The following is a 138,007-nucleotide window of genomic DNA, read 5'->3' as shown; positions in this document are numbered from 1 at the left end:
TATATATATATATATATATATATATAAAATGTCTTCCTGGGAAGGAACCCAAACCTTCCGTTTGTTTCCCGTCATTCCTGGCCACCAGAATACATCCCTTCCTCGCTATGACAGCTCTTCAAAGTCAACTTGCTTCCCCACCCCAACCCTCTAAGCCAAATATTACAGGTGTTGAGTACTCCTCAGGTTGATGGAGCTCCCTTATAGATCACACACACACACACACACACACACACACACACACACACAGCCCTAGCTATTCAGCTTCTGTGCATGGGATCAGACTTCCAGATGCCCTCCCCTTTCTCTTCATTCCCACCGCCTGCCACAGTGTATTATTTTCCATGGGATGTGAGTGTGTGGCTGGGAGAGGTGAGAATAAGAATCATTTGGGAGGTTTATCCAAATATAGATATCCTTCGATACCCAAACTCTTACTCTCTCAAACCAGGATTGTACCCATTCGGAGAGTGAAGGACACTTTCACACATATCTGGGTCCCAACTGCCCCAAATATCCCATCCATGATCTTCTATCAAATTAGAATCTCCTCAGGGGTGCAGGTGGGGGCTGCTGTGTGTGAATGCAGCCTATGATAACCGTTGTGTCTTTGGCAGCCCTATTGTCTACCCTCTGAGGCTTCAGACGGATCTCACTTATCTGTGGCACCTCGCACCCCAAAACACACAATAGCAATATTGCTGCTAAATCAAAGCTTTGCCATCCCACATTTATACTGGACACATCTTCGCGATAATAATCCCAATTTAAACTGCTTACCTAAGGGGGTTGTGTTGGGATTAATGTAGTGCTTGGCAAAGAACAATGCTGGGCAAATGTAAGCTTGCCTCCCTGCCCAGACAGAAGCTCCCAGGTGCAAGGGACTTGGACAACTATTTATTTTGCATCTCTTCATAGTGCTTAGCACAAGGCTCTGCCCAGAGCTACTCTTAGGTCCTGTCTACCAGCCCATTATCGAGTTTGAGGTGGCCTTGTTCACTGCACTACTGATCTGGATCACCTCTTTAGCTGAGGGCTCTGTGTACCTGGGAAGTGACCTATAAAATGTTGACGTGTGGTCCGGAAGGGAAACCTGTTTAAAAGGTGTTTAGGGCCCATTAACCAGCTGGAGCCTGACCTCAAGGGACTCGGGCCAGGGCAATGTGCTGGGAGGGAAAAGTTGGGGGAAGGCGAGTCCAAATGGGGGAGCCCTGGACCCCCAGAGCGGGGGTGGGGAGGAGGCACATCTGAAGAGGAGACAGAGGGCAGCGCTGAACACACTCGCTCCCTTCTGTCCTGGCGGGGTTGGGGACCTCTCTGTACTTTACTAGAGGCTCCTCTCCAGCCCTGCCGCCTTTTCCCAGGCCCAGGCGAGGTGGCCGCCCAGCACCCTGGTTAGCTGGCTGCCTTTGAAGGCTCTGCGGTTAGTGTGTGAGCTGAGCTCGCGGCCGGGGCTGAGCAAACAGGAAGCGCGGCACATCCTGCACGCCTGTCCGCCGACGCGCAGTCGCGGCGCAGGCCCAGAAAGTTCTGCTGGGGGCTCCGGCTCCGACTGCTCCCGTTGCCCGAGCCCTGAGTGCCCAGAGCCCCTGCAGCCCTGTGCCCGCCCCTCGCCTCCCGCGGGGTCACCCTCCCGCCCCTCCTCCCTCCGCCGCATCCCCAACCTGGGCAGGCTCCTTCCCAGGCCTCCAAGGCCCGGCAGTGGGAGCCCTGGCGCCCCCCCCCCGCCCTCCCCCCGCTGCCAACGAGGGGAGCGTGGCCCGTGGGGGAGCGAACTGGGGTGCTGGCGCCCCCGGCCTGGCCGGCTGAGGAGGACAGAGCCAAAGAAGTATGGCTTCAGCTTGGGGGAGAAGGACCTTGTCTTCCCTGAGCTCAGCCCGACGGATGGATGGTCAAAGGGCGTGGGGCAGGCTGGGGGACAGCGGGGAGGAAGTCACAAGAACATCTTGGGAACAGGGGAGGGCCAGCCCAGGATTTCACAAGTGCCACAGAAAGGAAAGCCTTAAAAAGATGCACACCTTTTACCCCAGGATTCCCCTTCTGGAAATCTATCCAAAGGAAAAAATTGTGGATGTGAATATTTGCCTTAAGGATGTACCACGAAGGGGCACCTGGGTGGCTCAGTTGTTAAACGTCTGCCTTCGGCTCAGGTCGTGATCCCGGGGTCCTGGGATCGAGCCCCGCATCAGGCTCCCTGCTCAGTGGGAAGCCTGCTTCTCCCTCTCCCACTCCCCCTGCCCGTATTCCCTCTCTCACTGTGTCTCTCTCTGTCAAATAAGTAAATAAAATCTTAAAAAAAAAAAAAAAAGGATGTACCACGAAGACTAAAAAAAAAAAAAAAAGTGAAGCCAACCTAAGTTCATTGGTGGGGGCCTGTTGAAATCATCATGGTACCCGCGGGCCGTGGGCTGCTCGGCAGCCATTAGGAATGGCGTTAGTTGACAAATATCTCACAGTGTGAGAAAATCTCAATGATACTGTATTCAGTTTGACCAGCGGATATCAACACAGTTTGTGAAGTATGACTTTTTTTAACTTTAAAAATTTAAAAATGGTTCTGTTTAGGTGTAATTGGTTTAAAAGAAACTGCACATTTTTAAAATGTATGATTTGTTTTAACATACGTATACACCCATGAAACCATCAGGGCAACCAAGATGGTGAACATATCTATCACCCCGGAAAGGGTCCTTGTGCCCTTTCTGACCTCTCCCTCCCCTCCTTATCCTCTCAAACCACAGTTCTGCTTTCTGCACAATATGATTTTTGTAAAATAGAGAGGGGGGTAGTTAAATCCTCAAAAATAGAAAAAGATATTTATCCAAACAGTATAATTATGGAAAATTTTTTAATTTTCTTCTTTTTGTGTATTTGTGTTTGCTAAATTATGTTATGAATATGAATTGCTTCTGTAATAAGATCATTGAAGTTATTAAAATATCTGCTACAGATAACCTACAAAGCGAACATTCTAAACCACACACGCATTTAAGAAATGCCTCTTGCCTGGGACATTTGCTGATGGTATGAAGTTGCTTGCGAGAACATGCCTTTTTCATGATGATGGCTGTTGTGATGATAAATATACGGGGGTGGGCGGGGGAGCCAAGGTGTTTTGACTGCAGGCATGACTGCTCTGGAGAGAATGGCTATAGGCATGCTGGTGGCAGTGGGGATGACTGCCCCAGTGACTCCTGCAAGGATGTCGTGATGGCTATAAGTGTGATGACTGTAGGGCTGATGGTTGTAGGGGTCAGATCACTGTTGGTGACTAGCTGGAATGTCCATAAGGGTGACAGCCATGAGGCTGCTGATTGTGAGGGTGCTAGCAGCAATGATGATGACTATGGGGGTGACATCTGAGGGTGTTGCCTGTAGGGTGCTTGCTGTTGTGACAATAGGCTGTAAGGGATGACTGTAGGGTCATGGTTGTACGGGTGGTAGTGGTGGTAGTGATGACCTTGGTGATGCAAGATGACCAGGAGCATTGGCCTAACGGGCAGAGATGGCTCAGCTTCTGGCTTCTGGCTTCTGGTTGGCAGGAGAAAAGGCTTCAGTAGGCCATATCATGTCAAGTCGATGGGCCACCTCCAAGGAGATGGAGCAGGACAGGTAATGATTGACACGAGACAGCAGGGTAGGGACTTTTCTCTGCTTGTTCAACCTAAGAGCCGTCTATATCAGAATCTCTGGAGACTGAAGTTGGGACTTCCTTCCTCCCTCGGGGCCGGCAGGGGCTGCGATTGCTGTAAGAGCAGGTCACGTGGCCGGGCTTCCTGTATGCTGCTGCCGCTGGGTGTCCATGGCCCGCGCCCCCAAGCTGCCACTCCAGCACACAGAGTGGCAGCCAGAGGCTCGGTCCATGCCGTGCCCCCTGGACGGTGCTCGCGAGGCTGAGCAAGAGGTCTCGGCATCTCGACACCTAAGATTGCAGGGACGGAGTGTCACCAGGGCAGAGGACCATGTTGCGCCGCAAACCCTCCAACGCCAGCGATAAGGAGCCCACTCAGAAGAGAAAGGTGAGGAACATCTCTGGGAACTCACGTCTTCCTTCCCTCTGCTCTCTCAACCCACCCTCTCCAGGACTCTTAGGAGTGGGAAGAGCCAAAGGCCGGACGTTGTGTCTGTAGGCAAGGGCCATTCTCCCAAGGGCATTGGGACGGGGGCCCAAAGGTTACTGGAGTAACAAAAGTACAGAAGAGACTTTCAAAATCTAGAGAGTCAGGGTTCCAGACCCTTAGAAGTCTAGAGTTACAGAATTCAACCCTACAATGATGGGATAGAGATCTAAAATCAGGGGCTAGAATCCTAGACTAGAATTCAAGAATCACAAAATATACTTCTCAAGGTGCATCCCAAGACTGTACTCAATTTTCTCTCCCCTACGCTGGTCCTGCCACTGCTTCTGCCCAAGCACGGCCTCTCAGGAGCCATCTCACTCAAAGGGCCCCGCTGGGCCACCCAGATGGGCGCCATGATGCTCCTGGGGCCCCTGCCCTCTGGCCATAGCCAGACTCTGCCCACTTGGCTCAGCTCTGTTGCAGCTCCCCAGGCCCTCAGGAGAGGCGGCCAACATGCAGAGGGGGCCCAGGGGATTCCTAGACTCAGGAAAAGCCTCTCCAAACCTTCAGTGGGATGCAGGGGACATGCAGGTTCTTCCCAGGCGGGAAGAAATTATTTGTGAAGAATGAGAAATGAAGCTGGTGAGATGGGAAATAGGGGCTGAGGAAGAAAAATTCAGTAGAGGGACTGACTCTAAAGGCCAAGAGGAAAAGCAGCTGTCGTGGACAGCTGAAATATTCCTCTTCCTGGAGCAGAGACCAGACCAGAAGATTCCTTGAAGACCGCCAGATCTGGGTTTCTCTAGTTGGATTTGAGAATTTCTAGACTTACTCTTTGAATTGATTATAGTACTCTCCCAGGACACCAGCCAAGTACATTCCACACATCCAGCGGGATCCTAGGACCATCCCCAAGCAGGCCTGAACCGGGTCCAAGAGACCTAGGCCTAGCCCCAGGCCACACTCGGGGGACCTCCAGGCCCTCAATGTGTCCTGTTGTTTTCCCAGGAGCTCAGCCCAGGTGCCCTGTGGGGGACCCCCCCTTGTCAGGGGAGCAGCTCCCAAGTGGAGGCCAAGCCAGCTGAAAGACTGAGCCCCTGGGCACTGGGGTGTGCATCCTGCCCCATCTCAGGTCCTGGGGTGGCTGCCACTTCCGGCTGTACTCTCCCCACCCCAGATGCTTCTCTAAGTTGCAGTGGAGGTGGGCAGAGGGGGGTAGAGATTCACGAGTCTTCACATAGGCTTCGTCACCCCCATCTAAGCCCTGCTTGGCGCTAGGCCCAGCAGACTTACCATTGGCTGCCACTCCGGGGTGAGCAGGTCCCACTTCCCCTTGCTCTCTGGCTGATGGCGGTGGGAAGCCGAGACTGCTGTAGACATTGCTGGGCCCCAAACCACAGGGGAGCGAGCTGGGGGAAAGAGCCTGAGAAAGAGCTGACACTTTGACACTGGGACCCTGTGCCATCTCAAGTGGAGGTGCCCAGTGGCACACAGAAGCCGGAAGTCCCTGTCTTCTTCCCTGACTTCCATTATCCGGATTCTGTATTTGGTGGCTAGGCCTCTGGGATTGTCCCCCCAGGCTTCTCCCAGGAAAAGCAAGGCCCATGTGGCACTCTGAGGTCCATGTCCCTCCCTCCAGGGAGGATCATCCAGGCAAACCCCGCCCCACCCCTGCCTGAGCCTGGGCCATCCTCAAGAGCCACTCTCCAAGCCCCAATACTGTGGAAATGGCCTTGGAGAAGCCAAGTTTCCAGAAGGTAGAGATAGCATCTTCCTCACGCCCAGAGACAGCAGCCCAGCTCCAGCACCGTGACCTTGGGCAAGTCCCTTCTTCTCAGTGGCTGAGGTGACACGGTGGGGGGAAAGCACAAAGGCAAGTGAGGCCTCTCTCACCTGCCCCTGCTCCTCCTCCCAGGGCTGCCAGAATGAGTGTGCTGAGTGGGAGGCAAGACAGGGGAGTTGAAATCCTACGGGTTCTAGCAGTAGGACCTTGGACAGTTCATTGACCTTCTTTGGGCCTCAGTTCCTTCACCTTGGAAAAGGAGGCCAGCTCTTGATCTGCCCATCTCAGGAGGTTGTGCAGATGGCCTGGGACAATAAACATGAGAGTGCTCCCTCACGGGCAAGCATGTGCACACGAGTAGGGTGCACGCTGTAGGTGTGGGCGGGCGCGGGGTGTGCACTGCAGAGAAGACCAAGCCTGGGTCCCAGCCCTGAGGTGGAGGAAACGAGACTTAAGAGCACTAAGAGCCTGCACTAAGGGAGGACTCGTCAGGCGCCAGGTGCCGCGCACTCTACCCCTATTGGAGCTTGTTGGCTCCTCATGAGAACCTTGTGAAGCAGGGGCAGATATTGCCTCTATCTCTATTTTATGCCCAAGTCTCAGAGAGGTGAAGTGACTCACCCAAAGTCACACAGCTAGTAAGCTGCAGAGCAGGGATCCAAGCCAAGACTTATCAGTCTCCAGAGTCTTAACCCCTTCTTCCTCTACTCTCTTGTCCCCCTACTGATCCCAGAAGCACTAGAAGAATCTGATGAACATGAGAGACTCAACCCATGAGTAGAAAAGCACACCTCTACGCGACACCCCCACCAGCATACACTTTGCATTTCCAGTGGCTCCTCGTTGCCCGCAGGCTAATGCCCAAGTTCCTCGGCATGGCTGGCCAGGGCCTTCCGTGGCCTTTTCTGCTTCACCTCGCACCACACTGACTATGCTCAGAATGTTTCTAACTCTCATTCTTGTTTAAACCCTTCCCAGCTTCTCCCAGAGAAATCCTTGCTCCCTTGCATAGCTCAGCTTAAATGTGTCTCCTCCTCCTCGAAGCCCTCCTGAGCCCTTCCTCCTCCATGCTCCCGCTCACTCTCCAGGAAGCTCCCTCCAAACACCACCCACAGTTTCCATTATACTCAAATGCATTTCTATACTGGGAGACAACTTAGTGAGCTCTGAGCACAGCAACACGCACAGGCTTCCAGAGTCACAGAACGGGGTTCAAACCCCTGCTCTTGCTGCTGCCTGCTGTGTAACTCTGCCTCGGACACTTCATTTCTGAGTCTCAGGCTCCTCAGCTGGGCAGGAAGGGTGTTAAGATGGGGCTGTGGTGAGGCTGGAGTGAGCCGGCACCCACAAAGGGGTGGACAGGGTGCAGGGCACATGGGAGGTATTTAACCCCTTTCTTCCCAGATTCCCACACACGCACAAGCCAGTGCCTGGAGCCCAGAGGGTGCTGGGTATGTGACTGGTCCACTGAAGGAGCTGAGGGGCTAGTTGCAGAGACACCCGGTGAAAGCCAAGCTTGCTTAGGAAGGAGGGGAAGAAGATGCCAATGGGGGGCAGTGTGAGGCTCTGAGGGGGTGATCAGGGGAGGCTTCCTACAGGAGGCAGCACCTTTGAAACTGGATTTGGAAAGCCTTTCTATGGATGTATAATATCTGTCCAAAGAAGTGGATAAATTACAAGTGTTCCACTCAATGAATTTCCACAAGGTGAACATTCCCTCATAGGCAACACCCAGATCAAGAAACAAAGCACTTTGGAGGACCTGGCTGCTTCAGTCGGTATAGCACACAACTCTTGATCTCGGGGTCATGAGTTCAAGCCCCATGTTGGGCATAGCGCTTACTTAAAAAAAAAAAAAAAGCACTTCCAACACTCCAGAAGCTTCTCTCATGCCCCTGCTGGTCACTACATGCTCCCTTTCCCTAAGGGTAACCACTATCCTGACTTCCAACAGCATAACTTAGTTTTGCCGGGTTTTGAACTTTCTATACAAGGAACCATATCATGTACTCTGGTGGTTGGCCCCTTCTGCTCAACAGTGTATCTGCAAGATTCATCCATATTGTTAGGGAAAGCTGTACCAAGCTCATCGCTATGTACTATTCCCTTCAATGACTGCTACAATTCCTATATCCATTCTACAGTTGGTGGGCACGTGGACTGTTTCCAGTTCCATTGGATTTTGAAGGAAGGGAGAAACTATGGTTGACAGAGAAGGGTGGAGTGTTCCAGGTGGGGCACGCCCTGGGTAAGAGTCTGGGGGGGGTCAGAGGAAAGGCTAAGCACACATGGACATTCGTTGAGGGGTTGCTGTGTTAGCAGTCAGGACTTCTATCCTCACAGCAACCAACCAGGTAGGTGCCTTTGTCTTCATTTTACCCATGAGGAAATGGAAGCCCAGAGAAGTTGTGGAACTCTCCCCACTTTACACAGCTGGTCAATGGCAGAACCAAGATGTGACCACCTGTCAGCTCACAGACACTGAAGGTTGGGAGGTTAAATAACTCCCCGAAGGTCACACATCCCAAAGTTGAACTCACCAATGTCTGATGCCAGAAAAGTAGCTCTTTCCAAGAGACCCACATACTCCCCTTGGACATGGAAAAGGGGCCAACAGTGTAGGGTACTACCTCCTGCCTTGTGCAGGACCCCCAGGAAGGCCTCGCTCCAAAGGAAAACCAGGTGGAAAATCCAAGGGGACTCAAGGATTTTTTTTTAAGATTTTATTTATTTATTTGAGAGAGAGAGAATGAGAGATAGAGAGCACGAGAGGGGAGAGGGTCAGAGGGAGAAGCAGACTCCCCGCCGAGCAGGGAGCCCGATGCGGGACTCGATCCCGGGACTCCAGGATCACGACCTGAGCCGAAGGCAGTCGCCTAACCAACTGAGCCACCCAGGCGCCCGGGGACTCAAGGATTTTAACTCATACCTGGGAGGGGGATCATTTCAGGGTCACCCAAGACTTTCAGGATATTTGGGGTTGGCCCCGAGGTTGGAGGTAGGCCGGGCAAAAGGCCACCCTGGCTGGCCCTGACCCTTGTCACCCGAAGCACATGTCTAGTCCTTTCCATATCCCTGGGCCGAGGAGTGGCCAGCAGGGCCCAAGTCCCAGCGCCACCCCACGGCACTTTTGGATTGTTTCCTCCAGCTTTGAGCTAAAGCTGGGACAGAGGGGCCCTGACATAAGGTCCCCGGGGGCCAAAGGCCCCCCTCCCAGCCCCCAGCCTGCAGATTAATGACAGGAAAGGAAAGAACTGGGGCCTGGTGGTGAGTTTACTCTCCCCAACAAAGCCTACTTCCAGCGCCGGGCCTGCCCTCTTGCATGCTTTCCAGGTTCACAGTCCCTGGGACTTCTGGGGCTACTCACAGCCTCCCGGTCTGCAGACCAAGCTGAGGGGCGGTGAAGGGAAGGCCGTCATAGGTCCCATCGGTCTATAAATAGCAGCCCAGCCTGCGCTCCTTGGGCCCAGGCCAGCCTGGTGCCCACCCTCTCTCTTTTCCAGGCAGTAAGAGGAGGAAGTTACCCAGGCAGCTGCATCCTAGCCATTCAAGAGGAGGAAATAAACAAAAGGTGGAGGAGAGAAGGGGAGAGTAAGGGGGAAAAAGAGGAAAGAATAGTGGGTGGGGAAACCAAGGAAGGAGGATGGAGGAGACGCATGGGAATCCGAGCGGTCACCCCACGGTCATGCTCTCCCCTGCCTATGCCCACTCATGGCCTCCCCTTCTCCAACTCCCCAGTGTAGCACAGAAGAGTCTTCCTGATGGAGGCCGTAAGTGCCCCATCCGGGAGGCCCCCGTGGAGGCAGCATCTGATGGCCTGACCGCTGACCTAGTTTTGGGTCCACTAGCTTGCTGAAACCTCTAGGAAAGTGTAGCGCCTGACTCTGAGTGCTGACTTGCCTTGGTCAAGACCCACCAGGAGAACCAAAGTCCCCAGGAGTCCCCACTGTAGTCCCCAGGAGTCCCCACGAGTTGGGGCCAATTGTGTGTGTGTTGGGGGCAGGTGATATTGCCCCGGCCCTGGGGTGTTGTCACTGGACCCCCCTTTCATAGGAAAGAGGATGTGAAACTTTCAGCTTTGTGTGGCTTTGGGGCTTCGGTTCCTCAAGCCCTTATCTCTGGTGTCTGCAGTCTATCCCGCTCTATCTGTCTGGCCATCTGTGAACCCTGGTTCCTGTGTGTATCTCTCTCTGGTCTTGACTCCTGATCTTGATGCAGGCTCAGCCTTACCTCTTATGTGTAAAGCCTGACTCCTAACCTGCTGGGCCCTGGCTTCTGGCTGCTATCTTGCCATGCGCATGCATATGCAATTAAGAAAGCTCATTTCCTGAAAACAGTCTCATCAGCGCAAACAATCAGCCGGGTTTAAAAGTCCAAGCTCTGGCACATGTCGTCAGCAGTAGCCAGCTCATCACGTTAGCGGCTAAGGTTAAAAGCCGAGATGGAGGAATTTAAAACAGCAACTTTCTTTTACTAAATGAGCCCCAGTCATTCGTGTCCCAAATCTGTTGGCACCTTCTCTTAATAAGCCTCTCCCGAGGGTTTCCAGAAAGCGGAATGCCAGGTCTTACTGACTCCTGGGGGGATTGCCTTGCTCTTCTGGGGACACAGATTCATCAGGCTGGCGACCTCAGTGTGTTCAGCTCTATCACCGTGACAGGGACACCATGCTTGCCTCAGGTCCAGAGCAAAGAGGCGGTGGCAGGGCTGGGGAAGGTTTGCTCTATTAGGTAAAGGTGATGCTATCGTCCTGCTGAGGTACGTCTCTAGTAGGAGATATGCTTTTGCTCAGACTCGTTTAGTCTTTGCCTCCAAAATTCTGGGGACCAAACTGCAGGTGCTGGTGGTCATGTGGGCTTTGTGTGAGGCTTGGCTGAGGTTGGAGGCTCCTGAGGTCCGGAGCCTGCTCTGGGGCCCGCATTAGGGGCTACCCTCGGCTGAAGGGTAGCAGGAAGCCAGGTGGCTCCAAGTACACCTTGACACTTCCGCTCGGTAGCCCTGGCTCCTCAGGGCACCTGCGCGCTGCCTAGCCCTGGGGGGTGTGCGCGTGCCCAGAGCCGGGGACAGCTCCTGGCTCCTCACTCTGCCAGCCTTTTTCCAGCCACTGAGGGCCACACCTCTGCTTCTTCCAGCTCTCACTTCAGCGCTCCAGCAGCTTCAAGGATTTTGCCAAATCCAAACCCAGCTCCCCCGTGGTGAGCGAGAAGGAATTTAATCTGGATGATAATGTGAGTTGCAGAGCCTCCCAGGGGGATCTGGCTGCAGGCCCTGGGTGGGGGGAAGAGGAGATCTGGGGATTGTTGAGGAAAGCCTGCTTACACACAGAAGGCCAACCCTCCCACCCGTCAAAATTCTGGGCCCCCAGAAATCACCCACATTGTTTTCAACTACAAACTACAGTTGACCCTTGAACAACACGGGTTTGAACAGCATGGGTCCGCTTACACGCAGATTTTTTTTCAATAAACACAGTACAGGACTGTAAATGTATTTTCTCCTCATAATTTTCTTAGTAATGTTTTCTTTTCTCTAGCTTACTTTGTAGTAAGAATATAGTACATATACACACAAAATATGCATTAACCCCCTGTTATCAGTAAGCCTTCTGGTCAACAGTTGGCTATGAATAGTTAAGTTTGGGGGGAGTCAAATGCTATACGTGGATTTTCATCTGCGCGGGGCGGGGGTAGTTGGCGGCCCTAACCCGCACGTTGTTCAAGGGTCAACTGTAATTGTCAAATTAATTACAAATTAATAGGGCCGAGTACGAGGCTGGGGCTAGGAGGGAAGGGGATGCGAGCCTCTCATTCCCACCTCCATCCTCTGCCAGGACCTGAAGGCCTCCTTCTGCCCCTAAATCCCGGACTTCCTCCTTTGTTGTCACAGATTCCAGAAGATGAGTCAGGTGTCCCTACCGCAGAAGATGCTGGGAAGAGTGGCAAAAAGCTGGGGAAAAAGTGGAGGGCCGTGATTTCCCGAACCATGAACAGGAAGATGGGCAAGATGATGGTGAAGGCGTTGTCAGAAGAGATGGTGAGGCCTGCTGTCTAGGGGAGGGGTGGGGGGGGGCAGGGAGGGCAGGCAGTGCTCTGGCCGCGTGTGAGCATGGCCACCTTGACGGCCATAGCCCGGGTACTGGGCCTGAGGGCCTGATTCAATATGAGAAGGAAGGTCATCTGGGAGGAGAGCTCACTCAGCCATGAGCCTGGCAGCAAGGCATGGTCCTGAGGGAGCAGGAGTGGGGTCTGAGGAGGGAGGAAAGTCTGGGTAACAGAAGCTTCCGAGGAAGGCTGGCCTGAGGAGGAGGGTGGCGCTTGAAAGGGAGATGCAATTGCCTGAAGCAGATTCATCCACCTCAAAGTTTTGCTTGGAACTAGCCTCTGGGATTGGGAAGACAGGATTGGAAAAGGGGCCCCTAGGAGAGAAAACAGAGAAGGCTGGCTTGGGCCCAGGGAGAGAGGGTGGGACAGACAGCTGTGGGGCAGGCACGTGCAAGTAGCTGACGTCACACAGTGAGTTGGCTGTGGCCATGACTCTGACCGAAGGTTCGCGGGCAGGGGTCGGGGGTGGGGGAGTGCCCAAGTCAGCTCTCAGACTGGCTCCTACCAGCTCAGGACAGCAATTGATCAAATTTTGAGGAATTTGGTGAGCCAGGGGTGAAACCCAACCATTACCGAAAATTACATTCTATAAACTTAGAATTAAATAAGTTCTATTGAAAATAAAGAGACTATGGGCAACCTTCAAAACTCGTAATTTCCTGAATCTTATACTACCTTTCACTGTTCTCTGGGCTCTTGAGGTCATTTGCCTCTGTAGTCTCTGTGTGCCGGAATTAGCCCCCACGGTGTGCTGCTCGGTGAGCGACTCCACGGAGGGGAGTCTTTACAACGCAGGAATCGGGCCTTTGATTCCTAGAGAGCCGGTTGTGAAAGGGGTTGCCACCGCCCTGAGGTGTGTGGTGAGGCGGAGGAGCTCTGGAGTCAGGCCAGCTCAGCTCGGTTGTGGGTTCCTATGCGGCCTTGGGGACGTTCCTCCGTGACTTCTCCTCTGTGAACTGGGGACAATGAGAGCGCTTACCTTGAAGTGTCACTGTGAGGGTGCAAGGACCTGACAGGCCCGCCTGGCGCGCAGGAGCACAGCGGCAGGTAGCTCCGCGCCGGCGCCCCTGCGGGCGGGTCTCCGCCCTGGCGGCAGCTCTGAGCCCCAGCTCGGGCGCCGCAGCCCTCTCCGCGCGGGCCCCGCACATTCCTGCTGCAGGAGGTCGCCGCCTGAGGACGGCCATTCCCACATCAGCGAAGCGGGAGCTTGTGCTCAGAGAGCGCGGCGCAGTCTGGGAGCCCCCCCACCCACCCACCCCCCGGAGAGCCCAGGCCCATTTCCTCTGCACCCCTGGGCGCCCCAGCCAGGGCTGCTCAGGGCCCCCTGCCTCCCGTCCCCTGCAGGGAGACACTCTGGAGGAGGGCTCCGCCTCCCCGACATCTCCAGAGGGCAGCCTGGACAGCCCCGGCCCCGAGAAGATGGTCATGGCCTTTTCTGAGCAGGAGGAGTGTGAGCTCCCGGGACTTAGCCGCCAGGCCTCCACGGGTGAGTAGGCGACCCAAGGGGACATCTGCTGAGTCTGGAGAAAAGAACTGGGTTAGGGCCTTGCAGCTGGCTGTGTGGGAGGGAGGTAAGAGAAATGAACCTTAGCAGTCTGCCTTTGGGGAACTTTCCCGGCCGTCTTCATATTACATTTTCACAATAACTTCATGATGCTGGCACTATTATCCCCACTTTACTGATGTGAAAACTGAGGCTCAGGGAGGTTTTTCCCTTTGCCCAGATGACCCAGTCTCGAACTGAGGTCTACCCTGGAAGGGCTGCCACTTGCTGTCACCAGGCCCTGGAGGGGCCCAAGGGAAACGATGAGCCCCACTGCACTCTTGGACTCGCCCAACCCCACCCTTCCAAGGGGAGCTGGAGGCTATAGCCACCTGGGCCTCTGACATCCCAGGCTGGGGGTAGGGCTAGAGGGTCTCCGGCGGGGAAGTCTCAGCCTCTTAGACTGCAGCCCTTGGTTTGCTGGGCTCAGGGAGCCACTTGGCATCTTCTAGATGCCTATGAGGTTGGACAGGAGGTTCCAGCAGCCCCTCCAGGAGGAGGGGCTGCAGGCTCTGAGCTGCAGACCCACAGAGGCACTGGCCTTCTCACTCCTCAAGCTAGTTCTAAGTTCCGTGCTCTTTCTCTGGCTCCACAGACACCTCCCTGCCCCCACTGAAAGCCACTTATAATGCCCTTCATCCCGCCCTTCCCAGAGAGAAGGAGCCCTTCTGAGTTTCCATGTGATGTTGTAACTAGATGCTGAGTCTTATTACATACAGAAAGTAAAATACTAGTTCAGGGTATGGCTTCCTGTGTGGAAGGTGGCTTCCAGGAGCACTGGACTGGGAGTCAGGAGACCTGGAGTCAAATGGACCCAGGGCTACCAGTTATAAGGTGAGAGGTCTTGGGCGCTCAGTTGGCCTGTCTGGCTTCAGTTTTCCTTATCTGTTCATTGGACCCAGTTGGCCTGTAGAGGTCCTCCCAATTTGCTCGTTCTTTAGTCTGTGAGCCCTTTCTCCCTCTGTGGTCAACTGTTTCCATGTCTGAGGCCCCAAAGGTGAAGCTGTGCTCCTGCAGGGTGGCCTTGGGATTTCTAGCCACAGCCCCTGGCAGGTACCTGCCGGGTACTGCCCCAGCTGTCTTGCAACAAAGGTGACCCTCCTCCCTGCCCCATCTCCTGCAGGCAGTGAGCTCTGCAGCCCCAGCCCGGGTTCTAGCAGCTTCGGAGAGGAACCACCTGCCCCCCAGTACACAGGGCCCTTCTGTGGCAGGGCACGAGTCCACACCGACTTCACTCCCAGCCCCTATGACCGTGACTCGCTGAAACTGCAGGTAAGGTTGGCGTCTAGGCCTCTCCTGAGCCTGGCAGGCTGGGCCCATGAAGAAAGCTGTATTGAGCCAGGATAGGATGGTGTCCAAGGAAGCCAAGGGAATACCCTTCTCCTCTCCCCTGCTCCACTCTGCTCTCCTGTCCTCCCACAGAAAGGAGATGTGATCCAGATCATTGAAAAGCCACCTGTGGGCACGTGGCTGGGCCTGCTCAATGGCAGGCTGGGATCTTTCAAGTTCATCTACGTGGATGTGCTGCCTGAGGAGGCTGCGGGCCCCGCCCGCCCCAGTCGCCGACAAAGCAAGGGCAAGAGGCCCAAGCCCAAGACTCTGCATGAGCTGCTGGAGCGCATAGGCCTGGAGGTTGGAGCTGGGACCTCCAGGGAGGCACACTTGCCCCAGGGATGGAGGCTAGGGCATGGTCAGCTATGTGGGAAGGGAGGGATCCCAAGCGGGGGTGACTTGTAAGTGGCCCAACTGGGGGTCTGCCTCCACCTGCAGGAGCACACGTCCACCCTGCTGCTCAATGGCTACCAGACACTGGAGGACTTCAAAGAGCTGCGGGAAACACACCTCAATGAGCTGAACATCATGGACCCACAGCACCGGGCCAAGCTGCTCACGGCCGCCGAGCTGCTGCTGGACTACGACAGTGAGTGGGTTTAGGAACCCGGTTGGGGGGGATGCCCCCAGGTATTCCGGGGAGGGAAGGCCTGCCCTGGCCTGGCCAAGTGACCACACTCAGCCCCGGCACCCCTCTGCAGAGGGAGGGCACTTTCCACACTTGAATTCCAGACTCAGGCAAAGTTTGCAGACAGAGGGGCCTTAGGGATGATGGGTCCAACTCCCTTTGGGATGACAGGGGAGACTTAAGGCCAGAGAAAGTAAGGCATGTACTCGAGGCCTCCAAGCTGGGTCATAGCAGAGCTAGCAATCAAGCGCAGGTTTCCCAGCCCCTAGCTGGCTGCTAAAGAAATTGGGCTCCGGGGCTGAGTTGCTGGCTTGGAAACCACCCTACCTGGTTCTAAGCCGGGAAGGGTGAGAGGGGCAAGGGTGGTGGTGGGTGCCCAGAGGGAGAGACTGCCTACAGTGGACTTCCCAGAGTCCCTACCCCCCCCCCACACAGGGGCTCCCTGGAGCCTCTGAACCCCTCCCAGCTAAGGCCCAAGCCCCCCCCAATATTCCATCCCCTTCTTTGGCCCGGCAGCCGGCAGCGAGGAGGCGGAAGAGGGTGCGGAAAGCAGCCAGGAGCCAGCTGCAAACACAGTGTCTGGACCCAAGGTGGACATTCCTCGAGACTCTGGCTGCTTCGAGGGCTCAGAGAGCGGACGTGATGAGGCCGAGTTGGCAGGCGCTGAGGAGCAGCTGCAGGGCCTCTCCCTGGCCGGGGCGCCTTGAGACAGAAGTGGAGGCGCGGGCCAAGGCTGGGCCCCAGCAGCAAAGACTGCAGGGACGGGCCCGACCTCCCACGGTGGCGCACTCCCTGGAGGACTGGTGCTGAGCCGGGCCCTGCTCCCCTAGGAGCGCCCAGGGCAGCAGGGGCCGGCCAGGGCACCGTAGGCTTGGCTGGAGTGGATGGGGAGCCACCCAAGGCACATCCCACCCGCGCAGCCCCCTTCCTCCACCAGCTACTGACAGCATAGAACTTCCAGGCACCACCTGCTCCCAGCCACAGCAAATGGGACACTGAGGGGCCGCCCTACCCATGTCCCTCACCACCGAGGCCCCCAAACCCTCCTCAGCCCCACACCACTTTCCCCTGGCACACTTCTCCTGAAACGGAGGCCAGGTCGGTATTTTGGGTGGGTTTCAAAACCCTAGGGAAGCTGGCCCTTTAAAAGGACCCTAACTGATCATGGGTAGGTACAGATTTCCCCAAATAAGGCTTGAGGAAAGCCGCATGTACCTTTCCCACATTCCTTCTCCTTAACCTTTTTGGAGGTTTGGCCACTAACTGGTGGGAATTAGAATGGATACTGCTGGGGGCCTTTCCAGCTCTGACATTCTGGGACATTAAATGTCTGCTCTCCTGTTACCTGTGGCCCAGGACACCAGTGGGGTTGACTGAGGGAGCTGAAGGGGCCTTGGGCTCCCAAGTGAAATGGCTCCTCCTGCTCATTCATTCCATACCTCCCCACATAACTCAAGCCAAGCTGCAGCTCCCCCCAGCTTAAAACAATGCCCAGACCTCATGCAACATGCACTCTCCCCTTCCACTTCTGGCCCCATCCAATGACACTTCCCCTGAACGCTGATGGCAGATGGTCAGATCTGGCTTCCAAGGACAGAACTGCCCCTTGGAAGTCACATGCAAGTCTGAACTCAGACTTGGCCACCTTTATGGGTTCTTATAAGCAAAGAAAGCACAAAGCTTGACACTGGGGAGTCTGCTACCCCAACTTTGCTTTGCAAAAGGTTTTGATGTACCCTGAGCTCCAGAAAGGGAGGAAGTGTATCTGTTGATGGGGGCCTCCCTTGACCTCAGTACCAAGTCTGTGCCCTGAATTCGCAGAGTAACCCTTCCCCAGGGCCCAGCGGGCCTGGGGACAGTGCCCACTACATCTAGGACTGCCTGCTTAGTGAACGCACTTCTGGACCTACTACGAGGAACTCTGGTAAAAGCTAGCTTGGGGGAAGGGTTTGGGTGTACATATGAGGGGGTGGAGGGGATAAGTTGGCAGCAATAAACATAGGTAGAACAAATTACAGTCTCCAGTTATCTTTCCTATGAAGAGAGGGCTGGGGGAGGGTCAGACCAATATCCTTCGAAGCTGGACTTGGCAAAATGACCTCCATTGTCCTTTCAGGGCCATCTGCCCCTTCCCTGCAGATGCCCAGTGCCCTTGATCCTGCTGACCTAAAGTTCCAGTTTGAAGTGCTAACGGTCTCTGCTCTTCCCACTAACCAGCTGTCCCCTGAGTACAGGCTCCCAGGGCCACAGGCCTTGCTGGGGTCCGAGAGTGGTCTCTTCCTAGAATGATTATTTAACAAGAGCCTTGAGGGCCTCCCCAGTGAGGACGGGCCGGCACTAGGGCCTGTCCAGTGTCCAAAAGGGAGAGATTTGGATTTGGCCAGGCCTTCCCTCTGAGGCCACCTCCTCTTGAGCCCCACCTCATGCCCACTGAAGCTACACCATCTCCCGGGAGGTGGGACAAAGACGAAGACCCCTGGCTTCCTTTGTTTCTGCCGGCATTAACTGCATCAGGGAGGGCAGACTGGAGTGAGAGCTGCCCCCAGAGCGAAGACAAGGCCACTGTGCTTCCAGGCCTTGTTCTCAGCTGCACTCATCCCACTGCCCTTAGTGGCTGTGGGCAGTAGGAAACGGCCAGCATTATCCTCACCAAAGAAACAAGGAGAAGCCCAGCCTCAAGGCTCCAATGGCACTGAGTAACTGTTGTCACTTAGTGGGCACCGACACTGGGGCCTGAAACCAAGCATTTTGCATTGACTACCTCAGATAATCTTCACAGAACCCCGCTGAGGTACATACCATCATCTTTCCATTTTACAGAGGAGGAAACTGTAGCTCAGACAGGTTGAGGAAGTTGAGTAGGGAGTCCAACAAGCTTTCAGAGGCCCCCGGCCCTCCGGAGGGCAATCCGACCCTCTGTAACGTGCCTTTGACATCTTTTGACCCAGCCATTCCCCTCCTAGGATTTGATCCACAGAAAGAGCCACATAAGTGCACCCAGATAGGGACAAAGATACAACAGCTTTGTCCGTAAGAGTAGGAAATTGGAAACAACACAGATGGGGAATTAGTTAGATACATTATAGTTTGTTCATACAATACTGTGTAGCTGTTAATCATGATGTAGAAAAATATATAATGACACAGGGAAAATCTTCATGATTTTTTATTAATTAAAACTTTTTAAATTATACAAATAATGTACAAACATTCTTGTTGTAAAAGAAGTCTGTGCTATATCATGGGGGGGGAACAAATACTAAAACATTATTTATAGGGTGATTCCATTTTTATTGAAAAAAAGGAAAGCATACAAAAGAATAAAGACTGGAAAGATCTGCACCAAATGGTTACCAGTGAGAAAAGTGGGGTGGGATTGGGGGAGTAAGGGAGAGAAGCACTCACTTTCTATATTCTTCTTTTGTTTGAATTTCAAAAGTATCTATTATTCTACATCTATTTAAAAAGGAACAACATTTTAATTTTTGAAAAAAATAAAACCAAATAAATAAATAGGCCCAAACCTCTGGCCTGTAATTTGGGGCAGCAGCAAAGTCATTACCCTGCTATTTTTTGGCACAGGCTTCTGGAAAGGTGGTGAGTGGGGGATGAATAATGCCCAAAGTACTTAAAAGTCACACACAGCAAGGGGACCTTATCAGAGGAGATTCCTAAACCTTTCAAAATCCCTGGGTACTACCTATTAGGTCTAAGCTGGGGAAAGGAAAATATCAGAGAAAGCAAAATCAGACTGAGAAAGTAATTTGAACTCCCATCCCAGCCTAGGGAGGAGGGTGGGAGCATCTCAGAATTATCCGGCCCCAGTTGGGCCTATAGGCTGGATACAGGCTAGAAGTAGGTAGTTGTACAAAGACTCCAGTGACCACAGGACTTTGGGAGGGGCAAGTGAGGAGGGGCAACAAGGAAATGTACTCTACAGGCCAGGGCCTGAGGGATGAGAAAGGCAGTGCCAGGTGAGGCTACAGCCCATGGCCCGAAGCTCCTCCTCCAGGCAGGGCTGCCAGAACCTCTTCTCCAGCCCATGGACGTCTAGAAGATGCCAAGAGGTACCCTAAGTCCAGCAAACCGAGGGCCGTAGTCCAAGAGGCTGAGTCTTCCCAGCTGGAGACCCTCTACCCCAACCCCCAACCTAGTATGTCAGAAGCCCAGGCATCTGTAGCCTCTAGCTCCCTTTGGAAGGGTAGGGGTGGGCTAGTACAAGAGGACAATGGGCCCCTCTGACCTTGGGCCCCTCCAGGGCCTGGGGACAGCAAGTGGCAGCTCCTCTAGGTCAGGCAAAGCCTAGCAATTAAGAGTCAGGTCCCACCTGAGTTCAAGTCTTAGCTGGGTTATCCTGGACAAGCCACTTAACCTCCTTGAGCCTCACTTTCCAAATCAATAAGGTAGGGATAATAGTACTAGCCCCATGCAGTTGTTACAAAGATTGAATGAACAAGTGTATGTAAAACTTAGCAGAGTGTCCAGGACAAAATCAATGCCTAATGAATAATAATGTGTCTGATCCCCTAAATCCACATCACCTTGCTCCCTCCATTTCACTCCCTTGAAGGCCCATCTCACCTTGAACCCCTAGTTCATGTAGTGACCAAGAGCAAAGGCTTTGGAGTTAAACTAAAGTGCCTTCAAATCCTGGCTCCACCACTTACTGATTACATGACTTTGGGTAATTACATACATACACATTTCTTTTCTGTAAAATAAGAATAATACTCTATATTGCAATATATAAATGTATCAAGCCAACACACTGCACACCCTAAATGTACACATGCTATATGTTAATATCTCAATAAAAAACTAATTAAAAAATAAAAATTAAATTTAAAAAAATAATGATCTAATAATATTCTTCCTCTTTGGGTTGTTAGAGATACAAATGAGATCATGCATATAAAGTTCCTGGCCCAAGGTAACAATAAATGGTGGCCTTCTGACTCTCTTGTAACCTCCAGGGTACTGAGCTCAAGAATGGGCACAAAGGCCATGTCCAAATGTGCTTGTCTGAAGCCTAACTGCTATAGCCTAGAGACAAACTGATATCCAAGCTCCCAGAGAGGCTGGTGATGGAGAGGAAGACCATCTGAGGAGTGGGGGGAAGCCCTGGATCTGCCTCGTTCACAATAGGATGATCAGCCCTGAACATTAGACTTATTTCAGGCAATTCCCTTGGACACCCACGGTCTACCAGAAGGAAGAGGATATAGGCCAGATTCAAGAAGAAAGAGTTAGAGCCCAGCCAGCTCCTCCCCAATTCAAGGTTAGGAGCAACTTCCTCCTCCCTGGCCCATCAGGGAAGCAGCTGGGGGAATCAGCACATCCCACTGGAATGAACTTGTTCTCCCTATTTCTCACAAGTTTCCCTTACACTTCCCCAGGTAGGTTCAGATCAGCTCCCCTAAAACCCCGCAATGAAGGCTGTCAACTCCACAAATTCTCTCTCCTACCCGCCAAACCCTACAGCCAGTATGGTTCATCACTGGCCCCAGCCGTGGCTTCCAACTCTCACTCATAAAGATCCCCATACCCAGGTCTTTCGCATAAGTGGAGGCCATGGTGGGGCCAGCCAAGACCAAGGGCATTAAAACAAAAGCTAAAAGAGGGTTTTAAAAGGAAAAAAGGGCACTGATCACTGTTGTCTCAGTAAGGTCCAACACCTTCCCCCCACCTAAGTCAGGAAATTCAGGATGAAGTATGAGGTTTCCCAGCTGGGGAAAAGAAGTGGCTCTCCCACCTCTCCTTCACAATAGAGGCTACCTTAGCTTCTCACACAACGTCGGCCACATTCTATATTATTCAGCCAACAACACAATCAAGTGGGAAGGAACTGCCTCCCTTCTAGACTCAGCCAAGACTCCTCCTCCAGGAAGGCCCTAAATAAATGGAATTCTATAGCACTTGATATGTAGGCTTCACCTTTTCCTACAACTTCACAGTTACCAATATAGCATTTGTATACCACTGCCTCTGGGACCTGCCAGGGATAGCGTCAGAAGGAGCCCAGGGCAATGGCCCTCACAAAGGGACAGCCAACTTGACTGTGGGAACCAGGCAAGGCAACTTCCTGACTTTCTGTGCTAAAGAAACTCCACCATCAGTTCAACCTAAGTGCAGGGATCTGGAGAAATATTTAAGAGATTTAAGTTTAAAACAAAAACCCAACAACCACCCCCATATCAGACTGACTATATATAGTTAGCTCTCTGTATGCCTAAAATGGAAAGATCATTGGCAAGATTAATCCAAAATGGTAAAAAAAAAAAAAAAATCCTAAAATCATTGCTGGTTCTTAACTCACAAGAGAATGGGATTAGCAATGCAATTTCTCCTAAAGTTAACCCTAGCACACAGTCAGTTTTCACTAAGTACTTACTGAATGTCAAATAAATGAATAGGCTCTCAAGTAGATACTTGGAGTTATTCAAACCTCTTTATCTGTCTGCACCTGGGTTATGCCAGAAAGCTCTCTGGACTGGGAGTCAGGACATCTGGGTTCTGGTCTCGGCTTTACCAGTAATTATCTATGTGACCTCAGGTAAGTCACAGTATTTAATTTGGTGAGAGAGCAAGAGCAAATGCAAGCATGTTCCTTTCAGCAACATCATTTACAGAGCCCTGGTTGTATGACAATCACCCTGTCTCTAATTTGGCACAAAACTACAACCCTTTAGCCACACTGGAACAACCAGATAGCTGAAGATGGGCAGTGGCTGACAGAAAAGGCAATGAGAGGGGTTCCTGAAGAAAGTGAAGGGGCATGGAATGTCAGGGAGGTAGTTCTACACCATGTTCCCAACATTGTAAAACCACTTCTAAATCAAGGCCCCCTCATTTCCTACCCTGTGGTAGAGTCTGAGCTCCAAGCTCTCATTTACTAATCGAGTAGAAAACCCCCCAGCACCAGAAGAAAAAGAAAGGGCTTGACAAGCCAATTCACAGAATACAAATGGCAAGAAACATAAGGCAGACGGGAGGCACAAAAAATGTTTGACCTCATTATTAACAAAAGAAATAGAAATGAAGCGACAATGAGATACCAGTTTACAACTATCAAATTACCAAATGCTTAAATGAGATGTGTTGAAGCAGGTTCTCCGATACACTGCTGGCAGGACTAACAGTGATAGGCTTTCTGTAAAGTGATTTGGCCAAATTTACCAAAAGCCTTTAAAAGAGTACTCCATTTGACTCTTGTGATTTCACTTCTAGGAATCTATCCTAAGGAAATAATCACAGATATACCTATATATAAAAGAAGTTCATCACAACATGATTTATAATAATGAAAAATTAAACTCCTATGTGTCTGACAATAGGGGGTTATGTATATGTTATGGAATCATTAAGTATTTTCAAATGATTTCTAATGATATGGAAAATGCTAAGTAAAAAAAAAAAAGCAGGATTACAAACTCTATAGTTGAATTCCAGTTACGTTTAAAAATATGCATGCACACTGGGGCACCTGGCTGGCTCAGTCAATAGAGCATGTGACTCGATCTCATGGTTGTGAGTTCGAGCCCCATGTTGGGGGTAGAAGACTAGAAGGAAATACACCAAAACATTAATAGTTATTATATCTTGGTGATGAGTTTATGGGTAATTTTTTAAAAATTATCTTACTTTCCCAATTTTCAACAATGAGCATGTGTTGCTTTTAAAATTAAAAAGCACATTAAGGGTGTGAGAGGAGAGGGATGTTTGTTTATTTTCTGAGTTTTCCAAATATTTAGAGGCAGAAAGGGACCTTTGATATAATATAGTGGTTCTCAACCCTATCAGCCCCAATCCTCCCTTGGTAGCTACAATATTTTGTGATGCGCCCTTTGCCATCCTGAAACAACTTTCATAGGTAATATAACCTGCTTATATACATAATTTCCAGAATAGTAATGTAATACACTAATTATAATATAAAGGAGAAAAAAAGGAAGTTTGTTTATGAGAGAATATATATTTCAATATGCAAATGCCTGGGCAAGACTACACTAAAAGATATAATAAAGCACTCAGAGGCTTCCACTTACATATGCAGATCCACTGTGAATGCAATTGCTACAAAGAAAGACAAATACAGGTACGTTGCACTGGCAACTTAAAAATCCATGAATGACACTGCATTGGTGACTTGATTTTCAAAAGTCACAACTCTTGGTAAAGTTCTGAACCAAATAAAATACCATCTTCCCTCAATTTACACAGTTGTTGCTTTCCTGGAAATTCAGTGTATATATTGAAATTGTACAAACAGGGGCACCTGGGTGGCTCAGTCGGTTAAGCGTCCAACTCTTGATTTCAGCTCAGGTCATGATCTTAGGATAGTGAGATCCAGCCCCCAACTCAGCGGGGAGTCTGCTTGAGATTCTCTCCCTCTCCCTCTGCCCCTCCCCCTGCTCACTCTCTCTAATAAATAAATCTTCAAAAAAATAAAATTGTAAAAACATATTTTGTATTGATTTGTAAAATAATTAGGCCAAGCTACTTACACTAGGTTTTCCCACTTACATTGATGTCCTATAGGATATTTGAAAATTTAGAGATACAGATTTCTAGTTCCCATTCCCACTTCATATTTATCCAAAACATGAAATTCATAATGACTCCCTTTTTTGTGAGTTGGGCTTGCATCCTTTAAAACTAATGACATTCACAGTTTTAGCCTTTGATACTATTTCTAAAACCTATTGCCTAAGAATAGCAAGTGATTCCTAGAATGTATTCTTTTTTTTTTAAAGATTTATTTATTTATTTATTTGAAAGAGAGCACGCATGCAGGGGGCAGATAGAGGGAGAAAAAGAATCTCAAGCAGACCTCTTGCTGAGGGCATAGCCCAACCCGGGGCTTGATCCCACGACCCTGAGATCATGACCTAAGCCAAAACCAAGAGTCAGATGCCCAACCAACTGAGCCACCCAGGCATCCCTAGAATGTATTCTTAAAACTGACACAGATACTTTTGGAATTATTGAAAGCATTGCTCTTCTTTAGTAGCACCAAGCACAAGGACAAATTGTCAGTTTTTTGAAACCATTTACTGTGATCCCTTGGTGATTTTCCCTAGCCTGGTCCCATCCTCAGAAGTAAAATGAACAGAGCTGGAAGAAAAGGACTAACAGGGCTAGACCATGGGAGTGGGGGGGCAGGGGGCTAGGTTGCTAGGTTACCACTTGAGCCAATCTAAGCAGTCCCAGAGGAGTACCAGATACAGGACAGGTCCCTCTCCCTGCCCCACTAGGCTGAGGGCTCTCTCAAAGGAAGGGGGTCAAAAGGTGGGGGAGCGGCTGGTCACTCACACTAGGCACAAGTAAAGAAGTGAGGCAGAAGCACAAAGAAACAGACATCCCTGTATTTCTAAAACCATTCAAGTCTCCTTCATTAATTGGCTTCACCCCAAAAAGAAAGATTTCTTGGGCACCTGGGTGGCTCAGTTGGTTAAGCATCTGCCCTCGGCTCAGGTCATGATCCCGGAGTCCCGGGATCGAGTCCCACATCAGGCTCCTTGCTGAGCAGGGAGCCTGCTTCTCCCTCTGACCCTCCCCCCTCTCATGTACTCTCTCTCTCTCATTCGTGCTCTCTCAAATAAATAAATAAATCTTTAAAAAAAAAAAAAGATTTCTTTATTAAGAAATACCAGAGAGTGAAAAACCTACCGCACATACACATTTGTAGGTTCACACAAAAGTGCAGAGATTTACATATTAAACTGCATTTAAGTTAGAAAATAGATTTAAAAACAAAATACTTTTTTCCCCAACAAGGTAAAGAGATTTGGTCAGTAGGAAAAGGGACCTTAGGGGTAAAGGCAGGAAGGGCAGGGCAGGAAGAATGGAATTTAGCTGCTATAGATTTAGAACCTACATCTACCACTGGGGAAAAAAATGCAAAGGGGGAGATGATGCTCTCTACCAGGGCAAAGAGGGCCCTGGAGCCAAATGGACATGAAAAAGTGGTCCCGAATAGCCAAATCCCACCACCCCACAGGGGTTTTGGATCCATGCCAGTCAGCCTGGCCTGGGGAAGTGGGGTGCATAGGAAACTTAAAGGTTGGAGAGGAAGGGGAGAGGTGGAAAGAATGTTAGCCATTGAAAAGAGTGAACAATTTAAGGCCTATTCCCCCGGGAAGGACCAATTCTTCAATCTCGTCTCTGATCTGTAACTCAGACTAGGGACAGTCCCAGCTGGTGCACAGTATGAATGGGACAGATCTTCAGGCCAAGGCCTTAAATACAGACGATTTATAAAGGAAAAGAAAGAGGACAGGGAGTATATGAAAAAAGCAGAAACTTTTAAAAAACTGATTTCACACTAGAGATAAGGGATTTCCAGGTTTACCCTTCATCTCAGAAAGAGAAAGCTTCTCTGACAGACGTCAGGGTCAGCAGAAGAGTGGTTGAGGTTAAGTTGAGTGAGGAGAGAAATCTGTCATAACCCAAGAGAAAAGATGGGCTGAGAGAGGGTAGGCTGAGAACTGACTAAAAAGGGGTTCATCTGAGTGTCAGGTTAACTGGAAAAACCTAGTAACTTCCAAACTCTCAAAGCTTGGCCTCATTTTGAACTAACTAAAATCTAACTACAAGGATAAACCTGAGAGATCCAGAAAAATGGGAAAGTAGAAGCAGATAGGAGAGGAATCTGAGTCAGTCAGAGCCAGTCTCCCCACTCCCCTTAAGGATTGCTACACTCAAACCCTGCTACAAGGAAAATAGGAAGACATATGGAAAAATCTGGAAGCAGCCAAATTTCATTAATTTTAATTAACTGGGAAGGGTGAGATAGGCATTGGTAAGGAGTCTTGACTTTAGACCATTTAAAAAGAAATATATGCCATCACTTGTAAAAGATCACTAACAAAATATTTCCAAGAGGAGGCCCTGATGAGCCTGCTTTAATAACCAAGACTCATTTGCAATTAACAGCATCCCTCTGCATAAAAACAATATCCTAATAAAGAACATATTCTCCTAAGTAAATATAACCCCCTCCGACCCTCCCAATCTTGCTAACACTGTATATAGCCTTGAAAGTCCTTTTTCCATAGCCCAGAATAAGGTAAACTTCAGCCCAGAATGTGGTACAGATCAGTGGTGAGTTTGGGAGCTATCTCTCCAACTCAAGGGCCCCCTCGGAAATGGAAGTATGGGTAGTAACAAGCAATCCCTTCAACCCCCACCCCCACGCCCCCACACAAAGACATTCACAACCTCATGGTGGTTCTTGAAATGGAAGGGGGAAGGAGGAGGCAGGCAATTTGCATTAGACACAGTTTAATCACCTTCAAATAGATTAAAAGTTCTGGTTTACACTTCCCCCCCTCCCCATAAGTCATCCAGACAGGACCCTGGCTTAGAAAGAGAAAAACACAGGTGCTTTAGGAAATATAGCCACATATAATACATAAATCTTCTTCCCTGAAATAGAGCAGGTCCTGAGCAGAGCTGACTGGGGGCCACGGTCCACCCCCAGGGTGAAGTGGCTCTGGGACTCTGCCGGTGGAAGTGCTGGAAGAGCGGGGCTTGGAGGAAGCCCCCGTGTGGTTACCAAGCCCGAGGTGGGCCAAGGCCTTGGAGTGGGTTTACCCGGGAGGGCAGCAGTGCTGGGCTTTCCCTCCTCACTCAGCCGAGGCCTAATGGAAGTACTGGTTATTCTTTTTTTTCTTTTTTGAGGGAACATAGAGGGAGAGGAGAGGAGAGGAGAGCCTCTCTGTGCCTTGGTTTCCCCATTTGTGCATTCAGGACCTCTACAGGCCTCACACAGGGAGTCTGAGGGGGTAGTGTTTAAGTGAGCACTCAGGCTTCCTCTGAGGAAAAGGAACCACCAGAGTGCAGACTTTTATTACTGCCATTCCTGCTCCTAGCGGGAGCAGGAGTCAAAAGGAAAACAAAAGGGGCTAATGAGAAAGGAGGAGAGATGAGACAAAGAGTGCAAGGGGCCATGCCGTTGGCATCTCATAAATTCTTACTAAGAATGGCACAGGTATTAAAAAGTCTCCAGACAGTCTACAAGAAATGTGAATTGTTATCTCTACGGTAATTACTTACATATATCTAACTGGAAAAGAGTGGGGCTTGGGTGTTAGAGAGTGGGCAGGGGACAAAGGAGAAGCTACATGAATAAATACAAGTGGAAGTTACCTGCCCCATTCCTGAAAGGATTTGCTGGCAATGTTGGCATTTTGTAGCCAGGAGAATCCTCCAAGGCCACTCTTCAATTCTGAAGGCCCCAAGAATCCAGTTAGGATTCCCTGGCTAGGGTTCTCTGTGACTGCCTCTGGACTCAGGACATGCAGCAGCTTGAGAGGATTTGAGCCAGTCTCAAGAACCATTAACCTCAGAATTGGACCAATAACCCCAAGCAGGAGAGCTGGGATCTGGAGGAAAGAGAAGGGAGTCCAAGAAGACTCCGTGGCTGAGGCCATGGAAAGCCAGTGCCGGGGCCCAAGAGACCCATTTGTCCAGTTACCAGAGATGACTGACATCTTCTGTGACTGCCTTGAGTCCAGAAATTAAAAAAAGCTTGCAGCAAGAAAATGCCAGTGTGCAGTTGGGTGAATAAAGACCAAAGGAAAACAGTAAAAGGGACAGCTCACTTGCTCTCTGTCTCAGGTTTATCTTCTCCCCTTAAATCTCTCACAGCCCTAATTAAACACAAACAAAAGTCTCTTCCATAGATAGGCTACTTCTCAGCTTCAGTCACCTCCTGTGGTGGCTCTGGGGGCTCTGGGGGTGGCATCTCTTCAGGAGTGCTGGTGTCCTCCGGCATCTCGTTTGGGCTCAGATGTTCTGTTGGGGCCTGAGAAGGAAAACATATCAAATTCAATACAAAGCTCTCCCTTAAAATCCAAATGGAGATAATACATAGACATTGAACTCTTCTTCTGAACCCATCAACCATACTGATGCTACAGATAAGCAGCCACTGACACCACACTCAGAACCAAGACTGAACTACAGGCTTCTCAACAGAATGCAACTGAAGTGTGAGTTCTAGTCTTCACTGTTAAGGACAGATGTTTCCATTATTATTCACAATAATAATAAAATGGACCACAAATAATTACACAGAACCCCCACCTTCACAACAGAATGCTATAACATACTTGTCTAACAAGGCCTGACCCAGTGGTTCTCAATCTTTTTTTTTTTTTCTCTAACACACAGCTTACTAGAACAGTGATTCTAAGCCAAACAGGGTGGGGTGGCAAAATCTTCAGATGGTATATGTGGTTGGAAAATGCCCCAAGTGATTCTAAAACACTATCCTTCCCTACATTCAACTTAGCATCACTAACCTAGACTGTTATGATTTAAGATCAGATTCATCAGAAAAATGATATTCAAAATGATGATAATAATATATAAATAAGAATTTGCTTTACTTCAAAAAAAGAAAATTCAAAATTTAGGAAAGGCAAAGTAGAGAACAATTATCTACTTTACAGAAATCATTCACTTTTTTAAAAGTAGGATTCTATTTGAAAAGAAAGTTTAAATCTACTAAAAATCTATTAGAATAAACAAGTTCAGCAAGGTTTCAAGATACAAGATCAATATACAAAAATCAATTGAATTTCTATATACTCCCAATGTACAATCCAAAAATGTAATTGGGAAAATAATTTCATTTGCAATAATATCAAAAAGAATAAAATACTTACAAATAAATGTAACAAAAGTATAAAACTTATACTCCGGGGGCTCCTGGTTGGCTCAGTTGGAGAAGCATGTGACTCTTGATCTTGAGTCATGAGTCTGAGCCCCACGATGGGTGTAGAGATTACTTAAATAAGTAAAACTTAAAAAAAAAAAAAAACTTATACTAGGGGCGCCTGGGTTGTTCAGTTGGTTAAGTGTCTGACTCTTAATTTCAGCTCAGGTCACGATCTCAGGGTCATAAGATGAAGCCCCGCATTGGTACTGTGCTCAGCATAGAGTCTGCTTGAGATTCTCTCTCCCTCTTCCTCTGCCCCTCCCCCTGCTCGTGTGTGCAGGCTCTAAATAAATAAAATTAAAAAAAACTTATACTCAAAAAAAAAACTTATACTCTGAAAAATACATTAAAGAAGACCTAAACAAATGAAGACAGCCCATGTTAATGGTTCAGAAGATTTAATCTTGTTAGAAAGACAATACTCCAAAAATTGATCTATAGATTCAATGCAATCCCCATCAAAATTCCAGTTGGCTTCTTTGCAAACAGACAAGCTGATCCCAAGATGCATAGGGACATTCAAGGGACCCAGAACAGCCAAAACAACTGAATAAATAAAGAATAAATTTGTACTACTCACACTTCCTAATTTCAAAACTTACTACAACACTACAATAACCAAGATGGTGTGATACTCAGAAGAATAGAGATACTGATCAATGAAATAAGATTGAGGGTCCAGAAACAAACTCTTTGTTTGTTTAAAATCAATTGATTATTTATTTATTTATTTATTTATTTATTCATTGACAGAGAGAGATAGCGAGAGCAGGAACACAAGCAGGGGGAGTGGGAGAGAGAGAGGCAGGCTTCCTGCTGAGCAGGGAGCCCGATGTGGGGCTCGATCCCAGGACCCTGGGATCATGACCTGAGCCGAAGGCAGATGCTTAACCGACTGAGCCACCTAGATGCCCTACAGTCAACTGATTTTTGACAAGGGTGCCCAGACAGTTCAATGGGGAAAAAATAGTCTTTTCAACAAAGGGTACTGAGACAACTGGATATCCACATGCAAAAGAAAGAATTTGAACCCCCTACCTCACACCATATATACAAATTAGTTCAAAATGGATCAAAGATCTAAACATAAGAGCTAAAACTATAAAACTCTTAGAAAAAACAGAGGCATAAGTCTTCATGACCTTGGATTAGACAATGGTTTATTAGATCTGACAACAAAAGCCCAAGAAACAAAAGAAAAAAATAGATACATTGGACTACATCAAAATTTGAACTTTTGTGCTTTAAAGGACACCATCAAGAAAGTGAAAAGACAACCCACAGAATGGGAGAAAATATTTACAAATCATATATCTGATAAGGGACTAAAACAGAGAATATATAAAGAATTCTTGGTACTCAACAATAAAAAAAAACCAAATTGCCCAATTTAAAAATAGATAAACTATCTGAATAGACACTTCTCCAAAGAAGATATACAAAAGGCCAATAAGCCCATGACAAGATGCTCAACATCATTAGGGAAATGCAAATTGTAACCATAATGAGATACCACTACATACCCACTAGGATGGCTAGAACCAAAATGTCAAATAATAATGACAAGTGTTGCCAAGAATGTGGAGAAACTGACACCCTCATACACTCCTGGTGGGGGATGTAGAAGGGTGCAGGTACTTTGGAAAACAGTCCACCAGGTACTCAAAAGGTTAAGCATAGAGTTATTATATGATCTAGTGATTTCACTCCTGGCTATACAGCCAAGACAAATGAATGCATATGTGTCTATGCAAGAACTTGCACAGGAAAGTTCATTGCTGCATTATTCATAATAACCAAAAAGTGCAAAGAACCCAAATGGCTATCAGTGGAGGAATATATACATAAAATGTGGTACTATCCATATAAGGGAATATTATTCGGCCATATAAAGGAATGAAGTACTGCTACATGAGACAACATGGATGAACCTTGAAAATATTATGTCAAATAACAGAAGCCAGTCATAAATGACCAAACATGATATGATTTCATTTATAAGGAAGGTACAGAAGAGGAAAATCTATAGCAAAAGAAAGTAGATTAATAGTTGCCTAAGGATGGGGTTGGGAGAACTAGGAGGCAAGAGACAGTGACTGCTGACGGGTGCAGGGGTTTGGTGAGGGATCATGAAAATGTTTTTAAAATTGATTGTTGTGATGATTGCACCAATTTGTGAATATACTACAAACCAGTGAGCCGTACATTTTAAATAGGGATTTTATAATGTGTGAATTATAGCTCAATAAAGCTATTATAAAAAGAAAGAAATGTCAAGGGGCGCCTGGGTGGCTCAGTTGGTTAAGCGTCTGCCTTCGGCTCAGGTCATGATCTCAGGGTCCTGGGATCGAGCCCCGCGTCAGGCTCCCTGCTTAGCAGGAAGTCTCCTTCTCCCTCTGCTCCTCCCCCTGTTCGTGTTCTCTCTCTCAAATAAATAAATGAATAAAATCTTTAAAAAATGTCAAGTAGTAACTTTTTAGGAACATGCTTTGTAAAGTATATCCTGAACAAGACAACTGGGAGATTTTCCACAACATCTGCATATGCCAGGGAGGAAGCCCCCTTCCACCAAGGTAACCCCTCCATTAATTCTAACCCACTGTCCTGACCCTTATCTTTTCTCTGATAGCATTTCATGCTTCCCTCCTCAAGGCACTTTTCATAACATTGAGCAATGGCCTGTTTTCTTGTCTCTCACTAGACAATGAGCTCCTTGAGAGCAGGGACATTGTTTGCCTTGTTCACCGGCATATCCCTAGCACCTAAGCACAGTGACTGTGCTTAATCTACCTCAAGGGCACAAAGATCTGAAGACAATGTCAGGGCAGAAGCAGAGACAGAGAAGCTGGAACGACTGGACATGAAATTGCCTAATTATATCTCAAAGGTGTAAATTTAGCCTACACCTTCTATCACTGACTCAGCCGTTACATCAGGAATACTTACTGGGCTCTGTGGCAAAAGGCTGCTACTGGTCTCTTGAGTACTGGGAGGTCGACTTCCACTTTCCTCCAGTGGCAAAATACCCCTTCGGTCCAGCACACTGAAAAAGAGAGGACTGTTAATAAAACATTTTGTATTCACCCCTCCACCCACCCACCCCCAGAACCTCACTGTGTGTACTAGAAAACATAAACCTGACCTTTAGCAGCCCAGTGTTTCCTAACACATGTCTCCTGTCTTCCATTCAGTTTTTTCTTCCACAGACCAGGGAACACCACATTAAGCAGGGACAAACAAATGAAATAAGAATGAAAGGTCATCCCTTCAAAACAACTAGCCTGTGGTCTGTGGTCTGTGTAGATATGGCACCGAGGGATAATCCCCAGGAAGACCCATTTGACCCCAAAAGGCCACATTTAGAAGAATGCATCAGGGGCATCTGGGGGGCTCAGGCAGTTGAGCATCCAACTCTTGATTTCGGCTCAGGTCATGATCTCAGGATCCTGGGATCAAGCCCCCACATCAGGCTCCCCGCTCAGTGGGGAATCTGCTTCAGGATTCTCTCTACCTCTCCTTCTACCCCTCTCCCACCCCGCTCTTGCTTTCTCTCTCCAATTAAAAAAAAAAAAAAAGAATGCATCAGGCCAGGTAATAGGATCAGGTTGAATTGCTTGTCCCAAGAATCCCAGTATCTTCTAGTCCTCTGAGTACCTGGGGGGCAAGGGGCCACACAGCACTTCACAGCAGTTCTTCACAATGTTGCCATGGCTATAGGGATTCTGGACACGATTCTTCCCTGTCCATGAGCCTTTGATCTGCAAGATAAAAGCCAAGGCTTATAGTAAAAATTATGTTGCAGAAATACCTGCAGCATGGAAAGATGAAAAGTTCTGGAGATGGATAGTGGTGATGGTAGCACAACAATATGAATGTACTTCCTGCCACTGAATTCTACATTTAAACATAGCTAAGACGGTACATTTTATATTATGTATATTTTACCACAACAGGAAAAAAATACCTGCATAGCCATGGAAAAATGTTCACAATCGAGTGAAAAATCAGAGGCTGAACAGTATGTGTTATTTTCAATTAAAAATACAAAATATATATTCATCTAAACAAACATGGGAACAAGTCTGGAAGACTACAAATCATACCATTAACAAAGGTGAATTTAGATAAAAACTTAAAAAAAAAAAAAACCATGGCAACATCCAGGAGGTAAAGTTACAGGGACTTATTTGCTATGTTTTACTCATCTGTATTTTCTGATTTTCTACAATGAGCATGGATTAATTGGTAAGTTTTAAAAAGCAGGGATTTATTCAGTGCAACTGCCCCTCTCCATTCCAAATCCAGAGGCACTACCTAGCCTTTAAGGACCTATGAACAGCAGAAGACCTTGTACCCACTCAACCACTGAACCCCTTCTTTCCAATTCTCAATAGGCACTCAGCTCCAAACAAAGCAGTGTGCTTTCTCCCCCACGCACTGGATTTAACAATCTCCCAAACCAGGTTTCTGTCTGCCTCGACCTCCCAAGCCCTGGAGACTCAGTTCTCAAGCAGGTAATGAGAGAATAGGTTTTGGGGAGAGAAAGAATATGTGGTGAGGAAAAGGAAAAGTTGACTCACGTCTTCATTGGTTGTCTGGTTGAGAGCCACGAGGAAAGTGTGAAATCCAGTCAGTCCCACGACGGACCAGAGTGTGAAGAAGCAAATGAGCACTTCTAGAACAGTGAGGTGATGCTAAGGAATGTTGAAGCTACACCCGGGGACTCAAGGCCTCAGCCCATACTCATGGTGCCAATCACACCATCTTTACCTCTCAGAACATATATCACAAATGGCCAAGTATCCATATATAACAACAGATGAATTCTAAACTTGCTGCATATATGAAAGGTAAAGGACTCCTCTTTATTCACTAGGAGTAGCTCTCTAACATTCCTGGTGTTTTTAAGTGTTTGTTTATTCATCATTAGTTCTTTGAAGAGAATGTTTAGAAGAGGGCCATAGCTAAATAATGTTGGCCATCACTGCCAGTGGAAAATCCATCAAAAAATAAACCTTATAAATGAAAACTTGGTGGAAAAAACAGTACGTGACTTACAGAAATCCCATCTGAATCTCCTTTTCAGAAATGCAACTGTTGTACAAAATAAGCCTGAGCTGTAACAGAAAGGGAGGACTTTAGTCAAGCAACATAAGAGGTGTACTGAAATAAACATGGCCCACTAGAGGAGGCAGGGCTGAGCCCGGGATCAGGAGGACTTGTGAGGGAGGCAGTGGAGAAAGGGCTGAGGGAAAGACCTCCATTAAAGCCCTGGCCATCTTCCATTCTGGTTGCTACCATTAAGACTACATTTTTTTTTTTTAATTTCAGATCTTGGCACTCTCTAACATCTAAAAAACGAGATGGTGGGAGAAATGCAGAGAGAACGCCTACTCGAAAGTAGTTTAAGAGGGAGTCACAGGGACATACTGCCAGGGGAGGATATGTTCCAGGAGTTTCTTTCAACGTCTCCAGGAAGCCAATTTTCAAGGATTCTGTTAAATTGGGAGGACAAGTAGAAAGAAAAATCAATGACTTTAGTAAAAAATGCACACTTATCCTAGTACCCACTCATTTTCTTCCCTCCCTATCCCTTGTTACAAGCTGGCAAGAGATTAGCCCTCACTCAGACAAGGGACTCTCACCTACAAGCTGGCAGTATCCTCACTGAAGAGTTTACATTTTCACTGCGGGACCTGGCACTGGACTACAGAGTCTGGCAGAAGCCAAGCTTCCTGCTCCCCTCCCTTTTCCCAAGCCCCCAACTATGGGCATGGATGGGGAATATTCATTCATAGATGAAAGAAATCAGAAATATCTAAGAAAAATCCTTTCTCCTCACCAATCCATGTACTTCCTTTGTTCAAAATCCAGCTGAGAACTCATCTCTTGATCAAGAAGCCTCTTTTAACTCCACATCCCATCTGCCTTTAGGGTGATTTGGTGTGTGCGGCATACACGTGCATGTATGCATATGTACACATGTGGGTATTTTCTGTCTCCCAAAGTAGACCATGAGCTACTGAAAGGCATAGTATAACCCCCTTCTACCACCTGGCACAGAGCAGGTCTTATAAGGCAGAAGAAGAAAGTATGCAGAGCCAAAATACATCCTCAGTCTTTGGGATCACCTCAGAAATGCCCACTACTCTGGGTACAGACCAGTAATTAGAGCCTCAGTCTTCAGCAGAAGGCCAATGAAAAGGCCAACACACTCAGGAATACGGATTGATGTGAGCTGAGGTTTGGAGCTCTGCTCGAGAGCAGAGTAGTATTCATTTCTTATTGGTCCTAGGGTGCCTTTGCAATGGTAAAGTCCCACCAAGAAACCCAACCACTCCCCTCAGCTCTCCTTAAGTCTTCTCCCACCCTTCACCAACAGACACTGCCCTGCATACTCACTGAGAGCCACATAGACGATGTTGAAGGCGAAGACATAGATCGTGAGGAGGGAGAGAGAGAGGATAAAGAGGTAGAAGTAACGGTAGTTCCTCTTTCCAACACAATTCCCCACCCAGGGGCAGTGATGGTCGAAGCGCTCTGTGGGAGAAAGAGAGTCCAGTGCCAAAGTCTCCAAAACAAAGCACAACATGCCATCCACATAGTACCTAATTTAAAGACCCCCAGGATCACTGCCGATTTCAATTATAAAAAAACACTGGTTTCTATTTTTCACTTTTTCACAATGTTTTCAGTCATCTCATTTGAGCCCCACAATCACCCTGGAAGTCAAGCAAAAGAAGATATTCTTGTCCTCACACTGCAGTTGAAGAAACTAAGGCACTGGGGGGTCAAGTGAGCTGCCTCACTGCCAGTTGACAACAGAGACTTTGCTTTTCCAAAGAAAAATCTTAGGTGGACTTACTAAGTTCTGGAAGAATAAGTGGGTGAAAAAGAGCCAAGGAAATTTTGAAAAATGAGTAGTATGGTTTTTCTTAGCCTCTAGTTTTTTTAAAAAATGATAAAAACTACAGGGGCACCTGGGTGGCTCAGTCAGCTAAGTGTCTGACTCTTGATTTCCACTCAGGTCATAATCTCAGGGTTGTGAGATCCAGTCCTACATTGGGCTCTGAACTGGGCATGGAGCCTGCTTAAGATTCTCTCTCTCTCTCCCTCTGCCCCCCCTTCTCTCTACCTCTCTAAAAAAATTAAAAAATCAATGTAAAAACAAAATATAACCATAAAATAATTATAAAGAATAGATGAGGGGCGCCTGGGTGGCACAGTCAGTTGGGTGTCTGACTCTTGGTTTTGGCTCAGGTCGTGATCTCAGGGTCATGAGATCGAGCCTTGAGTCAGGTTCCGCACTCAGTGCGGAGTCTGCTTGAGATTCTCTCCCTCTGCCCCTCCTGCTCCTGCTCGCTCTTTCTATAATAAACAAATAAATAAGTCTTTTAAAAAAAAGAGTAGATGAACATTTACCCACTATATAGACAAGTATTTTCTAAGTAACCATAAAAGTAATGAAAGAAAACACAGATGTTAAAGAAAAATATATTTGACTCCATAAACCTTAATAGCTTAAATATGTTAAAAATACTATAAAAGAATATTAAACAGGAAAAAAACAACAGAAATATATGTAAATTTTGTACCTTAGTATATGAGAAATCCTTATAAATCAATAACAAATTACAAATACTCCTTCAAGAAAGTAGTCAAAGGGAAAAAACAGTTAACAAATACCACATAAACATATATTTAAATGTTTTCAGATTCACTAATAATTCAGGGCAATACTAGTACAATATTTGCCTATCAAAATAAGAATATTAAAAAACAATATCCAGTACTGGTGAGAATAGCTTAAAATGGACACTAATATACTCTTTGTGGGAGTATAAATTGAGAGAGCCTTTCTGAAAAGCAATTTGGCGGTGTGTATCAACAGCCATAATAAGGCTCACACCCCTTTGGCAAAATAAATCCATTTTCAGTAATTTCTCATAAGGAGATAGAGATGTGCACAGAAATTTAAGTTCAGTAATTTTTTATTAGATTTTTTATTGTGATAAAATATATAACATGCAATTTGAATATTCATTTTAAGTGTACAATTTAGTGGCATGAATTACATTCACAATGTTGTGCAACCATCACCACTATCTATTTCCAAAAATTTTCACCACCTCCAAAGAGAAGCTCTGTACCCATTAAAGAGTAACTCTCCATTTTCCCCTTCCCCCAGACCCTGGTAACCTCTAATCTTTCTGTCTCTATGCCTATTCTAGATATTTCATACAAGTGGAATCATACAATATTTGACTTTTTCTGTCTGGCTTCTTTCACTTAGCATAATGTTTTCAAGATTCATCCACACTGTAGCATATATCAGCACTTCATTCCTCCTTATGGCTGAATAATATTCCATTGTACGTATATACCATATTTTGTTTATCCATTCATCTGTTGATGGACACTTAGGTTGTTTCCATCTTTTGGCTACTGTGAACAATACTGCCATGCACACTGACATACAAAAATGTTTGACTATTTTCAATTCTTTTTGGTATTGTTATGGACAGAATTGTGTCTCCCCCCACCAAATTTATACGTTGAAGCTCTAACCCCCAATGTGACTATATCTGGAGACAGGGTTTCTAAGGAGGTAACTAAGGTTAAATGAGATCATAAGGGTAGGGCCCAATCCCGTCAGACTGGTATCCTTATAGGAAGAAGATGATGATGAGACACCAGGAAAATGGAGAGTAACTCTTTAAGCAAACCTGCCATATAAAAACATTGGAAACTGTAGATTTACAGATATATTTTTACTGTATTTTATTTTTATTTTTTAAAGATTTTATTAATTTTAAAGAGAAAAAGAGTGGGGGGGTCCAAGGGAGAGGAAGAGAGAGAATCTCAAGCAGACTGCATGCTGAGCACAGAGCCCTACACAGAGCTTGACCTCACAATCCTGAGATCATGACCTGAGCCAAAATCAAGAGCTGGATGCTTAACTGACTGAGCCACAGGCACCCCTACTGTATTTTAAATCACACTTTTTCTGATAATATAATTAATACATGCTCATTGTAGAAAACTTGAAAAAAAGAAAAATGAAGGAAACAAAATCACTCATAATCCTACAACCTATAGATAATAAACTACAAGGATAAGCATCTTGGTGTGTTACCTTGCATATATATTTACATGTATTTTTTCAAATGTGTAACTGAGATCACACTATAAATATAGCCTATCTCCTATTTTATTTCATTTAGCTTTCTGATTTGAGCTTTTCCCATAAGTCTATTGCATGAATGTCCCACAATTTATTTGACCACTTATCTACAGGTGGACAATTAGGTTTATCCAATTTTTCATCATTATAATAATCCTGAGGTAAATATTTCCATACCTAACTCTTTTACCACATCCCTGATTATTTTCTTAGGATAGATCCCTAGAAAGGGAATCACTGGCATCAAAGGGTATACATATTTTAAAGCTTTTATGAATCTCACCAGGTTGTCTTCCAAAAAGTTTGTTCCAATTTACACTCCTGTCAGGGTAGGACTAAGCATTATCAGGTTTTATTTGCTAATGTTCTAAATTTAAAAAGATTGTTTTAATTTTTATTTCTTTGATGTTTAGTAGGGATGACCCTTTTTCATGTTAACTAGTTAATTACATTTCCTGTTTTACGAACTGTCCGTATTTCTACTGGAATGTTAATGCTTCTTTTTAAAAATCAGGGGTGCCTGGGTGGCTCAGTCATTAAGCGTCTGCCTTCAGCTCAGGTCATGATCCTGGAGTCCCTGGACTGAGCCCCACATGGGGCTCCCTGCTCTGCAGGAAGCCTGCTTCTCCCTCTCCCACTCCCCCTGCTTCTGTTCCCTCTTCGCTGTGTCTCTCTCTATCAAATAAATAAATAAAATCTTTAAAAACTCAAATTGCATGAGTTCTTTATATTTAAGAATATTAATAAGGAGAGGGAATTCTTTATGAAAACCTTCATATCAGACCTTGAAATATCAAGTTTCCTAGCTAATTTAAAACAAGTTTTGGGGTGCCTGGGGTGGCTCAGTCGTTAAGCGTCTGCCTTTGGCCCAGGTCACGGTCCCAGGGTCCTGGGATTGAGCCCCACATCAGGCTCCCTGCTCAGCAGGAAGCCTGCTTCTCCCTCTCCCAGTACCCCTGCTTGTGTTCCCTCTCTCGCTGTGTCTCTCTCTGTCAAATAAATAAATAAAATCTTTTAAAAAATAAATAAAATGAGTTTTAATTTATAAAAGTCCTATCTACATACAGATTTTTACCATATAAAGTAAGCTTTATCTTCCCAACATTTGCCTAAAGAATTGGCTAATAAGAAGAAAGCAATGTACTCAGTCAGGCATGTTCCACGGCATATACAAAGAGTGCTAGAAGTATGCTTGGGGAGCCTGGGTGGCTCAGTCAGTTAAGCGTCTGACTCTTGGTTTTGGCGCAGGTCATGATCCCAGGGTCCTGGGATCGAGTCCTGAACCCTGTGCTGGGCTCTGCGCTCAGTGCAGAGTCTGTTTATCCCTCTCCCCCGCCAACTCTGCTCCTCCCCCCATCCCCCTACCCTGCACGCATGTGTACTCGAGCTCTCTCTCTCAAATAAAAAAATTAAATCTTTAAAAAAAGAAGTATGCTTATTGGTAAAGTAAGGAGTTGCACACATATGCCTATCAACAGACATATTTACTGCCTGTTTCTGATCTTTCCCAGGGTTCAGCACACACTAGGCAGTGATTACAACTAAGCCACATATATGCAGATAGAAGCACAGACCCATGTATTATGCACACCTGCCACCCTTGCAGCATCAGCAGAGAAAGATGAAATGACAGTTCTGGAATCAGACCTGCTCCAGTTTCATCTCATATTAATTACATGAACCTGCACAAAGGTGTTTCACCTATTTCCTCATCTGTAAAAAGGGGATAATACCTATCGCATGGGGTTCTTATGAGTCTTTTTTTTTTAAAGATTCTATTTATTTATTTGACAGAGAGAGACACAGTGAGAGAGGGAACACAAGCAGAGGGAGTGGGAGAGGGAGAAGCAGGCTTCCCGCTGAGCAGGGAGCCCGATGCGGGGCTCGATCCCAGGACCCTGGGATCATGACCTGAGCCGAAGGCAGATGCTTAACAACTGAGCCACCCAGGCACCCCTCTTATGAGTCTTAAATGAGAGAAAGGGAAAGCACTTAGCACAGTGCCTGGGATATAGTAGGAACTCAATAAATTCTAGCAACTTTCTTCTTTGGTAACACTACTTCTTACATATCCCTTCCTTCCCCAATGCTGCCCTCCAGTGGACTAGAGTTCTCCTCCCCCTACATAAGGTGGGCTCCGCTTGAAACAAATCCAGATTTGAAAAACAGGTAAAGTTTACTTCCCCATTTACCAAAAAGGTTTTTTAAAATAAATTTTAGACTAGAGGATATTTAAATTATGATTTGATCTACTACAGAAGTACAGTTGATCTACAGTTGTTCAGAAGCTTGTTTCCTATCTAAAGTTTCCTAACTAAATCTAGCTTATTTCCTATAGACATCTATCTTCCCACCCCTACTGATTTTTCCCTAGAAAAATAACCCTGACCCTCTCCTTCAGCTCAGCCCTTCCCCCCAGACAGAGCCCCTTTGGTTTTACTCACCCACACAGTTGTCACAGATGCTGCAATGGGAGGCCCGGGGAGGCCGGAAGATCTTGCAGGTATAACAGTATTTCAGCTTCACAATCTGGTTGTTGATCTGGAAATTCTTGATACGAGGAGGCGGTCGCTGGCCCTGGGGCACTGCACCATTGGTAGCTTCTGTAGATCAGTAAAGACAGTTAATATCACTACCAGCCATTATTTGAGCCCCAAAGTCTCACCACTTCTCCAAAAGCAGTGGGAGCAATCACCAGTTCCCTAGGCCCACTGTTTTCTCCAGACTAGCATTGCCTGAGGGCACTCTCAACATCACAGAGTGTCATGTCAAATTCTGCTGAATGCCATGCAATTCTTTTGTGCACATGTGAAAAGAGGTTTCTTCACGTTTTTTGGCAGATTACAAAGAAAAACATTCATAAAAGAAATAAAAATGGCTAAAAATATATAAATATATGAAATGAAAACATTCAAATTCACTAAGAATCAAAGACATAAAAATCAACAAAGATACTGTTACCTCCTACTATATTAACAAATACTAAAAAGAATAAAAATACCCAGTGTTGGCAAGGATGGGAATAAGGTATTTTTATACATTATCAGTAAGCAATAAAGCAGTGGCTCCCAAAATTTTAAAGGCATATATTTTTTGACCCTGCAATTCTATTTCTAGGACTTTAACAAAACTACAAAGAGATACACAAAAGATGTTGACACAAGGATATTTGTCACAGAGTTCCCTTTAATAGTGAAAACCTGAAAATAACCTCAGTGTCACAATAGGGGGTTGGTTAAGTAAATTATGATACATGCATAGGATGGAATATTATGCAACCACTTAAAATGATATAGACAAATGAATGAAGACTCAGGACAACATTCACAATATATTGCACAATGAAAGTGTACACTAGAAAGCAACTAGTGTACATTCTATCTTGCAAAAATAAAATATATGCATGAAAAAAAGACTGGTAATACTTAGAATCAGAAAAATAATCATTTAAAAATAAGAGTAATGCATGCTTATTGTAAAAACTTTGGAAAAAACAGAAGATATATATAAGAAAAAATAAAAATCACCGACAGTCTCTCAATTCAGGAATATCCATGCATTTTGGTGTATTTCCTTAACAGGTAAATAAATATTCGTGATTTTTAAAAATTTGAGAAAAATATAATTTTGTACCCTGTATTTTTCACTTAACACTATATGGTGAACATTTTTCCATGGTTGTTAATTTCTCTTCCAAAAATATTAATATTGGCAATATAATATTCCATCATATGCACATATCATAATTTATTTAACCATTCCATACTGTAGGGCATTTAAGTGGCCTCTGGGTTTTTACTATTTAAATGGTGTTGCATGAAAAAATTTAAAATATTACAGATAAAGCTTAAATCCCCTCTGATCACCACCCCAATCCCAATTTCCACCTCCCCTCCTCAAGAATAAATACATTTGTTGGGGCACCTGGGTGGCTCAGTCGGTTGAGCGTCCTACTCTTGGTGTCAACTCAGGTCATGATCTCAGGGTAGTGAGACTGAACCCCTAGAGTTGGGCTCCAGGCTCACCTAGAGTCTGCTTGAGATTCTCTTCCTCTCCCTCTGCCCCTCCCCCCACTCTCTTGCTCTCTCTCTCAAATAAATAAAATTTTTTTAAAAAAGAATATATAGGGCGCCTGGGTGGCTCAGTTGGTTAAGCGACTGCCTTCAGCTCAGGTCATGATCCTGGAGTCCCGGGATCGAGTCCCACATCGGGCTCCCTGCTCAGCAGGAGCCCTGCTTCTCCCTGTGACCCTCTTCCCTCTCGTGCTCTCTATCTCTCATTCTCTCTCTCTCAAATAAATAAATAAATAAAATCTTTAAAAAAAAAAAAGAATATATACATGCATTAAAATTAATTTCTAAAACAGAAAGAAAAAAAGAAAAGCATGTTGAAGTCTGAGCAGTAATATATGAAGTTGCTGGCATTAAAATAGCTAGGCCCATATTAAAAAGAAAAAAAGGAAAAAGAAAAAAATGACGTGCTGAAAATCCTTCTACAGTAATTTGTATAACTCTGATTATTTCCTTTAACTAAACTCTAAGCAAAGTGGAATTACTGGGTCAAAGGGTATGAATCCTTAAAGCCCATATTGCTTATTGCCAAAATGCTTCCCAGACAGATTGTATCAATTTGCACGCCCATCCATCTGCAGCATATGAGAATGCCTGTCTCATTGCACCCTAGATGCGCAGGATAATTCTAAAAACAGAATAATTTTTCAATTCACTTTGATTTTAAAAATATCTGCCATATGGAACTTTTTTCCTTTTTTTGCAGAGTGGGGTGGATGCTGTGAAATCAAACAATAACAGTGTGCCACAAGTCTTAAAAGGATGGGGATAGCTATTCATTAGAGAATGATATAAGTACCAGCATGCCACCTTAATATTCCTTTGCATGGGCTTTACATGAGGGCACCTGTGAGATAGAGTTCATGGTTCATCCTCCCCATGAGGCACTATGATGCAAGGGAATCACAATGTCATCTTCTGCCCGTCCCCCAGCCCCCACGCACACAGCATACCCAGCACAGGGATGAATGTAAGTTAATAAAAACTTGCTAACATAAACATACGAATGAACACAAGAATGCATTCTCTTAATGAGAGAAACATGCTAAAAGGAGAGGTCACAATGTGACAGCTGAAGCCTGGGCTCCAGGCCCAGTGATCTGGCAAAACAGAACTAACCTTGCTAACACCTGCTGCGAGATGCAAGAGACAAGTCAAGGCACTGCCTTGACCTTCAGTTTCTCCATATGTGAATGGAAAGAGGATGATAAAAGAATAATCCAGATGGAGAAAAGATGGCACACACAACTCTCCCTCCTATCTTGCTCCTATCTCAGCTTTACCAGGTTTCCCCTGAGCTGCAGCTGCACCAACACACCCAGCCTCTGCTTTCTCCCCACTATTCCCACTCTCACCCCATCCCTAAGTAGTTCAAGCTCAGATGTGCACAAACCTATGTCACCCTAGCACAACTAAAACAGGCTGGAACTCTTCAAAAAGAAATTCGCTGAGAAGCTAGAGAGAAATGCAGCTAAAATAAACAAAAGAAATACAAAAGCTTGGAAGCTTTCAAACCACTCTAAAAGAGTATCAAATCAACACATTGTATACTTTAAACTTATACAATGTTGTGTCAATTATATCTTGATAAAACTGGAGGAAAAAACATCAAATGGAAATGGGAGAAAATATTTCATTGATGATAGCATGCATATAAACATTAGGAATAAACTCAATATGAGAAATAGAGAAACTAGATTTTAAAACTATAAAAATTTTATTCAGGGGCACCTGGGTGGCTCAGTCGTTAAGCGTCTGCCTTCGGCTCAGGTCATGATCCCAGAGTCCTGGGATCGAGCCCCGCATCAGGCTCCCTGCTCCGCGGGAAGCCTGCTTCTCCCTCTCCCACTCCCCCTGCTTGTGTTCCCTCTCTCGCTGTGTCTTTCTCTGTCAAATAAATAAAATCTTTAAAAAAAAATTTTATTCAAGGGCACAAAATTCAATCTGAAAATAAAGACACAGTATTTTCTTGGATAGGGAGATAATATTATACAAATGTAAATTCTCTCAAAAAATATAAATGTAATATACTACCTATTATAACTTTAATATGTTTGTGTGTTTTTAATTAAATAATATTAAAATAAACAAACAAACACCCTGACAGTCTAAAGGTGGACTATAGATAGGTGGTCCATGGGCACAGCTTTTAGTCTTATAAGTTCTGGGCCCCTTTCTTCTAATCTATCTGGCTTGGATGCTGACTCAAGCTACTTGGGTACTGGACTTGCAAACAATTTCAGCAGGCATTGCTATGGGGTCTGAGGGGCTCCCAGTCCCCGCCAGCACTGGTATCATGGTCTTCTTCCCCAGTGTGAGCTCCTAGGATATTCCCTCCTCTAGCCCTGGGATCTTCTGCTTCAATTTGTGGAGCCACCCTGGCTCCTGGCTAGTGTAGCACTTTATCTCTGTCCCAAAGAGACCTACCCTGAGCTGAAAATTGCACTGTAATGAGCCTGTAACTGCTTCCTTTACCCTCCTTTACCTTCCTAGAATTCGCAGTGGTTCCTGGCACCATGGCTGTCTCTTCTCACCTTATGTATTGCCTTAAAGCAGGAATTCTTGGTGGGGCCCAAGAATGTGCTTCAAAAGATCTATGAATCCCTGAAATTACATCTGAAATTATATGTACATGCAAACATATAAGAATATTTTTATAAAAAGAAGGCTTATAGCTTTCAAAAAAGAAAAAGAATCAAATGAGTTCATGACCCTTCAAAAGTAAAAAAAATCCCATCCTTTTGGGAACAGTGCAGCAAGACTTTGGTAACAAACCCCTCCTGAAACGCAACCCAACAAGGAAGAATGAAGCATATGGCTTTCAAATCTTGCTAAACCTGCCTTACCAAAATCATAGGGTGGTCATGATCTCAGATTCAGGATCTTACAGGGAAAAGGCTAGAAATGATTCTTAATCTCCAACTACTATTAGGATTCCATTCCCTTAGTGATTAAAGTCACCCACTGCACAGCATCTTGCCAGCTGGTTAGAACACTCACCTATCTCCATTTCTATGAAAGCTGCTTCATCTGGTAGGGCCCGAGGGATCACTCCAGGGTCACTGAAGCTGGTCCTCAACAGTGTAGCCATGGAGAAAAGGAAGAGCATGGCAGCAAACACAGGGATGGCAGGAGACAGCTGGACAGCCAGGTAGCGACATCTGAAGAAAGTAGGTGATTGAACATTTAGTTATACCTACCCTATATTGATCACAAACTGTTACCAGCATGTGGATCTGGTCTCCACAATAAAATCAGCAGTACCTTGAGGGAAGGGACCATGTTGGTTTTCTTCTCTTGAACTACCCATAACTCCTAATATGTGGTTCTGCACATAGTAGGAGCTCAACACTTATCTGATCGATGCCACCTATAACCTACAGAAGACAGTCTCAAGGGACCTCCCCATCACCAAATCCAGTTCCTCCTGTCAGCCTGTTGAGAACCACATTCCCTCTGTGCCTTAGGAAAGGCTCACACCTACTAAGGTCAGGGAGGCAACCGAGCCTGGACTTGTAAGTACCACAAGCTGTTCTCACTCTGGGAATGTCTAGAGCTTTTCATAACCACTCATCTGGCATTAGGCCTGAGCTCAAGGAGGAGGAAGAAAAGATGAGGGCCATCCGTGAAGCAGGGTCCCAGCATCAGACAGAGGGTACATCTGGCAGGCTTCAAGGCCAGTGAAAAAGCTTCACGGCTGCTGACTGACTTTGCAACATCCATCCTCTTCTCTCCTCAATTAGCTCTGCTAGTAGGTACTTAGTGACCTTAGGCAAAGGAATAAGAAAATTGTATCTCCTCAGGACCTCTTCCCAACATCATGTTTGCTCCTCCCCTTTCCTCATAATTCACCTGGAAGGCCACCCCTCTTCCTCTCTGGATATCCCAACTCTACTCATCTTTCAGGTCCCAGAGACATCAATGCCATCATTGTCATCATCACGACAATTTAATGAGTACTCAGCATATGCCAGGCACTGCACTAAGCATTATCTCATTCAAGTCTCACACTAAATCTAGAAGGTAGAGTCTATTATTCCCATTTGATAGCTGAAGACTCTGGGATTTAGAGAAGTCTTAGAGAAGTCTTGCCTCTTCTGAGAGGCCTATCCTAAGCTGCACTAATCTCTCCCTTCTCTACCACTGTCGTCCTCACTGCCAGAGCCTTGTATTGTTTCCTAGCTGGTTTTCACTATGTTGACCTCATTCTCCCCCAGCTGGACTTCAGAAGAGTAAGAACCTTGTCTTTTTGAAGTGGGAATGTTTGGGTTTGAATTCTGACTCTACCAGCTCCTCCTTGGGTGACTTAATTAACTTCAGTCTCCTTAGCTGTGAAATGAGGATAATAATATACTACATAGGGTTATTGTGTGGATCAAATGCATGAATATAAATTAAGTGCTTAGAACTGCACCTGACACATAGTAAACGTTAAGTAAATGTCAGCTCTTAACATTACCATCGTGGTTCTATATCTCCCAGAGCTTAATACAAGTATGGGAACAAAAAAGCTATCAACAAATACTTGTGGCACTCAACTGAATTTCAAACCAAATAAATAGGAATGTGTGATGAGAGTTATCACTGACCTATTTTTATTCTCTTCCTCCTGAGGCACATTTTTTCCTTCAATACAGATATCTTCTCTTGGAGGCAGACTCTAAGTGGATGAGCAAGGACCAGAGGGAGAGTGGAGAAAGTAAGCTGAGGAAAAAGGCTTACCTCATCAGCATGGGGATTAAGCAAGCTGCTGTCCACTCAGAGTGAACATTTAAACCCAGGTTGTACATTCACTGTAGTTTTGGAACAATCCATATGAGATCCTTCCCCTGCCTCCCTGCCACACACATGACTGCGGGGGGGAGGGGTGCGAACCAACTATAATATTAGGCTGAGCAGTTTGTCAGCAGAAGGTGAACATATGTAATGAACTTGCAAAATGATTTTGTGGCTTTTTGTTTGCTTGCCTGCTTGTTTGTTTTTAACAAAATCCTTGGTCATAGCCTGATTTTGTATGATTTACTTCCTTCCCCTAAAAGCTAAGGGTAGGGGGTATAATTTGAAGAACTGAAGGATCTGACCACGTACAGGGTAATTAAGGCCCTTGCATATCACTAGCTTGTGGATTACCTTCTTTTCCATGTTCCACCTTCAGTAGTACAGATAATCAAGAAGTGAATTTGGAAACAAAAGTCACCTCCGCCTATCAGGGACCCAAAGGACACAGGAGAAACATAAGACTCTGTTTCATGAGCAAGCCCAGTAAAATTACCACACTAACAGAAAATAGCCATCTTTCTAGTCACTGCCCATTTCTAAGATCACTCTTTAAAAACAAATAATTTCTCTAGGACTCAAACTGCCCTGGGTGTACAGTCTCCAATAAATAGAAAAATCAGAGCTATCTGATTGGCCACCGAAGGGATTTTAAATCATTTTATTACGGGAAAAAGATATAGAGAAAATAAAACAATCTCTCTCCCTCGTACACACACACACACACACACACACACACACACACACACACACACACAGAGATCAATGTTGCCCCCATGTACGAAGGACCCGAGATTAACTAAGTCTCATTCCAACACCTGCTTGTTAACCAGACAAAGGACAACTTAGATTTGAATTATGCTACGCCATCAAGGATAAAGGTCTCTGTAATCTCTACACGGACTATCTTCTGCACCTGCTAAAACAATCCACTCTGTATGTCAACAAGTACACAATAGGCTCATTGTATTGTTCTCCAGAGATGAGGCTATTGGCAGCCAGTTGTCACTAGCGAGTGGGTGTGGCTGGGAAGGCAGATGTGGGACCAGCAGGCCTTTCCACTCCAAGTAAGAGGAAACAGAGAGCCAGTAGCTAAGACTGCTGTTAACTACAGCCTATCATGTCTGTCTTTAATAGTTATGATCAAAAATACCCCCTTAGGGGGCACCTGGGTGGCTCAGCTGGTTAAGTGTCTGCCTTCGGCTCAGGTCATGATTCCCGGGTTCTGGGATGGAGCCCCACGTCCAGCTCCCTGCTCAGTGACGAGGAGCCTGCTTCTTCCTTTCCCCACTGCTCCTGCTCTCTCTCTCAAATAATTTAATAAAATCTTTTTTAAAAATACCCCCTTAAGTTAATCCCATAATTGCAGCAGGCTAGAGATCTGTCTCTGACAGGAATAGGGTATGTGAAAATTTGGTGGCAATTCCCAGTATCAATCTGAAAAGTCAGGAGTATCCTAAATCACTAATTCATCTTACTCGAGGACTGGATCTCTCATCCATGAATATAAGCTAACTGTTTTTGAAATCCCCTAGTATTTTCCATTTATATTACTTCTTGGAATAATGATATCCATACACTTCTTGAAACAGAACTCTCTTTTGTCTTCAGAGTACCAAGAGACTTTCCCCCTTCCAAAGGGTTTAGAAGTCGCTTTTCTCCCTTGTGAATTTTATAAATGCAACCATGTCCCCACTATCTTCCTTTACGCCACCTGAAGGAATATTATTTTAAGCCACCTTCTACCAACTTCTTGATTGGCCTCAGGCTTCCATAGCTGGGCTACATGACTGGACTTCCACATGTCCCATGGGCCACATGGTGGTACTGTCTAGCAGTAACCAGCAGTGCCAGGCTGGGCTGGTGTGTCATGTCCCATCCCCCATTCCTAGCACGCTAGTTCATTGGAGGGACAATGATAATGACACAGACTCCAACTGACATGAAAAAACTCAAAAGAGATTCATGAGTGGATTTGGTAAGAAACCAGACAGATTCCATAGCAGAGCTCTGCCTCACAGACTGAGAGCATGGATTGGTGTTCTAAACAATACTCTACCTCTAAGTCTCCCTAATAGCTCAGTGCAATCAATCAGCCAACAAGTATTTATGGGTCTAACAAATGAAGAACAAGAGAAAATAGGATTTAATTTTGTTGGGAAAAACATAACTAACATATGAAACAGCTAAATAATAAGATAAGACCAATAACCAAGTGTTAGGATGGTGATTCAGACTCTAAGGACTGTAAGTGGTCAGAGAAGAGCTCTCTTGGGAAGTTGGTGGCTGCTTAAAACCACTCCCATAGCAGCTGTTAAGGGTGCCTTTAAGGAAAAGCTGTGCTTGGAACAGCAGAAACGGCCCAAGGTTAGAGTCCCATGATGGCCCTTGACTCACATAATAGTAATAAGCCTTTGCTATAAGTCCTCACTGATATGGACGGTTGTCTGTTCTCTTACACACTACCTACTTCTAAAGCATAGTAAACATGTAGAATCACCTATAAGACTGGCTCGAGGGTCTTCTGATGACATTCAAGAGTCTGCTGACAGGGAAAAAGTTTCCTTGGACACTAAAAACATAATTTAAAATCAGCCTCTAGATTGACTGCTATGTGAAGGTCAGAGGAAGATACATAAGGCTGTTTTGCTCCAGTAGCAATGGGGAAAATTAACCAAACAGGGACATCTTCAATTCTGAGGCAATGAGCCATCTTCTCACTGAGGAGGGCCAAAATCCCTAGCCAGGCAAACCTGCTAAGTAGTTGCTAAATCGCAGTGATAATAGCAAATTTCACATTTCGATTATAACAAAAATAACAAATTTCAAATATAACAAATAACAAATTTCAAATATAATATACTCCTGCTCAAAAACTTAGAACAATTCCCTGCTCCTTATTGTATTAATCCCCAAACCCCACAAGCCAGTATTCCAAGGCCCTCCATTAACTGGCTTTATCTAATCATCATAAGGTTCTTGCCTTCTCATTGCACCATTCCAGAAATATCCCCCTAATTACTCTGAATTTACTAGCTTCTTGCTACTGCAAAAGGCATAAGGTACCTCCTTTGTTCTTAAACACAGTACCAGCTCGGGTGTCTCTGAGGAAGAAGATTTAGGAGGTCTTTTCTTTCCCTCAATAAACATCTCAACTGATGTCAGGATGCTGGGGGAAATCCCTGTTCTTTGTGCTCACTTTTCCCAAAATAGAAGATCACTATACTCAATTCAGACTCATTCTCAAAAGATGGGAGGGGCGCCTACTGGCGCAGTGAGTTAAGCGTCCAACTCTTGGTTTCAACTCAGGTCACGATCTCAGGTTCCTGGGATGGAGCCCTGCATCAGGCTCTGCACTCAGCAGGGAGTCCGCTTGAGATTCTCTCTCCCTCTGCCCCTCCCACTCATTCTCCTCATTGTCTCTCTCTCTCTCTCAAATAAATAAATATATTAAAAAAAGATGGGAGATGCATTCAGTAGAGATTTGACAGTGTGAAATTCATCACCACAAAAGGTAGTAGAGGCTGAAAATATACAAATAAATTCTGAATGACAGAACTGCAAAGAAAGGAAAGCATACTGTTCAGGAGACCCAACCCAACCCTTCTCCAGGGAATATGCTTTATCAGGAAGTTGAACTTAGCCTTGTACCTTAACAGATTGATATCAGAGAGGCAACTATGACTTTCTAAAACTGCCATTTGGTTGACCAAGTCTTAGACAGAATCTTGGGCTAGGTAAAGCACAAGACAGAACCTCCATAGAAAAATTTTCCAGAGAATGTTCTCTTGGTTAGAGATCATGATAAAGCCACTTTTTCCTCTTCCCAATCTCATGTAAGTAACTTCAGGAACCTGGACCTTGGAACTATAGACACAAATATTCTGCTATGTCAGTTTGGCTTTGGTCTACGTAGCTCTGTGTTTCCTCAATGTGGTAACTTTGTGTTGTCATATTGCCTTTTCTCTTCCATCTCTCTGCAGGGACATGATGCCCCTCTCATCAGGATCACCCACATGGTAATGAGGTAGGGAGAACACATTGCTTAATTTTTCTCCAAGCCATCCTCATTCGGGCAGCAGGGACTATGAGTAGCCACAGAGGTGATGATCCCCCCTAACCCACAAAACTTCCTTTCTAGGTTCACGCTAAAGATGGGCTTCTCTTTTCTTGCAAGACTACCAGAATGCTATGCCAGAATGCTATTAGTTTTCTACAAAGACACCTTCATTTCCTAGGAGCATGAGCTGGGGAGGTCCAAATAACCTAGATGCCACTAGGTAACACAATCACTAGCTAGGAAGAACCCAGAATATGCTAGTCTAGCATTTGGCACCATGCACGCTTTAGTAATTCTGAATGTCTTCAGGATTCCATAGTCAAAAGATAACAGTGAGATGAAAGGTAGTGTCATACAGAGGCATTGGCTGGCTGACTGATCTTGATAAAGGGACCTCTCTTCTGTGGGCCTGGTTTCCTTACCTGCAAAAGGATAGCGATAGTCTCCTTCCAGTTCTACCATTCTATGATTCTGTGAGTCAAGACTGTTACATTTCAAGTGTATCCAGAATGTATTAATTCAGTCACATTTATTGACCACCTACTCTATATAAGGTCTGGTGGAAGGCACCGTGGGGGGCTATACAGACATAGGAGATAGTCCCTGACATTGAAAGAGCTCAAAGTGTAATAATCATAGAATTTAGAAATCTAAGAAATGTCATATGATGATGTGTTAAATGAGCAGTATGTACAATTAGTCCTACAAATGCAGAAATTACTGGAAAGGTTTCATGAAGGAAGACTCAAGAAGGGACTTGAAAGAGAGGTAGAATTTGGATAGGCTAGAAGTGGGTCAATTATGAAGCAGCATTATAAAGCTTTTTTCAGTTCATCCAATTCAATGGCTCCTCTACACATCAAAAGCACCTGCAAGGGTCAGTCCAACAGGGTTCGATAGTGCCTTGATATAATTTCCTCTACATACAGCACAATGAGGCATAAGTGCTGATGGTAGAAGCAAACTGCTTCTACTTCAGGGGTCAAGAGTCACACAGTCATTCTTGCCACAAGAGAAGTCTGGGTACCTTGACCCCACCTGTAATCTGGTCATAAAGTTAAAAGAGACAGCTAGGAAGCCAATTCCAGAAGACAGCACTTCAAGTGCTGTCCTTCTGCACTTGGTCCTTCCTTCAAGCTTTATCAGGAAGTTGAATTTAACTAAACACCACAACAGTCTTTGAGTAGCTGGACACCTCACAGTTGTCAGTGCCATTCCACTATAATGTCCTGACATCACCGGCCAAGCTGGTGGCTACTTGTTCACATAAGCTGGACAGGTTTTGGGCAGAAAAGATGGAGAATGGTTCATGTGGTCAAAGCTGAAACTGGCATATCCACTCACATTTCCTAAATATCTCACCCTAAAAATAAATTAGGAAATCCTTTTTTTAAGCACTGCACAATTTTCACTCTGCTTTTAAAGTCAATACATTTACCATAGTTACAGTTATATTTAAATATGAAATATATTTAAATACAGCTACCTACTGGTAATCCAACCGTTCCTTTTCAGTGTGTATATTTTAATCTTCCAGACAAACACAACAGTTACACAGAATTTCAGACTCTCAGACTTGCAGGAGGCTTAGTGATAATCTAGCCCAATCTCCCATCCCAGGCAGGAATCTACTTTGTGACAGCAGCCCTGAGAGATGGCCACCGAGTATCTTTGGAAACACTTCTAACAATACAGAGCTAACTAGCTCCTAGCTGGACAACATTCTTTCGTTTTATATATTCAACCTATACTGTCTGTCCACTGAAAATTACAGGTCCCTCCTTTGAGAAGTCTAAACGTGTAAAGCCAAAATCCCAAAATAAAAAGATATCCACTGGCACTACTAATACTGCATGTTTTTCATCAAGGGGTGCCCACATGCCTGACCAGATTTCTCAAGCCATCTGGTCGACCCAGGGCTGTGCCATGGGCAGCTATAAATCAACTCGCACTTGTTCCTAAGCACCTGCTGCAGGCAAGACCCTATTACAAAAATGCAGGTCCAGATGTGCAGCAAGATCTAGACTTCCCTAAGGCAAAAATGCAGCGTCCAGAGGATGTGAAATGGACACTCCTTGACAATTTGAGGATGAAAATAGACAGCCCTTTGTCACTGGTGGTTCAGATGCCCTCACTTGCCTGAAGGCAGGGGACTAGATCAGCTGATTTCCTGAGGTCTCCCTAAATTCTAATGCTAACAAAGGGGCCCATATTCTGCCCCCCAAATCCTATCCCCCACTGTGTGGCTGGTAGTGAATTATATACTCCAAAGGAAAAGGTCAACCAGAAAGAGATTTCATGCCTCAGAGGTATGCTAGTGTCCTTTGTACAGCCTGTCATTAGCTAGGCATAAAGCAGCCACCACCTAGAGTGTCTGTGTGTCTGTACACACACGAACACACACACACACACACACAAGCACACAAACACGTGCACATGTGCACAGATTCCACCACTCTCAGTAAAAAGGATTCATCACCAGGGTCCTCTCCCCTTTGGTCAGCTTTATGCTTTCCCATTCCACTCCTTCACTCACACGTTAACTTCTTTCTCCCTTCTCCTCTCCCTTCTCCCTCCCCCAGCCCTACCCTCAAACATATTTACTCTATCTGGGTGGCTCAGTTGGTTAAACGTTGGACTCTTGATTTCAGCTCAGGTCATGATCTCAGGGTTGTGGGATGGAGCCCTGCATTGGGCTCTGCGCTCAGCCCAGAGTCTGCTTGTCCCTCTCCCTCTGCTCCTGGCTTGTTCTCTCTCTCTCTCTCAAATAAATAAATAAATAAAATCTTTAAAAAAATATTTACTCTATCACACAGAGAGCTGGAACTCAAGGCAGTTCACAGACAACCTTACCCTTCATATCTGAGGGCAAAGCACAAAAAATAACTTGGGGAAAAAAGTCATCTTGGTAGAAAACTCAACCTGCCTCCGTCAAACAGTAACTTGGCTAATTATAAGCTTCATCCCACAGGCAGTTTTGTTCAGAGGCTTCTGGGGCCTAAGTGGGACAGATCCAAATCAGACTCTGTCTGGCTCCCAGATACAAAAAGGGCCAAACGCCAATAGCTCCAAATTTCAAGTTCCCCTGGACCAGAGGTTTCCCGGGCCCAAAATTACCAGCTCACTCAGGGCCTGAAAACAAATCTCATCTGTTTCAAATGGCTCCAACCACAAAAATTTAACTCTAAGATGGAAGGGTGTGGTGGTAGAAAGAGCTAGTGATTCAGCAGGGGGAGGATGGAAAGAGAGGGAGAATGATAGAAAGCAGAGTTCAGCTCTGCACTTCCAAACAGCAGCAAGGCAGGAATAAAGAGAAAAAAAAAAACCAACTTGGAGAGAAGGGTGAGAGGGGAAACATTTTGTTTTAATGTTACACATACGCCTGCCTGACCGCACATGCTCACTTGTACCACACACAAGTACACACATAACACGCTCCACCATAAACCTCAGACTGGAAAGCAGCTAAGAAGCCATCACCAATCTGACTTTGCCAAATACTTCACAAAGTCAGCAGCAACAGCAGCAGCAAAAGTGCCTTTGACAAAGAGCCTCTCTGACCTTCCTTTCCTAGCCCTGTTATAAACTGCCCCCTCCTCCCCCTGCCGTTATTCAAGCCAGCTTCAACCATCAAAAAGTCTGGCAAAACAGCCTGAAAAATCACTCTTGATGCACTGGGAAAGCCTGGAGCCCTTACAAAAGAAGGGCAAAAATGAGCTCCAAGAGACCAGAGCTCATTTTAATTACCCACAGAGGCTGGCCGAGGAGCCCCCTCCTCCCTCCCATGGCCACGCCCCAGTATGGGAGCTCCACTTCCAGGTCATTCTAGTATATGAACTATAGCAGGCTCATATCAGGTGTGGCTCCCAGTCTACACACACACCTCTTGGCTCCTCAGAGCCCTCCTCATAATAATCCTAAACCAATTAGCATTGCTCCCATCCCTAGAGTATATAGTATTCTCAGCACACCCAGTAGTCATGCCATAGTACCCTAGAATCCAACTGGCCACCTCCCTAGAGCAGTGACCTATACAGGATTCAAACAGTGGCTCTAGTACTAGCTATTACATTGCAGAAAAAAATAACTCCAAGGCTGGTATCAGGCACACACAGAATACAGAATTGTTTATGTTGAGTGATCCTGAGCGAAACTCACATTTAATAAGCACATATGTACCACACATGCGGCTAGTTTGTGGCACAGTTGAGGCTGGAACTGATCTGCAGGTCCCCAATTCAGATGGCTTTTCAATTTAATAGCTGGCAGAGAGCTGAGCCCTAAGGAAATAGGACCCAGAATAACAGAATAGGTGAGTTTTGTGGTATCGAGTTATGACCATGAGGGCTGCCCTAGGCCCAAAAGTGGGGGGGGGGGAGAGGGAGTCTGTCACTAAGCAACTAAGGAGACCACTGAAAAAGAGAGGTGAATAACAAAGACAAATTCCTTTATTTCCCAAGTGTGCCAAGGGTAACGCCAAATCAGTGCTATAAAATTGGGGTCAAAGGTCTTGGCCTTTTTAGGAAGCAGGTACTCTGCTATAAGCACCAAGAAATGAATTCGGTTGGCATGATCTAAGGACATTGCTCAAGAGGATAGTGCCATCCAAGGACCCTCCACAAACTTCCCAGAAAGACGGTTCTTCCTCTAGACCCAAAGTAACCATAATCAGGTAACTCTACTCAATGGAAACTCACTCGAAGGCGAAGAAGAGTGTACATGTCCCCAGGATGAGGAAGAGGGTCAAATAGAAGATGCCCTTTTGCCGGGCCATCATGACTCGCCCATCACAGCAGAAGGTGTTCCTGCCTGGGAGTTTCTCCCATTTCCGTGTCACCTTCTTTCTCACCACCATCACAGACATGATTGGAATTCCTGGTCCAAAATGAGCTTTGTGATTACAAGAGGGAAGAAACAGAAGCTGAGCCCAGCTTTGAAATCACGATGCCTGCTATTGCTGCCGCGGGGTCAAACATCATCAAAAGTCCAATTTCTAGCCCTAAGAAAAAGCACAAAAGGAAAAAAAAATGAGGCAGGAACAAGAAAATGCAGTTCAATCCTCCTTTCCCAGAGGTGGAAAGATGAGCACTGCCTGAAGGGGTAAGGGTAGGGAAACAGGAAAAGTTTATTTCCAATCTGTGTTTGTCCCCTAAAAGGAGAAAAGGTTAAAGGTTCTCAAAAAAAAGAAGGGAGCTAGCATATCTTCTTAAATAAATCCCTATGCTTCCAATATAATACTGTTCATTTGATCATCATAGAACCTTGGAACTAGAAGGAATTTTATGGGTGATAACCCCAATTACTTTGTTTTGGAAATGAGTAAAGTTAAGACCAAAGAAAGGAAATAACTTGTCCAGGGTCACACAGCTGCAAAGCTAAGCCAAGAAAACACATCTGCTGACTTCCAGTCCAGGGCACTTTCCACTATACCACTCTGTTCTATAATCATCAGTAAGAGGACTCTAAAAACAATAGTAGAGTTTCTGTCCTTAAGGAGCCATTCCCTCCCCTCCTCCATTTCACCTTCTTTCTTCAATTAGCCACTCAAATATGAATCACACCCGGGAACAAGTCACCCTCTGGCAGGGCTAGGAGGTTCTGGACACTCTGTACACATACCCAGGTTGTATTTACTCAAAACAGATTTCCCCTAATCAAACCCTCTCTAACTTCCTGAGTTCGGGAAATGAACCAATCTTGCCAGTCTAGCCTAACATTTGTGGGAATCTTAATGAAACCACATCACAGATCTGTAGGTGAAAGGCTGACTTAAGCAGGAGAGGTTCTGGAATGGCTGGGAGTGGGGGTGGGTGGACATGGCAGCAGCTAAGAAAAGTCATAAAGGTGCTTGCTTTCTGGGACACTTCATAACTGCCATCTCTACTTGGCATCCTGAACCCCCAAGCCCAGCCTTTCTCAACCACTGCCACCCTTCTCCTCTCAGGTGTGGTGCTGTGGCCTCTGTTTACTGACACCACATGCCCCACGCTGGCAAGAATGAGGTGGAAGCCTGAAGCCCGCCTGACTGATGAGAAACAACCAACCCGAAATCATTCCGGGCTGGAGAGGCCAAGGGTCCAAATAGCAACCAGGAGATGAGCAGGGAAATGAGAAAGCAAGAAGGCTTGGCCAAAGGGAGGGAGCACCGGAGGTGCAGAGAACACTTCCTTTGTGTAAAACTAACCTGGAAAATAATCTCCTCCAGATAAACCGGCCCAACGGGAGAAGAGAGACCAGGAAGGGGAGACGGGGCCCTGAGAGAACAAAGATCAAAATCCGTCGAGAGCCAGTGACCGGCCCACCAGCCGGGGACCGGAGGCCCGAGTCCCGGGCGGGCGGCGGGCGCGGCCTCGGGAGGCCAGCCCTGCCTCCGCCACGCAGCCGACCACCGCCCCAGGCAGGTTGGGACGCGCGCCACCTCCACACGCTCGTACACACTCACACACGCCCCGCCACGTGTAGTCACCCGCGGCCAGGGGCTCGGCGGCAGCCCGGCTGAGGGCAGTTGCCTATGTCCGCGCGGCCGGGCGCAGCAGAGGGGTTGGCAGCCCACCATGCGGCCGAGCCCAGGAGACCCCAACCCCCACCCCTCGTTACCTGAACCCGGGAGACCGAACTCGGCCGGGAACTGAGGGCAGGAAGTGCACCGTCCCAGGGGACCGCGTCAGCTGCCAGAGGTGGCAGCGACTTCTCCCCAGCCCGGAGGCTGCCTCCTCCTGACAAGGGGCCCCAATGGTCGGGCCCCTAAACCAGCTGTGGCAACCGCCCACCGCTGGCCGAATGGAACGCTCCTCACGTCACCAGGTCGTTCCAGTAGTTGCTCGCCCGCCATTGGCTGTTCGGCCTCGGCGCCTCCGCCTCTGCCTCCCCTGCCCCGAACTACCATTGGCTACCCCAAACGCCACTCGACGCTGCCTCCGCCCCACTCCCCCACCCATCCCCCGGCTTCGTGCCCACCTGCCAAGCCACTGCCAGCCTCCCTTTGGGGTCCAAGCGCCACTGTGGGAAGTGTTGCTTTCTACTGATACAGTTATGCAGAGACGGAGGTGAAGGGTAACGCTGATGGGACAAGGAGGGCTACCAGCCTCCCCTCACACACAGGGTGAGACGCTGAAGCAACACTGACTCACAAATCCGGGTGCTCACCCCATATTAGGTCCGCCCTGGGCCTCTTCGGCCCTACGTGCATGAAATCAACCGCGACTCCGGATTTTACTCTTTATCAGCATAAAAACAAGTCCTCTGCCTCCCAAGTCCCATTCAGTAGTTAGGGACCTCACCTCTGTCCCAGTCACCCTGGCCTGCATCTCTAAGGCTTCTGGAACAAAACAAACAAACATAAAAAGAAACTTGAAAGGGATAGCTGTCCCCAGGAATGTAGAATCATTTTGCAGTACCGAAAACAAGTAATTGACTGTGATGAAGTTAGAGAAACTCTACTGACAGGACTTAAATTCTTCCAGGTAGGTAATGAAGTAGGATTGCCAAGAAGGTTGTAAATTACTGTTCGCTTTGGAGAGCTTATGATAATTGGGGGGGGGGAGCGGGGATCCAAGGCAGAATCCCCACCCACCAACCACACTGATTCTTTCCTTCTGCCTCACCCCTCTGCAGCTACTGCTACAATGAGCCACTGCTACTGATCCAGAGTGAGCCGCATCCTTTAGAAGAAGTTCGAGATTGGAGTGGGAAAAACAGTTGAGGACCAGGGCATGAATATTATACAGCGGACTTTAAAAGACATTAGGTCTGTTTCCACTAGTATCGCTCTTGGCTTCCAAATATAAGGGGAAATATGAGAAAGGGCTGAAGGTGGCCTCTCCTTACCCGTCACACTGTTGGGGACAATGCCTAGGTTGCTAGCCATTTTCCTGAGTTTGAATCAAGTTTCTCTAGGGTGAGAGTATTTGCAATTAATACAGAGGAGACTGCCAAAGCTCTTCCCAAGGCAGTTCTTGTATGTGTTAGTTGAAAGACCATGTACATGGTCAGGAACTATTTCTCCTTTACAGTATTTGGGTCCCATGTGATATGAAAAAAAAAGCTATTTAATGATAATTACATTTGACACTTTCCTGGCACCACCCTTCAATCAAAAATTTAAAAGGATTAAAAAAATCACTAGGTAATTCTCTTATGAGAGAGAGGTGTTATAATTAATTTGTAGGGTAAAGTATGTCTTTATAAAGCTTCTATTGTTCCTTAGCACTCATGCTGATTATAATCATTGCTTTATTCCCTATAAACTGTATGATCGGTATCATTGTCTCCAATTCTCCCCCTTTGAATCCTGGTGGGTGCTGGTATTGGGCACACTTGGTATGGAAGGGAGAGGAACTTCCCTCAGCCCCATCAGACCCCTGGATTCTCAATCCTGTGTACACTGGATGCCCTAAGGAATAGCATGTTTACCCTAGCTGCCATCCCCCTGACTGTGGAGCAGTCACAAATAAATCTCTGCAGCTTCCAAACATGCTTTGTCCATATCTCAGGCACAGGTGAAGCCCAGGGAGTCCTGGAATCAATGTGTCACAGCAACACATTCCTGGGCTCTGCCCCTCCCTGCTCTGGGTCACATCCCTCTGGGATTAAGTGGCTATGTAGGTCAGGCTTGTTTTATTACTATCTGTTATTACTAGTGTTTACCACTAAAAGAAACATAAGTAAGGTTTATATGGACAAACATTCTATAGCAGTTCCTTCTCTATAGTTACATCATTTCACATAATCCTGAAAGTCTTAATGCACACACACAACTAAATTGTGACTATAAAATGAGATTGTTTCTTTTTTCTCTTCTCTTTCCTTCTCCTCTCAACAAACCTCCCAGACTTTACGTATCCATATGAGCTTTGGTTCCCTTGAAGGGGAGTTAACAGTCACAAGATGAGCACTAGAAAAACCACTGCAATCGGCTTCCATTGTGTGGTATACATTTTGGTGTGCCTGTTTAAAGATATCTGTCTCCATATTTATGGCTCTGGTGTGAGTGTGTGTGTGTGGATGTGTCGGTATAAAATGTGGGCCTGAGGGCTTCCAGTGGGCTGCAGCTTGCCTGTTAGTGTTGCTCCAGGTATTTCTTCTGCAAACACCCAAAGACCCATTTAGTACTGCATGCAAGAAGAGACCCCCAAAATCAGCCCCCATCCTGCATTCCAGCTCATGATGACCCTTTTCTTTTGCTCTTTTTTCTCAAGTTTCAACCCTCCTATGTCCCCTTGCCCTCCCCCCACACACATGTCCCTTCCCACACCACCTACCTGACCTGCACTCCTCTCCCAACTCTCTGGCCATAAATAAATACTTATTCGTATAATGAATTGATGAGCAAAGGAAAGAACCATGGGACACCCTGCCCACACATAACCAACTAGTTCTTAGGCAGCAACTACTTCCCTGAGGTCTGGGCTGCTATGACTGACATAGAAGAGACAGAGTGGTGTGTATAGCAGAAGGCACAAAAGTTTTATGGCCAAATAGACCTGGATTCAAATCCTGGCTCTCAGTAGCTTATATAAACTTCTGTAAAACAGAGCTAATACCTACTTCATAGAGTTATAAGGGAGATTAGAGATAATGTGCAGGAAATGTCTGGCATATAGGAGAAACACAATCAATGCTATATGTTATGATGAACGTCTATATGTAACAAACCTGGCCCACCTCCCTCCTTTATCTATGCTACTGACTAGGGGTAGAAAGGTAAGAAGGAAACCCATTCTTCACTTTGTTGAACCTGTGTCATCCATGTGCCCCCATGTTTTCAGAGCCTCTAAATTTGTCCCTGAAGTTAATCCTTATCTGCCTGACCTCTTGGTTTCCCAATCCCAGGCACCCCACTCCCTGATGAGGAAAAGCTTGGGCAGTAATCTTGCTCTAGACAAATGGCTGATCTCTAGCACCATCGTCTCAAGTGAATCCCCAACACTGCTGCCATGTATCCATTTCGACAGGAGAGAGATCAATGGAATCTCTTTCATTATACACCTCCCGTATTCACAGCACTGTGCTGGGATTGTTGGCTCCTGTCAGAGACTGAAAAACACCTTTAAGATGCCACTGTGCAAAAGCTAAACATACAGAAAGCCCAATAAAAAATGCCTGGGGTGGCAGGGAAGGTGATATTACAATGCAACTGAACTCAAACCTAGCCTCTGTTTCTACCTCTGATATCTGTCTGCTCCTGCTGGTGGTTCTCAATTTTGTTTCATCTCTAGACTGTGGATTTCTGACTCCAGCCTGAATGGTTTTAGGTGCTGGGCTTGAACCCTCAACACTAGCCCTAAGACTACTCTCTCACCAATAAAGACAACTTATTAAGAACCTCCTGAGCCAGGGATTAATTTAGGTGCTTTATGTAAATGAGGTTCCTAGATTATGGTCTACACTTGATATCCAAGTGAGAGCATCTGATACTGACCCGGCACAGCCCTAGTCTCTGACTCTGCCCAGCCTTCTCATTCCAGGAGCTGACCTCAAGGGATTGTGTAGCCCAAAATATAAACTGGTTTATCAGTCAATCATTAAGTATGTACTAAGCACCCACAGTTTGCCCAGCCTGTACTAAGCACTATAGGAAATACCAAAGAAGTATATGACATGATCCCAGGCTCTAAGGAACTTGAAATATTCAAAGACAGAAAAGACCAGCTCATGTGAAGTCATTAAATATAAATAAAAAACAGTACAGAGTCCATTTCTCAACTATGCACAACAGAGTCTCCAACCTTTTAAGGAGGGTTTGCCTCAAAAGTTTTACCTTCTCAAATACTGTTAGTAGAAAAGTAAATTGGCAAATTTTTTTCAGCAGGACTGTTCAGTAGCATCTCTTAATGTTTACATTTCATAGCCATTGACCCAACAGACCTACTTCTATCAAGAAATAGTAACACAAAAGTTCAAAGATATATGTTCCAAGATGTTTACTATAGCATTGCTTATAATTGCAAAAGTTACCAAACAAAAAATTCTTTACTGCATAGGAGTACTATGCAGCTATTAAAAATAAGGAGATATAGCATATATACAGAAAGAGCAGACCATTGCCTTTCTATATGTGTATCTATTTCAATAAAAATTTTACATTAAAATTTAAGTTTTGGGGCACCTGTGTGCTCAGTTAGTTAAGCCTCCAACTCTTGATGTCAGCTCAGGTCATGATCTCAGGGTTGTGGGATCAAGCCCCATGTAGGACTCCACGCTGAGTGTGGAGTCTGCTTGAGATTCTCTCTCTGCCCCTCCCCCATCTCAAAAAAAATTATCTATGTGCTGATATGCAAGTATGCCCAATATGTTAAGTTTAAAAACCCAGTATCTAAATGTTTATAAAATCCAACTTCTATCAAACAAAAAAACCTTATTTTGTGTATGTGTATATGTATATGATTTTGTATATGCATATTTTAGAAGTCTGGAAGGGTATTTACCAAACAGCGTCACCTCTGGGGAGTGAGGGTGGTGAACAAACTTTTAAGTTTTATTTTATACACTTTAATGTCTGAATTAATTACAAGAAACATTATTAATTTTAGAACTTAAAACATTAAAATTTAAAAAAGTATTGTAAGGCTCTGTATTTGTTCAGTATGGCAGAATGACCACATGCATTAATTTGCTCTCCCTCCTAAGACACCATTAGAATTATAGTAGAGGGATTTAAAAGGTGTAAGCCCACAACAAAGAAAAGGGACATCAGATGACAGACAATATATGTCATCTGGAAGATAAAAAAATGGAGGGATGGGTGTTGACAGAATACACAGAACTAAAGCCGATTTTTGGAGCCAACCAGCCCAGAAAAATGCCATACACAACATAGGAGGACTCCAGGAAAAAGGGAAATCAGCAAAAGAGATGATGTGGTTAAAAGCTAGGAAAACTGGGGCACCTGGCTGGCTCAGTCAGTAGAGTGTGCAACGCTTGATCTCAGGGTCATGAGTTCGAGCCCCACGCTGGGTGTAGAGATTACTTAAAAAATAAAAATTTAAAAAAGAGCTAGGAAAATTAAGGATACAGTAAAGGCACAGAGTGCAAGAAATAAACCAAAAGGGTGCAATAAAGAAATCCCAGGGTGGGGTGCCTGGGTGGCTCAGTTGGTGAAGCATCTGCCTTTAGCTCAGGTTGTGATCCCAGGGTCCTGGGATCAAGCCCCACATCTGGCTCCCTGCTCAGCCGGGAGCCTGTTTCTCTCTCTGCCCCTCCCCCGCCCAGCTCATGCTCTGTCTCTCTCTTTCTCTCTCTCTGTCTGAAATAAATAAATAAAATCTTTAGGAAAAAAAAAGAAATCCCAGGAAAAACAAAAGCTATACAAGAAATCTATGGATCAAACTTGAAGAAATGGTTTGAATTAACATAGGAAGTAGGCCTAAGGAAGAATAGAATTTATTTTGAGCAATAAACAAAATGAAAAAGAAACTGGAAAATAGCAGAGATATGATAAAGAAGGCGTATGTTTAGTCTACGCACAGCATAAATACATATATACATACATACACACACTCATACATAAATGAATGAATGGTAATCAGAAATTCAAGGAAAATACAAAACTGTTTAAAAATGCTATTTTCCAATAATTAAGGCAATCAGGACATGGAACAACATAGAGCAACCAATGGAGGTTGTAACATTGGAACTACAAAGAAGAAAATGTAATCCAGGCCCATCCCTTGGCTTTACACAGATATATATTTATATAGTCATAATAATGTAAATACTATCCTTATTGGTTTTCAACTTTTGAAATCCAAACTAGAGACAAATCGCAGAAAACTTAATTGTGACTACAAAGTATAAAGTAAATGTTAACAAACTTAATGTAAAAGCATAGCATACAGAAATTAGAAAGTAGACAAAATTAGAGGAGGTGGAAAATTGTGTAGAGGCATTAATATTCCAATTTTAGAAAGTGCAGAATCGAGAGATACTATCTGTAGATGATGGAACCAAAAAAAAAAAAGAGATTTATGTGTCTTATAGAAAGGCACAAAGATAACCAAGAAGACATACAAACAAAAAGATACATCACATTAGAATGGTTGTCTCTGGAGAGGTGTATTAAGTAGAGGAACTAAAGAGAGTGATAAGAGTGATGTATTTGGAGGAAGAAAGCGGTGGTGCTGCTGTGTAAGTGAGTTAAATCCCACCTATTAGAGGAGCAAGTCACTAGATGATGTTTAGAGCTGGTAAACCAATGACTGGCAGTATACACATATCACTTAGAGAAAAGGGATAATTTCAATACTCCCCTTACTGGTCTCCCTACATCCACCCTTGCTCCCTTTTGGTCTATTATTAACACAGCAGCTAGAGAGATTCTAGTGGGTTGTTTTTGTTTTTGTTTTTTTAAGATTTATTTATTTATTTTATTTATTTATTTTTTAAAATATTTTATTTATTTATTTGACAGAGAGAGAGAGACATCGAGAGAGGGAACACAAGCAGGGGCAGAGAGAGAGGGAGAAGCAGGCTTCCTGCTGAGCAGGGAGCCCAATGTGGGGCTCGATCCCAGGACCCTGGGATCATGACCTGAGCCAAAGGCAGATGCTTAACCGACTGAGCCACCCAGGCGCCCCTATTTATTTATTTTAAAGAGAGAGCACCGGGGGGTGGGGGCAGAGGGAGAGAGAGAGTCTCAAGCAGACTCTGTGCTGAATGTGGAGCTCAATGTGGGGCTGGATCCCATGACCCTGAGATCAAAACCTGAGCGGAAACCAAGAGTCAGATGTTTAACTGACTGAGCCATCCAGGCACCCCTAGAGAGATTCTTTTAAACATTAACTCAGATCCTGCATAATAGAAAAATATATATATTGGTCTCTGCCCCCCAGTTCATGGCACAGAACTAAAACCCTTGTAAATTCCTAAGTGGTAAAGAGCACTATGAGCATCTTTTGTTCTAATATTTGGTCTTTGACCCTGGTTCTTGACACAGGGCTCCTGAAACCCTTATAATTTCCTGGGTGATAGAAGCATCCTTTGTTCTAATGAGGCAACTCTAGGTGGGCTCTTGGATGGTTCCTGGATGGGGGCTGGTCACCAGAAAGAAAGATCAAGCCATGATTAGAAGCCTGGAATTTTCAGCCCCACTTCCATCAAGAGGAGAAGGGAGAAGAGCTGGAAATGGAGTTAATGATTGATCTTGCCTACGCAATGAAGCCTCCATAAAAATCCCAAAAGTATGGGATTAGGAGAGCTTCCTGGTGGTGAACACATCCATATGCCGGGAGGGTGACACACCCAAACTCCAGGGACAGGAGCTCCTACACTCGGGACCCTCCCAGCCCTTTCCCTATGTAGATACATCATCTCCTTCTGGCTGTCCATTGGTATCCTTTAGCATATCTTTAATAACCTAGTAAACTTAAGTGTTTCCCTGAGTTCTGTGAGCTGCTGTAGCAAACTAACCAAACCCCAGGAGGGGAATGTGGGAACCTCAGATTTATAAGTAGTCAGTCAGAAGCACAGGTGACAACCTGGACTTGTCAATGGTATCTGCAGGGGGCTGGGGGGAACAGTCTGGTGGGACTGGGCCCTTAACCTGTGGGATCTCACACTATCTCCAGGTAAACAGTGTCAGAATGGAATTAAATTATAGGACACCCAGCTGCTATCACAGAGAATCCCTTGTTGTAGGGGAAAAAAACCCACACATCTGGTGTCAGAAGTGTTGAAATGTGACAGTAGTGTGAGAATAAAGGAGACACACAGGAGGGAAGAACGAGACTTTTCTAATACACCTCTCACTCAGAACAAAAGCCAAAGTCATTACAAGGGCTTACTAGACCTTACACAATCATCTGCCTCACCATCTCCCAACCCCTGCATCTCCTGCTATTCCCCCTTGTTCATTCTGCACCAGCCCCAGTGGTCTCCTTGCTGTTACTTCAACAAACTGGACACGTTCTACGCAGGATTTTTGCACTGGTTATTCTCTCCACCTAGAATGATCTTTCCCCAGATATTTGCATGTCTTGCTCTATCACCTCCTTCAGGTCCTTACTTAAATGTCCCCTTCTCAGAGAGGTTTTCCCCAGCTACACTATTTGAAACTGCAGCACCCCCCCAAATCTCCCTAACTCCTTTCTCTGCTTTATTTTTCTCCCATAACACTTACTGTCTTTTAACATACTGTGTATTTTAACTATGTATTTATAGTGTATTGTTGCTCTCCCCCACTAGAATGTAAACTTAAGAAGAGCAAGGACTTTTGTGTTTTGTTCACCACTTTATCCCCAGTGCTGAGAACAGTGACTGGCACATAGTAGGTGCTTATTAAGGGCTAAATTGCAGGGGCACCCGGTGGCTCAGTCAGTTAAGCATGTCCTTCAGCTCAGGTCATGATCCCAGCATCCTGGGATCGAGCCCCGTGTCGGGGTTCCTTGTTCAGCGGGGAGCCTGCTTCTCCCTCTCCCTCTGCCCTTTCCCCCACTCAAACACTCTCTCTTACAAATAAATAAATAAAAATTTCTTTAAAAAAGGGCTAAATTGCATCCCCCCCATTCATATATTGAAGTCCCAATACCCAGTATCTCAGAATGTAACTGTATTTGGAGATTAAGTTATTTTTTAAAAAGGTTTTATTTATTTATTAGAGAGAGTGTGTGCACAAGCAGGGGAGAGGGAGAAGCAGGCTCCCCGCAGAGCAGAGAGCCAGATGTGGGGCTCCATCCCAAGACCCCAGGATCACTACAATGAGATGAAGGCAGACGCTTAACCCACTGAGCCACCCAGGCACCCCTGGAGATAAGTTCTATAAAGAGGCGATTGAGGGCACCTAGGTAGCTCAGTTAAGAGTCTGCCCTCAGCTCGGGTCATGATCCCAGAGTCCTGGAATCGAGTCCCATATCTGGCTCCCTGCTCAGCGGGGAGTCTCCTTCTCCCTCTCCCCTCACTCCACTCTCATGCTCTCGCTCTCTCTCAAATAAATAAATAAATAAAATCTTTTTTAAAAAAAAGAGGTGATTGAGTTGAAATGAGGCCATTGGGATGGGGCTCTAATCCAGGATTTCTAATCCAGAAATGAGGCCATTGGGATGAGGCTGGTATAACAAGAGGAAGAGACACCAGAGGTAAGAATACACAGAGGGACAATCCCATAAAGAGGCAGCAAGAGGGTGGCCATCTGCAAGTCAAGGAGAAAAGCCTGGAACAGATCCTTCCCAGATGGCCCTCAGAGGAAACCAAGCCTGCCAGAATCTTCATCTTGGACCTCCAGCCTCTAGAACTGTGAAAGAATAAATTTCTGCTGTTTAAGCCTCCCAGGCTGTGCTATTTTGTTATGGCAGCCCTAGCAAACAGAGTGTTCAATGAATATGTGCTTTGAATGAATGGATAAACAGGTAGATGGATATAGCAGGAACATAAGAAAAACTCAAACCAGAAACAGTTTAAAAGTGGTAGACCTCAGGGATGGGAATACGGGTGAGGAGGAGTGGGGAAGGAGACAGTTGCTTTTTATTATAAGTCCTTCGGCACTATTTAATTTTTATCTACACAAATGGATTATTTTGGCAAATGTTAATTTTTAAAAAGGGGTGTTACAGAACAAAAGAATATAGGTTCATGAGACTTTATATTACTGGTTCTCCATCCGGGGCAATTTTGCCCTAAATATCTAAACATTTTTTCGTTCTCAAATTTGGAGAGAGTGCTACAGGCATCAGGGAGGGTCAAGGCTGGGGGTACCGCTAAATATCTTACAGTGCGCAGTACAGCACCCCACAAAATGTCAGTAGTGGCAAGACAGAGAAATCCTTTTACAGAATTGTGTGGATGATAGTGCCATAACAAGTTATTAAAGAAAGTTATGGCTGTTTAGTTAATAGTAACCTCCGAGAAGAACTTAATATAGGAAAACTACCATACTATGCTACAATCAATTCTTTGGTGCGTTTGTTAGAGAAAAATTCTGGACTGAATGATAGTTCTGATGGCAGTGCTAGGAACATGGGAGACACAGTATATATAGAAAGACTGACTTCTGCCCATAGATTTTTTTTTTAAGATTTTATTTATTTATTTGACAGAGAGAGAGAGACAGTGAGAGAGGGAACACAAGCAGGGGGAGTGGGAGAGGGAGAAGTAGGCTCCCCACTGAGCAGGGAGCCTGATGTGGGGCTCGATCCCAGGACCCCGGGATCATGACCCGAGCCGAAGGCAGACGCTTAACGACTGAACCACCCAGGCGCCCTGTCCATAGATTTTTATACAAACCTTCAATATACACAAATGCAAATGGCCATTCACCCCACATCACTTCACTGCCTCTTCCTGCCAGTCTAATTCACCCCCTCTGCTCTCCACAAATCAACACTCAATACTCCCTTCTTTCTTTTATCCCAAACCCCAATTCCAAGATTTCTCCCAGACCACAGCTCATGCTGGAATGCCTTTTCTGCACCTTTCAGCCAACATTTCTTTCTCCTTTTACATCTTTCATGAAATCTCCATTCCCTGGAAAAGAGGGAGTAATTTCTCACCGGTTCCATCTTGCATAAAAACAGAACTCCTTCCTTGCTCAACAACCTATCAAAAGCACCTACTTTTTCACACACACCACTAAGTAAATATCTAATGTATGGATCTATTAGGTGTTTTGATTGCTGTGTATTCATGATAAATGTGTCTGTGCCAGTATCATGTCCAGTTAGAGGTGGTATAGACAAATGTCTGGTGATCTGCTTTCAGAATGTAGTTTCCCAGAAGGGGTGTGAGAAGAATCAAGGGCAGTCACTGTTCCATGCTATTGCTCAGAACATTAGTTTTGACCTCAATGAGCAACATTTTTGTGCTGCCAGGTACTGAAAGCCTGCTAGGGGAGGGGAAAGAGCCTGTTCCAGAATCAATGCACTTTGGAATATCTATAGAAGGAAACACAAGAGACTGGTAACAGTAGTTTCCACCTCAAGAACTTAGAGATAAAGGTGGGAGAGAGACCTAATTTTCAGTGTATACTCTTTTATAACTTTGGAATTTTGCTCCATATGCATATATTAGCTATACAAAAATATTAATTAATTTTTATGTCAGTATACTGTATAAAACTACAGTATTTGTATCTCAAGCCAAACTTCTACCCAGCTACAAATGGATGTGAAAATATCATGTTTTTTTAATATTCTAAACTGAGGTATTAAATATATATCCTGGCATTCTATTAGACTCTGAATCCCACACTCAGAAAGACTAAAAAGAAATTGTCTGGAATGATATGTTCCTTATTGATATGATTGTCTTTAAATCACGTGGAAATAGGCAGAAGAAAATTGACCTAACTATAGTGTTCATATACCTCCCTAAAGCAACGCTTTTAAAAATAATTGGAGGGCTGAAAAAATGCAATGACAAAATTTTATTTACATTTTAATATAATATATAATTGATTGATCAGGAGCTTTAAGCACTCTGTTCTAGATGGCAAGAGAAGACCATTTTATCCAGGAATAAATAGTTCTCTGTCTTGTTTTAGTTTGGATGCAATAATGATGAATACCAAATCCCTTGGGATGAAAAAATGATTTATTGAGAACTCCATTTCCTCAAGTTTTTCTCATTTCCCCAGTGACTGTAATATCAAATGTCACAAGTTTAAAACAAAACAAAAGCATGGAAATGTCCCTTGTTCAGACTGAGCCTCTTGTATGAAGATATACTCCTTTTTTATCTGACCTGTAAGGCCCTTCTGAATTTGAGGATGTCTACCAGACCTCTGGCCATCCAAGGTAAAGGATCATCATTCTGGTATATCTCCCCCTGGCCACTCCAGGAAATTTTTAGTTCCCACTGATGAACTTCACCCTACTGACACCTCCCATCACATTTTGCTTCTAATCTCTGAAATAATTTGCACAGCAGGTGAGCTGGAGACTAATTTTCAAAAGGTGCCATGAATATGTTTTTCAAATGTACTTCTTAACCACTCTTCTAAATGAAGAAGGAATTGGGCAGGCGAAGCTGAATCAGCTAAACCAGGCAATCTACCTACCTGGGGATTCTCAGAATACTTCTCTGTGTGTTTCTGTTCTGGGTTGAATAGACATCCCATTGGTTATTATATTTATCTGTGGAAATTTAATCTCTGTTATTCTAAAATAAAAAAGTCATCTCTTCACCCTTACAAAGTCTGTTTCTATCTGATAACAGCTTTATTGGTTGTGCATGCACAACGATATATTTGTCTGCTAAGGCTGCCATAACGAAATACATAGACTGAGTAGCTTAAACACAGAAATTGATTTTCTCACAGTTCTGGAGGCTAGAAGTGCCAGATCAAGGTGCCAGCCAGTTCAGTTCCTGGCGAGGGCTCTCTTCTACCCTTATGACCTCACTTAACCTTTATTATCTCCTTATAGGCTCTATCTCCAATACAGTCACATTGGGGGTTAAGGCTTCAACATATGAATGCAGTGGGGGGAATTCAGCCCATAACAACTGAATTCACAGTAACGGACTGTTTTACATTTTAGTAAATTAGCAGGTTATCAAAGATATAAGATATATATCAAAGATATTGGGGGAGGAGGAAGAAGGGTGTTAGGAAGGAATGGAAAAAATCAGCTGGTGGGATAGGAAAGGAGGAACAGGAGAACTCCATATGGGCAATCTCTAACCAGGAGAGTGTTAAGTTTTTAGTAAAGTCTTGCACCAAAGCAAATGAATTCCACAGAATTTTTTGAATCCCCACTCTTCCTAATATCCACTAAGGCAAAGCTCTGCCAGGCAGGCTGGAATATGAACATTGGCCTAACCTGTCCCATCCTGATTTCAAGCTCACAGGAGAATGGCAACTATGTCCCTTTAACTCACTCTCTACAGTATTGCTGGGCAAAGAAGCATTTGAATGCTTTTGGTGGTGATGATTATGGAGAAAAATGGAATATAAATGGATACTGACAAGTTTCATTGTAACAACTTTTATAACCCCATTATTAAAGAGATGAATATCTTCATATTCCTAAATAAGAGGTAATCACATGTCTAAAGCCTCTTTGCCCCTCACTTATTTTGTTAAAATGCTATTCTCATTTATTCTCAATCTTTTCTTCTGGGTGTGCATTAGTTACTATGGAAACATTGGGATACCATAGTTTGAGCATATCAACATTCCCAAATTCTATTAGAATATGAAGCCAATTTATACTGTGGTATTAGGGGAGAGAGTTCTTACCTCAGAGTTATAAATGAATGCAAGACAAAATGAAGTGTATGGCACTGCCACACAAACACAAGCCCCACTTAGCACCACAAAATGGGTAAGGCTCATCTTATCTGCCCACTCTATGTATCAGAATCCTGACTGGAGTTATCAATGAAATTGTCTTAGTCTGTTCGTGCTGCTATAACAAAATACCATAACAGGCTGAGGGGGATGGGGGCAGCCTTATAAACAACAAACATTTATTTTTCACAGTTCAAGTTCAAACTCACAGCCCCAGCATATTTGATGTGTGGTGAGAAACTGCTTCCTAGACAGTCAATGTCTTCTCACTGCGTCCTCACATGGTAGGAGGGGCAAGGGAGCTCTCTGGGGTCTCTTTTATAAAGGCACTAATCTTATTCATGAGGGCTCTATCTTCATGACCTAAGAGCCTCCCAAAGGCCCCACCTGCTAATATCATCATCTTGGGCGCTAAGTTTCAACATATGAATCTGTGGGGGACAAAAGCATTCAATCTATAGCAGAGGTCTACTAAGTAAAGACATTTATCCATAACACCAGCACGGGTTCTTTTCTTTTTGCTGTAATTATCATTGATTCATAAATGGTTTATTTGTGTCATTTCCACTTTAACCCAAGAGTTTTTAGGTTAGTCATTTTAAATTTCAAAGTGACCAGATATTCCCCCGCTGTGGTTTTCTTGTTAATTTCTCATTTTTTAATTTTATTGTGGTAAGAACTTTTGCCCATGTGTGGGTACCTACTACACATCTTGACCACAATGTCCTGCATACAAATAAAACTGAATGTATCATCTCTCTTGAACTAGATGCTCCTCCATATTCTTTACCTCGGTTGTAATACCACATTCACCCAATCACTCAAGCCAGAAAATCTGCAAATCAGCCTCCCCTTATTCATTAAATTGGATCAATCGCCAAGCCTTACAAATTTTACCTCCTAAAAACTCTTCAAATTTCTCCCCTCCTCTATATTTCTTGACATCATCTACTAAATAATGCTATGAGAGATAATAAGGATTAAGCTCACTCCCACCACTCCCACCTCCCATCCATCCCTTCCAATATAGTTTCAACATTATTTTTATTTCCTCAAATGGTTGTCTTTTTTGCCTTTTTAAAAAGATTTTATTTATGTATTTATTTTTTTATTAAAGATTTTATTTATTTATTTGACAGAGAGAGACACAATGAGAGAAGGAACACAAGCAGGGGGAGTGGGAGAGGGAGAAGCAGCCTTCCCGCTGAGCAGGGAGCCCAATGCTGGGCTTAACCCTAACCCTAACCCAGGACCCTGGGATCATGACCTGAACCGCAGGCAGAGGCTTAACGACTGAGCCACCCAGGCGCCCCTATTTATGTATTTATTTGAGAGAGAAAGGGAGAGAGGGAGCAAGGGGAGGGGCAGAGGTAGAGGGAGAGCGAATCTTAAGCAGACTGTGCTGAGCATGGAGTTTGATGCAGGGCTCCATCCCACAATCCTGAGATCATAACCTGAGCCCAAATCAAGAGTCGGCTGTTCAACCGACAGAGCCACCCAGGCATCCCTCTCTTTCACTTTAAAAAATATGTATAAACTTACATTTCCTGTTTGATCAACCATAGGTAGTTTCTCCTAACTGCCCACCTTGTAAGATGAAGACGTTAGAATTCTATATTTCCCTCTCCCTCCTCTCACCCCTACCTCCCAACTTATGTCTGTTTCTCCACATCTCTGTTTTCACATTTAACCATGCCATCATCTTATCAATCCTCCTACTTGGTCTCCCTATTTCCATTCTCAGCCCATCTTAACTCTTCACACAACAGCCAGAGTGATCATTTAAATCTATTTCTGCTTTTGTCAATGACAGACTAACTTGCTTCAGACTAACCATCCCATTGAGAGCAACTCTAAAAGCTGAACACATAAAAACATTTTTAGTCACATTGAAGGGCCATCAAGGCAGCATGAAATTGAGACAGACCAAGATTCTGGAGGGGAGAGGGAAAGGGAGAGAGGAGAGATGTGAGCCAGACATCTGGCTACATTTTTGCTTTTAAGCCATTTGGCCATTTGAAAGCTGTGGAATGAGAAGCTAAGAACCTTAGGAAAAAAACAATGCAGAAAATAGTGCCTGAGAGTCTGAGAAGCTGAGAAAAGCTTTCAGCAGTCTAATGAAACTGAGAAAGGGAAAATGGAGTTGAGTGCCCATGAAGGAGAAGCCCTGGTAAATACCACAGAATTTCAGCTGAATCCCCCAAAAGGCCACAACCCAGGAGTGAGAGAGAATGGGAAAAAGATCAGCCCTCATAAAGATGGAAGCTCAGTCCCAATCTCTAATCAGATTAAGGTGATCTATCCCTACCCTGAGTGCTTGCCAGAGTAAAAAATAACTCCCCTCTGGAGGAAGATAGCATCAGCCAGCCCCTCAAATTATCTCTTCAACTTTTTATATGGTATCCAACATTCAACCATTAATCATAAAGCATGCAGAAAGATAAACACTGACTGAAAATCAAGAGAAAATAGGGACAGGACACCTGGGTGGCTCAGTCAGTTAAGTGTCCGACTCTTGATCTCAGCTCAGGTCTTGATCTCGGGGTCGTGAGTTCAAACCCCACATTGGGCTCCATGCTGGGCATGGAGCCTACTGAAAAAAAAAAAAGAAAGTAAAGAAAATCAGGAAAAAAAATAGACAATTGATACAGAGCCACAGAAGAACCATATATTAGAGTTCTCAGTCACAGAATATAAAATAATTGTAATTAATATATTCATAAAATTAAATGACATAATGGAGAATTACAGCTATAGAAGACTAATTGCCTATAGAAGAATTACATTAAGAAAAACTGGGAGCCAGGTTTCCCCCTTTTAATCTACTGAGAGGGCCTGGGAGCAGCAGCACCCTTGTCTTCGTCAGCTCTGATTACTATAACAAAATGCCATAGACCAGGGGGCTTAAATAACAGAAATGTTATTTCTCACAGTTCTGAAGGCTGGGAATCTGTGATCAGAGCACCAGCATGGTCAGGTTCTGGTGAGAAGCCTCTTCCTGGTTTGCAGATAACCACCTTCTCATGGTTCCCTCTTAATGCTGAAGAGAGCTCTCGTCTCTCCCTTTTCTTGTAAGGGCACTTATCTTCCATCGTCATGACCTTGTCTAAACCCAATTATCTCCTAAAGGTCTCATCTCCAAATACCATCACATTGGCAATTAGGGCTTTAACATATGAATTTTGTGGGGATACAAACATTCAGTCCATAACAACCCTAACCACAATGATCACACCCAGGGCCCAGATCTTGGTTTCTAAATACCATTCTACATTAAAAGGAACCAGGGATTCCTGGAGAAAAGGTTAATCCTAGGACTGGGGGACAGAACATATAAGAGGAGCTTTAACCTTCTTTTTGTCCCCTAAAAGTAAAGAAGTGCTCAAAGAATAATGGGGGAAATATCAAAAGGACACAGAAGCCAACCTAAAAGGGCTCCCATTGGCTAAATCTGAGCATCATAGTAAGTTATGATAGTAATAGCTTAAAACCCATTGAATAAAAATAGGAAGTCATGAGTCCATACTGATATGAATGAATGAATGAATGAATGAATGAATGAAAAGTTTGAAGAGGAACTGGGGATAGATATGCATATACAGATATAAAAATATACAGTTTCAAAGTACCTGTGCACAAAATACTTACTATTTGCAAAGGAAAAAAGAATCACCCTACAGTGGAGAAGCCTGGAAGACACCAACTTAGTTCATTGAAAGAATAAAGCATCACTTCTGTTGTATTCCTGCCAAAAACTTATAAACCAAATATAATCATGAGGAAACATCAGATGAACACAAGTTGTGGGACATTTTACAAAACAACTGGGCTGTAACTTTTAAATGTCAAGGTAATGGAAGTCAAGTAAAGACAGAGTAACAAAATTGTAGATTGCAGGACTAAATAGACATGAGAACCAAATGCAATGCTTCATTCTGAATTATATTATTTGGCTATAAAGGACCTTACTGGCAAGTTGGCAAAGCTTGAATGGGTATCTGAGTATTGGATAATAGTGATATATCAATGTTTATTTTCTGATTTGATGGTTACGGTGCAGTTTTTTTTTTTAAGAGAATGACCTTTGTTTTTTAGGAAATACACATGGAACTATTTTGAAATGATAGAGCATTGTGTCAGTTATTTACTCATAAAAAGTTCAGGCAATTGGGATGCCTGGGTGGCTCAGTTGGTTAAGCGGCTGCCTTCGGCTCAGGTCATGATCCCAGCGTCCTGGGATTGAGTCCAGCATGGGGCTCCTTGCTCAACAGGGAGCCTGCTTTCCCCTTTGCTCGCCTCTCCCCCTGCTTGTGTTCTCTGTCTCTCTCTCTGACAAATAAATAAATAAATAAAATCTTTAAAAAAAAAAGGTTCAGGCAAAAATTTTTTGTACTGTACTTAAAACTTTTCTATAGGTTTGAGATTGTTTCAAAATATTTTTAATGTCTCATGTTGTTTAAAAAAACATGATGAATTAAAAATCATGACATTAACAGCACACAACAACAGCTCAATTTATAAGGAAATAAACTGAGTTAAAGAATTGAAAGGTCCTTACATTAAGCAATGGTAAAAGTAGTATTTGCTGGTAGGTTCTAGTCAAAACTACATGTTGTAATTTTTAGGTTAACAACTAAAAGAATAATAAAAGAATGTATTACTAGTAAACTAAAAGATGGAATATAGAATAATAAAAAACACATCATACTTAATGGCTCACTTCTAAAGAATGGAGTATGGGAAGGAGAAAACATAACTTTACAGTGAAGTAACCTGGCAGACACCATCTTAATCATGGTTAATATGACCAGTGATAGGTCATGTTGTTAGCATGTACCCTCTGCTATGATGTGATGAGAAACGCACTTCATCTCTGTGGTACACTCTCTCAAAACCCAATAACCTAATCTAATCATGAGAAAAACCCAAATTGAAGGACATCCTACCAAATGCCTGACAAATTCTGCTCAAAACTGTTAAGGTCATGAAATTCAAAGACTAAGAAACTGTCACAAATTAGGGGAGACTAAAGGCACATAACAACTAAATGCAATGTGGTATTATAAATAGGATCCTGAAGCAGAGTATTTGGACTACTAAAATCCACATAAAATCTGAAGGTTAGTTAATAATGATGTAGAAATGTTTGTTTCCTAATTACAACAAATGAGAACATTTGGGAAAATTGAAATTAGGGGAAATTGAACCTGGGTGAGGGGTTTACAGGAACTTTCTGTATTATCTTTGCAACTTTTCTGTAAATCTAAAATTATTCCAAAATAAAAAGTTCATCTAAAACAAATTTCATAAATCCAAAAGTAGACAAGGAAGGAAAAAAAAAAGAACAGGTATAATAAATAGGCAACAAACAGAAAGATGCCAGACATAAATCTAAATATGTCAATAATTACATTAAATATTATTAGATTAATATTCCAATTAAAGAAATGGTCCAGGGGCACCTGGCTGGCTCAGTCAGTAGAGCATGCAACTCTTGATCTCTGGGTTGTGAGTTCAAGCCCGTTTGGCATAGAGCTTCGTAAAAAAAGAAAGAAAGACACAGTCCAACTGTATGAAAAAAATCAACCATATGCTGCTTGCAAGAGATACATTTTATTTTTTTTAAGATTTTATTTATTTATTTGACAGAGACACAGCAAGAGAGGGAACATAAGCAGGAGGAGTGGGGGAGGGAGAAGCAGGCCTCCCGCAGAGCAGGGAGCCCAATATGGGGCTCGATCCCAGGACCCTGGGATCACAAATCGAGCCGAAGGCAGATGCTTAACAACTGAACCACCCAGGTGCCCCAAGAGATACATTTTAAATGTAAGCGAACAAAATGGTTAAAAATTGGGGCGCCTGGGTGGCTCAATCGATTAAGTGTTTGCCTTCAGCTCAGATCATGATCTCAGGGTCCTGGGTTTGAGCCCCATGCCAGGCTCCCTGTTCAGCATGGAGCCTGCTTCTCCCTCTCCCTCTGCCCCTCCCCCTGCTCATGTGTGTGCTCTCTCTGTCATAAATATATAAAAATCTTTTAAAAATATGTCAGGACAGCTATATGAATATTAGACAGAAGAGACTTTATATTCTGGAGGATCTCGAAGACTGTATGCATACAAAGGGCTGCATATACGCTCGGGGGAGATCAGCAATGGCTGACCTTAGCCTTGTATAAGGCTGGCCTTATACAAGAAGGTAAAAATCAGAGAAGACTTGTAAACTACCTGAACTTAGAATGAGTGTACCAACACATGCACAGATTCCCTAGGAAAAGGGTGGAAACCTTGCTGGCTCAAAGTGTTTAAGCAAAATCTTTGACAAATAATTGGCTGATCACTAAGCTATGATGACCCAAGGGTGAAACCTAGGTGGCTAGGCTTAAAAATAAGAAAAAGAATGTTAAAAAACAAACTAAGCAAAGATTCCAGTTGTCACCACAGGGGAGAAGGACACTACATAATTAGTCCAAGCATATCACTAAGCAAAAACAAAGGAACATAGTGCGATATAAAAAATAAAATGAACTCTCCTCCAGCCACCCAAGATGCTGAAAGGAAAGAAGGGGAAGGGGAAGAAGATGGCCCTGGCCCCTGCTGTTGTGAAGAAGAAGGAGGCCAAGAAGGTGGTCAATCCCCTGTTTGAGAAAAGGCCCAAGAATTTTAGCATCGGACAGGACATCCAGCCCAAAATGGACCTCACCCACTTTGTCAAATGGCCCTACTACAACTGGCTGCAGTGGCAAAGGGCTATTCTCTATAAACATCTGAAAGTGCCTCCCGAGATTAACCAGTTCACCCGGGCTTTGAACATTTAAACAGCCACTCAACGGGTTAAGCTGGCCCACAAATACAGACCAGAGACAAAGCAGAAGAAGCAGAGATTGTTGGCCCGGGCTGAGAAGACAGCTGCTGGCAAAGGGGATGTCCCCATTAAGAGGCTGCCTGTCCTTCGAGCTGGGGTTAATAATGTCACCACCTTGTTGGAAAACAAGAAGGCTCAGCTGGTAGTGACTGCACATGATGTGGATCCCACTGAGCTGGTTGTCTTCTTGCCTGCCCTGTGTCATAAGATGGGGGTTCCCTGCTGTATTATCAAGGGGAAGGCCAGGCTGGGGCGTCTGGTCCACAGGAAGACCTACACTACTGTTGCCTTCACACAGGTTAACTCAGAAGATGAAGGAGTTCTGGTTAAGCTGGTGGAAGCCATCAGGACCAATTACAGTGACAGATATGATGAGATCTACTGTCACTGCGGAGGCAATGTCTTGGGTCCAAAGTTGATGACTCTTATTGCCAAGTTAGAAAAGGCAAAGGCTAAAGAACGGGCCACCAAACTGGGCAGAGTGGATGCTGTTGAATTTTCTATACATAAAAGTTACAAAAGTTCTCTATAAATAGATAAATAAATAAATAAATAAATACAAAGAAACAAGGTGTAGCCCATACACGGGGGAAAAGCAGCTTATATAAATTATCTGCAGGAGGCCCTCCATGATAGATTTAGTACATAAAGACTTCAAATAAACTATTATAAATATGTTCAAAGAACTAAAAGAAACATGTTTAAAGAATTAAAGGAATGAGTGATGACAATGGCTCATCGCATAGGGAACATTAATAAAGAGATATGAATTATAGGGCGCCTGGGTGGCTCAGTTGGTTAAGCGACTGCCTTCGGCTCAGGTCATGATCCTGGAGTCCCGGGATCGAGTCCCACATCAGGCTCCCTGCTCAGCGAGGAGCCTACTTCTCCCTCTAACCCTCCCCCCTCTCATGTACTCTCTCTCTCTCATTCTCACTCTCTCTAAATAAATAAATAAATCTTAAAAAATAAAATAAAAAAAGAGATATGAATTATAAAAAAGAAAAGAATAAAAATTCTAGAGTTAAAAGGTACAACAACTGAAATGAAAAATTCACTCAAGGGGCTCAACAGCAGATTTGAGCTGATGTAAGAAAGAATCAGCAAACTGAAAGGTAGATCAATAGAGACTATCCAGTCTAAAGAACAACATGTAAAAAGGATGAAGAAAACTGAAGAACTTCAAAGACCTGAGAGACACCATCAAACACACCACATATGCATAATGGCAGTTCCAGAAGAGAAGAGGAGGAAAAGGGGGCATAAGTATATGAAGAAATAATGAGTGAAAACTTCACAAATTTGATAAAAAACATTAATCACAACATCCAAGTTAACTCCATCCAATCTACATCCAAGTTCAATGAATTCTGAGTAGAACAAATTCACAGATATTTATAGTTAGAGAGGTCATAATCAAACTTTCGAAAGCCAAAGAGAAAACTTGAAAATAGCAAGAGGAAAATCACATGTGAACCACAATGAGATTAACAGCTGACTTCTCATCAGAAACAATTGAGAAAAGAAGGTGGTATTATGACATATTCAAAGTGCTGGGGGAGAAAACTCAACCAAGAATTCTAGGAGTCAGGTCACCGTGGCAACAGCTCATGACAACACTTTCTCCTCCCCAGCTTCTGGGTGTCCCTTAAGGCCTTCTGCTGTAAGCTGTGCTGAGGAGAAGGGTGTGGGAGGTCTCTGACCTGACACCATGGGAGACAGTAGAGGGGACAACTTTGAAGGTATGAGCATTGACAGCCTTAAACTGGAGTTATTGGAAGAAATCCATATGAAAGACCTAGTACGGCTCTCAATACTTGAAATAAGACACAAGATAGCGGAACTGGAAGCCAAACTCAATACTGACAAAGAAGGTGGCGAATGGAAAACCCGTTATGAAGCACAACTTGAACTGAATGATCAATTACAAAAGCAAATTGTTACTCTCAAAGAGAAAATGGAAAAAATCCGTGGAAATCCTTCAGATAGACTAGCTTCTACTCGTGTCTATGAGCGAATGCCAGTGGAATCCTTAAATACATTACTTAAACAGCTAGAAAAAGAAAAAAGGAGTCTTGAAAATCAAGTGAAAAACTGTGCACTTAGACTGGAACAAGAATCAAAGGCTTACCACAAAACCAATGATGAACACCGTGCATACCTAGCTGAAATGTCTCAGATCTCTGGCTCACACCAAGTTTCTAAAAGGCAACAGATGGATCAACTTCATAGAATTAAAGAGAATCATGTGAAAGCAGGAAGACAAAATCCAGCTAATCAGAAGATAGTAAATGCCAAGAAAGGACAAGCAAAAAAGATTACAAAACCAAACCATCTTTCAAAACTCAATCCATGATTCCAGAACTGGATGGATTTCTATTTCTTCCCTTTCTTCATATGTAATTTTCAACTTGTGAAGTTAGAGTTTAGTGCATTTTTCAGGAAATGAAATAGATTTTTAAAAAGAGCTATTAAAACTTCTTTAGCTCCTCTTCCAGATGTTTGTTCCTTTATTTGCGTGAAAGTAACTTTTTTAGTAATTTAGTTTAGTTTCAAAAATTACTCTAGGAAGTAGTTCTAGTGACTCTAATATAACTAATAGCAGTTTGTGATTCTTAAAAAGTCCTAGAGAAACTAAAGGTTATCATCATTATACTTGCTTTTTAATAATCTCTCCATGATATGCTTTGATAAGTAACATTGCTGTTGTATTTGGTTTCTAGTCAGCTGTAATCTAAAAATGTGAGCTCTGGGTACCTGGGTGGCTCAGTCAGTTAGGCGTCCAACTCTTGATCTCAGCTCAGGTCTTGATCTCAGGGTCGTGAGTTAAAGCCCGGCATGGAGCCTACTTAAAAAAATAAATAAAATTTTTTAAAAAATCTGAGTTTACCAAAACTTTTTGCTATTTTAGGCTGTATCATGCTCTTTTTTTTTTTTAGCCCAAAGCTTAAACAAGGCTGCAAATCAACTGCATTTTTAAACTTTGGCTTGAAGTATCACGGTATTGAGGAAATAGCCTTCAATCGGGAATCAGCTTGGTTATAGTCCCCACTCTGCCTTGAACTTAACGAGATTTGGGAAAGTCCCTTTACCTCATCTTTATTTCCTGCACCTGTAAAATGACTGAGGCAAACTATGCAACTTCTAAGGCTTCTTACCATTCTAGGAAACCAATACGTATTCAGCTACAGAGTCCTGCCGCTTAGCACATAGTGAATTAAGTCATGTTTGTGATGTTTATTAATTCATAGTAATGACCTTATTTTTTGGACCAAACTTGGCAAGTGTCCATAATACTCAAGTCTAGAAGTGGAGATAGAATGAGGATAGGAGAGAGTTCTTTTAGAAAATTTATTAAATTCGGGGCGCCTGGGTGGCTCAGTCGTTAAGCATCCGCCTTCGGCTCAGGTCATGATCTCAGGGTCCTGGGATCAAGCCCTGCATCGGGCTCCCTGCTCGGCGGGAAGCCTGCTTCTCCCTCTCCCACTCCCCCTGCTTGTGGTCCCTCTCTCACTGTGTCTCTCTCTGTCAAATAAATAAATAAAATCTTTTTTAAAAAAAGAAAATTTATTAAATTCTCCTATTCACGTTTAGATTGTTTTTGTAATTGTCATATAGGTCTGCAACACACATATAATTTATTTTCTCAACTTCATAAATGAATTTAAATTCCCAGAAATCACCCAATGGTCAGTACAGTTTTTAGCTAATGGTGTTCTCACCTTGTATCTGGCACTAAAACCTAAATTCTATTCAGTATCACCAGTAATGAATACCAAATGCGTTTTTATAACTACCTATATAGTATTCACTTTCTTTAAGGAGAATGCATAAATTCCATATAGCCAAATAATTCTTTTATATGACTGTAAAATATAATGCAGTAAAATATAAAGTCACCTCCTACAAATTACTCTACCTTGGAGCTGTTTGGAAATATTTTCTTCTATTCTTAATTAAGCTAACTACAGAGAGCAGATACCGTGGCCCATATTATCAAACAAGTACTAGATTTTTATGTTTTACACCATCTTTCTTAGCATTAGCAACAAATTGATAATCTTAATATTAGTAATAAATAGAATCACAGATCATCACTGAAGAATAAAAAAGTTTTTTTTCTATCATACAGAGGTAGGCCATTGTAAGGATTAAATTAAAGAACATTTAAAATTATCTCCATCATTGTGATGGTCTATTAATTGAACATCTTACCACAGGGATCTACCATGTTTAAATGTTAGGAGCTCCTCTGGAATACTTTCCAGATAACAGAAAATGTCTGTCTTAAACACGGTGATGGAATGTTGATGGGGTAGTGTACAGGACTGAAATGGGAGACTTTCAAAGATCTGTGTTCTGATATCAGTTTTGCCACTTCTCAGCTTGACTATAAGTAAATCACTTTACATTGCCTCACTTTCATTATGTATAGAGTTGGGAATATTTACCCTAACTACCACCTTGGGATTGCTGTGCAGATCGAGAGTACTTACTAAACATTTATTTATTTACTTCTTTATACCTTATTTCCCTCTGAAAGGGTGCCACTATATTTAGAGGTATAAAAGCAACATCCACAACATGGAAGATGAAAATAAAAGTTAAACAGTTTTGCAAGAATTTGTGACTAAGAAAAACTCTAGCTTTAAGCTTTCTAACAGCCAGCACAAAGAAGGAATGAGCTACATAGCTCTCATTAGTTTTGTAGATGGAATACACAAGTAATGAAAAAGTTTTCCCTTGTTCCAAGCTCTGAAGATAATTTGTCATGAGAGGTTTTATAAGAAGGTGCAATTATTTATTGCAATAATCAGAGCAAAAATGAGAGTTTGGGATCCTTCTTTGTTTAATAGTGAAATATGTATTAATATCAGTATTTTTTAAGTTTAGAATTCATAAAGCAAAAAATCAGTAAAACAATATTTAGTATATTTCAAATTTTTAAATGTCTAAATATATTACAAAATATCAAGAAATACCATAAAACATAAACACAGATGTTGCTATAATCAAAAAGACAGACAGTAACAAGTATTGGCTAGGATATGGAGAAACAGGAACCCTCATACACTGCTGGTGGGATGTACAATGGTGCAGCCGCTTTGGAAAACAGTTTGGCAGTTCCTCAAAAGGTTAAACATAGACTTATCATATGACTCAGCAATTGTACTCCTACGTATATACCCAAGAGAAATTAAAGCCCATGTCCAGGGGCGCTCGGGTGGCTCAGTCAGTTGGGCGTCCACCTTCCACTCAGGTCATGATCTCAGGGTCCTGGGATTGACCCCCACGTTGGGCTCTCTGCTCAGCAGGGAGTCTGCTTCTCCTTCTCACTCTCCTTCTGTGCTTCCCCCCACCTCAAATAAATAAATAAAATCTTTAAAAAAATAAATCCTATGTCCACATAAAAACCTGTACATGAATGACTACAGCAACATTATTCATAATAGACAAAAAGTGGAAGCAACCCAAATGTCCATCAACTGATAAATGGATAAACAAAGTGTAGTATATCCAAACAATGGAATATTATTCAGCAATAAAAAGAAATGAAGTACTGATATATGCTACAACATGGATGAATCTTGAAAATAATAAGTGAAAGAAGGCAGTCACAAAATACCACATATGGCATAATTCCATTTATATAAAATACCCAGAACAAGCAAATCCATAGAGACAGAAAGTAGACTAGTAGTTGCCTGGGGCTGGTGGGGCCAGAGGGAGGGTAGGTGATGGGGAGTGACTGCAAAGGGTACAAGGTTTCTTTTGGGGTGATGAAAATGTTCTAAAATTGATGGTGGTGATGGTTGCACAATTCTGTGAATATACTAGAAAACCACTGAACGCTTTAAGTGAGTTAATCATGTTATATGATTTATATCTCAATAATGCTATTACTATTATTTTTTTAATTCTGTCCTTTTTTTAAGATTTATTTATTTGACAGAGAGACACAGTGAGAGAGGGACCACAAGCAGGGGGAGTGGGAGAGGGAGAAGCAGGCTTCCTGCTGAGCAGGGAACCCGATGCGGGGCTCGATCCCAGGACCCTGGGATCATGACCTGAGACGAAGGCAGATGCTTAACAACTGAGCCACCAAGGCGCCCCAATAATGCTGTTATTAAAAAATAATCTTATATCTACTGAAATAACCCTTAAAAAATGAAGGCCTCACAGAAAAAGACATTCCCAGGGGGGAAAAAAAGCCCAAGAGAACTAATTGCTAGCAGACCTGCCTTATAAGAAATTTTTGGAAGTTCCTCAAGCTAAAAAAAAAAAATAAAAATTTTTTTTTAATTAAAAAAAAGAAGTTCGTCAGGCTGAAGAGAAATTGTAACTTGAACCCACACAAAGAAATAGAGCACCAGTAAAGGTAATTACACAGGAAAACATAAAATACAATGTAAACATATTTTTCTTTCCTTCTCACAACTGATTTAAAAGACATCTGCATAAAACAATAATTATTAAAATATTGGTAGATTTAGAATATATAAAGATAGCACAAAGGAAGGGAGAGGAAAGGAAGCAATATTAAAGCATTTCTGTACACTACTAGAAATAAGTTAGGATTAATGTGAAGTATATTTTTTTGGGTTAAGATGTATATAGTAATCCCCATACCTACCACTAAGAAAATAATTCAACAAAGATAATAAATAAAGAGAATTAAGATGGCACACTAGAAAACATCTATTTAGTGCAAAAGTAGTCAGTAAGGAAGAAATAGAGGAAAATACACGAGACATAGAAAATAGCAAAATGGGGGCACCTAGGTGGCTCAGTTGTTAAGCATCTGCCTTCGGTTCAGGTCATGATCCCAGGGTCCTGAGATTGAGCCCCGCATCGGGCTCCCTGCTCCACGGGAAGCCTGTTTCTCCCTCTTCCACTCCCTCTGCTGTGTTCCCTCTCTCGCTGTCTCTGTCAAATAAATAAATAAAATCTTTAAAAAATTAAAATTAAAAAATAGCAAAATGGTAGTTATAAATAATTACATTTATATCATAATCAATACTTACATTAAATGTAAATGAAATAAGCATTGAAATAAAAATAGATGATCAGACTAGATTTAAAAATAGGATCTGGGGCACCTAGGTGGCTCAGTGTCAGTTACGCGTTCAACTCTTGATTTCAGCTCAGGTCTTGATCTCAGGGTCATGAGTTTAAGCCTTACGTTGGGCTCCATGCTGACAGGGAGCCTACTTTTAAAAAAGGGGATCTAATTGTATGTTGTCTAGAACAGATACTTTATAGATTCAAGGCACAGATATGTTGAAAGGATGGAAAATCATAGGCTGTGTGCAAACCATAAGTAACCATAAGAGAGCTGGAGCAGCTATCCCAAGGTATTAGTTTTCTATTGCTGTGTAACAAAGGACCACAAATTTAGCAGCTTGAAACAATAACCATTTATTAGTTTACCGTTCTGCAGGTCATAAGACCAGGCAGGTTCTCTGCCTAGGGCCTCAAAAAGCAAAAACCAAGGTGTTGGGCAGTCTGGCTTCTTATCTGGAAGCCCTAGGGAATAATCTGTTTCTAAACAAACAAACAAACAAAGCATCTGCTCCCAAGTTCAAAGACTCTGCTTCCAAGTTCAGGTTGTTGGCAGAAATTCCGTTCCTGGCAGCCATAAAACTGAGGCCCCCATTTCCTTGACACATGGTCCCTACTATCTTTAAGCAAGCAATAGAGCTTTAAATCCTTCGTGTGCATTGAATCTTTGTCAACCTAATTTAGCACCAGCCAGAAAAAAAAAACTGTAGTTAAAGGGTTCACCTGATTAGGTCAGGCCCACCTAGACAATCTTTGTATAAGATTAACTGACTTGGGGCTTTTTTTTAAAAAAAAAAATTTATGTTTTAAGTAAGCTTTATGCCCAATGCGGGGCTTTAACTCACTATCCCAAGATCAAGAGTCACATGCTCTACCGACTGAGCCAGCCAGGCACCCCTGACTTAGGGCTTTAATTACATCTAGAAAATTGATCACTTCATAGCAGTATCCAGATTAGTATCTGAATGAATAAGAAGGGAACAGAAATCTTGTGGAGCCATCTTTAGAATTCTGTCTACCACAACTAACATCAGATAAAATAGACTTTAACACAAACAGTGTTACTAGAGAAAAAATGACATTTTATAGTGATAAAGAGTCAATTCATCAGGAAGACATAACAATTATAATACACACCTAACAAAGAAGCCCCAATATAAATGATTCAAAAACTGAAAGAACTGAAGGGAGAATAGTCTCTAATATCTTACTCTCAATAGAACAAGCAGCAACGTCCACAATAACCAAAATATGGAAAGAACCCAGATGTCCATCGACAGATAAATGGATAAGGAAGACGTGATACACACATACACACACACACACACACACACACACACACACACACACACACACACAATGGAATATTACTCAGCCATCAAAAATGAAATTTTACCATTTGCAATGATGTGGATGGAACTAGAGGGTATTTTGCTAAGCAGAAATAAGTCAGTCAGAGAAAGACAAGTATCATATGATTCCACTCATATGTGGAATTAAAGAAATGAAACAGGATCATAGGGGAAGGGAGGGGAAAATAAAATAAGATGAAATCAGAGAGGGAGACAAAGCATAAGAAACTCTTAACTACAGGAAATGAACTGAGGGTTGCTGGAGGGGAGGTAGGTGGAGGGAGGGGGTAACTGGGTGATGGGCATTAAGGAGGGCACTTGATGGAATGAGCCCTGGGTATTATATGCAACTGATGAATCACTAAACTCTACATCTGAAACTAATAATACACTATATGTTAACTAACTGAATTTAAATAAAATTTAAAAACAATTAATAGAACAATTAGAGAAAAAAATCAGCAAGGATAAAGAAGACCTGAACAACACTGTCATAAAATTTACTCTAAATGATATCCATGGGACATTCCACCCAACAACAACAGAATACACATTTTTTTTCCAGTGTACATGGAACATCCAATATTGTTTATGTTTATGGCCTATCATAGGTCATAAAACAAGCTATAATTTAAAAAGATTGAAATTTTTAAAAATAATTGAAATCATACAATATATGTATCTGACCACAATGGCATTAGAAATTAATAATAGAAGGAAATTTAGGAAATCCAGAAATATTTGCAAATTGAACAATATATTTCTAATAACCATAGGTAAAAGAAGAAATCATAAGGGTAATTAGAAATCTGAACTGAAAGAAAACCAAATCACAATGTGTTAAAATGTATGAGGTAGAGCTAAAACAGTGCTTGGAGGGAAAATTATAGCTTGAAATTATAGGAGAAAAGAAGAAAGATCTCAAATCAATAAACTAAGTTTTTGCCGACAATGAATCATGGAACACTACATCAAAAACTAATGATGTAATGTATGGTGATTAACATAACAATAAAATAAAATTTTAAAAAAGAATCTAGAGAAAATATAGCAAACTGAGCCCAAGGCAAACATAAGATGGAAATAATAGAAGAAGAATAATAGAAATTGCAAAATATCAACTTCGTGCAAACGTAGGTAGTACAGAAGAAATAGAAAAGGAAAAATACATGAGACATAAAATAGCAAAATGGCAGTTATAAATACATTTATATTATAATCAATAATTATATTAAATGTAAATGATATAAACACTACAATAAAAATAGATGATCAGACTAGATTTAAAAATGGGATGAGGGGGCGCCTGGGCGGCTCAGTCAGTTAAGCGTCCAACTCTTGATTTCGGCTCAGGTCATTATCTCAGGGTGGTGGGATTGAGCCCTGTGTCGGGCTTCTCACTCAGCAGCGAGTCTGCTGGAGTTTCTCTCTCCCTCTTCTTCTGCCCCTCCCCCCCCTCTCTGTTTGTCTAAAATAAATAAAGAAATCATATTAAGAAAACTTTGGGGTGCTGATAATAGAGGTTTTCAGTAGTAGGGCTCAAGTTGTTCCAAACAAGCATAGACATTTTATTATGGAAGTAAGAAGAAGGAGGGACACAAGTAAAGTTATTGAATCCTTGTAGGCCAGCCCATAACTAGGTTTCTTATTTATATGGCCTTAGCTAAGAAAGTGGATTTGAAACTTCGGAGGTCTCTAATGATATGTTGGTGGAGTTGTAAAGTGTGTTAGAAATATGCTCATATTAAGGTGGCAGGCCTGGCAATTGCTTTGTTGGAAGGTATGAACTGGTAAGTCTATGTAAAGATTAGTGGTATTTGTGTGTAATTAAAGGGAAGGAGTGGTTGTGGTGGTCATGGTCAGAGATGCAAGGTGGGAGATTGTGGTGGATAGTGGGAGGAGAGTAGTAGAAGGCACTTGGGAGTGAATGGTCCTCTCCCCAGGAGGTCGAGGGGTTGACTGATAAGAGGCAGGTGTCTCCTGGGGAAAGCAATAATCTCCATTACTTTTTAGAATGACACAGATAGTAGTAACTGCTACCAGATTTCCCTTTAGGCATGGGAGTATAGGAGTGTACATTTTAGCAAAGAGCAGGGAGTATAGCAGGATCATGAGCTCTGCAGACAGTGAGTTCAGGAACATAATAGGATCCCTAATATCAAAGGAAGAAAAACAAAAATGTCCTGGGTCCATTTTGTGCCTTAGGAGAGGCAGTTCATGTGCACTGTTTGTTTGGAGGTCTTGGCGCCTAGGGCGAAGTTGTCTCCAGCACAGGGAGTGAAGTCATCTCTAGTGGTGAGGTCTTGGATTGAGGCAAAGTTGTCTGAAGTGATGTCATCTCCAGCAGTAAGTTACTGGACCAGGGCAATGTCATCTAGGGACTTGGGATATCCTTTTTAAGGGGATACCCATTCAGGTTGATGTGGGTCTTAACATTTGCCATGTTTGGTTGAAACAATGGCTTACTTGGAGAGTTGGGCCTCCAGATTATAAACCAATGAAAGTATCCAGACCTGTGGTAAAAGACTACAATCACCAGCATGGCGTGCAGCTACACTTAACAGGCTTTTTATTTGGGGTGGAAGTTTAGGTTCAAATGGGTCATATATCATATGAGCAGCTGCCCTGCCTATGGGACAATCTATGGTTAACAGGTCCTGGGAGAATATGCACCCTGGATCTGGCCTCCAGCCCCTATGAGATGGAGCAAGATCCAAAATTTATAAAGATGGGTTAAGGCCTGGGGTAAGATAGAGACTCATGGAGACTGAAATTTGAAAAGGAATTGTTTGAGAAGACCATTATGTCTCTTAGTTAAACAGGCTATTTGGGACCTACTAGAGACATAGAAGTTCTATTGTGCATCTTTTCTAAGAGCCAGGAATTGTATATTTTAGGAAATGAAATGTGTACCTTGGTTATTATTATTGTTTCTAACTTCAAAGGTAATGAGTGTCCTGGCAAGGCCTTATATTTAGAGGACATGAGTCCTTTTATATTTTGGGTGTCTATGAGGCAAGAGATTCCCAGAGTTCTTTAACCTGAAAGAGACCATTTTTAAGGCAATGCCCATCAGTTTACAATAAATGTAAAGATAGTACCATTCCTTGGCTGGGGCATCCAGTGTTAAGATGACTGCCTGAAGTTTGGCTAAGTGTGTTGTTTTTTGGGTCCCACCCTTTATAAGGGATATCCTGGCTAAAGGATAGGAAGCAGCAACATTTCACTTAGCTCCATCACATACGACAGTCAGCAGTGCCATTGGGCTGGTCTGTGCTCTCTATTGTTGTACACTCAGTTAATCCCAGGGAGTTTCCGAGGTATCCAAGGGTCTGGGGGAGGGGTGACTTCTTCTAGCACCTTGGCATCTGGCAAGGGACTGAGGACAGGGAAAGCCACCCCCTCCTGCAAGTAGAATATGTCAGAGGGCCCAGGTGTGGTTGCATCCTGTTTTAAGAAGGCCTCTGTGGCTGTGCCAAGTTTGTGGGATGCTGTTTCCATGACTCAAAGTATACTGGGCAGCAGAGTATGTAAGATCACACGCTCAGGTCTACGAAAGCCTCTATTTTTAGGGAGGCCTGGTAGGTAGCCAGTCATTTTTTTTGTTTTAATTGTGTATAGTATAAGATTAGAGGGGGCAGTTTCTTGCACCTGAAGCCTTTGGTCAACTTATGGCCATCAGAAGCAGCCCACACTCCAGCAGGTACAAGAAGACATTGCCAAAGTGTCTTTGGTGAAGGAGCTTGGCGGGGGGGGGGGGGGAGTGACTAACAAGAGTGCCTGTTGATTTTAATTTGGGAATAAAATTTGTAAATGAGGAATATGTTGTCATCAGAACCCAAGATGGACTAAAAGATGTTGGACTAGTATGTCCTTAATGAGTGTGTTTAATGAATCTCCTTGGAGGAGGGTTATCAATGTAATGTCATACCTGTGCTCCTATAGGAAGGTGGATGTAGTTAAGATCTTGTCTGTAGGGCGCCTGGGTGGCTCAGTTGGTTAAGCGACGGCCTTCGGCTCAGGTCATGGTCCTGGAATCCCAGGATCACATCAGGCTTCCTGCTCAGCAGGGAGTCTGCTTCTCCCTCTGACACTCCTCCCTCTCATGCTCTCTCTCTATCATTCTCTCTCTGTCAAATAAATAAAAATCTTTAAAAAAAAAAGATCTTGTCTGTAAAGATTGTGTGTGATAGCGCATCTGTTGAGGTGTGGGTAGCCTGAAGGTGTATTGTGTCCCTTCAGAGGTAAAAGCAAACTGCAGCTGAGAGGCTGTTGAAATCAATACTGAGCAGAAAATGGTAGCCAAATCTATAAGAGCAAAATATTTGCCAGTTGTTCACTGAACAGAATCAGTAATTTTAATAATATTGGATGTCTGGTGTGGGAGCCTTGATGGATGGGACCACAGCATAAAGACAGTAGTGATCTACCATGAGGAATACCCACCCACACAAAACTTTTTTATTTTCTTTAGATTTAAGAACAGGCAAAATTGGGCTGTCAAAGAAGAGGCAGTGAAGATAATCACCCCTTTATTAATTAGGTTTTATATAGTGAGCTTTAATCCTTGATCCCCCTGTTTTAACTTATATTGGGACAGGTTAACTATTTTAACTGGGGGTCTATGGGGTTCCATTTCATTGAGCCAATTTGTAAGTCTCAAAGACCTACTTTAATTTTAATTTACTATTTATTGTATCAGACCATGTATGTCCAAATGGAATATTTTAAGTCAATGCATATTACAATTTTGGAAACTTAGGCAAGGCTATGAGCATCTCGGCGTCTGGCAAACCAATTTTTTTCTTCACTTTATATTTAGTTACCTTCTTAAGATTATACGGGACACAATGCTTAAGTTCAGTGGGATTCCCAAATACAACTATAATTTGAGCCCCATCTTGATTAAGTCCATAAAGGTCTTATCAATTGATGTATTTCAGCAAAAGTTAAAGTTAATTTAGAACAAAGGTTGTAGAGGCACAATAGCCAATCTGCAGTCCTTTTATCATTTAGTTATATAAATTCCTTAGTATGTAAATTTTAGACTTCAAACTGGATCAAATTTGGGGCTTTGTTTTAATTTAGTTATATACATATTACATATATGGATATATATACAATTCATCTATTACATATTTATATTAAAATCTCACATAGGTATACATAATTTCTTTTTTTAATTTAATTTTATTATGTTATGTTAGTCACCATACATTAGTTTTTGATGTGGTGATCCATGATTCATTGTTTTCATATAACACCCAGTGCTCTATGCAGTACATGGTCTCCTTAATACCCATCACTGGGCTAACCCATCCCCCCACCCCCTCCCCTCTAAAACCCTTAGTTTGTTTCTCAGAGTCCACAGTCTCTCATGGTTGGTCTCCCCCTCCGATTCCTCCCCTTCATTCTTCCCTTCCTTCTCCTAATATCCTCCATGTTCTTTCTTATGTTCCACAAATAAGAGAAACCATATGAAAATTTACATCAACATGGATGGGACTGGAGGAGATTATGCTAAGTGAAGTAAGTCAAGCGGAGAAAGTCAATTATCATATGGTTTCACTTATTTGTGGAACATAAGGTATACATAATTTCTTAATTACATTTTATTTTCTTCCCCTGTATCTAGAAGTTTGTTTTAAAATCATTAAGTAACCTAGGGCTGGGGCGCCTGGGTGGCTCAGTTGGTTAAACATCTGACTCTTGAATTCGGCTCAGGTCATGATCTCAGAGTTGTGAGATCAAGTCCCACATTGGCTCCACGCTGGGTGTGAAGTCTGCTTGAGATTCTCTCTCTCCCTCTCCCTCTGCCCCTCCCCTACCTTTCTCTCAAATAAAGAAATAAATCTTTAAAAAATATAATAAAATCAATAAGGGTGCCTGGGTGGCTCAGTCTGTTAAGCATCCGCCGTGTGCTCAGGTCATGATCCTGGGGTCCTGGGATCAAGTCCTGCGTCGGGCTCCCTGCTCAGGGGGGAGTCTGCTTCTCCCTCTCCCTCTGCCCCTCCTCCCCACTTGTGCCCTCTCTCAAATAAATAAAAATTTTGAAAAAATAAAATCAATAAGTAATCTAGGGATAGTATTATGTTTGTTAGACCTGCATTTGCTCAGTACATAAGGTTTAAAATTCCCCCTTCTTTCCCCTTGGGCTTGTATCTGCCTAAAACTGCAGTCTTTTTTTCTCCTCTGTTTTAGGCTTGTAGCCACCTGAAGCCACAGTATTTAGTTTTTGTCTCCAGCTGATAAGAGGGAAAGAAGGGAGAGAGAAGGAACTTCATGCCTCTAAGCAACCTCTCACTGGGACCATCCCTGTCCCCATTTAAGCTTTTTTTTTTCTTTCAAAATGGCCTGTATTTCTAGGTAGCTAAACTCCCTCCCCTTTTTTTCTTTTGGAACCTAAGTGTGTCAAACCAGGGAAATCCGATTTGGACCAGTGGACAAGCTGTCCAAGGTAAGTTGATAACTAGTGAATTGGCAACTACTATCCAAGACTTTAGCACCTGAGACTAAATGAGGAGCGCCATGGAAGCGCATGCCTCTGAGGTCCTCCTTGATTTAGCTGGAAGATCATGGCAGTATTCAGCAGATGTATCATGAACCAGTGGCATCCAGAGTGCCAGCATGCCAACAGCCAGCCACACCTTCCCTGGTAGCACTCACTGTTTGGTAAAGTCAGTAATCCAAGAGCAGTCTAGAAGCAAGCCCCCTCCACTGAACCCTGAGTCACCTAGCTCACTGTGCCGATTGTTCTATGCCCAGGTCTTAATTCATAAAGGTGACTGTGTGATAAGAGGGATAGGTTTAGGCCACTGACTTAATTGGGATTTCTGTGGGAAAGGCAAGACAGGCAGTGTAAACAGTTTAAGATTGGCTAGTTTGAATAATTTTGGCAGTCTCTAAGCTACAGGAATGTTCTCTAGTTGCCTGGTACCTGGCCATGTGATGATTAAGGCAAAGGAATATTGCCTCTTGTTTCTAGAGGAACTGTAAGTAACATTAAAATGTTCTTTCAATGGCATCGATCTCTCCGTGTTGCCACTCAGTAAACTTTATAAATTAAGACCCGAGCACAGAACAACTTCACACCCATTAGGATGGCTAGTATTGAAAGAAAGAAAAGAACGAAAGGAAAGGAAAGGAAAGGAAAGGGAAGGAAAGGGAAGGAAAGGAAAGGAAAGGAAAGGAAAGGAAAGGAAAGGAAAGGAAAGGAAAGGAAAGAAGGAAGGAAGGAAGGAAAGAAAGCAAGCAAGCAAGCAAGCAAGCAAGCGAGCAAACAAAGAGTATTAGCAAGGATGTGGAGAAATTGGAATGCTTGTACATTGTTGCTGAGAATGTAAACTGGTGCAGCCACCGTAGAAAATGATACGATTCCTCAAAAAATTAAAAATTAAAGATAGAATTACCGTATAATCCAGCAATTCCACTTCTGTATATATGCCAAAAAGAACTGAAAGCAGGGACTCCAACAGATATTTGTACACCGATGTTCACAGCAGCATTATTCACAGTAGTCAAAAGGTGGTACAGTGGTCTGAATGTATCCCCCCAAATCCGTATGTTGTAATCCAAATTCCCAAATGTGATGGGCCCCACCCACATTGGTAGGTGGAGTCTTTGGGAGATGATTAATTTATGAGGGTGGAGCTCTCATGAATGGGATCAGTGTTTTTATAAAAGAGATCCCACAGTGCTCCTTAGCCCTTTCCACCCTGTAAGAAAACAGAGAAAAGGCACTGGCTATGAACCAGGAAGAGGGCTTTTATCTGACCATACTGGCATCTTGATCTTGGATTTCTAGCCTCTAGAAATGTGAGAAATAAATCTTTGCTGTTTATAGGCTACCTAGTCTGTGGTATTTTGTCACAGTAGCCCAAATGGACGAAGATAGGTGGCAGCAACCCAAGTGTCCAATGACAGACGAATGGATAAACAAAATATAGTGTATATATATATATATAATGGAATATTATCCAGTCTTACAAAGAAGGAAATTCTGACACATGCTACAATAGGGATAAACCTTGAAGACATTATGCTAAGTGGAAACAAGCCAGTCACAAAAGGACAAATATATGATTCCCTTTATATGAGGTACCTAGAGTAGTCAAAGTTATAGAGACAGCAACTACAATAGTGGTTGTCAGGGGCTGGGAGGAGGAAAAGCAGGGAGTTATTGCTTAATGGGTACAGAGTTTCAGTTTAGGAAGATGATACAGTTCTGGAGGTAGATGGTGGTAATGACTGTGCAACAATGTAAATGTACATTATGCCATTAAAAGTATACTTAAAAATGGCTAAAATGGTAAATTTTATGTTATGTATATTTTACCACAATTAAAAGCAAATTCTCAGCAAAGTCAGAATAGAAGGTAAATTTCTCAAACTGAAAATGGACATGAGAAAAGTCTACAGCTCACATCATAACATCATCATAGTATCAATGGTGGAAGAGTGAACACTCTCCCACTTTGATTGGAAACAAGTCAAAGATGCCCATTCTTGCCACTTGAATTAAGCACTGAATTGGAGATTACTATGCCAGTGCAATCAGGAAAGGAAAAGAAATAAAAAGCATCCAGATTAGGAAGGAAGAAGTAAAACTGGCTTTTTTGAGAGATGACAATCACCAATATAAACTCGGACAAAATCCCCAAGAAAAGCGCTATTAGACTAATAAGGGAGTTTAGCAAGAATGTGAGATAAAAGATAAATATAAAAATAAATTGTATTTCTATATGCTAGCAATGAAAAAACTGAAAATGAAATGAAGATAATTCTATTCACAATAGCATCAAAGAAAATAAAATACTTAAAAATAAATTTAACAAAAAAGCACAAAACATACACAAAAAACTATAAGAACATTGCTGAGGGAAATTAAAGATCTATATAAATGGAGAGAAATTCCATGTCATGAACTGACTCAGTATTGTTAAGATGACAATTCTCAACAAATTGATCTATAAATTAAATGAAATCCCTATAAAAATTCCAGCAGGCTTTTTTTTTCTTTTGCAGAAATTAATAAGCTGAAAAAAAAAAAGAAATTATCCAGCTGATCCTAAAATGTATATGGAAATGCAAAGGATCCAGAATAACAAACATGACTTTGAAAGAGAGTCAATGGGAGAATTTTGCCTCCATATTTTGAAACTTACTATAAAGTCAGTTATCAAGACTGTGATACTAACATGAAGATAGAAATATAGATCAATGGAACAGAATGGAGAGTCCAAAATGAACCCTTATATTATGGTCAATGATTTCTGACAGGGTACCAAGGCAATTCAATGTAGGAATGACAGTCCTTTCAATAAATGCTGCTAGGACAACTGGATATCCATAGGCAAAAAGATACATTTAGACCTTTATCTCATACCACACACAATAAATGAACTTGAGGGGCACCTGGGTGACTCAGTCGGTTGATCATCTGACTCTCGATTTCAGCTCAGGTCATGATCTCAGGGTTGTGGGATTGAGCCCCACGTCGGGCTCTGTGCTCAGCACAGAGTCTGCTTGTCCCTCTCCCTCTGCTCTTCCCCCCACTCTCTCTCTCTAATAAATAAATAAAATCTTTTAAAAAATGAACTCGAAATGGATCAAAGCTAAAGTAAAAGCTAAAACTATAAAACGTCTAGAAGCAAACACAGAAAAAAGTCTTTGTGACTTTGGGGTTTATTTCCTTGTGGCCATATGACTGAGGGCCATACCAATTTGACCTATCAACCAACTAAATCAAACTGACTTTTTTAAAGATTTTATTTATTTACTTGACAGAGAGAGACAGAGAGAGAGGAAACACAAGCAGGGGGAGTGGGAGAGGGAGAAGCAGGCTTCCGATGCAGGGCTCGATCCCACAAGCCCGGGATCATGACCCAAGCTGAAGGCAGACCCTTAATGACTGAGCCACCCAGGTGCCCCTCAGATTGACATTTATACAACACTCCAGCCAACAATAGCAGAATACACATATATTTTAAATGCACAAAGAACATTTACTTGTACATACCATATTTGGAGCCATAAAACAAATCTCAATGTATTGTAAAGGATTTATATTATAAAATGTTCTCTAATCACAATTAAACTAGAAAGCAATAACAGAAAGAATATTTAGAAACCAAATAGCACATTGCTAAATAACCCAGGAAATGAAAGAAGAAATCAAATGGAAAATTATAAAAATTTTTTAACTGAGAGAAAATTTTTAAACAGTATATGAAAATTTGTGAGATGCTAAGGAGGCAGCACTTGAAGGGGATTTATAGCAATAAATGTCTATATGAGGAAAGAAGAAAGATTTCCAATCAATGAACTCCTATCTCCAGCCCCTCTCCCCTCCCTAGAGGTAAGGGCAGGGGCCTGAGAGTTTCAACCCATTAATCATGGTTGGTTCCCTGGCAACTAGCCCCCACACTTAGGATACTTAGGGGCTTTCCAGAAGTCACCTCATTAATAAAAAACTCAGGTGTGATGAAAAGGGCTCCTTAAGAATGATGAAAAACACTCCTATCACTCAGAAAATTCCAAGGGTGTTGGGAGCTTTTTTCCAGGATCCAGGGACAAAGACCAAATATATTTCCTATTATATCACGGGGGAGATGGCTAAAGAGGGTACATGGATTGTTCTTGGGGTGATGAAACTTCTAAAATTTACTGTGGTGGTGGTAGCACAACTGTGTGAATATACTGAGAACCACTGAATTGTACACTTAAAAAACAAAAAAAGAAGAAACTACTGACATACACAATAATCTGAATGGATCTCCAGTGAGAAAATCTAATCCCAAGAAGTTGCATCCTGTATGATTCTATTTATATAACATTCTTTTTTTTTAAGATTTTATTTATTTGACAGAGAGAGACACAGAGAGAGAGGAAACACATGCAGGGGGGAGTGGGAGAGGGAGAAGCAGGCCTCCCACCAAGCAGGGAGCCCAATGTGGGGCTCGATCCCAGGACCCTGGGATCATGACCTGAGCCAAAGGCAGACGTTTAACCAACCGACTGAGCCACCCAGGCGCCCTATATAATGTTCTTGAAATGACAGAATTATAGAAATGGAGATATTAGCAGTTGCCAGGGGTTAAGGAGGCAGTGGTGGGAGGGAAGTGGGTGCACTGTAAAAGGGCAACATGACTGATCCTTGCTCTGATGGAATTTTTCTGCGTCTTGACTATATCTCAATATCAATATCCTGGTTGTAATATTGTACTAGAGTTTTGCAAGATGTTACCATTAGGGTAAACTAGGTATAAGATACACAGCATCTCTGTATTTTTTTCTTACAACTTGTATGTGAATCTACAATTATCTCAAAATAAAATGTTTAACTAAAATGGCACCATGGATGTAAAAGCACTTAGTCTGTTCAGGCCGCTATAACAAAACACCACAGATTGGATGGCTTATAAACGACAGAAATATATTTCTCACAGTTCTAGAGGCTGGTAGTCCAAGATGAAGATGCCAGCCTGGCTGGGTGAGAGCCCTCTTCCTGATTCATAGCCTTCCTGCTGTGTCCTCACACTGCAGAAAGGGCACAGGAACTCTCTGAGGGCTCTTACAAAGTTGCTAATCTCATTCATGAAAGCTCTACCCTCAAGACCTATTTACCTCCAAAATGACCCACCTCTTAATACCATCACCTCAGGGATTAGAATTTCAACATATGAATTCACACCATAGCAAGTACCCTGCAAACTCTAAAATTATATACAGGCAGACTTTGTTTTTATTGTGCTTCACTTTATTGCACTTGGCAGATATCATGTTTTTCACAAATTGAAAGTTTCAGGCATCCCTGTGTTGAGCAAGTCTATCGGCGCCATTTTTCCAATAGCATTTGCTCACTTGGTATCTCTGTGTCACATTTGGGAAATTCATGGCAATAGTTTCCATCTCAAGAAACCATCAATATGGTTTCTTGAGATGGAAACTATTCCTGGTGAAGATGCTGTGAAGATTGTTGATGTGACAACAAATGATTTAGAATATTATATCAACTTAGTTGATAAAGCAGGGGCAGGGTTTGAGAGGACTGACTCCAATTTTGAAAGTTCTGCTGTGGGTAAAATGCTATCAAACAGCATCACATGCTACAGAGAAATCATTTGTGAAAGAAAGAGTCAATCGATGCAGCAAACCTCATTGTCTTATTTTGAGAAATGGGCACAGCCTCCCCAACCTTCAGCAACCACCACCCTGATCAGTCAGCAGTCATCAACAACAAGGCAATACCCTCCACCAGCAAAAAGATTATGACTCACTGAGGCTCAGATGATGGTTAGCATGTATTAGCACCAAGTGTTTTTTAACTAAGGTATTTACATTTTTAGACATAATGCTATTTGTACATGTAACAGACTACAGTATAGTGTAAACATAACTTTTATATGCACTGAGGAACCAAAACATTCATTTGACTCACTTTATTACAATATTCACCTTATTGCAGTGGGTCAGGATCCAAACCTGCGATATCTCTGCATGTACAAATAGTTATTACTATGCATCTTTTATGAGAATGAATAGCGTGGAACTATTACGGCTTTATTCAATCATTAATTCAAAAAAACACTTATTGAGTCCCTTATTATTGTTCAAGGACTATGTCAGATGCTGCAGGGCATATAACATCATGAATTTAGGGTAAAATCACAATTGTTGCCATGTTGCAAGTTTTGACTGAGCCTGGGTCATTTTTGTGAAATATAAGTCAGTTAATATGTAAACATACTTGTAGAGAGAAAACATTATTTTATTTACTGATAATCACTAACAGCCATATTTGAGATCAAAGGCTCTTAACTAATTATCTTTCACAACTCCCATAGCCTACTACATACTTGATATCTCCACTTAGGTACCTTGCATTCAAACCTCAAAAGTATTAAACTGAACTTGTGGTCTCACTCTCCAAATTTGTTCCCTCCATCATTAGTCTTCTACATCTTAATAGTCTACTGTACTTGTTCATGCCAGTAATGTAAGCATAATCTTTCTCTTTCCCTTACCCCCCACATTCCTCTGGTGGGTCCATCAATGGCTCCATCACCTATTGCAAACCGTCACGATCTCCTGCTGTACTACACAATAGTAGCTTCCCGACTGGTCTCCCGGCTTCCACTTGGGTCCCCTCCCACCCCAGCCAATGCATTCTCTGCACAATAGCCAAAGTGTTTTTAGTAAAATTTACATTATGTCACTCTCCTACATAACCCCTGCATAACAAATAAATTGTGGCCCATTTTACATAGAGTAAAATCCAAATTCTACCATGGCCCTACAAGACCTGAATCCTGCCCATCTCTCCATCCCTCTCTGTTATATTTACCTTCTTGTTCACTACCATTCAGCTACAGTGGCCTTTCTGTTACTAAAATATAGCAAGCTCTTCCCAGCCCAGAGGGCCTGAGTATACATTGTTTCATGGCCCAGAACACTCCACCCTGTTCTCCACAGTGCTGGTTCCTTCCCTTCCTTTAGGTCTCAGCTGAAACGCTGCATTGCTGTTTCATAATTCTACATAAGAGGGAAATGGGGCAGCAATTTGGTTAGAGCTGGAGAAGGGGAGTACCTAGGGAACTTGCCTCAAAGCTGCATTTGCATAGCAAACACACTGTCTTTACTTAGATTAAGTATAGATCAATAAAAAATGTCAATGTTTTCTTAAAATGCTTTTATTCATACTTTCTGTAAGATTAAGAGAACATCATCTGTCCATAAAAATATAATTTGGAGTGCCTTGGGGGAAGCAGCAAGCAATTCCAAAGAGGTTGGAGAGGTAGACAAAGACTAAAGAGATTTTTTTAATTTTATCTTGAAGGTGATGAGGTGAAGGTGATTTGCATCTTTTCAGTAGGGGTGTGACATGATCAGACTTACAGGATTGAATGAGGAAAGACTAAAGACTGAAAAGTCAGTACAAAGTAATTATTATAGCTAACATTTATTGAGCATTTAATGTGTGACAGGTATTATTCTAAGGGCTTTCCATTTATTCGAGTGTTTTATGTATATTACTTCATTTAGTCCTCACAACTACCCAATGTACTATCATACCCATTTTAAAGGTGAGGAAACAAAGGCATGGAGAAGTGATTTACTCAAGAATTACAAAGCTAGTAAGTGGCAGAGAAAAGATTCAAACCCAGAGAGTCCAGTTCACAACTCATGCTCTTCAATATGTTATAATGCTCCCCTTCACTATAACAGTTTTCAGCAGTATCACACGCTTGAAATTGCAAGAGTCTGGTGGATGATGTTGGGAACGTAGGGAGATATTCGAGAGAGATTTGGGAAGTCAAACTAACTATGAAGATCAGGGGCTCCTAGGTGGCTCAGTCGGTTAAACAGCTGACTCTTGGACTCTGGATTTCAGCTCAGGTCATGATCTCAGGGTCGTGAGATCGAGCCCCAGGTCCAGCTCCACACTTAGCAGGGAGTCAGCTTGAGATTCTCTTTCCCTCTCCCGATACCCCTCCCCCTGCTTGTGTGCTCTGAAATAAGTAAACAAATCTTTAAAAAAAACACAATGAGAAGCAACTGTGAAGTATAAGGTAGAAAGGAATCAAGGATGACTTTCAGACTTTTGACTTGACCAACTAGTAGTTGATGGTGCCAGTCATAGAGATGGAAAGTATGGAACTCTGGTGGAAAAGACAGAAGTTATTAGACACTTCACGTTTGATGTGCCTGTGGGACAAAAAGGACTGCCAGGAAGCCATCAGAGATACTAGTCTGGAACTCAAGAAAAAATCTGAGCTAGACATAGATTTTGGAGTTCTCATACAAGTGTTAAAAGCTTACGAAGAGCATGTGGAGGGGCATCTGGTTGGTTCAGTTGGTGGAGACTGTGACTCTTGATCTCGGGGTGATGAGTTCAAGCCCCACGTTGCATGTAGAGATTACTAAAAAAAATTAAAAACTTAAAAAAAAGAAGAGCACGTGGAATAGACAAGCAGGCTGAGAACAGAGCCTGGGGAACATCATTATTTAGGGAGTAAGTACAGAAAAAGTATCCAGCAGTGAAGAAGTCGGCCATGAAGCTAAGATGCCAGGAGAGAGTGGCGTCATGCAAGCCCAGGATGGTGTTTGACAAAATTATCTGTAATCCCTCTAGAGAGTCAGTTCTATGAAGCCATGGAACAAGTCTGTTTTGTGCACCAGTGTTCCCCCCGGCACATAGTAAATGGTCAAAAACATTTCCTGAATATGAATAAGAAAACAAACCAACAGTATCAAATACCACGCAAAGTTCTGGGAAGACAAGGACTGAGTGAGAAGTGTCTGTTTTATTTAGCAACCTAGGGTGTCACTGAGGATCTTGTTCAGAGCAGTTTCAGTGGAATAGTGGGGCAAAAGCAAAATGGAAGTGGCTTAAAATAGATGGCAAGAACGTTTTCGTATGTTACTTTTCGGCTTTTTAATTAAAAAAAAAAGTCTTAACAGTTTATGGGAGGTGAGGATGTTGGAGCCACCAACACAGCCCATTCTTGGAAGAACCTCTGTTACCTAGGGTAGGAGGAACCTGGAGCTGCAATTACAAGGGGCACAAGACGAAAGGGGATTTTTCCTTCGGAGGGGAGGAAACTTGCTTCGTTCACCGCCGAATCTCGGGGGCCTAGCACAATGCTGGCCACTTCACTGGCGTTCGAGAAAGCCTCGAGCTGGCCGGTGCCGGACTCGCAGGACTCTGTGGAACACGGACGGGCGGGGGAGCCTTTCCTTTCAGATCAGGCAGCGACAACCAAGGCTCGGCCGGTCCCCGACAGCGCAGCGCCCTCGCCCTAAGCTCACCCACCTTGGGCCACGAGGAAACCACGAGCCGGGAGCGCGAACCAGAGATGACCGGGAGGTTGGGGGAGCAAAGCTCCGCCCGCTGACAGGCTTTAAACTCCAGCGTCCGAGTCTCCCGCAGGCCCCTCCCGAAGGGTCTCCAGTTTCTTGCACGCCTTGGGGCGGGGCGGAAGTGACGCGACACGCAGCGCGTGATTCGCGGAAGCAGAAATTGCTTTGCGGCCGGCACGGAAATTGCTGTCCTTTCAGCTTCCGCTCGTGGCCCATGTGAGAGACAGGCTGCCGAGATGAACGTGGTCCAGGCTGCGGAAAGGTGAGGGATAAAGACCGGAGCGGGGGGTCTGGGTGTCGTTGGGGCCGGGTCCCCCGGCTTTTGAGGAGTGGAAGCCGCCTTGTAACAGATGACAGTTGTTCCTCTTCCAAGACCTCACCGTTCATTACAATTTCCGCGATAACATCCTTGAAAAGTCCTTCTGATTTAATTTAATTCACTCCCTCCGCTCCCCAGCTTTTTAGCCTCATCCCTGTCGGTCCTGATGCGGCCTCTCTTCCAGTTAATTTGTTGCACTTTCCTCATCACGTGACTCCCTTTGCTGCTGCCCAGGCGCGTTCCGACTCTCGGTGTCGGGAGTGCCTGCGTTATAAATTCCCCTTATCTTGGAAACCTTTGCTAACTGGAGTCATTCGTGACATTTTCTCCTCTGATGTTTCATCCCCGCCCCCTGATAGGGGTACTAAATATAATCCGTTTAATAATGGTTGCCTTGTAAAGATTGGTACAGACTGTTAGGTAATAGAGCCTATAACTTGGTTCAGGGTACCAGTCTCCTTAGTTAAGTACCTACTTTGCCGAGAAGGCCCCAGGAAAAACTGTTAACTCAGCTGCTTTCGTCCAATTCCCCCTTTCCCCCTTCCTGGGAACAAGAGATCAACATGTCACTTTTGTGACATCGACATGACACTGTCTGTGTCTTCCATTTGGAGGATGCTTAGAAATATTAATGGTGAAACTGCCTTGCCTCAAGGGCCAGCAACAGTGCCTTCTGTCACCTTACCTAGAGTCTAACATGTTTACAGCCTCCCGGAGGTCAGTGGAAAATTCAGTGCCAATAACTGAAGAGGGTCAGCTCTTTTTCATTCTATGCAGTTCTGTAGGGGTGTCACCACCCACTGCTCACCCCATGGGGATGATGCCTGACTTCATTCTGAATTTAATGTCTTGACAAATCTCTTAAGTGTCCGCATTGCTTGGTTTGTACCTCTTCCAGGGGATAGGGCCATTCTGTGCTTGAATACCGAAGTTATGTTTTATTAGAGATTGTTGTAATAGAAGTTATTTCAATTGATAATATTTCTCTTTTATCTCCTTTAACAGCCTTCTGGCTTTAAGCCAACAGGAAGAACTAGAGGATTTGTCCAAAGACGACCCCTTGAGCCCCAGTGAAGATGAGGTGGGTGACCACTGCTAAACTGCCTTCTCTGGTTCCCCTTCTTCCTCACAGTTACTTAGACAGCACATTCCTCAGACAGCACATTCCTCGACAGAAAAATGGTGGCAACATTGTTTATATTTTTTTTCAGGTCTTGCAAATAAATTACAAATAGTCATTTAGTGTTTCATGTATAAGATACTGTATTAAGTGCTATGGGAATTTGAAGACTGTATAAGGTACACTGTTTTCAAGTTGCCTAAGTATAGTTGAGTATATAAGACCAAAACACATGGTCTTCATTATATGATTTCCCTATTACCCAAGTTTGGATTTTTGTAGAGGTATTTAATTACAAATCTTCCTCAATTTAAGATGGCATTACATCTGATAAACCCATCATAAATTGAAAATATTGTAGATTGAAAATGCATTTAATGCCCCTAATTACTGAACATCATAGCTTAGCCTAGCCCACCTTAAACTTGCTCTGAACACTTACATTAGCCTGCAGTTGGGCAAAATCATCTAACACAATGTCTATTTTAGAATAAAGTGGTGAATATCTCATGTAATATATTGACTACTGTACTGAAAATAAAAACCAGAATGGTTGTGTGGGTGTAGAATGGTTCTAAGTGTATCAGTTATTTACCCTGATGATTGTGTGGTTGACAGGAGCTGTAGCTCACTGCCACTGCCCAGCATCACAAGAATCCTATCCCATGGTGCTAGCCTGGGAAAAGATCAAAATTCACATTTAAAATACAGTTTCTACTAAACATGTCACTTTCTCACCATCATAAAGTCAAAAAATTGTAAGTCAAACCATCATAAGTAATGGACTGTCTGTGTCCGACTGAAATACATATACATAATTAACCTGGCTCACCAACAAATGCTATAGGAATTTCAACTCTTTATTCTCTTGTTAAACTACTGAAAGTTTGTGTTTTTTTTTAATGTGAATGTTTCTGTGTCAGATCATGCTATATATTCTATACAGAAATATTCTCATAGCACTTTTCTTCTCAAGACTGATTAAGAGAGAGGCATGACATTAGCTACAGATCACTGGCACTATGGTCCTTATCATGAGGGAATTTGGCTCTTGAAGCAGTTCTTTGTTTGAGCTTGAATGCCTGCACACTAGACCTCATCTGATTCCCCAATCCTCCACTGAGAATAAGAGATTTCTATGCTGTCTTTTCCTTTCCCTTATTGTTCTGATGGTTTTTCCTTTTCTGTGTCTAGGGGGACATTGATGGAGAGAGAAAGCATAAAAAGCTTCTGGAAGCAATCAGTTCCCTTGATGGAAAGAATAGGTAACACTCCCATCCGTTTGAACAGTTTATAATTATAGCTGATTCCATGAGACAGATCTGCAACTAACATTGCGTGCTGGGGCTCCTGGCTTGCTCAGTCATTTGAGCATCTGACTCTTAGTTTCAGCTCAGGTCATGATCTCAGTGTCCTAGGATCAAGCCTGAGTTGGGCTCTGCACTCAGCGCAGAGTCTGCTTGTCCCTGTCCCTCTACTCCTCCCCTGCTCACTGTGCTCTTGCCGCACGCTCTCTCTCTCTCTCTCTCTCTCTCAAATAAATAAATAAAAATCTTTAAATAAATAAAGTCTTAAAAAAACATTTATCGAGTGCCTAAGACAAAACACAAGTGTCAGCATCATTAAGAGCACATACTTTAGAGACACGCTGTGTAGGCAAATTTTTATCCTGTCTGCACCTAAATTTCTTCAACTAGAAAATAAGATTAATAACATTACCTACCTCAGAGGGTCATCATGACATTTAAATGAGTTAATAAGCGTGAAGATCTTAGACTAATGCCCAGCATACAATAAGCATTATGTAATTGTTTAGCAATTATTGTATTAGGCCTTTGTGCATTTGAATTCTTAATCCATAATTATAGTCTTTTGAAGTATTGACTAGGAACTACTTATCCCTGTTAGAAAAGTTAATTGACTAGCCCCAAAGTCATTCTGCTCATAAGTGGCAGATCCAGGATTCAGATCTAGGTATGTTTGAATCCAAGTCCAGTACCTTTTCCACTGTGCCTACCTCATACTGCCTTGTGTTTTTGAGTGGCTGAGTCTACATTAAGAGATGGTTAGACAACCAAGTCCAGGTTAGGAACAGATTTCCTGGTTTCTTTGTGACAAAACCTGATTCTAGAAGAGAAATACCTGAAACCAAAGCTTTGTTTGAAAAGAGAAGTGCTTTCCCCAGCAAAACGTGGGGAAATGTACTATATTCTGCTTTGCCTAATTTCAGGAGGAAATTGGCTGAAAGATCTGAAGCTAGTCTGAAGGTGTCAGAGTTCAATGTCACTTCTGAAGGTAAGTTAACAAAGGACGCAATCTGTTTGTGGAGCTTATGGAGTTAAAAGCATAATGGTCACTTCACCCCCACCCCCCGGAACTGTTTTTGATATGGTTAATGGATGGTACCATAAATACTTACCTGTGAGTGGGTGAAGAAAGACAGTCAGATGCCCTTGAATTTCTTCCATTTCTAGAAGAAAGCCTTAAAGACCATAGTCAAGGTCTCCCACCAATGAGCTACTTCTAGGGTACAGGGACATGAATGAAGGCAGCTGCCTCTCACTAGCTTAATCACATTCATGATTTTTTTTTTTATTTCAATTCTTACAGTGCTTTTGAGTTTGGACAGGCAGATAATCTGCTGGAGCTCAGAGAAGTCAAGTTACTTACCCAAGGGCCTTCGCCTAGTACAATGTTTCTCAACCTCTTTTCTTAATTGTTCCCTGAGAAGCCTTTTTAGACTTTTTTTTTTTTTTTCATTGCCTCTCCCCCACCCCACTCCCACCCCCACAGCCAGGAAATCAGATAACACGGAATAAGATTTTTGTTTGATAGAGTTGAGCTTTGGAGGAACACCAGAAGTTGGGAATATCTTAAGATTTTTTTTTCACCACTCCCCCACCTCCAGAACCAATTTTCATCCCTTGAGTGGGTGAGTGATATCGTCCCTAATGCGAATACATGATCTAATAAATTGCAGAGTTGGGATTTTAACCTGATAAGTCTAGATGCCATATCTTTTTCACCATATTCACAATTTAGGTAGCTCCAATGAGTTACAGGCTTCTAGTAACCACTAACATAACCCCTCAGAACAAGTAATGGTGTATTCTTCAAGCTTATTCATTCAACAAATACTTATATTTCTACTGCGTATCAGTTTCAGGACAGTTTAGATACTGGGGCTACAATGAAGAATAAGATGGGAGAAACGCTTCATGGAGTCTAACTTCTAAGGGAAGATCAAGGGGGAGATAATAAGGATCAAAACCTGGTGGTGCAGTAAAGTGACTTGAGTGGCTGCTTTAGTTTGGCTGCGCTGTGTCCTTTAGAATGATGTGATTCCAAGTATAAAGGGGAGCCACTGGAGGATTTTCAGCAGGATCCTGACATGCTGTGATTTACAGTTTCAAAATATCACTTTGGCTGCTGTGTGAAGAATGAAGTGCAGTGAGGCAAAAGTAGAAGCAGAAAGACCAAGAGAAAAGCAAATGACTTTTTAAAATAAATAATTTTATCCTCTCTTCCACCCTTCAACACATTTGGGAATGTAGGAAAGCGATGGTGTCACTATGGCAGTTAAAGTAAGAATTATTCCTGCTTCCTCCTTACACATTGGCCTGTCTACCAGCATTTTCTACTGAGGTGTCTCCGTATGTTTTATTGAGATTTTTGCCTCACTTCTCAGTCTGACCAGAAAGTTTGGCCTTTCTGCAGGATCAGGAGAAAAGCTAGTCCTTTCAGATCTACTTGGGCCTGTTAAAACTTCATCCTCATTGGCCGCTGTGAAAAAGCAACTGAATAGAGTCAAATCAAAGAAGACTGTGGAGTTACCCCTTAACAAAGAAGAGGTTGAGCGGGTGAGTTATAGAGAAAGTGGTCTATTAAGGGGAAGAAAGTGGACTAACAAGGAAAAATAGGGTAGGAAGGGAAGGTGGGGGGAAGCCTGGAACATGGGGAGAGGGGGAAATTATGATTGCCACGGAAAAGATCAAAACACACCTCCAAAGGACTGCATCCTGAGAAGTAAGCAAGAGCTACTCTCTAGCATACTGACTCTTGGGCTGGGAAACATTGGCCCCTGATTCCCTGCTGGTCCTTTGAGTTCAGTGCTTAATTTCGTGGCTCTTTCCTTTCGTGTACTTGCCTGTTTCAGATCCACAGAGAAGTGGCATTCAATAAAACCTCACAAGCCCTCTCCAAATGGGATCCCATTGTCCTGAAGAACCGACAAGCAGAGCAACTGGTTTTTCCCCTGAAGAAGGAGCAGTCAGCCTTTGCTCCCATCGAACATGTGCTCAGTGGCTGGAAGGTGAGTGCCACACCAGGAAACTGCACCTTGGCAAATGAGATTGATGTGATTGGACCTGATAAGCCAAGACCCCAGCTGCAGTCTTTAGTTTAGCAGTCAGGGAAGGGAGAGAGGGGGCAGCAAGACTCATGGTCAGTCATGCAATAGCCAGAATCGCTCTGTAGTCGCCCTTCACCCACTTGTAAGCACACAGCACATGGTTAAGTCCATGTTTTTGTGTGAAAGCATCTTTGCCAGTAGAGAGGGAAAAGAATCCTGTTTTCTTTCTCATACCCCAGTTTTTAAAAAGCTTTTAAAGCCGCATTCTGATCTGGGGAAAATCAGGAACTCCGCAGCATTACTGAGCAGTAGAACCAGTTTGCTTGTAAAGGACTACCACATTAACAAATAACGTATCATGAGTCATGACTAGAAGTTTAGCAAGTAACTCATTATGACTCCGAGCTGCAGAAAATAAAAAAGTTATCTTAGAGCTGGGTTGTCCAGACACTAATCCCTGGCAAATTTTGTGTTCATCTGAACTAAAAAAGATAATTGTGAGTATGGCGGATATAAGGTTAACCAGCTCTTCTTTACTGTGAGGCTATGCTTTCCATTTTAATAGCGTTGAAATAGCTTTTCTTTTATGAAATGATGGGACTGGGGGTGGAAGGGTAGTTATGTCTGTGTTGGTAATCCTATGTTCGTCCCCAAAGTCTCAATTTTTAGTCTGTGAACAACTTCTGAACAATTAGACTTCCTTTTCCAATACGCCATTGCTTATGGAGTTTGTAATGGGATATTCTGTCTTAAGTAGGAATGATGAAAAACAGCAGTGCCCAAACTATGGATAGATGCCCTCTTCATGCTTCTTCTCTGCTTCCTAAAAATCCAGAAATAATAGTGTTCTATTTGTCAGGAAGTTGAGCTAATTAACACTAATCAAAGTAAACATGGCTTGCTGCCATAGCTAGACATTGAGCAAGCCATTGCTTATTACGGGGATACGCTCTGTTTCGGATGTTATTGTTGAAGTCCCTACCATTCTCTTTCTAGGATGCTTCCTTTTCCACATGAAAAAGAGATCAGGTTTAAAGTGTGGCTGCAGGGGGCGCCTGGGTGGCTCAGTTGGTTAAGCAGCTGCCTTCGGCTCAGGTCATGATCCCAGGGTTCTGGGATCGAGCCCCACATCAGGATACCTGCTTGATGGGGACCCTGCTTCTCCCTCTCCCTCTGCCTGCCTCTCTGCCTACTTGTGCTCTCTCTCTCTCTCTCTGTCAAATAAATAAATAAAATCTTTAAAAAAAAAAAATAAAGTGTGGCTGCAGGATGGAAGGGAGACTTTAGGAAAAAAAATTAAGAGGTAATACACGTTGTAGGATTCAAAAATAAAAAGTATAGAAGGTACATTGTGAAAAGTCTGACTCCACCCCTGTCCCCCATCTGCTCATTTTTACCCCCATACTCACTCGGAAATAACCATTTTTGTCAGTTTTTTTTGTTGTTGTTAACCTAAGAGTTTCATTGCTATATTTGTGTTTACCTCGTTTTTTTAATCAAATGACAGTGTCAGCTTGGATATAGCTGGAAAATGCCTAGTTATTAAACATGAGATGGTGGAGGAGTAGGTTACATTAAGAATGGTACAACCTTTGCTCTCCAGGAACCACTGTGCAAGACAGAGTGGAGCCCCCCCCCCACCAAATGTTATACATGAATCTACTGTACCATTTATTCTAAGATTCATTTTTTTTAAAGATTTCATTTATTTATTTTTGCGAGAGAGAGGGGGTGAGAGAACACGTGTGCATGCACATGAGCAGGAGTATGGGCAGGGGTATGGGCAGAGGGAGAAGCAGACTCCCCACTGAGCAGGGAGCCCAGTGTGGGACTCGATCCCAGGACCCTGGGACGCTTAACCAACTGAGCCACCCAGGTGCCCTCTAAGATTCATTTTTGAGAAATTAGGCCAGGATGGTACAGAGCAGTAAAGAAATGCTTAGGTCAGGGTGTGCTTTCTGGTTAGCAACTGAGTTCTCTTCTTATAACAGAATGCAAAGTACCAAGGACTCCAGAGATTAAGAATCCAAAAAGTCTGCACTATAGTTTTGGCCCAGCTTCCTAAAATTCCATTTCACTCCCAAGAAGATTTAAGTGGGATAATGCATGAGAAAGCATTTGTAAACTGCAAAGTGCTAGAAATGATGTAAGGTACCTTCCCAGCCCCTAGCAGCCTACACTAGCGTTACCCAGGGTGTTCTCCTCAAAACCCTAGTTTCTCAATATGCCCTCAAAAAGGTGGGGTTCCATTGCTAGAAAATGTTGTGTGCCCCTGCTGGAAATTGGCAGTTCATAACATACTTTTATGTTTAATAAATGTGTAACAAACACATTTAAACATAGTGTTTAAAATGAGAAGACAGTAAAGAAACCTCTTTGACTTACTCTAACCCAGACAACGAAAAGCGAAAAGCAAATAAATTTAATTTTAAACCTTAAAAAATAAAGTAAATCTTGTTAGTTGATGAGGAATGTGCTTTGGGAAGAGCTGTCTCCACTGCTGCCTCTGTACCTTCTTTCCCTACTACCCTACTGAATCTTCTCTCAAACGGTGTTAGTGAGAGGCCTCTGAATCGCCAAATCCCAGGCCCTCTGAGGCTTCAGCCTATTGGACGCTACTAACACATCACTTTGGTAAAAAAAAAAAAAAAAACCCTCTCCTCCCTTAGCTTCTGTGATGCCATAGTCCGGTTTTGTTTTTTTTTTTTTTGTAATCTATCTGACTTTTCCTTAGTTCTTTTTATTATTGTTCTGTAAATTCCATGGCTTTTGGCTATCACCCATATATACTACAGATCACTCTAGAACTCTAGATGCCTTCTTCTGAACTCCAGTCCCATATTCCATATGACCAGTAGGCCTCGCCTGGATCTCCCATATGCAACTTAAACTTCACACACAACAAAGTAAGCTTGGCATTTTCCTTCATTCTGTAACCGAGTCAACAGCATAGCTCCCTACCCTGGTCCCTTAGGTTGGAAACCTCAGCCATCTGATTCTTCTTCCCCCTTCTCCCGCTCCTCTCCCCTTAACTGCCACCCCTCCCCAGCCCACACAGTGAGCTACTCCTGTAAATTTTCTTCGTAATAGCTCTCAGATCCTTGGTTCCTCTTCTCATTTTCACCTGTCATTTGGCACTTTACATATAAACCCTTACATGAGCGCCAGGATTTTCTTTCCAAAACACAAAACTGAGTGTCTCCTGCTTAAAATCCTTCAAAAGGCTCTTTACTTATAGAACAAGACAGAAGTGCCTCGTGTTTTAGCTACGCTGGACAAAACATTTTCCCTTACATCTCTCCATATATGTGTTTTTATTTACACTCATCTCCATCCCCCCCCGCCCTTACAGAATTGTACTTAATGCCTCAAAGCCTAATTCAAAAAGTCCTTCCCCAAGCGTAACCCACCCCCTAATCAAAATTATTGTTCACTTCCTTTGTGATCGCTCCTGTGGACTAATATGTGACCCATTATGTTGCCAGTGGTACCTGTGTCTCTTCCCTCTGAAAGGCTCTGAGCTCTATGAGGACAGGAACAATCTTAATCAATTGTGTATTCCTAGCACCCTGCATAAGTGCCTGGAATGTAGCTGCAATCAATAAATGTTTGTAAATTGAATTGGAGGTAGATTACAACATTGTAATATAAATCATTTTGTAGCCTGTGATTGATCACTACTGCAAAGACTAAAAATGGAAAAACATGCACCTTTACCATTCAGTAGAATAGGTTTATGGTTAAATCAATAGCGCCGTGTAACATGTGGTGATCTGTGTTTATGCATTTTTCCAGATATTTGTAAGTTTAATACCCACCATGATGTATATGGCTGTTGAAGAAAACCTCATGTAATACACGTGTGAGGTTTGAAACTGGCTCTGTTGCCTAGGGCTATCTTTGTGCCTTGCCAAAGTGGACCATGGCATGATCAGCCTGATTATTTTAACCATCTACACAGTATCAGTCAAGCAGTAAACCACGTCTTTTGTTGACCTGTGAAGTAACTGGTTCAGTCCATTCATTTCATATATATAGACTACGTAGCATGCAAAGTTAATGGAAACTAAGGGATGGGAACCAAAATTAGAAAATGACTAGAGTTAGGACGCCTGGGTGGCTCAGTCAGTTAAGCATCTGCCTTCAGCTCAGGTCACGATCCCAGGGTCCTGGGATCAAGTCCCACATCAGGCTCCTTGTTCAGCAGGGAGCCTGCTTTTCCCTCTGCCTGCCGCTCCCTCTGCTTGTGCTCTCTCTCTCACTGTCTCTCTGACAGATAAATAAAATAAATCTTTAAAAAAAAAAGGATTGAGAAAATACCTTTTAAAAAAATGACTAGAGTTAAATTTGAACTGTCAGGAAGCTAAGACCTAACCTCCCCCTTTCTTCCAGAAATATTCTTTAAAGGAGGCTTATAAGAGTCTTAAATTCCTTTTTTTAAAATATTTATTTATTTAAGAGCAAGAGATAGCGAGAGTGAGCATGAGCAGGGGTAGGGCAGAGGGAGAAGCAGACTCCCCGCAGAGCAGGGAGCCTGACGTGGGGCTTGATCCCAGGACCCTGAGATCATGACCTGAGCCAAAGGCAGAAGCTTAACCGACTGAGCCAGCCAGGTTCGCCCAAGTCTTCAGTTCCTAACTTACAATAATACACATACGTACTTCAAATATACATAATACAGGGGCCATTTTGTTTTGCCACTATCAGAACTAACAGTTTGGTACTGCTGTCTCTCTGTCCTGCCAGCATTTACCTTAAGGGCATCCTGCTTTGATATTTAAGAGAATGGTATTCTGTTTTACATATTTTGGTAATCTGAACAGAGTGATCCCCTCAGTAATATTAGAGAGTAGCTTTAGAATCCCCTTGCTGAAGTTGTCTTAACTCGGAAGAAAATGAGGTTTTTTTTGTTTGTTTTTTTTTTAAAGATTTTATTTATTTATTTGAGAGAGAGAATGAGAGAGAGCACGAGAGGGAAGAGGGTCAGAGGGAGAAGCAGACTCCCTGCTGAGCAGGGAGCCCGATGCGAGACTCGATCCCGGGACTCCAGGATCATGACCTGAGCCGAAGGCAGTTGCTTAACCAACTGAGCCACCCAGGCGCCCGAAAATGAGGTTTTATCTACACCGCTGAACAGCGAGACTGGAACCCTTTCTCTTACTGTAACAGCCAATCTTTTCCAGTTTGTGATTCCCATTATAGTATTATAAAGTAGATGGTCATAGGATTATAAACAGGGACACCAGGAGCATGGCTTAAGACTTAGAATGTTCTGTTACCTCCTTAAGGCAAGAACTCCCCTGGAGCAGGAAGTTTTTAACCTCCTCCATAAGAACAAGCAGCCAGTGACGGACCCTTTACTGACTCCAGTGGAAAAGGCCTCTCTCAAAGCCATGAGCCTGGAAGAGGTAAGTGTAACAGGCCCTTTGATACATCCAGACTTGCTCTGTTCCTCCCAGTATTTGCCCTCAAGCCCAGGAGTCACTGTGAATGTCATTCATTGTAGGCTAAGATGCACCGAGCAGAGCTTCAGAGGGCCCGGGCCCTGCAGTCCTACTATGAGGCCAGGGCTCGAAGAGAAAAGAAAATCAAGAGCAAAAAGTAAGGAGGCCCCTATTGAAGTGGCTGTGGGTGCCCTGGAAGAAAGTGATGTGGCTAATCATGAGTCCATAGGAAAGAGCCTTTGACGTAGCAACTGGGGTCATGTGGAAGAGGTCCCAAATAGGAGTGACTAGCATTTTTTTTTCTCAGTCCAACCTCATAGTTTTGCCTGCTTCGGTAGTGCCCTCTCCTCTGGCTTTGGCTTTCGATCTTGGTTTTGCTAAAAAGAGGACTGTTCAATTACTTTCTCTCCCTTCCAGGACATCACGGAGTGGTTCTGCAGAATGAGCTCTGAATTCTACAGCTGTTGAGGCCAGTAGGGCTTCCTTCCTGCCTTTTTGCCTCTTTGGAACTTCTACTCTTGCCTTGCGCTCTAGAAGCAGAGGGGACTCTTTGCTCTGCAGAGGTGTGCCCCTGGGGGCTGCAGGGACGGAGAGGCTTGCCAGTCCTCTCAGGTCCCAAACTGGTTCCCTATAGTCAGCCAGCTCTGTGATGTCCTTTCTAGCCCCTGCATAGGGAAACCCCTTGGGGAGCGGGGACACTTTTGTGTGTGGCATCAGTGTTTCAGCTAAATCTCTGCCCTCTCACCCTGTAGGTATCACAAGGTTCTAAAAAAAGGAAGGGTCAGGAAAGCCCTCAAAGAGTTTGAGAAGCTGCAAAAAGTCAATCCTACTGCAGCATTGGAAGAACTGGAAAAAATCGAAAAGGCCAGAATGATGGTGAGGCTGCCTCTTGCCCCCACCCCTTGAACCGGCTTTCCCCCAGAAAGTGGTAAGGATCTCACTCTGCCCTTTCTTTCCAGGAGCGAATGAGCCTTAAGCACCAGAACAGTGGGAAATGGGCCAAGTCAAAGGCAATTATGGCCAAATATGACCTGGAGGTAAGAGATCATCAGGGTGAGAGAAGAGATGGAATTGGAGGACAGAAAGGAAAATCAGTCCATAAGGATGCTAGCAGAAGCAGAGTTGGGGAAGAGCCCTGAGGAAGAATGGAAAACCAGGATTCTAAAAAGGCATCAGAAAATCTCTAAGGCAGAGAGGAAAAGAACCAGGAACAAGGTGGAAAAGGAGAGATGAAAGGGAAACAGCATTGAAGGCAAGTCCAGTTAAAGGGGAGGGGCGCCTGGGTGGCTCAGTCGTTAAGCGTCTGCCTTCAGCTCAGGTCATGATCCCGGGGTCCTGGGATCAAGTCCCACATCGGGCTCCCTGCTCCGTGGGGAGTCTGCTTCTCCCTCTCCCACTCCCCCTGCTTGTGTTCCCGCTCTCGCCGTGTCTCTCTCTGTCAGATGAATAGATAGAATCTTTAAAAAAATAAAATAAGATAAAGGGGAGAGGAGCCTTTTTTTTTTTTTTTACCTTGTTTCATGTGTTGATTTCCTTGAGGACAAAGAATTTGTATCCCATTTTATTCCATAGCCGTTAACACAGTGGTATATGTGCAGTTTAAACAGTAGGCACCGGTAAGAAATACTTAAGTCAAATTGAGAGGAGGCAGCTTTACAAAATGAGCCAGGAAAGGTGTCATTGCAGTCACTAATGACAAGGCGCTCGTGCTGTGACTCCTAACTCCAGGCTCGCCAGGCTATGCAGGAACAATTGGCCAGGAACAAAGAACTGACGCAGAAGCTCCAGGCAGCCTCCGACAGTGAGGAAGAAGAGGAAGGTGCGGAGGAAGAGGGTGAACTTGTCCCTGATGCAGTGAATGAGATCCAGATGGATGCCAATGGACCGAACCCGTGGATGCTCAGGAATCACTCCAGAGGCACAAAAGAGATTAAAGTCCAGGACCCTGAGCAACTTCCGGAGCCTGTGGCCCACGAGGCTTCTGAGAATGAGGAAGAAGACAGGCCAGGGGCAGAGGAAGAAATTTTGTTGAATGAATTTGAGGAAAGGCGATCACTTCGGAAAAAGTCTGGGCTCAGCCAGGAAGCCGAGCTGGTGAGCAGGCAAGAGCCAAAAGGTGAGTTGTGGTGGACTGGACTGGAGAGCTGCCCAGTGCTAATGCTGTGAACGGACCGAGAGAGGCAAACTGCCCATGTACACAGGCTGCCGAGTGATTCGGCTCTAGGGACTTTCCAGAGAATGCCATGGGTCCCTGAAGAAAAGACAGATTCATAATAACCGTTTTTCTTCAAAGGCATTTAATACACAGTCATCTGCATGGCCGTACAAGGTGTATTCAGATATGTTTTCTGCTCTTGAGGGCCTCTGGTCATCAGAGACAGAACCTCTCCATCCTTGAAGTAAGGGCAGGAGCTAACATGACTGGTGCCCACAAACCAGACCCAGCTGCGTGTGGTAGCACAGCAAGTCCGAAAGGCTGTTTGTACCCACAGACACAGGTGGATTTTGAGGCATTACGAAATTTCTTCGAATTACTGCTGCAGTTTCCGGTTTTGTTTGTAAAGTAGGAGTGGCATTTTTAGCACTTCATGATGTCGGTTGATATGTGCGAATGTGGGATAAGACTTTCTTGGCAGGAATGAAGGACTCCACAGGCTACATGGCAAATTAGAATTTTCACCCCATGCTCAGACTCGATTTGTGTATTATATTTTCTGTTATTTTCAAGAGATTTCATATTAACAAACTTAGCACCCTTGAGACAGGTCAGAAAGCTCCCATTCTGGGGAGAAAGTCTGCTCAGGAAACTACATTTAGAAATCACTTGGCTTATCTGGGCAGATTCTTGGGTCTGATTTTATTTCCTATAAAAATCATGCATTCAGATGATGGAAAGAATCTGTTTTTCCATGAAAAACAATATTTTGAAAGAGCTGTCATTTAGAATGTATCATAGGATCTTTACTTAGGGTTCTCAGCTGGAGAGTTCTGGGATTAATAGTTACAAGCAGTCACTTCCAAGAGGCCTTTGGAAAGCAGCACTGCAGGCCAAGATCATGGGGGCAGTCTTTATACAACCCCAGGACACCAGCCGTATGGTCCTAAGCTTCCTCAAAAGCTGATCCTCTTGCTAAATGTATAGAGCAGTTGGTTGTATGGTATGAAAGGTGGATTTGGATTTCCTTGGATGAAAAATTAATAGAATGTTCCCAAGTCTTCAGGCAAATAGCATCCTAAAATAGTGGGAAGTTGTGGACCCCAAATAAAATGAGCCAAGGACCTTGATCCTTGTGGAAAAAACATACATGTGTCCAAAGGGCAGATTTAAGTAGCTTCTCAGAGGCTTCGAGCCAAAGCTAGGGAGCAGGATGGATAAACTTGGGAATGGAGGCAACTCGAGTCAAACAAAGAAGAGTTTAGAAGTGTGTCACTGCCATATTTCCCTCAGGGCTCTCAGAGCCTAGTGGTATTTGCTCAGATGTTGCCGGTGACTGGAAAATGCCAAGCAACCTGACTTGGCCACAGCAGATTATGAAATGCTGCTTTCAGATAAAACAGTGCTGGATTTGGTTGGGACAGAGAGGAAATGACAGCATAAATTACAAATGGTAAATCACGTTTTTATGAATTACAAATAATAAGTTACAGTGACGTTGCATTCAGAGGCTACCTGTTAAAACGGCTTTTTTTTTTTTTTTTTTTTAATTTGGGACTTGGGGCCATCTCTCCAAGCGGGGTTTACTGCAGGGGGAAATTAAGCCACAGTTCCAGTTAGGCCGTGAGTCACTGACATAGCTGGGACTGGGACCCAGGACATCTGCTTCCCAACATGCTGCTTTTAACTACTAAACTCTATTGCATGCTACTTGATAGGCAATGATAGTGAACTCTCCAAGAGATCTAGCGAAGGGAATCCTCTTTTCCCTGTGGTGCCGAGCCCCATGAATGGGAGCCCCTAAATGCTCGTTGTTGAGTGTGCTCAGTAAATGCTCCTTGGCAAGGCAACTTCCAGACTCCTTTTCTGACCGCTTTCCTTTCTTTCCGCAGATTCCAGCAGCCAGGAGGTGCTGTCTGAACTGAGGGCACTATCTCAGAAACTCAGCCAGGAAAACCAGCAGTCTGGAAAGCAGAACGTGAGTTCCGCGAGGACAGTTCTGGCAGTCCAGAGAGAAGAACCTACCGAGGCAGAAGAGGAGGCCCTGTTGCTGCAGAGGCCAGAGAGAGCACACACCGTGGAGGAGCTAGAAGAGCTGGGCAAAGAAGGATGTTTTCAAAATAAAGAGGTTCCCAGGCCTGTGGGGGAAGGGCAGCAGTCGGAGAGGAACCCAGATAATCAGCCTGGTGCTCCCAAGGAAAAGAAAAGGAAGGAGCAAATGATTGATCTACAGAACCTCCTGACCACAAAATCTCCTTCTGTGAAGTCTTTGGCAGTTCCCATGACAGTAGAGGAGTTGGTGAGCAGAGCCAGGGGTGTGGGCCATTGTGGGGGATCAGAGCTGGTGCAGAAAGTGTCCTTCTTGCATGGAGAGTAGAATCAGTGAAGTTTTGTTGTGCTGGGGGCACATATCAGTAGTTGAAAGGCCCAGAACAGTAAGGGGCCAGGCTGGTCCTGGTGACCGTTCAGTAGACGCCACTATGTGAGTGCTGCCCAGACTCCCACATCTTAAATGCTGAGCCACCAAACCTTCCCTGGGGCGATTCTAAAACTGCCCTCAGAGGAAAGGAGGCACTCAAAGCTCTGACCAGATCCCAGGCAGGACAACTCAAAGGTGAGTCATTGAGCTATTGCCAAGGTTGGACTCTATTCACTGTGATCTGAAATGTCCCGAGACTGCCTAAATAATTGAAACTGCTCGAGTGAGGAGCCCTAGCACCTGTCTTTTCAGGGACGTAAGCCGGAGGACACCCACGCTCTGGCCAGGCCGCTTGGAGCTCCTCCTCCTAACACAGGCCATTCCTTCGTCCACGCTGCAGCTTCCTTACTGAAAGTTTAAAGTTGTGTCATATGATAAGGAGTTAGGGATATTTACCCTAGAGAGAAGAAAATTAGAGCAGGATTGCCTACCGATCCCTTTAGATTGCAAGACCATAATTGTTCAGCGCTTTCCCCCTAGGGGGCGCTAAAATGTCACAACCCAAAATTCAAGCGTTCTTGCCCCGAACCACCACGGCTCTCCCACGGCTCTTAAGGCAAGCTGTAGCTCTCACTCTTGTTTCTTCCCAGGAAGATGAAGAGGAGAGAGATCAAAAGCAGATGATAAAGGAAGCTTTTGCCGGGGATGATGTCATCAGAGACTTCTTGAAAGAGAAGAGGGAAGCTGTGGAGGCGAGTAAGCCAAAGGACGTGGACCTGACTCTGCCTGGCTGGGGCGAGTGGGGTGGTATGGGCCTAAAGCCCAGTGCCAAGAAGAGACGCCGGTAAGAACAGGGAAGAAAGCCTGTCAGAAGTGCACCAGGTTCTCCCACTTCACCCTCGTGCCTCCTCCCTGCCCTTTTGACTGAGTCCTTAATGCTCTTAGACGTCCTGCCGTTCTGCTTTCCAGGTTTCTCATTAAAACCCCTGAGGGTCCTCCAAGAAAAGACAAGAATTTGCCACATGTGATTATCAATGAGAAGCGAAATGTCCATGCAGCAGCTCATCAGGTGAGGGAGAGAGAAACCCCTTGCTGCCTAGCTCTCTTGCTTAAAAGGAATATTCTAGTGCTCTGTGGTCAAGAGGGATGTGTGATCTTGACCACAGAATCAAAGCTGTTCTCTTTATCACTGACTGGCTCTGAGATGAATAATTCCAGATCAATTCTGGTGTTTTAATTTCTGACTAGGAAGAGGTTGAGGCTTAAAGGAAAATCTTGGCAACAATGGTGAAGCCCCCAAATTTGCATTTTCAGCTGGCACCCCAGATAATTCCAATGCAGACAGGTCTCACCAAGCTAAGAATTACCGTTCCTCAGGCTTGTGTTTGTAGTCGAGATAATGTTGAGAGGCCATAGGTTTGAGCTGCATCTTAAGAAAAATGAAGACAAACCGGTACTCATTCAAGACAGCCAGTGGAATTAAAATTGTGTCCAATGACAAGCCAGGGATATTTACCCAAGAGAGAAGCAAACTGGAGCATGATCATGGTCTTCAAGTATATTGAAGGCTGTCATGTGGAGTGCAGTCACATAAAGTAGCAGTTAAGGGAAAAGCAGGGAGGGAGTTCAGTTCGAGGAGAAACTTTCTGGGGCACCTGGCTGGCTCAGTCGATAGAGCCAGGCGGCTCTTGATCTCAGGGTCATGAGTTCAAGCCCCACACTGGGTGTGGAGCCCACTTTAGGGAAAAAAAGGCAGAAAGAAAAACTTTCCCCTGCTCCACAGGGAGAATGGGTTGCCCTGGGGATATGAGTGTGTGTAGAGGGGACTCAGGAATGAGACTGGACTCGATGACTTTTATGTTCCCTTCAATTCTGAAACTCTGTGACCCTGAGACCTGTCCCCAGCCAGTATAATATTGAAATGAGTTGTAGTTTTTCTTCTGAAAAAGAGGGGGAACTATGTAATAGGTACAAAAGAGAAGAAATGATCATTTCAGTAATACTCTACTGCTCTTATTTTGTGAACCAATCCCTGCGGAAATTGAATTGTAATCCCAGTTGCAGATCTATAACCACAAAAGAGGCAATGATCAGGCAGTTATAGGATAAAAGAGAGAGAGAAAGGGTTAAAAGGGTGCTTCACCAGGACAGGAAGAGCAGTGTGGACTTCAGTAAAATCAGGAGTCTTGCCTTTAAAAAAAAAATACAGTCACAGTAAACTGACATTTTCCAAGAATCTCCCTGATTTTCCTCATAAGCTATAGACTGCAGGTCCCAGCATGCAGTAGAATAAAGTGTGCTTCAAGCTGAAGGAAAAAAGAAAAGCCTCCCAAGGCTGAATATTTTGCCCAGGTGTTTTTTTTTCTCTTTACGTGACATGCACAGATCTAGGCAGCAACCCCACTAAGACAAGACATTCCCTTAACTTAAAATCTGTGTCCTTCACTACCACCAGGACCACTCAGCAGTATCAGCTTCTCAAGTGTTCCACTGAATATCGCCAAAGACTACTGATTATAACTTCCTGATTTTTCTGCTTACATTTTTCCCCCTCTTCTTTGGCCTTCAGGGGAAGTGTTTAAAGATTGTTATTTAAATGTCCAAAGGTAGCACTGTTTGGAGTGGAGAAGAGTCCTAGACAAGGAAAGGAACCCTAGGTTCCGTTCTCCCTCACTGCTCATAATTTACTTGGGTAAATCACTTCCCCTCTCTACGCTGGATTCTGAGGCGAAGGGAGATGACCTTTGCCATTATGTAGGGCCTTCCAGCTCTGACATTCTGTGATGCCAAAAAGGATGAAGCTAACTAAGCATCACAGCCTGGTGTAGTTCAGGATTCATGGTCAACCTCTGGGTTCTTTAAAACGTTAATCCTGTGTCTCGAGAAGAAAGCAAGGGATTAAGAGCTCGAAGAGGGTAGGAGGGTCACAGCATTCACAGGGTCCCACAAATGCCCAGATGTGTCTTGTGGTCACAGTATCGTATATTTCAATTCCAGTTGTTGGGTAAGCCAGCGGGGTGTCTAATCCCAATTAGTCCCCTCCACTCCCAGATGTCCTCAAGCAGATTGGAACTTCTAAGGTTAGACAGGGGCATTTGGGATGCCTTGATGTCTCAGTAGCTTCACTCACTGCAGCCACATAGAACTGTGGCCTGGGCACTAAACTACCGACCAGTTGCCATTTGAGTTTACCAACTATGCCCCAGGCCTGGCTTGTGACAAGTCACTCTCCTTTCCAGGTGCGGGTGCTTCCATATCCATTCACGCACCATCGGCAATTTGAAAGGACCATCCAGACCCCTATAGGATCTACGTGGAACACACAGAGGGCCTTCCAAAAGCTGACTACGCCAAAGGTTGTCACCAAGCCAGGTCACATCATTAAGCCTATAAAAGCAGAGGATGTGGGCTACCGGTCTTCCTCCAGGTCGGACCTCTCTGTCGTACAGAGGAATCCAAAACAACTCTCCATACGCCACAAAAAACACCTGAAGAAAAACTCTGTAGATTGAGTTGCTGCAGGAGTGACATCTTGGTGCTCAGAACTAGGAGCCCCAACTGCTCCTCCGCTGGCCAAGTTTGACTCTGAGCTGCAGGATCAATTCCCAGACTGGCTTAGCACACTGTGAGTGTAGTTAAGCCACATTTTAGAAATAAATGCATTTTTATCTATTTAACTGGAATGTATTTTATGTTGTCACAAGTCAGGACACCTTTGGGTGCTCCCCATGGCATTTCTCTAGTCACACTTGTCAGAGAAACCTCACTTTCTCACCAAGGATTATGCAGTTAGTCCTAAATTAAAGTAGAGAGGAGTTACCAGAGCCTATGATCTTAAATACATATCAGACATGATCCCCTAGGACACACTCGAAGAGTCAGGGATAATGACTAAATACTGTATACTCTTAACCTCTGAACCTAAAAACAGCATGCACGAACCATGCAATCGGATTGTGCCCTCGGCTGGTTTTGGGGTGGTGCTGAAGCTGGCGTTAGCTTTAGTCCAGCCACTACTGTTGTTCTCTCCTGTGAGACTCCGAGCTCGCAGGGGTTGCTGTCTAGACTAGTTGGCACTTCTTTTCTCGTTTTGTTTTTGTTTTTTTGTTTTTTTTTAGATTTTATTTATTTGACAGCAGGAGAGCACAAGCAGTGGGAGTGGCAGAGGGAGAGGGAGAAGCAGGCCCCCTGCCCAGCAGGGAGCCCGATGCCGGGCTCCATTGCAGGACCCTGGGATCATGACCTGAGCCGAAGGCGGACGCTTAACCAACTGAGCCACCCAGGTGCCCCTTCTTTTCTCATTCTTAAGACAGTTTTTACCTTTACCTTACAGATGAGGTAGATGAGCTTCCAAAAGTAAAGCTCTGTTCCCTTTCCTTCCTAACTCAGGACCAGCCTCTCACTCCAACTGCTATGTGGCAGTTCAACAGGGCTTCTCAGCTCTGGAGAACCTGCCTGTCTTTGGTTGACATATATATATATAAGAGCCCCTACACCTGAGATTTCTAACAAGGAATTGGAGAAACTTCTTAAGATTCCAAAAGGACATAACCACTACTGTGCTACACTCCCTGGCCCTTTTAGTCCAAGATGTGGGTTCATTTTTGTGTGTCTACAGAGCCCTCTGAGAATTTGGTGGGAGTTATGAACCCTCCCCAGAAAAATGTACAAACATGTACACTATTTTACATACAGTTTGAGGAACTTTACAGACATTTGGAATCCCTGGGCCAAAAGCTCTGCAAACTCCACAGAGTTTTCTTTTGCAATCCTCCCCCAAATTGATATGGCCCTGGTTTTCAAGCACACCACTCTCCAGATCCGTTCCAAAATGTTTAGACCCCAAAGGTAACTAGTCCCGATACCTTTATTTTATAGGTGAAAGAATGCAGAGTAGAGTGATATATCCAGTGCTACACATTAATGACTGAGTAGGCACTAGGAACTGAGACTAACTCTGAAGCCAAAAGCCACACCATAAATTTCTATGAAACTCCGGAGGGTAGCTGCGAGCCCTTAATACCATTGCTTATCCTCTGAAGAGCCAGCCCGGGGCTGGGAAGGGAAATGAGTATGTTGATCGTGTTTAGAGCCAGGGTGTATTTTTAAGTTTTCCATTGGTTTGAGATTATCCTCGATCTACTTGCTGGTTGACACTTAAGTAGCCAGTAGGGGGATGGGGGACCTGTGCCCACTCCTGCCTCTGTTTAAGAGACCATAACCTTATCTTCTCTCTTTTGCGCACAAAGCTGCCACCTCTGTCCCACCCACCCCCCAAATTGAAGCGCCCAATCAAGTGCCCCCAGTAAACGGCCAATCCTCATCTACTTTCCCGGGACCCTCCTCAGCTCCGGGTGCTCCCCGAGGCCCAGGAGTGATGCAAGCGACCCCATCCTTCAAAGGGGAGGGCAGGCGCTGGAACGTGCTATAAACGACGCCCACTCCCAGCCTTTCAAGCCCCCAAACGGATTCGATTGTTGTTTCGTGGAGCTTTTTTTTTTTTTCTTTTCTTCCTCCGAACCTCCGAAGTGTTCTCCCTTCCCATTGGCCAAAGCTGCCCCTTGACGCCACCCTGGCCTTGCTCGCTGATTGGTCCATTCTGGATGTGCCCAAGCCTTTTTCCCAGGGTGTGGCGCCCCCCCCGCCCCCAACAGGGTTCTGACCCCTGGCTCCTCCCTTCCTCCCCAGCCCCCCTCTCTGTTCCGAATGGTACCGCCCTGGCTCGGCTCCCCCACGGCCCAGGCCACTGCCCTTAGGGCCCCCGGACGGGGCGGGGCACGCTGGGGACGGGCAGAGGGCGGTGGTGGCGCCTTCCTGCCGAGCCCGAGGCCGCCCCCGCCACCCTTCTCCAGCCCTCGTAGGTCCCACTTTCCCCTGGGCAGTTTTCGTCCTGCCATGGGAGCCCCGTCCCGTCTGTGCGGGTCCCCACCGTGGTCTTTTGGTCATCCCGAGCAGCAGTGTTAAATCACTGCCCTCTGCGCTCCACGCACGCCCATCCGCCTCCACCCTCGGGTTCTCGCAGCACTCCCTTTCCCCGTGTCTGCTCACCCTTCCCCTCCCGAGCCTGCCGAAGCCCCGGCCCCCCTTCCTCGAGGACTGTCCATCCCCAGGATCCCCCTCCTTGCGTGTGGCCGTTCCTCCCAACGGCCTCCCCTTCGTGGCCTCCCCTCCCCTTCGTGGCCAGCGTGGTGGAGCACTCCCGACCCACCCACCCCCCTTTCTCCGTACCCCCGCACTCCCTTCTTATGTTGTCCCTTCACGTCCCTCTCTAAGTCCCTCCCACACCATGCTCCCCCCCTACACTCATACCCCTCCCTCCGAGGCGTCCCCCGGCGCCCCTCCCCTATCCCCGCTAGTCTATGCCCCTCCCACCCACCCCGTCCTTTTGTCTCCTCTTTGGTCTCTAAGTCCCCCGCCCCTCCCTCACTCCCGCCCTCGCTCCCCGCGAGCACGCTCTTATCTTCCCCAGGTCTCAGCGCCCCGCCCCCTGGCCGCGCCCCGCCGGCCCCCTCCCTCCCGCGGCCCCATCTCCGCCCTCCGCGCTCCGCCCTCCCCCCCGCGGCTCCGGCCCGCCAGCCCGGCCGACCTCCCGGGTTCCCGGCTCGCTCCTCCCGCCGCCGCCGCCGCCGCCGCCGCCGCTCCCCGACCCACCCTTCCCCGGCCAGCGGCTCGCGCTCCCGCGCGCTCCCCCCGCACACGCGCTCCCTCCGCCCCGCCTAGCTCGCTCGCTCGCCCAGGCCCTGCGGCGGCCCGGCCCGGAGCTGCACGCAGCCCGCCTTCGGGGGAGCCTTGGCGCCTCGGGGCCACTGGCACCTCACGCGCGGGTGCACGACCCGGGAGCGCGAACCCGGGCCGGGTGGCCCCTGCCCAGCCCAGCCCGGCCGGCGGAAGCCGCCCGGAACGCAGGCGCCCGTCGGAAGTGTTTGGGCGACCGCGGCGCCTCCCGCAGCCCAGGCCTGGCTGGAACGCCCGTGGCGACGCCGCGACCGGACCGCCCTAGATGGTTTTACACGAACCTCCTCCCGGCTCACTCCCCAAACCTGTGTCACCTAGGCGCATCGCGCGTACCTGGGACTCGAGGCTGGAGGGACGGGGTTGGGGGGAGGGCTGTCCCGAAGATTCCGCAAGGGACCTCAGCCACGGACCGTGAGGCCCGGCGGGGCGAGGGCCGGTGACACGCCCGGCCACCCAGGCAGAAAAGGCGAGCCCACTGCAAGCCCCCGGGCCCTCGCCACCCGGCCCGGGGCTCCCCACCACCCCTCACAGAGCGATGTTGCCTCTGGCCCTTTGTACTGACCCGCGTGGAGGACCAGCGTAAACCTTCAATCCGGAGTTGGGGACGCCGCTCAGGTGGACAGAAAACCCAGCCATGTGCCAATAGGCACTTTAAAGTAATGTCTGTTCGTTGATGCTCAAGTTGACCATGTTTCCTCTGCTGAACCTCTTCTGGGCCCTCATTTAGTCTTATGTATTTACCCACCAGACTGGAAGCTCTTTGAAGGGGGCCCTGTTAGTCGCTGTGGTTCAATCAATGGATCCCTTGTGACTGGCGGACAAGTGTGTGTGTTTGTTAACCGCCCGCCTTTGGGATCTGTGTCATTATTGTGTGCCTTAAGGTTGTAAACTTGGGAGGGCCAGGACCGGGTAGGGATTATTAGCTCGTGCCAGGCACAGCATGATGCCCAAAGAGATGGGCCATGAATGTTTTTTGACTGATGGAGCTAATTATGGAGGAGGCAGATGCTTACCTTCTCCTGGTCCCCAGAACTCCCAGTTCCAGAGCTGGTTGTCCTGAGTGAGGAAGAAACTAAGGAGCTGCCTTAGCTCACTCCCAATCTGAGACTGGTTTGCTGGGTCCAGATCCCCGTCGCACTCACGATCAGGACCCACGGCGTGATGTGACTTTCTAGTACTGGGAATGGGTTTGCAGGGAGCCATAAACTCTCCACTTTCACTCCCATCAGTTTGCAACTGGATCGGGGAGGAAGGAAGTAGCCAGTTTTTTCTGTGTGAAGCAGACTGTCCCATATAAGGATCAAACCTGTAGTTCCCTCATCCATGTCCCTCAAGGCCAAGCTATCAGAGGCAGGAGGCTGCAAACAACTGGACACCCACCGTCAACAGCAGTTAACTCCAGGGGAGGAGGGACAGTGGGAAGTGCCCCTTCCTCCCATTTATGGATGCAAGCTTCACCCTGTACTTTGCAGCGGCTCATTTGTAACCTGGTCACTTTGAGAGTCATTCCAGCTTCCTGCCCACCTCACAGCCTGTCTCCCAGGTAGACAGGTCCTCTCTGTCTTTACTCAGCCCTACACTGTCTTCACCCAAGCCAGCCTGCTCTAAACGGACATGGTCAGTGATCCAAGCAGAAACTGAAACAGTAACAATTGGGACAGTGTCAAGAGACTCGGGCAGAGATGCCTCGGAGCGCCCGGCCTCCTCCTCTGCCTTGGCACAGATGTTCTTATTGTCCTGGAAAGAAATAGGAAATTCCCTCCCCAAGCGTGGAAGGGGGGGTGCTCCAGGGCTTAGCCCCCAAGAACAGAGTTGCTGGCCCAGCCCAGCCTCTCTGCCTCCTCATTATTCAAAATAGGACTGTCACCATTCCTCTTCCTCATCGTAGCCAAGGCTGGCTCCCTGGGCCATTTGTCCCCCTCACCAAGGAGATTAAGGGGAGTGGGACTAGAGCTGCATGAGAAGATTACTAAAATCTGGGTGGTTCTCTTTAGGGACCGTTAGCACATCAAAATACATATTTGGAAAATGCTCACAATTAACACTGGGAGAAAAACAGTAAACACAGTGTCACTTTGCCAGGCTCAACAGTTTTGTTTTGTTTTGTTTTGTTTAAATGCTAATGGCCTCAAATGGGGAGCAGCATCCATCAGTTAAATAAACAAGCCATTAGACTGAGACTAGAAGTGTCAACACATGACTAATCTACTAATTGTGAGCTAGTGAGGAGCAAGGCTGCAAAGCATGCTGGAGACTGTGGAGTAGGCAGCTGCAACGCCCAGTATGTGGGCTTGGGAGCCAATAAGACCTGAGTTTGAATCCTTCCTCTACCAGTTGTTAGCTGTGTGGCCTTCTGTGCAATGGGGACACTAGCAGCATCTACATCGCAGGGCTGTTGTGGGGATGAACTGAGATACTACAGGTTCTTGCTACTGAGCTGGCCACCTCGTAAGCGGTCAGTGCCTGTTAGCTGTTATGGATAACAATAAAGTACCTAGTAAATGGTAGACATTCAAAAAACATCAGCAATAAAGATGAAAAAGAAATGACTTATGATTGCTAGATATGAGCCATTAAAGGTGAACGTGGACCCCTAGTGGGACCCCTGGTGTCCCCACATCCTCCCAAACACAGCTGGCAAAGGGATGCCTTTGGTTGGTTAATTCCAACTTCTTAGGGCCATTCCTTTAACCAGCCCTTAAGGATCACAGTCCTGTGCCAGGGTTGCTGCATTCCGGGGCCTTCTCTCCTGACACCTACCTAAGAAGCTTGGGTTAAGCTGGTCCTTGCAGGTGAAGAACAGCCCAGCAGCATCCTGGGCATCCTTCCCCAGCCTGCCAGACCTGTCCTGTAAAGAATATTCTGGGCTGTTCTTGACTGCCTCTTTCCTGTTGTGTGTAGAGAGAGGTGAGAATCACAGTATTGAGAGGGGCCAGAGTGAGGAGGAAGGAGGGCAGAGAGGGGTACACGGGACCCCCAAGAGAGATAACTGTGACCTGGACAAAGTGGTTGGTCTTTGCTTCCTTGCCCCACCCTCTCCTTGTGAAGCTCATTGTCCTCCCCGTCACCTGCCAAGAAGGTTGGTCCTCAGCCAAATGGAGTCTCCCTCTTCACTTGCCAGCCCTGTTCTCCTTCACTGACTCTCTGCTCTCCCCTCATCCCTTCCAGTTCAGAGAGTCTTGCTCTCCACCTGGAAGATTGGTAAGTCCTAGTGTAGATAAGCCTCTCTGCACAGGTAAAGTGTTAACAGTGGCTTAACATACCACCTCCTCCCCGGGGCTTGTAGCTGCATAGTGGCCTCTTTAACTTAAAAAAAAAAAAAATCCTCAAGGTGCCTAGAAAAGAATGAAAACAGAGCATGGCGCTATCTGGGCCTTCCACAGGCTGAGGTGGCTTGGGCGGGAGAAAACTTCCACCCTTCATTGTCCATCATGCTCTGTTTTGCCTGCTTGTATGTTCTGTCTTGAACTCAGGCCCCTGAGCAGACTACCCAGACCCCACCAGGCCCTCTCCTGGGCCGTACTGCACCTGGAGTGCCCCCCCCCCACCCTGGCAAGGAGGTTAAGGAGCTTCTCCACCATCCACATCTCCCAGCTGAGCCCTGAAACAGGCCCCTTCCTGGCTCTGCACTTAACCAGCAGAGAGCAGGTTAACTTGATCAATGAAGCCCTCTCCACACCTGCTTACTGAGTGCTAAGGGGTTAAAATGTGTTCTCCCTCCTGCCACGCCCAACTGGACTGCAGTTCTCAAAGCACACCAGTCACGTTCTGTTCCAAAGTCTGTGTGGCTGGCACCTGTTTGTTCTCTGAGCCTGGACCACTATAACCAGCAACCCCCCCCCCCCCGACCTCGTTCTCAGCAAATCAAATTCTCTTTCTCAAAGGATGGGCTGAACCGCGCCCCTGCCTCCAGGAAGTGGCCCACCCACTGCAGGTGAGGTCACCTTTCCCTCCAGCAGGGGTGCACGGCACCTAGTCCTCTTCGAGGGCATCCTTGCATGTTCTGCCAGACATAAAAATTAGTTGCTGGCTTGCTTCTCTCCTATGAGATAAATGTAACCTTCTCCCAGACAAGAAGTACCTCTGCTTTCTTTTACAGTTTGTTTCGATTTCCAAGCTACACAAGGAGAGGGATCATGCAATGAACCCCCACACCTGGATTCCACAACTCTCAAGATTTTGCCACATTTGTTTCTGCTTCATGTTTGTGGCCCCCTCCCACACCCACGGTGCCTAGCGCTGCCTTGAACCGCGCTTTCAACAAAGGAGCTGGGACTTGTTGGGAAATGGGAATTCAGGCTCGCAGGGCAGGCTCCTGGGGATGACATGGGCTGGGGGAGCGGGCACCCCTGTAAAAAGTTGTCCCTGCTCAAGTACCTCTTATGAGCTGGGTGCTTTACAGTTTATCTCATTTCACCCTTGGCACAACCTTATGGGGTAGGTACTGTGATCTCCACCGTACAGATGAGGAAATGAGGCTCAGAGAGGTGAAAGGTCCCCCAGATGGGCAGCGACAGAGCTGGGATTTGAATCCAAGTCCTGTGCCATTCTCACTGGGCCATGCAGCCTCCCTCAAAGGGTGCCAAACGGGCTGCCACCTGCTCTGCTTCAGATTTACAGAGTACAAGACATGCTTTGTGTGTGCCCTTACAGAGTAGTATGCGTGCACACACGCACGCACACCCACGCAGGGAGCCGCGTGCTCACAGTAGGATTGTAAAATAATACACTGAGTTTTATCTGTGGGAATCAGTCTGCTCATTTTAGAAGTCACCCTTTAGCCCTGCAAGCATGGAGGGAAGTGCAAGGGGGCAGAGTGTTGAGCCGTGGCGGTGGGGTGGGACAGGGGTTGAGGGAATTGGGGGAGCCTCCCCCACAGTCTCAGTCTCCTGCCCCCCTTCTCAAAAGGGAAACAAAGTCTCTTTCCTCACTCCCACCAGTACAGTACGTTCTCCTCCGATCTCCACAATGACCTTGTAACCATCACCCTCCTCTACAGCCAGGCTGCCTCCCTCAACAAACATTGCTCTTGGCAGCCTTTGTTCTTTTGCACAACCCCTCACCCCACATAGATGGCTTCATGGTGTTCCTCCAGTCTCCAAACCGAAATTCTCCAAGTCCAGGTTCAATACTCACCTCCTCCCAGAAGCCTTCCCTGATTCTGAACACCTCTCATCAACTTTTTCATCTGGTCTGATTTTTTTTTTCTTTACCTGAATCTCGATGCTCTGCTCTCCTGCCTTGTTCTCTAGTTGTTTCTTGTCAGCTGTCTCCTTGACCACACTTTAAGGCCTCTGAGCTCACAGTTTCAGCTACAGAGAAACAAAGGAAAGTCTTTCAAGAAAGACATGTGGTCAGCTTCCTTTTTCTTCCCATGGTCCTCTTGCTTCCTCCATGTTGTCGCTTGGGTTTCCAGCTCTGCTGCCCCTGGCATCTTCTCTACAAAGATCAGGAGGTAAAAAGGAGATTCACGTGTTTACCTTGATCTCTCCTTTTTATTTTTTTTCCTTCTTGTCTTTCATGTGCTCAGGTGGGTAGAGGGCTAACTGGGGTCTGAAAAGCCTTAAACCACAGATAATTCACCCTGAAGCTACTCTCCAGCTTTGCAGGTCTTTTTTCCTAAGCATCTGTGGGAAGGAAAGCAAAATCTATTGGGCATGTTAATGCCTGCAATGCTACATTTCCCTCCCCTATATCTCCTTCACCTCCCCCAGCTCCATTTCCTTACCCCCTTCCTGCAAACAACAACAACAACCCACAAACAAAACAAAACAAAAACAATCTCTGCCACACACACAATTAGAGCTAGAAAGACACAGTCCACTCTCCAAATTTCAGGAGCTCTGAGCGGGGAAGTGTTGGAAGACAATGTCCTACAGACCCTGAGATTGGGCCACCTCATGCCACCAAAGGAATTCTTTCCACTTTAGCAAATTGCTGGGCATTGAGGGCTCACCTTAATCTTTGAGCAGTGACAGTTGGGATAGGTCTCCCCTGCCAGGCCGGGGAGGATTGAGAAGCAAAGGTTGAGCTCCCTTCCCCTCAACCTAAGCTGGGGTGGTGGTGAGCAGTGTCCTGGCCCTTAAAAAGGTCTAGGCTAAATGCCCAGCCTTCCAGTGCCTGTCAGTAAAGGCACCAAAACTGGTTGTAACTCTCTTACAGTTACCTCTATTTCTCTCCCAGCTGAGCCTGGAACTAAAGATGCTGCAAGAACATTGTACCCAATTCTGTCTTGTGCATTCTCATATATCCCAAGGTTATGCTGCCCCATTGTACAGATGGGTGGGGGTCGGGGATTGAGGCACTGAGGGAGACAAGACTGGTCCAGTTATCTCGCAGGAAGGGAAATTCCTTTCTAGCTTTGGTGACCTCTTTATCCCTGGAGGAGTCCCTGTCACCTCCGCTAGGGCTCCCAGCTTTGAGGAGTTTTGACAGAGCTTCTGGAAATGGAGGTGAAGAGGGGATGGTCCATTCCTTTCTGTCACTCCAGTTCCTTTAACCAGGCATCACGGGGCGCATCTTCTTTTCCCTGGATCTTTTCTGGAGCTCCTCCCACAGCTCTCAACACTCCCCGCCCCTGCGCCCCGCCCCTGTTTCCCAAAGGCCTTTCAAGAAGGGCCCAATGCAGGGCCACTCCCTCCCCTGAGCTAACTTGGGGACCCAGGGAAAGGCTCTGGGCCTTGCCCTTTCGATCCAACCGGTTGAGAGCCCCTCATGGACTAGTGAGAGAGCTGTTCTCAAGAGAAGCCAGACTCTCCCCAAGTCAGAAGGCTAGCTCTGAGCATCCTCCTTTGGCGCCATGGACTTGCCCTCACCCTTCTAGTTAAAAGGTGCCTGCACCTTCCTGCCTATAAGAAAGTGCCTCCCTTGACCCTTCAGGCGAGGAGGTTGCACTGATTCACATATATTCTGCCCGTCTCCCTTTGGAACGTACAGATTTGTATGATGGAGGATGGGAGGATGGGGTGGAGAAAAGGCTCATTGTCCAACACAGATCGGACGGAATTCAGGCTCTGGCCAGGGTTGGGGAGATTGGTCTGTGTGTGGAGTTAGGGCGTCCATGGGGACCTGGATTAACCGGGAGAGGGTTCAGCCTGTGGTCAGGGTTAGAACCAGTATTAGAAGTCAGGGCGGTTGTCTCATCTTTGAGGCATCCTATTCAAGAATGTCCAGTCCCTGTCAGGAACTGGGTTTAACTGGGATCCCTTGTTCTGAGAGGCACTGAAAGGTCCCTAGAGTGGGCCTGGTGTCAAGGAAGTCACTTCCCCTCTTTGATCCTCAACTGCTTCATCTAAACAATCGAGGAATCAGTTTTAATCTCCAAGGTTCCAGCTAGTTCTGAGAATGTACTACTTTGGGTCTGTGAGAATATTTAAAAAGCTGTTCTATTGATCTTGTAGTGTTAAAAATAAGACAATGTAAGGGAAAAGAATCTGAAAACATGCAAAGTACCAAAAAGAAATGAAATACTGCTTTTCCCCCATTAAAAATATTATCAAAGTATCCCATGCTCATTGTAGAAATTTGGAAAATACGGGAAACCATAAAGATCATAAAAAATCATTTGTAACATAAAAAAATCATTTGTAATCCCACCACATAACTTACCATCATTAACATTCCAGTATTTTATTTATATTTATTATATAGTTTAAATAAAAATGGAAGCATGCTGTGTATAACTGATCTGTAACCTGCATTTTTCATAAAATGTACATTGCATTTTTTAATGTCAGTAACTATTTTTTGAAAACATGATTTTCAGAGACTCTGTGCTATTATTCCAACCAATGAATGTGTCATAATTTATTTACCCTATCTTTTGTTGGGTGTTTAGGTTGTTTTCCCTTTTTCCATTATTATAAATATAATTCCTTGTGAACATCCTTTGTGCATATCTGATTTTAGGAACAACTGGATCAAGACATATGCATATTAAAATTTTATGATGGAACCTTTCAAACATATACAAAAATAAAATAGTATAACAAACCCCCATATACCCATCTCCTAGTTTCAATAATTATCAACTAATGGTTAATCTTGTTTCACCTATACCCTTACCCATTTCTTCCTACCAATGGATTATTTTTGAAGCAAATCCTGGACATCATGTAGTTTTAGTATATGTATTTTAAATATTTTGACACACAGTACCAAATTGACCTATCAAAAGATCTCGATAGTTTACACTCCCACCAGAATATTCATACCAGCTTTATTCACAATATGCCAGTCACCACAAACTGGAAACCAACCCAAACGACTTATAGGTGAATGAATTTTTAGACATGGTACATTTATTACAACAGAAAACTCCTTAGTTATGGAAAGGAACAAACTACTGATACTGATACTACTGATACTGCAACGACATGGATGAATCTCAGAAACGTGATGCTAAGTGAGAGAAAGCAGACCAAAATATTATGTAGTGCATAACCCTATTATATACATTTCTAGAAGATACAAATGAAACCATAATAACAGAAAACAGATCAATGGTTACCTGGGGACAGAGGTGGAAGAAGACGAAGATGTGGACTAAACAGGGGAATGAGCATAGTTTCAGGGGTGATGGAAATGTTCTGTATCGTGATTGTGGCAGTACTTTCATGGGGGGATCTCTATGTCAAAACTCATTAAATTGTACCATTTAAATGGATGTAGCTAATTATCCCTCAATAAGGCTGATTCCCTAAACTGACAGAATATTATTTAAATAAATAAATATTATTAAAATAAATAAAAATGTATACATATATATTTGCTACCTTGATGAGCAAAAAAGTGCATGTCGAGGGGTGCCTGCCTGACTCAGTGGGTAGGGCATGCCACTCTTGATCTCAGGGCCGTGAGTTTGAGCTCCACATGGGGTGTAGAGATTCAAAAAAAAAAAAAAGTATCTCAATATGTGATTTGTGCTTCTTTAGTAATATTGAATATTTTTCCTAGTTCAGTGGTCATTAGTATTTCTTGTTTTGTGAACTGCCAATTCCTGTCCTTTGCCTGGTTTTTTAATGAGATGTTGGTCTTTCTCTTGTGGATTTGTAAGTCTTCTTTATATCTCAAAGCTACTACAACTTTGTCATATGTTGCAAATACTCCTTGCCTTTAGGCCTTCTAATTTTGCTTGTGGCATTATCATTTTTAAAATACAGAAGTTTGGGCACCTGGGTGGCTCAGTTGGTTAAGCGACTGCCTTCGGCTCAGGTCATGATCCTGGAGTCCCGGGATCGAGTCCCGCATCGGGCTCCCTGCTGAGCAGGGAGTCTGCTTCTCCCTCTGACCCTCCCCCTTCTCATGTACTCTCTCTATCTCATTCTCTCTCTCAAATAAATAAATCAAATATTAAAAAAAATAAAATAAAATAAAATACAGAAGTTTTTTTTTTCTTAAGCCAGACAGGGAAAGACAAATACCAAATGGACTCTCTTATGTGTCGAATCTAAAAACAAAACAAGGGGCGCCTGGGTGGCTCAGTCGTTAAGTGTCTGCCTTCGGCTCAGGTCATGATCCCAGGGTCCTGGGATCGAGCCCCACATCGAGCCCCACATCGGGCTCCTGCTCCGCAGGAGGCCTGCTTCTCCCTCTCCCTCTGCCTCTCCCCCTGCTTGTGTTCCCTCTCTCGCTGTGTCGCTCTCTATCAAATAAATAAAATCTTTAAAATAAATAAATAAATAAATAAATAAAAACAAGCTCATAGATACAGAGAACAGATAAGTGGTTGCCAGAGGTGTGTGTAAGGGGGGGTGAGGGGTAGGAGAAATGGGTAAAGGGGATTAAAGTGCAAAAGTTTTACATTTTAGGGCACCTGGGTGGCTCAGATGGTTAAGCGTCTGCCTTCGGCTCAGGTCATGATCCCGGGGTCCTGGGATCGAGTCCCGCATCGGGCTCCCCGCTAAGCGGGAAGCCTGCTTCTCCCTCTGCCTCTCTCTCTCTCTCTCTCTCTCTGTCTCTGCCTCTCATGAATAAATAAATAAAAAAATCTTTAAAAAAAAAGTTTTACATTTTACATAGCCAAAACTATATTTTTGTGTCCTTTATTGTTTCTTGGTTTATCTGTATGCCTAGAAAGACTTTCCCTACTCTCAAGATCAAAGGAATATTCATTCACCTATTTTCTTCTAGGTTGCTTATGGTCTTGTTGTTTGTTTGATTATTTGTTTATTTATTTGTTTATTTATTTATTGTCATTCTGGACCAATCTGGAGCACAGTGAATAAACACAAGTTCCCATCCTGGGACCGTAACTCAGCTCCATCCCTTACTAACTAGCTGTGCAACCAAAGGCATCTTCAGATTCCGCCTCTATAAGGTGGGGATAAATAATAGTTTCCAACTTGCAGGGTTGTTTTCAGGATTAAATGAAATAATATATGTAAGGCAATTGGCCCAACACCTAGCACATAGCCAGTGCTCAAGAAACACTCGTGACTATAACTGGACATTTTTGGTTTTGGTTGCTCAGTACCCAAACACCATGATGATTTGAAGCAAATCTCTCGAGAGACAAAGAAGGTAGATAGTTAATCCCCCTCCCTACCCACTGGCAGCTAAGGTAGTGGGGATGTGGCCCAGGGTCTGCCAGTCAGATGCTGTCTCTCCCTTTGGACTTTGGTACTTCAGCATACAGCACTGACTGCAGGGGAGAGCAGCAATTATTCCTGAAGGTCTCAGCAGCCCGGCCTCCAGAAGGGCAGCGGCAAGTCTCTGGAGGGGACCACACACTTACGGCATCCTGAGCACTTACGTAGTCCTGACTGTGGCTGCTTCCCTTGGTTCCTACTCTTTTCCTGAGGCTGGTTCTTTGTGTTTCCACTCACAGTGAAATCCCCAATCGCCTTCCAACAAACTCCTTTTCTGCTTCAGTTACAGTTGGATTCTGTGGTTTGCAACCAAGAACCTGACTGATCAGGTTACTATGATTTCTCTGGAATTTACTTTGGTGGGTGGCATGAGGTGCTAACTTCCCCCCCCCCCACACACCCCAAATAATCAGATATCCACAAATCATTCATTAAATAATCCATTCTTTCCCCCACTGATTTGAAATAGGTGACATTTTCTATTAAATGAGCTCTCGCCCTTTGGGACTGTCCTATTGACTAGAATTCCACACCTCTCCTAGAACCCCAGAGGGTTTTCTATATACTCTTCTGTCCAAGAAAAGTGTCATGTTCTAGGACCCCAGGTTGCCTGCTCGATACCGAACCCTCTGGACATATAAGGATTTCCCTGTCTTAAAAGCTGGAGGACTGCGTTGGGAGACACGTCTGCTGGCTCTGGGTCTCCCTGCAGCAAGCCATGCCATCTATCTGACAAGTTCTGTTCCACTTTGGAGAAACTCAAAAGGGTTACAGGGATTTACCTAATGAGAAAGAGAAATGGCCCAAGATAAACACCCATTCTCAGCCACGCCCTCCCTGGCTCCCTATTCCGTAACTCTCATTCTCACTTGGGGCAAGACTGAGGCAAGAAGGGGACCTATTAGCCTTCCTCCTGACACGGGAGCTTGATCTGCCCTCCAGAGGCCTGCCAGTGGCTACAGTGTTTGCCTTCTGGCCTACTTTCTTGGTGACATCAAACTGAGTTTGTAGGGTAATGGAGGCGCCATCTCTGGCTGCAGAGGGGATTGGCATCCGGAGAGTCCTCGAGGAGCCTCCAGCCCAGGCTTAGGGGGCAGGCTGCGGCGGGGTGAGGGGGGGGTGCGGTGGAGAGAGGCAAAGATGCTGAGCGGAGAGAGGAGGTGTCCTCGGAGGTAGTGGTTGCATTGAGTTACAACAGGGGACCACAAGGTCTGAGAACATCTTGGCTGCCCAAGGAGTGTATGATAGGGCAGGAATGCCCCAATGAAAGGACCAATCCCAATCAATGTCTCCAGAAATAACTGGATCTGAATGGGTGTGGGGTGGGGGTGGGAAACATGTGGTTCCATAACTGTCTTCAGTAAAGACCTGGTATGGTCAGGGTGGTGAAGGGTAAAGGATAAAGGAGACAGTAGGCTGGAAAGCTCTTGTTTTCCAGCTTTATTGAGATATAACTGACATATAACCTGGGAGCTTTTAGAAAGGGAATGGACTACTTACATGGCCTCTAAGATGATGTTTTGAGGGAACTTTTTTGATAACATGAGGAAATTTTTTTAAAAGATTTTATTTATTTTGACAGAGAGAGAGAGAGGGACAGCGAGAGAGGGAACACAAGCAGGGCGAGTGGGAGAGGGAGAAGCAGGCCTCCCGCGGAGCAGGGAGCCCGATGCGGGGCTCGATCCCAGGACCCTGGGACCATGACCTGAGCCGAAGGCAGACGCTGAACGACTGAGCCACCCAGGTGCCCCAGGAAATTCTTGTTATAACTTTAAGTAAAACTAAAGAGGCAAGTTATACAATGGTACACTGAGTTGAATCACAAACTGCATGAAAAAAAAAATATGCATTTAAAACAAACGGGAGAGAAATGCACCGAGAATGTTAGCAGCATTTGGTTGTTTTCGATGGTAGCTGTGTAACACTACTAGATCCCTGCAAAACATGAAGAACCTCTTATGTACCAGGTTCCGTCTTGGCATTTAATTTACTTAAATTATCGCACGCCTTTGCCCAACAACCCCGGGTGGCAATTTATAGGGAGGAAAACTGAGGCTCCCAGAGGCCAACCCGCTAAAATCCACACAGCTCAGAAGTGGCATCATTAAAAATTATTGATTAAAAATTATGTTTCTGCTGGGGCGCCTGGGTGGCTCAGTCGTTAAGCGTCTGCCTTCGGCTCAGGTCATGATCCCAGGGTCCTGGGATCGAGCCCCGCATCGGGCTCCCTGCTCCGCGGGAAGCCTGCTTCTCCCTA

At 44.5% G+C, this 138,007-nt stretch overlaps 3 protein-coding genes and 2 pseudogenes across 9 annotated transcripts; 4 read left to right on the top strand and 1 right to left on the bottom strand.

The window, feature by feature from the left end:
- The first annotated feature begins 3,783 nt into the window (after window positions 1–3,783).
- SASH3 (SAM and SH3 domain containing 3) lies at window positions 3,784–17,460 on the top strand. Of its 2 annotated transcripts, XM_025852583.2 has the most exons (8): window positions 3,786–4,019; window positions 10,977–11,072; window positions 11,731–11,877; window positions 13,290–13,431; window positions 14,612–14,760; window positions 14,911–15,120; window positions 15,259–15,409; window positions 15,965–17,460. In XM_025852583.2, the coding sequence occupies exons 1-8, from the start codon at window positions 3,963–3,965 to the stop codon at window positions 16,153–16,155; spliced, it is 1,143 nt and encodes a 380-aa protein (XP_025708368.1). In that variant the 5' UTR covers window positions 3,786–3,962; the 3' UTR covers window positions 16,156–17,460. The 2 variants fall into 2 exon arrangements, with proteins under 2 accessions (XP_073735264.1, XP_025708368.1); XM_073879163.1 differs by lacking the exon at window positions 10,977–11,072 and having other exon boundaries at window positions 3,784–4,019.
- A 9,254-nt stretch (window positions 17,461–26,714) lies between these two features.
- On the bottom strand, window positions 26,715–102,732 carry ZDHHC9 (zDHHC palmitoyltransferase 9). Of its 6 annotated transcripts, XM_073879159.1 has the most exons (13): window positions 102,572–102,732; window positions 90,689–90,883; window positions 85,122–85,270; window positions 81,101–81,188; window positions 55,962–56,263; window positions 45,429–45,589; window positions 40,803–40,961; window positions 35,577–35,714; window positions 34,623–34,669; window positions 33,755–33,859; window positions 32,829–32,932; window positions 32,121–32,217; window positions 26,715–28,256 (listed from the first exon to the last, which is right to left on the bottom strand). In XM_073879159.1, exons 5-13 carry the CDS (start codon window positions 56,126–56,128, stop codon window positions 28,140–28,142), a joined length of 1,095 nt encoding a protein of 364 aa, XP_073735260.1. In that variant the 5' UTR covers window positions 56,129–56,263; window positions 81,101–81,188; window positions 85,122–85,270; window positions 90,689–90,883; window positions 102,572–102,732; the 3' UTR covers window positions 26,715–28,139. The 6 variants fall into 6 exon arrangements, with proteins under 6 accessions (XP_073735260.1, XP_073735261.1, XP_073735262.1 ...); XM_073879160.1 differs by lacking the exon at window positions 90,689–90,883; XM_073879161.1 differs by lacking the exons at window positions 85,122–85,270; window positions 90,689–90,883.
- LOC141370355 (large ribosomal subunit protein eL8 pseudogene) lies at window positions 78,021–78,875 on the top strand (annotated as a pseudogene).
- On the top strand, window positions 79,954–80,840 carry LOC112809139 (coiled-coil domain-containing protein 169 pseudogene; annotated as a pseudogene).
- Window positions 102,733–102,747: 15 nt separating the features above from the next.
- UTP14A (UTP14A small subunit processome component) lies at window positions 102,748–122,103 on the top strand. The gene is made up of 15 exons (XM_025852505.2): window positions 102,748–102,880; window positions 103,943–104,018; window positions 105,252–105,322; window positions 106,288–106,352; window positions 107,775–107,917; window positions 108,214–108,369; window positions 113,697–113,816; window positions 113,915–114,009; window positions 114,605–114,728; window positions 114,812–114,889; window positions 115,581–115,968; window positions 117,900–118,306; window positions 119,077–119,270; window positions 119,396–119,495; window positions 121,666–122,103. The coding sequence occupies exons 1-15, from the start codon at window positions 102,855–102,857 to the stop codon at window positions 121,936–121,938; spliced, it is 2,316 nt and encodes a 771-aa protein (XP_025708290.1). The 5' UTR covers window positions 102,748–102,854; the 3' UTR covers window positions 121,939–122,103.
- The last annotated feature ends 15,904 nt before the right edge of the window (window positions 122,104–138,007 follow it).

The sequence above is a fragment of the Callorhinus ursinus genome, unplaced genomic scaffold (assembly GCF_003265705.2).
Source record: "Callorhinus ursinus isolate GAN/ISIS: 27379988/994484 unplaced genomic scaffold, GSC_fseal_2.0 scaffold33, whole genome shotgun sequence".
Taxonomy (NCBI): domain Eukaryota; kingdom Metazoa; phylum Chordata; class Mammalia; order Carnivora; family Otariidae; genus Callorhinus; species Callorhinus ursinus.
Note: the sequence above shows the minus strand (reverse complement) of the source record. Positions and strands in the feature narration are given on the sequence as shown.

Excerpts from the sequence above, each read along its gene's own strand:
- SASH3 (XM_025852583.2), top strand. The coding sequence starts at position 3,963 with ATGTTGCGCCGCAAACCCTCCAACGCCAGCGATAAGGAGCCCACTCAG. Across the intron at positions 4,020-10,976 it reads AGCCCACTCAGAAGAGAAAG|CTCTCACTTCAGCGCTCCAG; the intron begins GTGAGGAACATC and ends TGCTTCTTCCAG. Across the intron at positions 14,761-14,910 it reads GTGACTCGCTGAAACTGCAG|AAAGGAGATGTGATCCAGAT; the intron begins GTAAGGTTGGCG and ends GTCCTCCCACAG.
- ZDHHC9 (XM_073879159.1), bottom strand. The coding sequence starts at position 56,128 with ATGTCTGTGATGGTGGTGAGAAAGAAGGTGACACGGAAATGGGAGAAA. Across the intron at positions 33,860-34,622 it reads CGTTGAAAGAAACTCCTGGA|ACTGTTCTAGAAGTGCTCAT; the intron begins ACATATCCTCCC and ends TAGCATCACCTC. Across the intron at positions 32,933-33,754 it reads ACCAGACAACCAATGAAGAC|ATCAAAGGCTCATGGACAGG; the intron begins GTGAGTCAACTT and ends TTTATCTTGCAG.
- UTP14A (XM_025852505.2), top strand. The coding sequence starts at position 102,855 with ATGAACGTGGTCCAGGCTGCGGAAAG. Across the intron at positions 114,890-115,580 it reads TGGCCAAATATGACCTGGAG|GCTCGCCAGGCTATGCAGGA; the intron begins GTAAGAGATCAT and ends TCCTAACTCCAG. Across the intron at positions 115,969-117,899 it reads GAGCAGGCAAGAGCCAAAAG|ATTCCAGCAGCCAGGAGGTG; the intron begins GTGAGTTGTGGT and ends TTCTTTCCGCAG.